Source organism: Xyrauchen texanus, chromosome 25, assembly GCF_025860055.1.
Source record: "Xyrauchen texanus isolate HMW12.3.18 chromosome 25, RBS_HiC_50CHRs, whole genome shotgun sequence".
Taxonomy (NCBI): domain Eukaryota; kingdom Metazoa; phylum Chordata; class Actinopteri; order Cypriniformes; family Catostomidae; genus Xyrauchen; species Xyrauchen texanus.
In genome coordinates, this window is record NC_068300.1 from 29656709 (window position 1) to 29777103 (window position 120395).

General features: G+C 38.5%; 2 protein-coding genes and 1 long non-coding RNA gene across 6 annotated transcripts; all 3 read left to right on the top strand.

Moving 5' to 3' along the window:
• Nucleotides 1-11456: 11456 nt before the first annotated feature.
• Nucleotides 11457-15873, top strand: rps21 (ribosomal protein S21). Of its 2 annotated transcripts, XM_052091542.1 has the most exons (6): nucleotides 11457-11495; nucleotides 11886-11967; nucleotides 12426-12489; nucleotides 12589-12660; nucleotides 13503-13558; nucleotides 15812-15873. In XM_052091542.1, exons 2-6 carry the CDS (start codon nucleotides 11918-11920, stop codon nucleotides 15819-15821), a joined length of 252 nt encoding a protein of 83 aa, XP_051947502.1. In that variant the 5' UTR covers nucleotides 11457-11495; nucleotides 11886-11917; the 3' UTR covers nucleotides 15822-15873. The 2 variants fall into 2 exon arrangements, with proteins under 2 accessions (XP_051947502.1, XP_051947503.1); XM_052091543.1 differs by lacking the exons at nucleotides 11457-11495; nucleotides 15812-15873 and having other exon boundaries at nucleotides 13503-13562.
• An 8558-nt stretch (nucleotides 15874-24431) lies between these two features.
• LOC127618869 (acetyl-coenzyme A synthetase, cytoplasmic-like) lies at nucleotides 24432-54988 on the top strand. Of its 3 annotated transcripts, none has more exons than XM_052091532.1 (19): nucleotides 24432-25219; nucleotides 28508-28703; nucleotides 32003-32094; nucleotides 32236-32339; nucleotides 35286-35358; nucleotides 36199-36274; nucleotides 36704-36812; nucleotides 39621-39665; nucleotides 44088-44225; nucleotides 44316-44486; nucleotides 44705-44838; nucleotides 45104-45236; nucleotides 45321-45377; nucleotides 45597-45677; nucleotides 45833-45941; nucleotides 46915-46983; nucleotides 47363-47539; nucleotides 52279-52353; nucleotides 52442-54988. In XM_052091532.1, the coding sequence occupies exons 1-19, from the start codon at nucleotides 25093-25095 to the stop codon at nucleotides 52567-52569; spliced, it is 2094 nt and encodes a 697-aa protein (XP_051947492.1). In that variant the 5' UTR covers nucleotides 24432-25092; the 3' UTR covers nucleotides 52570-54988. The 3 variants fall into 3 exon arrangements, with proteins under 3 accessions (XP_051947492.1, XP_051947491.1, XP_051947493.1); XM_052091531.1 differs by having other exon boundaries at nucleotides 39618-39665; nucleotides 52442-54987; XM_052091533.1 differs by lacking the exon at nucleotides 39621-39665 and having other exon boundaries at nucleotides 52442-54987.
• A 42806-nt stretch (nucleotides 54989-97794) lies between these two features.
• LOC127619105 (uncharacterized) lies at nucleotides 97795-120135 on the top strand. The gene is made up of 3 exons (XR_007967525.1): nucleotides 97795-97927; nucleotides 116975-117032; nucleotides 119663-120135. It is a non-coding gene; the product is annotated as an uncharacterized LOC127619105 (long non-coding RNA).
• The last annotated feature ends 260 nt before the right edge of the window (nucleotides 120136-120395 follow it).

Consider the following 120395-nt stretch of genomic DNA (forward strand, 5'->3'; position numbering starts at 1 on the left):
TTCCCTAAGCTTTGTTCAACCTGAGAGAAGATGTCATTTATCATTATGTTGAAGAACAGCGGGCTACACACACTACCTTGCAGAGTCCCATTCTCCACCTTAAATACACTGGAATATTCTTTGCCTACTCTTACTTGTATTTCCCTGTCAAATAAAAAGTTCATAACCCAATTATATGTTCTACCACCAATACCCAATGACTTCAACTTAATAAGTAACCCTTCTTTCCAGAGCATATCATATGCTTTTTCTACATCAAAGAATACAGCTATCAATACATTTTGGTTGGTCTGTGCTTTCCTGATGTCTGATTCTAAGCACAATACTGAGTCCATTGTATTCCGACCCCTATGGAACCCACTTTGGTATGGGTGCAGAAGAGCTTTACTCTCTAGGAAATATGTTAAACATTCGGCGACCATTCGTTCCATAAGTTTGCATAAATGTGAAGTTAATACAATAGGTCTGTAACTCGAAGTGTCTGACTGATCTTTTCCTGTTTTTGGAATGGGCACTATTATTGCTTGTTTCCAAGCTAAAGGAAGTTGGCCAATATCCCAAACTTTATTAAACAATCCCAACACCATGTCCAGTGCACTATCTGTCATGTGTGCCAACATTCCATAACATACACCATCTTTCCCTGGAGTGGTCTGACGAGCACTCGTAATTGCTCTTCTTAGCTCAAACATATTAAACGGTAGATCTAACGGATCTCCTGACATCTCCCTTTTGTCTGTTATTTTGGGATTCTCCATTAAGATTCTATCTCTACACTGCCTAGCCTTATCTGTTAGATTACATGAACTATGAATCCTTTTAAATGTTTGTGTAAGAAGTTCCGCCTTTTCTAAATTATTGATAGCCATTTTGTTCCCAGTGTTCAACACTGTTATCTCATAATTTCTTCTAATCCCCCCATTCTTCTAATCATGCCCCACACATCTGACAGCTGTACTTTTCTTCCAATAGTGCTACAATACTGCCTCCAAAATGTTAGTTTTTGTATTCTAATAGTCCTCCTTACTATTGCTTGGGCCCTTTTATACTGGATCAATGCATCCTGAGAATGAAGTTTCTTGAGTTCTCTAAATGCTTTATTCCTGGCTTTTATGGTTTACAACAGTTATCATTCCACCAGAGTACACTCTTGGTTTGTTTAGTTCCTGTACTCTTAGGGATTGTTTCCTCAGCAGACTGAATAATCTCATTAACTATTTGTAACGATGTATGGCAAGCAAAGAGGGAACGAAGACGTAGAGCTCTTCTTAATCAGGTTTTTAATGGCCACAGCAAAACTTACATCTTAATTGTTCTTGGCAACAACCAGACATCTTAATCATACATAAAGATTTCTTGTTTTTATAAGCACGCCAACACTGGATTGATGCGTGTCACTCTCCCTCCTCTGGAGGTTCTGTGGACGTTTTTATGCTGCTCTCCCCAAGCTCACTGAAATTAGAGACAGGTGTTAGACATAATTTGGCTCAGGTGCAAGCACCCTTTCAGCTTTCTCCCCCGGGCGCTTGACCACGCCCCCGCTGCCACACTATTTTACTATTGATTATGTTTACATCTGTCTGGTTCTCATCTTTAAGTGTCCTGAATCTGTTTGTACTGATCTCTTGGAAAACATCCCAGTTAGCATTTCCCAATTTTCATCTGGGAATTTTCTTTCCCTTATCATAATAACCTTCAATGCCAACTTTAGTTACCACAGGGTAGAGATCACATTCCATGTGCTTAAACCTGCTATTTCACTAGACACAAGTGTTAGATCAAGCGCTGCCTCTGTGTTTTGCATACTATTGTATCTTATTCCTTCTCCATTATTAATACATACCAAACAGTGATTATCTATAAATTCTTCATCTACTAAACCATTTAAATCTGTTCTATTGCTGTCCCACAGTGAATTATGTGAATTGAAATCCCCACACCATATCACGTTATCTTGCAATAGCCCTCCAACATCCTCTAATATATCTAGACTTATTTTCCCACACGGATTATAGTAATTCATTATGTCAATATTACCTCTAGTAGTCCATACCTTAACCGCAATTGATTCATGATCTGTGCTTATGTAACAGGTATATAATTAAATAGTATGATTTAGTGATTCCACTTGTCATGACCATATATAGACTTCCTCTTATTCTGCGGACTCTGCTGCTTCCCAGTTTGCGTGAACTCTCACAGAGGTAGGTCGCATGTGAAGGGTGGTCAATTAATTAATTATGCTCATTATAATTAATAACTCTCTGGGTAACTCTTTGTGTTTAAGACAATGAGTTTATGGTAATGTATTTTGGTTATTTTTTGCTTCGAATAAGTTTTTATATATTTTTTTATGCACATTTTTTGTTTCTCACAGAGAGAGAGAGAGAGGGAGAGAGAGAGTGATGTAAGTGCTGCAGAGGCACTCAAAGATTGTTCATGTGTTTGAACTGGCATTAAAAGAAGACAAAAGACAACAATTTCTGAGTCTGAAGTTTATTTTATATGACAACACAACGCAGATTAAACACCTCTACACTTATACATATAACCACTGCATCTGCCACATGTTTGCTTTCCCACTGCACACGGATGTTACATGTCATTTGAAACATCCGAGAGGTGGGTGAACATACGGCCTCACATCATAACACATATATCCAATAGATGAGTCTTTCTTCATCAAATGTGATCAGTACAGAGTGACTGTCTCTTTTAATCCCATTTCTGCTTGCTTTAAGACGTCTGACTTCACTCACTTTTGCATTTGTTACATTTCCTTTAACATCATCTGCCGTTACATTTACCGGAATCCCTGTAATAACTCCTCTGACCAATTTTCTATCATTCGTCAGAGAACATTGAACTTTCTTGCCATTTATTTTATTCATTCTGACTGCTTTTCCTTGTTGTACTCAATCCTTCCATACAATTAGTAATGATCCATTTTGCAATATTTTAGCACTCCTTACCTTCCTGATTTCCTTATTTAGTTAGTTGTATTGGATTCCAATCACCGAATGAAGCCCCCTCTTGCTCAAGTTTTACTATTGCCTTGAAATCCTCTCTCCTCCTTTCTGTTACAGCTGTTCTCCCGTCACTATCACTCGCATCCGATTTTAGGCTCTTTTTATGCTTATTTTTCCTACCTGCTATATTCCACTTTTCATAACTCCCGCCACCTACGTCCATCTCTCCTAACTCACTTCCTGAACCGTCACTTCCTTCTGCCGTCTCTCATCAAACTCCCTGTTACCGAGGAAGAAACCTTGTGAGGAGACAAGATTAAGATCACCTCCTCTGCCTTCTTCTTCTTCTTCGGTTTTATGGCGGGTGGCACCAACATTAAGGTGCATTATCGCCACCTACTGTGTTGGAGTGTGGCCCAGAGTTTACCTATTGCGTGAGAAAAAAAAAAAACTAACTAAATTCTCTTAATTAACTCTGTTTTCTTGAGATAATGGAATAAACTCTCTATTCCATGAATAAGTATATTTTTAAGCTTTATTTCTTGCACTCCCTCCTTTCTAAGTTCCCTTTCCATTATTTCTCGTTCATGGAAATACTTTTGGCAGACACAAATAACATGTTCTACTGACTCCTCTATTCCACAATGCGCACACAGTCCTGTTGGATGTTTATTAATTCATTTTAAAGTTTTATTCAGCATGGTATCTTCAACTCTTAACCTTGTTAAAATATTTTCCTCTTTGGTGCTTCTTTTTCCTATCCTAGCTAATCCTACTTCTCTTTGTATTTCATAAAGTTGACGTCCTGTGTTTCCTGTATCCCATTTTTGTTGCCACTCCTTAAAAGTATATGCTTTAATTATTGCTTTTGCTTCATATTTACTAAGTGAGATATTCATGATCTCCTCATGTTCCAAAGCCTGTTTTTCCTAACCCATCAACCACTTCATTGCCCTTTATCCCCCTATGAGCTGGTATCCACATAAATATTGTCATTATGTTCATATTCTTTAATCTATACAGATTTTCATATATCTCGTTTACTATATCCTGTCTACTGTGAGATGTGAATGATTGTAGTGACTGTAATGCTTGTACAAGAATCTGTACAAAGAACAACCTTTTTAATTTGTGTCTCTTCTAACCACTGTAATGCTGTTGCAATTGCCATCATCTCTACTGTGTATACTGACAAATTATCTGATGTCCTCCTATTAACAGAATATTTTAAGGATGGAATACTGAAAGCAAAACCTGTTCTCCCAGTATTAGGATCTTTAGATCCATCTGTATATACTTGGACAAATGCTTGATATACAGTTTGTACCCGATCTTCAACAACATCTACAATATTTCTAGAGTCTTTATACACTTTCATTAACTCCAGAATATAAAAATCTATGAATACTGCAGGAAACATCCAAGGTGGAGTTATTGTCTGTGATACTGCAGGAATATATCTTTTCTGACTTAAAGTCATTTCTCTAGCTTCTTCATCACTATTCCATGCAAAGCACTTCTGTTTAGACCTTTCCTTTTCCCAGCATGGAAGAAGTACCTTTACTGTTGGATGATGTTCTTCTGAATGACCTTGAAGATTTACCCAATAGTTCATCATTAACTGCTTGCGTCTGATTTGAAGCGGCATTTCCCCCACTTCAACCTGAAGAGCAGATACAGGAGTCGTTTTAAAATCACCACAACAGAGTCTCAAAGCTTGAGCTTGTATCACATCTAGCTTCTTTAATGAAGTTTTTGCTGCTGATTCATAAGCTATACTTCCATAATCTAACACTGATCTAATCAGTGCTATATAAATATTTTTCATTGCAGATCTACTCGCTCCCCATTCTGATCCTCTTAAACATCTCATCACATTTAAAATCTTTTTGCATTTAGTGACTACCTTATGAATATGTTCATTCCATGTTAATTTTGCATCAAACCACACACCCAAAAACTTAAAAACATTAACCCGTTCAATATTTTGCCCATACATCTTAATCTGTATATCAATGCCTCGTTTCCTAGTGAACAATAATGTTTTGGTTTTCTCTACTGAAAATCTGAATCCCCATGCAAATGACCATTTTTCCACCACCCCAGTTGCCTCTTGTATTTTTCCTGTAATATGATTAATATTCCTTCCCCTTTTCCACAATGCTCCATCATCAGCAAACAATGATCGCCCAATGTCTCCTTGAACTTGAGAAAATACATCATTTATCATAATGGAAAAGAGTATTGGACTAATGATGCTGCCCTGAGGGGTACCATTTTCCACCATATAGCTTCCAGATAAGGCTTTCCCAACTCTGACTTGAATAAATCTATCAAATAAGAAGTCTTTAATCCAATTATAAATTCTACCTGCTATTCCTATCATATCAAGTTTGATCATTAGTCCTTCTTTCCAAACCATATCATATGCTTTTTCGACATCGAAGAAAACTGCCATCATTGACTCTTTATTAGCTTGAGCTTTCTTAATGTCGGTTTCCAGACATATAATAGGGTCCATAGTTCCTCTCCCTCTCCGGAAACCACTCTGATGAGGTGATAGAATTCCTCTGTGTTCAGTTCCATAAAATGTTATTCTTTCCGTAATCATTCTTTCCATTATCTTTCCTATATGTGAAGTCAATGCTATTGGTCTATAATTCTTTGGATTTGATGGGTCCTTTCCTGGTTTCCTAATAGGAATAATCACTGCCTCTTTCCATCCAGTTGGTAACTTTCCTTTTTTCCAAATTTTATTATAAAAGCCTAGCAGCTTTATAGATGCCAAAACACCCAAATGTTTTAACATTACGTAGCAGATTTCATCCTTCCCCGGAGATGTTATTCCAGCTCTTGCTATTGCCCTCTTCATTTCATCTATAGTAAACGGAGCATCCATTGAGCTGTTCATTTCATTCCATCTCTCAAGCCTTCCAGGATAAGCTGATTTTGTTAATTCCTTTCCTCTCTTTCCCTCCTCAGTTAGGTTATTTGAGCTATGGATTTCAATGAGTGCCTTTGCTATCATTTCTGCCTTTTCTTCATCAGATACTGCTGCCTTTTCCCCTACCTTCAGAACTGGATATTTCCATTCTCTTCTGATTCCTCCCATACTTTTAATCATGTCCCATACCTCTCCCACAGGTGTAGATCTACCAATTTTATTGCAAAACATCTGCCAGCTTTGTCTTTTTGCATTACGTACAATTTTCCTAACCTTTGCTTGAATTTGCTTATATTTAATTAAGTTTTGAAAATGATGAGTTCTTCTTAATAATCTTAGAGCTTCATTTCTTTCTTTAACTATTCTACTACATTCATCTGTCCACCAAGGGACCACCTTTCTCTTAATTTTTCCCTTTTAGGAATTGACTCATTTGCAGCTTCAATCAATACTGTTTTCAATTTTTTATCAATCTCCTCAATATCTTCATTTAAATCTATTTTGTCCATTTCTCTCTCACAAATAAAACTAAACTCTTCCCATTTCGCCCTGTCAAATATCCATTTCCTCATTGTTTTTCCTTGATGTTTATTTCCCTGTAGTAATATTCTACAAAACACTGGATAATAGTCACTTCCGATTGATGATTCATATGATACATCCCACTCACATTTCCCTGCTAAATTATTCGACACCAAAGTTAAATCCAATACTGACATATTCCCTGTATGTACATCTAATCTCGTCCCTCTCCCATCATTTAAACAAACCATGTCCTTTTCCTCTAACAGTGTTTCAATCACCTCTCCATTTACATTTGTTTTTATTCCTCCCCATAATGTGCTATGTGCATTAAAATCCCCACATATCACTCTTCTATTTCCATCCATTCCTTCGATTTGCATTAAACTATTCAGATCTAATTTCTTACAAGGATTATAGTAATTAATAATTTTGAGCTCTCCTTCCTTTGTCCAGATCTCTATGATTATATATTCTTGCTCATTTCCTATTCCTACCTCTCCCTTTTTAAATGCAACATCTTCTCTAATAAATGTTATACATCCACCCCCTACTCCTTCCCTCCTATCGTATCTAACACAATCATATCCAACTAGTCTAAAATCTACATTTGGTCTTAACCATGTCTCCTGTACACAAATAACATCGGGTTTACTAGATAACTCCTCTATATACTTTTTAAATTCTTGTCCATTAGCCAACAAACTTCTAGCGTTCCATTGTAACAAGAGGACCATTATTAATATTCCATGCTTGTTCCTGACTTGCCTGAACACTAAGATCATTTCTTACTACCTCCCATGTCAGCCCACTGATATTTAGATGATGCACTGCTGCTTTTACAATTATTTGTATTCTTTCAGTTTTGGATTTAATCTCCATTGTGGCATTAACTACCCCTGCTATGAAAATAACTAGTTTCTTAAGGTCAACCATTACTTTTTCCTTATTTGCCTGTTCTGTTTCTTTTGTGATAGATTTTCCCACTCTGTTACTTTCATTTCTCCCTTCTCTCTGATTCACCATCTTTACAGCTTCTGCGTATGTGATCTTATTCTGAGTTCTTATCTGTTGTATTTCTATTTCCATTTTAATCACTTCACACCCTCCATAAGCCACACTGTGATTCCCTCCACAGTTACAACATTTTGGCTGTTCATGATTACATTGCCCATATTCATGATCTTCTCCACATCTGGCACATCTTCTTCTACCTTTACATACCTGTATGTCCAAATCTTTGGCAGTTGTAACACCTCATTGGCTTTGGAATGTATTCTCTAACATTATAACTCAAAAACCCTAACATCACTTTTTTGGGTAGCAATTCCTCTTCAAAATCAAGTATAACATACTCACTATCTTTCCTCACTCCTCTCGAGTTATCTGAATCCTCCGAGCACCCTTTAGAATTCCTCCTTTTAGATTTGATTTAATTTCCTCCATTGAAACTCCTACTGGAACTCCCCAAATTACTCCTTTACTCCACTTATTTTCCCTTTCAACACGACTTGTATTTATTACCTTGAATCACCCTATCTCTTTTATTCTGCTAGCTCTCTCCCTCTGTTCTTCGTTTCTACAAACAATCAGTAGATTTCCATCTCTCAAAACCTTTGCCATATTTATATCCCCAATCTGATTTCGCAAAACAGTTGTCAATTTCACTGGACTCATTGCTGAAATTCCCTTCTCCTCACCGAATCTCAGTATTATTTTTAATTCCAAACTTTCTCGATCACTCTCTTCCCCTCCTCTTTCATAACTTCCACTACGTCTTGTTTTCTTTGCCCTAATTCCTCCAAACTTATTCTCTCTTTTCTCCCTCACACTTACGCTTCCTTGACTTAGTTCCATACTATCATCACTATTAGATTCCCTCCACTCTGGTCCATTCACAACACAGCTGTGCTTACCCGCCATTGCTTTCTTCATTTCATTCGATTTTCCCATTCTTGTTGTCTCTCCACGTTTCCGACCTCCAGTTGATAAACATGCTTTTCTTCGAACACCTAAATCCGTTGTTTTCGCCAGTTATCCACCGACTGCAAACGCTAGCCACTCTGCTAGAAAACTCCAAACGGCTTGTTTGAATCCTCCGCCAACTCCTCTCAGCCCCTGGAAGTGCCTGCGCACTGGATCTCTTCCGGTGCTGACCACACCTCCTCTGCCTGACACTGAGGTTCCATTTGTATCAACACCTACTGTCATATCCCGAACTCACCACCAGAGGTCTCTCTCACCCAAGTACTGACTGTCATTGATTCAACACACCTGTAACACTCATCCACTCATTTACTGCTGTGCATTAAAACCCCGCTCACTCTGTACTCTTTGCGAAGTTTTACCAGTCCCTTGATTGCATTTCTGAGCATTACACTTCTGTTTGTTCTACTCCTGTTGGATCTATTGCCTTTTTATCAGATTACTCTCTCTGCCTGATTTTTTTGGATTTGTATGTCTGTTTTCTTGATTATCTCAGTGCTTCCCAACCCTGTTCCTGGAGGCCCAACAACACTACACATTTAGGATATCTCCCTCATCAAACACACCTGATTGAACTCATTAGCTCGTTAGTAGAGACTCCTTAACCTGAATTGGGTGTGTCAGATAAGGGAAATATACAAAATGTGCAGTGTTGGGGACCTCAAGGAACAGGGTTGGGAACCACTGATCTTGATTAATGACCCATGCCTGCCCTTTTATTTCCCTCTGCTGTTTGTTGTATGCCTGCTATTAGACACTGCACATGGACCCTAACATGTCTTCTCAAGGCTCTTCATTACAACACTAACCAAAATTGTACCTTTTTACATTACATTTAGTAAGTATGATCCATATGTGTTTTATTGCAGCTTTCTGAAGACAAGCACTTAAAGTACTCATGAAGATCCTTTGAGTGCAATTTTAAACAGAGTTCATAAAAATCATAATACTCTGACCAGATGAATGACCTAGTATGACAAAAGGTGGTTGTGTAACATGAGTGGAAATTCAAGGCTTTTGTGAGGCCATATTAGACAGTGGGATGACATAGAGGAATTCCCTGGCTCTTTCACTTTGTTACTCATCTGCAGTAGTCGGGAAGGTCCATGGCCAGGAGTATCTATGAGCTGTTAACATAACCAACACATCTCACATCTCACATCCCACAGACTATTGTAATATTGGTATTTTGCCGCAGGCTTTGGAATCTGGCACTTTGCATATGTTGCATAAAACAAACAGAGCAGGTTTGAAATAGCAGGCCTACACATGTGGCCGCATATGTGGAAATTTGTATTTTGTTTTGAAATTATATTCTAGTGAACTTTTGTTGAATGTACATGTATTTCAAATATATTTCAGCTATTGAATTGCTTGTGACATAGGGATCAATGTTTGCACATGATCTACAATTTTATTTAGGCCTGTGTAAGACCTGTTGTGTTTTTTAATTAAGTTTCTTTCTTTACTTTTACAGTATTATATTGTTTTCATGCCTTTATGCAGCCCTTTTGTCAACAGTGTAGCCCAATGTTTCTAAATGTGTTTTAAAAAAAAAATATCTTACCAATTGGGACTTGAAAAAACGTTCATCAATAATAAGCATCAATGCAAACATGAAGATGGTTTTATGTGGCCGTGTATAGTTGACAAAATGCCAAGCTTCGCAATGTGATAAGCTATACTTCATCAAAACCTACTTTAAACTGCATTTTTCTGATTCTTATATATATGTATATATTTATATTAGGGCTGTCAATCGATAAAACTTTTTAATCGAATGAATTACATGGTGTCCTGATTAATTAATAGCATATACAAATATTTGGTGAGAAAGCCTCTCATATAACAGCACACAGTTCACAGCAATCCATTTCACAAGTGAATTTGTCAATCAGTTGGAGATTTATTATGAGGGCTTGTTTAAGGACCCGTCAATTTACATCTGCGTCAGACATGCTTGTGTAGCGTTTTTAGGTCACTGTGTCAAGTTAAATATAGTTTAATACTCAATCTTTGAACACATATTGAGATCACTTAGTTCAGATTTGCGTTCCATCAAGTGTTTTGAATGCAAGAATGTAACGCATGTCTGTGTTGTTGCTGCCGAAGGTTGTTTTCTTCACTGTAAACTGCGTGTTTTCATATAGCTGAAGTTTCACGTACTGCCCTCTGGAGTAAACAGGTGGTACTACAAGCTTGAATTTCTCAGGAATCTTCCTTATACGTGGGCATGCGATAAATTGCGTTAAATTGGGCATGCGATAAATTAATCGCACTGAATTAACATCGACAGCCCTAATTTGGAGAAAAGAGTAATGTATATGTGTGTATATATATATATATATATATATATATATATATATATATATATATATATATATATATATATTACTTTTTTCTCCCCCTTTTCTCCACAATTTGGCATGCCCAATTCCCACTACTTACTAGGTCCTCATGGTGGCACAGTTACTCACCTCTGGTTGCCTCTGCTCTGAGAAAGTCAATCAGTGCATCTTATCACATGGCGTGTGCATGACACTATGGAGACTCACAGCATGTAGGGGCTAATGTTACTCTCCACAACTTACCACGTGCCCCATTGAGAGCGAGAACCACTAATCGTGACCACAAGTCACCCCATGTGACTCTACCCTTCCTAGCAACCGGGACAATTTGGTTGCTTAGGAGACCTGGCTGGAGTCTCTCAGCACACCCTGGATTCAAACTCATGACTCCAGGAGTGGTAGTCAGTGTCAATACTCGCTGAGCTACCCAGGCCCCTTATATGACATTTTCAAAATTCAAAAATTCATATTGATCGAGAGACTGTATGTGATGTTTGTACTTTTAAACATTCAATTAATAACTGTACTGCTAAAAAAAAATAAAAAATATGAAAACTTAAAAGAAATAGTGGTCAGTCTCAACACATTTCCTTTGTATGTTTATATAAATTTAACCTCATGCAGTGAGTTAAAAAAAAAAAAAAAAGAAAGAAAAATGTAACGTTCCTAATTCGTCACTTCCTGTCTCTTTCTTCTTCCTTTCCGCTGCGGCCATTTGTGAAAGTGGTAAGAACTGAATGAGCTCTATTTTAAAAATGTGTTTTTCACTGTTGTAAAGCCACATAATACAATTTTGTCCAGATATTTTCTTCACGTAACCATTCTATATTGTGTACGCCACACATTTGCTGAATAATCTGATTGTTCAGCATTTGTAAATGCGGCCGCAGTGTTGAGTTGTGCACGTGCTAGTTAAGCGCTCATCGTTGACACTCATAACAACTCGGACCCTTATTAAATATATAATTTATGAAACGCTACATTTGCGTTATCTGTCTATCTGGAGTCGAGAAATATGGTTTTGCCATCTGCTTGTTAAAGGAGTTTTGTGGTCGCTTGTGCGTAAGTCTGAGCTGTTGTGAGTTTGAAGGTGATCGATATCTGTTTAATACGCAGACTGAGTTGATTGACAGTCAAGTAAACTCAAGATGCAGAACGACGCTGGTGAATTCGTGGACCTGTACGTCCCCCGTAAATGGTGAGTCTGAATGGAGTATACATTTAAAAAATGTCTTTCATTGACCTGTTATTCCTTCTTTTTACCATGCTGATTTTCCTGGTTTCGCTCAGTTATTTTAATTGTCTATAATTAACCTTTGAGGATCGTCTGCTGGAGAATGTAAAAGTTGTCACAAGTAGCTGCCTTGTCTGTTGTTCTGTGTTTGTGTTCACTACTGTGTGATGTTTTCAATGTGAATCAAGCACAGTTTAAATACTGACTTTGCCTTAAAAGAGTAAAAATGCAGAATTATGGATTAACTTTGAAAAAACAAATTCATTCAATAATCATCCCTGGTTATAATGGTGTGTGCTTTATATACCAAGCTTCTGCCTGAGATGTTTGTACTAATGTCGAGCGGAGCTCATACTTTGCTTTTTGTAAAGTCTTGTATTAAAAGTTGGGAATACTAAATCTTCTTATTTTATTTATTCCAGCTCTGCTAGCAACAGAATCATTGGTGCCAAGGACCATGCCTCTATCCAGCTCAACATTGCTGAGGTTTGACAATAGTTTGACTGTTTCAAACTAAGAATTTTTCATAATTTAACCAACAAAACCTGAGTAGTGAATATAAATTATCCTCTTTGTTTTTTGCAGGTAGACAGGGTAACAGGCAGGTTCAATGGACAGTTCAAGACCTATGCCATCTGTGGAGCTATCCGTAGAATGGTAGGTTCAGCACATTTAAAGGGATAGTTCATCCAAAAATGAAAATGATTTAATTTACTCTCCATCATGCCATCCCAGATGTGAATGACTTTCTTCTGCTGAACAATATCTCAGTTGTGTAGGTCCATACAATTCAAGTGAATGGTGACCAAAACTTTGAAGCTCCAAAAGGCAAATAAAGGCAGTATAAAAGTATTCCATAAAAATCCAGTAGTGTAATCCATGTCTTCTGAAGCGATCCAGTCAGTTTGGTGTGCGAACAGACCAAAACACAACTTTGTTGCTACAAATCTTGACATAAGCAGTCTCCTTCGTGATCATGTTCTCTAGCTCTGTTACACTTCCTAGCGCTCTGCGCATGCATCAAGCACTAGGAAGTAGAATCAAGCCTAAAGACTGCAATGAAAAGATTTGCATTGCTAAAAGAGAGATATATTTTGGTCTGTTCTCACCCAAAACTGATACGAACACTTCAGAAGACATTGATCAAACCACTGGATTACTGATGTGCTTTTTGGAGCTTCAAAGGTCTGGCCAACATTCTCTTTTGCATTGTATGGACCTGCACGGTTGAGATTCTTCTAAAAATCATTGTGTTTTGAGTAAACTGCAGAAGAAAGTCATACACATCTGGGATGACATGAGAGTGAGTAAATGATGAGAGAAATTTCATTTTTGGGTGAATTATCCCTTTCAAGCACATCCTAATGCATAAATTGTCATACGTAGGATGTTAAATGTTTGTCTGATATTTGGAATGTAGTGTATTGATATAATTGTGAACGCACAAATGCAGTCACTGCTGCTTTGATCATGGCGATAATTGACGTTGTCATTTACAGGGTGAAGCTGATGATTCTCTCCTGAGGCTTGCAAAGAACGACAGCATTGTGGCGAAGTAAGCTTCTGATAGTGGACTTTCAGGTTTCTTCCATGATCTTTCCATGTGTAATACATTGTGTTTGAAACACCTAGTGTACATGTTACAGACATAGTTTCATTGAGTTTATGGAAGACATGCCTTACACCAGTGGTTCTCTCCGGGGGGGGGGGGATTTAAAAAAAAAATTGGAAAAAAAAATTTTTGGGCACATTTTTTTTTATCACTAAACTACTGTCATAAAAAGTTATAGTTTTGTATATACATAACTCCTGAATAAAAATTAAAATGTGTTTGGACTGATTTAAAAAAAAAAAAAGTTTTGAACAAATTTGATTGGTTTGTCGATAGTGAGCGCAAATGCAGGTGATAAGCATAAGCAGTTTCATTAAGCGAGTCATTGAGTCGTTCATTCAAACGATTCGTTCAAACGGCCGATTCATCAAGAATGAGACAGATGTTTGTGAATGGGTCATTGAATCTTTGACTCAACCGATTCGTTCACAACACTGAATTATTCAAAACACGATTGAGTATTGCTGTGAGATGCGCTATGGCTATGCTGTGATCTGTGTTTGGATTCATCGGATCTATTTTCGCTGCTAAAATAGACTAAAACAGTCATTATTTCGTCTAAAATGTAAGTGACTTAATAATATTAACTTGTTTGTTGAACTGTCATATGAAATCAGTGTCACATTTTCAATCGTGAGGGGATGGTAAATGAAGTGATGGTCAATTGTCAGCTCTCTTGGTCGTCAGGTCGTGTGATGTATGTTGCTGAACTGTATTCAAATGTTATAAATATAAAAACACCACATTTTGAAATTTAACTGCAGTATGTCAATTTAGTTTATTTGTGTGTGCTGCGCTCATAGACTTTAGAAAACGGCGCTCATTTGTTTGATTTCAACCTGTCTTTGCAAGGCTGCGAAACTCATATTTTGCTCCTTGCAGACAAAGTGCACGCCTTCACACAAAAACTAGACCTCTGGCATGGCCGCATCAGTCGAGGAACTGCGCCATGTTCCCCAGCCTTGCAGACTTTATCACTGATGCAGGCACGTCACACGATTTCTCCTCCCTGTTTCAATCAGCGTCTGAGCACCTGTCAGCAATGAGAAAACAATTTGCGACGTACTTTAAAGAGGATTATCGCTCTTTTGCGTGGGTTCGAGATCCGTTTGTGTGCACAGCAAGCGAGCTATCAATTGATATGCAGGAACAGCTTATTGAGCTGAAGAGTGACAGTAGACTGAAGGAACTCTTTAGCTCCTGCCCTCTTTCGTCATTCTGGGCAGCATTGATGCAGGAATACCCTGAACTCTGTGATGTCGCCTTGAAGATTCTCCTTCCTTTTAGCGTCAACATATTTGTGTGAGGCAGGATTCTCAAAAATGACTGCACTCAAAGCGAAATACACGTAATCGTGCACAAATCGAGGATGATTTGAGGCTGTTTATCAAACATTGAGCCAAGAATTGAGGATCTTTGCAAGGCAAAGCAGGCTCAGGTCTCACATTAACATCACCTACCAGCAAGCTTCTGTAAAAAATGCAGATGATGCCTACTATTAGGCCTAGTAATAATAACAATAATAAAGCATAAATTAATATCAGAGGTCTGGTGCCAATTCCCAATTATAGCAATAGCCTAGTAATGATAATAGGCCTACTACTACTCATAATAATAATAATGCCTGCAAGCTCACATTAGAAGTCTGGTGCTACTGCCAATTATTATTATTATTATTATTATTATTATTATAATAATAACAACAATAAAGCATGTAACCTCATATAATTATATAGCAATTGCCTAGTAATGATGATAGGCCTACTACTACTCATAATAATAATAATAATAATAATGCCTGCAAGCTCACATTAAAGTCTGGTGCTACTGCCAATTATAATAATAATAATAACAACAATAAAGCACGGGGCGGGGGGGGGGCACTGGGGCCCCAACTGCAATGAACCAGCTTTGGGGGGGCCCAGCTTGCAAAAGGTTGAGAACCCCTGCCTTACACAATGTAAGATTAATTTGTCCTTGTCGGTACTTAATATTGGTGCTGTCTTATAATGCAGAACACAAAAACATCCTTATGATCTTTACCATAGCTTTTAAATAGTGCAAACTTTGAATTACTGCTGTTACAATAGTCACAGAATTTCAACATTAAACTTGCATGGATAACTGTGTAAATCAGTGTATTTTAGATGTGGTTGCTGATTTTGCTCCCCTCTAATGACTGTGCTCTCTTTACAGGAACATCTAAGTTTAAGGATGGGCTCCTGAAGTTTTTTGTAAAATAAAGTGAATTAACTTTTTGTCATTGTCATTTTTTTTAAGGATATGGAGTGCAATTGATTCAAGCACTATGGTCAGTATGTGCTGAAATTGTCCATTATGCTTATTATGGGTACATTTTCAAGTTTCTAGTGGTGAAGATTATCCTTTTAATTATTTTGGACTGTTCTTAATTTGAGGTTTAGGATAACTTAAACAGTTAAGCTGGTGTGTGTCATGTAGTAGTCAACATATTGCAAGTCTTCCTTAGCACTGTGCACATTACACAATGATAATACAAATGTAAAGTTGGTATAAAAGTAATGACTTTATCAAGCTAGAAGATACATTTTTAATTAATCAAATTAGCAATTTAATACTTGTATATTTATCTTAAGAAAAATGTATAATGGTGTTAAGAATATTTGTACTGTGCCATATTTATATAGACCATTTGACAAAATTGTTGCAAGCTCAGGTTTTGAAAAAATTATATATAAATATATATTTTACCCTATCTTGGGTACAAATGTCTAATAAAAGAGCAGTCAGTTTTAATATATTTTCAGAATGTTTGGTAATGCTTTTCCCAAAATATGTCACTACTAAAACATAATACACTAAAATAAAAAGGATTATATTTATCTATTAAGAATTGTTTTTCCCTTCCTACTCTAAACATTATCATTTATGAACTTTTCTAAAAGATATAATTTTTATCAAAATTTCAGTTCAGTTTATGTTTACCAAAAATCTAAATGCAAATTTTCAGTGTAATACATACACTTCATGATACTGATTTGAGAGTTAATGAGTCGTGAAACTAAATGTATATTTAATCATTATCATAAACCTTTAGTTAATAAGTCAAGTTGTTATTAACAGGTATTCGGTAGTGACATTTTGTTTAAAAGGTTGTCATATTCACTCACATATTTTGCATAATCTTATTAATAAAAAGCTTTGTTTAAATGATTGCAAACACATATTTTATGATAAATAATAAATACAACAATTCTATCATCTGTATTTGGAAGGACAAACACTACTTTTGAATTGTCATTGATGTTAAGTGCTGCTTGGTCATACAGCTTGTTTTCCATACACATGAAAAGTAGGTTAAAATAATAAATCAAGTGGTTTCGTTTTAAAAATTAAAACCTCAACCATAATATCATTATTAAACCTTAGCTGTCTGACTTTCTGAGCACTTTGTTCACAAATGTATCTTACAAAAATTCTTAACAAAACAAACAGATCCAACATCTCAAAGAACAATACAACCAGGAAGTGAGACTGCATGTCCATCATGGCCCTATGGAGAGTAGTTTAGATCCCATCATGTTGAAGTAAATGTGCTCCAAAGTCTGTGTGAAACTTTAAGAATGTCACTACTGAAACGCATATTCTCTACAATAAAAAAAGTGTTTAAAGGAGCAATATGTAACATTGACATCAAGCGTTTAAAATGGATACTGCAGTCCAAATTCAAAATATTGGAGAGAGTTGTCTCCCCCGCCCCCTCCTCCCCAGACTCCAAGCTCAAGTGGGTTGCGAGGTTGAGGACACGCAACAGGAACGAGCAAACTGACAATGGCAAGCGATGAGCCTTACACAGTAAGTTGATCAGCTAATGTATACGTTTGCAATGTTTTTATCGTTTGCAAATTGTAAACCAGCTCATGTGATTTTTTTATATCTCTGTCAAAGTTAGCTAGATGTATTTCTGGCTTCCATGACTGCAGCGCGCTGTATGTTAAAGTAGAATATACCGGCTGTAGCATTGCTTTCGAAGAAGCCAGTATTTCAACTTGGCATGTTTCCTAAATCTATGATAACATATGATAATGTTATGCTTTAGTACAGTAAAAATATTACATATAGCACATTTAATCTAAAGGTTATCTAAAATAATGTTTTTATGTATGCAAAAAGCCTTCAAAGCTTATAACATGTAAAAAATAACATTTTGTCACTGAAATAATCACGTCATTATCAAAACTTTATCAAACTGTATGTAGGCTTATATGTTTCAGTTGTGACAATTTTAGCTAATCTTGAGCATAATAAAAAATTTGGGTTGTGGAGGTTTTAATCTTAAATTTTATGTATTTGAAAATGTTCAAAGATTGTAATTATTTCCTTAAAATTACATGTTGAAGATGATATTTTTTCACTGCTTAAAATAATCATGTCTCTACCGAAACATTATTATATGTTTAGGTAGGACCTGTTTGGGTAGTGACAATTTTAGCTAGTTTTAATTTTAGCTTATGATTATAAGGAAATTATCATTTGTTTTAAACAGCTACTTGAAACCAGATATTTAAATTAAAACCCCAAAATGTATTTATTGCAGATAATGTGTCTTTCGGTATTGAAAATTCTTACTGTTACACTGATTTTTCAGACTGTAGAGCACATTTACTTCAAAATGATGGGATAGAAAACGTCTCGGTTACGTACGTAACCTCGGTTCCCTGAGACGAAGGGAACAGAGCGCGTTGCTGGTGCCTCAAGAACTCTTGAGTCTTGTGGTGTGGCTAGAGTTCGCAATGTCTCGTTCCCTTCGTCTCAGGGAACCGAGGTTATGTACGTAACCGAGACATACCCTTATGACTTAAGGCCACTTGACATTGCGTTTACTAATGCATATGGGGAACAGAATCCCATCACGCCACACTACACAACATAACCTCCTCTCTAGGAAAACATGGCGGCGCAGTCTTATGGGACACCGACCGACATGTGTATACCGCAGTGAGTGATCCTCATGATGGCCAGGAGGAGGGCACTCATAATGAATATATGAGCTATAGCCATATAGTATGAATTACTCCTTATGAACCCGGCCAGGAAGGGAGTTTATTTATAATGAATTGCTCATGACTTATGGAATTATAACAGTCTGAATGCAAGCGGAGCCCATACTTAAAATGTGCATAAGTATATATATATATATATATATATATATATATATATATATATATATATATATATATAGCCAATGAATAGCAAGTGCTCTAAACAGAGAGGACTTGTGAAGAAAAGAGACGTTACATCTAGGTTGTAAAAGGACATGTCTTGCACACACCATTCATCCGTGGCCATGAGGAGGCCATGCCTCTAGTTGAGTGTGCTTTAACACCAATTGGGCAAGTCTGACCCTACAATTCAAAAGCCAGGGTAATTGCATTGGCAATCCAGTGAGAAAGTCTTTGCTTGGAAACGGACATTCCTTTTGCGCATCCTCCATAGCATATAAAGAGCTGATCAGACAGTCTAAACTGGCATGTATGCTCAACGTATGTATGTAGCGCCCGCACAGGGCATAACAAATGCAATGATTTTTCCTCATCTAAATTAAATGGAGGAGGGAAGACGGCCTTAAGATGAAACACCTGTACTTTAAAGGGTGTGGTCAGGACCTTGGGTAAATAGCCTTTCCTGGGTTTGACAGTGGCTCTTCTAAAGACCGGGAACAAACTCCAGACATGAATTGTCGACTGATAATGCTTGTAGGTCACCGACCCGTATTTCTGAGGCCAGAGCCAGCAGTAGTGTGGTCTTAATAGAGAGCATACGCAAATCAACAGAGTCCAAAGGCGCGAAGGGGGGCCCTGCGAGAGCTTTTAGGACTAAAGTTAAGTCCCAAGTTGGGACTGTAGCCTGCCGAGCTGGGTTTAATCGTCTTGCTCCTTTATGGAACTTTATGATTAAATCATGCTTGCCTATAGAGGCGCCGGATTCATGTGCGTGATACGCAGATATAGTTGCCACATACACTTTGAGCGTTGACGGGGTGAGTCCCGCGTCTAATCGCTCTTGAAGAAATATTACAATTTCATGTATGGGTCAGTTTACTGGGTCCTTGCTGTATGAGAGACACCATTCAGCGAACACCTTCCATTTTAGTGCGTAGAGGCATCTAGTGGATGGTGCTCTGGCTTGTAAAATGGTGTTCATGACTGAACACGTCAGTTCTGGTGCGTGTAGTGTGCACCATTCATGGGCCACACTTGCAGGTTCCACAGCTGGGGCTGGGGATGCCATATTGTGCCTTGCGCCTGAGAGAGGAGGTCCGTCCTCAGTGGTATTTCCCATGGTGAGCTGTACTGCATCTCCATAATTTCCGGAAACCATGGCTGGTTGGCCATTTTGGTGTAACTAATAGAACCGTTTCCTTGTCCACTCAGACTTTGCATATGTCAGAGTGGATCAGGCATACCGGAGGAAACACATATTTGTTTTTCACTGGCCATTTCAGTGCCATTGCATCCTTTCCCAGCGAGGCTTGGGACTTTGAATAACAGGGGGATAGTGGGCATTCTCCACTGAGGCAAATAGATTGATTTCTGCTTTACAGAATATTTCCCAAATCCTCAGTATAATTTGAGAATGAAGTCTCCATTCGCCCGGTATCACCCCTTAGCATGACAGTAGAGCCGCACTGTAATTCAGGCTGTATGTAACTCTCACTCTCAGGGAGAGATTATGCTCGCTCCATAGGAGGAGGTGACACGTCATTCTCATCAGTGGCGGTGAATTGTTGACTGAGCAAACAAGGACATTACAGCTCACTATTTCTGACTGAAAGCCTTTAAGTCTAGAAATACAGCCAATAGCTCTAAGCGGTTGATGTGCCACGCCCTCCTCACACCTGTCCAGGTGCCAAAAGTTAGGCGTCCAATGCACACCGCCCCCTAACCTGTGTCGGAAGCATCCGTGGTCACCACTTTCTGCCTGACAACTTGGGACTTCGAGTACCAGAGGGGACAGTGTGTATTCCTCACTCAGGCAAATAGATTGATTTCTGCTTTGCCAGATATTTCCCAAATCCTCAATACAGTTTGAGGGTGAAGTCTCATCCTGAATTCCGCCTTGGCGGTTTATATATGCCACAACTGTCATGTTGACTGAGCGAACCAGGACAGTTTGATATTTCTGTCTGAAAAGCCTTTAAGGCTAGAAATACAGCCGATGGCTTTAAGAACTGCGTGACACTTGCCCCAGCTCGACACCTCGCTGGTAAAATGCAGGAGGAGCTGTCCGTGGTGCTGAACAGAGGCTGGATATAGTGATGCGCATGCGTCATTGACGCTAATGACGTTGCGGCACACAACGCCTCAGCCAGCACTGAAGAGGCCTCATGTGTAAGAGACCTGGAATGGAATGACGGCGGATGTCGCCGCCACAAATCCCAATGCTTTCTGAAACAAGTTTCAGTGGAAATGTTCTCCCCAGTTTGAACTGAGATGGACACTGTAAATTGGCTGAAAACTGTGCTGGAAAAAAAAAAGCCTCTGATTGCGGCAGTAACAGCCAATTGTCGAGGTAGTTGAAGAGGCGCATGCCGCTTAGCCTCAGAGGGGTGAGAACCGCATCAATGCACTTTGTGAATGTACGAGGAGCCAAAGACAGTCCGAAGGGCAGGACTTTGAATTGATATGCTGTTCCCTTGAACGTGAATCTCAAAAACATCCTGTGATGTCGTACAATTTGGATTTGAAAGTATGCATCCTTCAGATCTATCAACGCAAAGCAATCGTGTGGGCATACATGCGATAAGATCCTTTTCTGAATAATCATTTTGAATAGGCGCTTATAAGTGCGCGATTTAAATGTCTCAGATCCAGGATTGGCCGAAGCCCGCCGTCTTTCTTTGGAACAAGAAAATAATGGCTGTAAAACTATTTTGTGCTTGACAATTTGGCACAATCGCTATCAGGTTTTTCACGATGAGAGGTGTATTTCGGCTCGTAACACTGGCGCGCCATCAGACAAAACCGTGGAAGACGTGAAACAGGGTGGCCGGTGTACACAAAAGGATCATATAACCATGTTCAATAGTTTTTGCACCCATTCTAAAATACTCGTTAAGGCTCGCAATGCATCTGCATAATGGGACAGAGGGCAATTTGGTTTGCTCACCGTATGATATGATGCGACGCTCACTGTAGGGAAGTGGTTGCGCATAATTTGTGTGCTTTGAAGAGGAAAAAGGGGGCTCTTTATTGAGAATGTATGAGCATCTCGTGCATTTGCAAGGAATGCTGTATTCTTTTTTGCACTTATTGCATTTTTTATTGCATTTATTTGAGTGCAAGACGCAGAAACAACATTTTGAATTACAAAATCCCTTTCCCGACAAACAAAAGTGGGGAGATTGGGAACAATGTTTTAGAGCATACCCAGAGGGAATCGTGGGCTCTGTTTTCCACTTCAAATGGTTGTGCCCGTCAGGAGCGCTTTTGCTGTGCGTACTGATACGCAGGTGCTTGTGAGGCAGCAGGTATGGGGCTTTTAGTTGCGTGCTTACTCGAAACAGAGCGAGGGTAAACCGGCTGTGATATACTCCATGTGGGCATAAAGTGTTTCATAGCCTGTGACTGCTGCTGAATCGTGATATAACTCTCAGCAAATTTATTCATTGAGGTAGTTGCTGTCTTGAAGGAAGAAATTCTGAGGAAATGGTGTGTGTGCACCTGTTTTTATAGTGTTCAGTTCGCACTGAAATGAGCGGTTAATTTTGTGCCAAAACAGGTGGGGCTCAAACTCCATAGCCAATATTACAATATTGGTGTTATTGTAGAGATGTTTCAAATAGGTCGTGTATGAAGGCACTCCCCATATGCGTTAGTAAACGCAATGTCAAGTGGACTGAAGTTGTAAGGGAACTCGCCATACAGCCATGATGGGCAGAGAAGCAGTCTCAGTAATGCACTATCAGTCTCAACCAATGGACTAAAGCATGTTGTGTTTCGGTAGAGACATAAACATGAGGGACAGCATTTTTAAATAAAGTTTAATTATATAAAAATTAAACCATCAATAGAATCTATATAATGTCCTTTAACTTTAAAATAAATTAAAAAAGATTGTATTAAAACAACATTGAAAAAAATATATATTTTATTTTTATATTTTGAAGTTTAAATGTGAGGGTTTGGGACAGCCACCTCCTAATAGAAATTACTGTATAAATTATGATTTTGTATATATTTAGCTTATAATTATCTTAATTAATGCCTTGAGTTTTAATCATAACATATCTTATGTCATATCTAACATCGGAATAACATTTTTTTTAAATAGTTGTTTTTATTATGGGACCGCAGTTTGCAGTTTGGTAGGATGGCCCATTTATTATCTCTTCAAATCGGCATATGCTACAAATAACTAATAATAACTGAGCATCAACATCAGAAAATGATTGGTGTTGAGTGCATTAAAAAGCCAGACGTAGTTGCTAACAGTGCCGACCACGAACAGTTTCAACTAACGTAAGGTAGGCCAACAACACTTTATAAGTACACAGTTTGGGATATTAACGTTTTTGCATTGGTTCACAGATGTTAAATGTTATGATAACAGGGTGGTCCTCCATCCGGTAGAGGCCACGGCGACCTTAAAGACACACACGCACATAATGAATGCTTTCTTTTTATTTCTTTATTGAAAATATCAAGATTTACTGACAAACATGGCTGCATAAAATCCGTTTCATCAGAATAGGATACAGAGAAATATAGCCAGAGGGAGCCGCTCTTAATACAAACATAGGAAATATATAGGCTATGTAGTCATAGTAACAAAAATAAGGATGATTTATAAAATGAAAGAGAAACATTCAAATAAATAAATTCAAATAAATAAACGGTAGGAAATTATAACATAAGGGGAGAATTCAGTCTTTGTTCAGCTATTTACCTCAGTTGGGAAGTGTTTTAGGGTAGCATATTTTTTTGTGCTTTAGGACCTTTCAGAGTTTTTAAGGATTGTATACAATTTAAATTCATTAAAAAAACGACAAATTTGGGAGATTAATTAACAGTTCTACATTTGTGAATGAAAAATTTAGCTAGACATACAATTGTATTACTACAGAGCTCATCACCCTTGCTTTGCAATATCAGTCCAAATGTTATGTCGTCTCTGGAGATAGAGGTTGGGAATGAAGACATCTGTTGCCCATTTATGTATATCACACCAAAATATCTGTATCACATTACATGAGAAAAATACATGGTCCGTAGTTTCGACATCATTTTCACAGAATGTACATGTGTTATCATCTATACCAAAGCGAGTCTAAGTAATTCTTTAGAGGGGTAAATGTTGTTCATTACTTTGACATAATGAATGCCTTCTATGTGCACACGATGATCGTCCTCCAGAGGCCGCATGGGAGCAAAGACAACGTTTTTGTCTTGTTTGAGGAATGTATACTATAAAACATTTAGCCATTTATATATATTTACATATTATCGTATTAATTGGTATCTGACATAATGGTAATCTTCCAAAGTAATCATTTAAAAATATTTTCCTGTAATCACAAATGACAGTTATTAGTCAATCTTGACCAGCGCTGAGACAAGTAACAGGTCACACGTGACAGCACCGCCTAAGCGCTGCTTCAGCAGCGGTCTAAAAAATAAATATATAGACCTTGAATAATGGCACTAATAAACATGAATAGCGATTGATTTGAAAATACAGTGATAAGCGTTAAAATAAAATTATTATTATTCAGAACCAACGTTCTTGGCCAATCAGAGACAACGTCCGGTCTGCTAAACCACGCCCATCTCTGGACTCTCCGTTTATAATGGTACTTGTCATTCCACCCACTTTTAATTTTATTTTGTTCTATGGCTGTCCTCCTGCAGGCACATTGAGGATTTGTAATTCACGCGTGGAAGAATGTCAGATCTCATGCTGTATGGACGGCTCTTTTGATTGAATGCAGTTATATTAAATGCTGGGAAAGATATCCACCTTTAACCGACCTTGCGCGAGCTAACGCATGCGAGAAACTGCCTGACAGCTCTCAAGTGCATCATTTGTTTCGTTTCTTTTCTTTATGTGGGACTTATTTTAAATCCAAACTTATTTTGGTATTCCGTCTTCAAATTTGCGATTGCACTTGCACTATCGCCTGACGAACACTTTGAGCGAATCCAATTTGAACGGTTTTCGGACATCTCGTCCTTTGCAAACTGAATCTGGATCAGTAAAACACAACAGTACTGTTGTTGGATATAACTCTAAATCTTAGTTTAAGTCTTCATTTTGTTTTGTGATTTTTTTTTATTTCAAACTCAAATGCACACAGCGCCTGTATGGGAGTGAAACTCTCACACACGGAAGTGACTTGTACATCTTAGGCCAGTTATCTCTGCGCGCGTGTGTGTGTGTGTGTGTGTTTACTAGTTGAATTTGCATCCCTTGTATAGATTGTATTGGTAAATTGAAAAATGATCCCTGATAAAGCACCAGGCGAGGATGTTTTACATGCATCCGGGGACTTGAAGAAAGAAGCGCACATCCCCAGCTTTGAGAAATACAAAGAGCTCTACATCAAATCTGTCGAGTCTCCAGAGGGTGAGTTCAGCGATTTGGAGTAGGTTTTAAAAGTGCACACATTTATTTTTTCTCATTAAAAAATTTTTTTTTTTCTCAAAGAAATTAATTGTAATTTTTGAACGTATGAATATACCCATGAGATGACGATTCCAGTCACATCAGTAACCTTATAAAAGCTGTTTTATCCTACGTGGAGAGGGTCCCCTCATGGGTGCTGCCATGTTATGATCACATGACCAGCCAAATACTACTGGATTATGTGCCCTTCCAGTGAAGTTGAAAATATCATAATTATGAGTTCCGAGCAAATTAATGACCAAGCAGAGTCGTGGGAATTACAAGCTGAGAAACTCCGAATTTGAGATATTGCTGGAGTTGTGACATTGGAAGGGGCGTGTCAACATAAAGGATGATGAAAAGCAATGATTTTGAAATATTTCAATTTCAGTGCTTCATTTCGATAATATTAATATGTTGTATATGATCGTAAACTAATGACTCACCCTGCACACTCACCCTGTTTGTTTAAATTAAAATCATTAATAATTAGTTAGATACCATTCATTAATAAATCACAAAGGTCATGTAAAAGTTATGCTTGTGTGTTCATTTAACCTTATTCATTGGTACAACAGAAAAAATTAATTTAGCCATCATTCACTTTGCATTTGCTTACAGCTGAAGTATGTAACTTTCAATGTTAAAATTTTTTCTTCTATCCCAGCTTGATATTAGGGCTGGGTATTTATACAGATTTTCCAGATTCCGTTCGATTCCGATTCACAAGCTCTCAATTCAATTTTGGTTCAATATCGATTCAGATGTGTTTATTTCAGTTATAATATCCCTTTTGCTTGCATATAAATTATCTCCCAGCTAATGCTGTTAATTATACAGGGGACCGTTTAACTAGGTTCATTAGGAAAATATAAATTTTGGTCACATTTTGGCTTTTTAAAAACGAATAAATGTATTCAATCAATAAATAAGATATTCTATTTCATATATTATTTTTGTTACATATTTATTGTTAAATTGCATAATTTGTACTATTTTCAGGTATTTACATTGATTTGTCGAAGACGTGCTGAAACCGATACTGACTTTTTAACAAAAAACAGCGCCTTTAAATGAGCGCATATTTACTAGAGAGACTCAAATGGGTTGCGTGGATCTCGTTTTGGACACTCATTACACAGAACAACTTTTCCTCTCAACTTGCTGCTGAACACCACGACTAAACTACGTAATTACTGGTGAGTGAAAACATTTACCAGCCAGTTGCCAAATATATTCACTTTGGTCGCATAGCATGAAATTTGGTTTCAAATGCGAGTGATTTCCTTTCATTGTTGTGGAGGGTTGCACACTTAGTGAAAGATCTTGGGATTTAAGAATCGAGATTGTTCAAATAAAGATCGCGTTTAATCGAAAAAAAATATATATTTTTAACTACCCCTACTTGATATGCAGAGACATATAAGTAAGCCATTCATAGCTCAATTTTCTAAAACTGTAAGCACTGTCTCTTGCAATATAAAAATTCCTGTGTTTGTTTTGAGCAATCTGTTTAGACCCTCCCCAACAACATTACTCAACCAATGGAGTTGGTTGGGGGATGTGCAGAAGGGGGCATATTTAGAATACTGTCTTGAAAACATTGTATTTTTGCTATTCCATTCGGTGGTGTCACAGATATTACTGTAAAAAGACCTTCAGGTTTGGGTATGGAAAAGGAGGAGTTGGGGAGCAGTGACATGCTTCAGTTAAAGCTTTTATTCTCTTGCCTTCTGTGCAGCAGATACAGTCTTTTTCTGTTTTTTTACTCAGTTCATTAATTCACTGTCAAAAATAAACAAGCTTCTTTACAAACACTCAATGGCTTCAACACATAACGTAAACAGTTTGATGACACTGCACACTCATTCTCTCGTGTTAAGCTGTTTTAAGATGTCTCTTCGCTATCACTGTAATGAGAAACAGATGCTAGAAATCATGTCAAACCATTTTGATGAGCCACACCACTCCCTCTCTCCCGCAGACAGACACACGACCATGCCCCCATCACCTCCGTTACATCAGCTTTAAGTTTACCATCTTCTGGGTTTTGTTTCCCACTTAAATACGTGACATGTAAGGGATAATGTATGTTTAATCCTAAAGGGGTTTATTTTGCGATAACAACTGGCTGACTGTAGATTATGCTGCTTATTACATGGCTACTAACCAAATAAATAAGTAAATGGAATTAAAATATTTATGTAATTATTTGAAAAGAAAGAAATTGCTGGACTGCTGAATTCCACCTCCGGTTTTGCGTCTTAAGTTCTGTTGGTGGTTTTTTGTTGTTGTTTTGTTTATTTAAATAATGACTGACTGCTCATTATCCAGCTTATTACAAGACTACTTGCCAAATAAATAAATGGACATTAAACATTGATTTGAGTTGAATATATTTTATTTGCTTATTTGTAGAGATCACAGAGTGATAAGAGAAGTTAGAAAGATGTCTCACAATACCCGTATTACAGGTCTAATATTTATTAATTCCCGGATATGCAGCTGTTACTCGGGAATAGCAGTGACCAATTAGAATGGAGTATTTCAGAGACACGTGTAATAAGTCTTTATAACGAAGAGCTAGGAACTTCCCAGGTGCACTTGAAGGCTGCAATAATCTCAGTAACTGCAATTTTATTGGATAATTTAACTCCTGGATTAAATAAATCATGGCTGACTGAATAGTGAATTTCTACAATGACAACAGTAATTGAAATCTGTTGTGCTGAATGATGTTGCATCCATGCCCCTAGGTGTCAAGAGTAAGTCCAAGATGACTGCCATATTGACCAGCAAAACATAAACTAAAAATAGTCTTTTTGAGCTCCAAGAATGCACCTTTGATTCCCAGAAAGGCTCCTGTGTTATGGGTCATCATTGCATTCATTTATTGTTGGATCTACCCAGGAAATGTTCCATCATTTTTATTTGCATGAATACTGCATGTAAATAATCGTTTTTTGATTCATACTCTGCTCACCCCTAAGTGCTAGTGACACTAGAGCTTGATTATTGGTGGTTCAAAGTCTGCAAATAATAGAAACCTTCCTTTTTTTTTGTATAAACTTATCATGTTAGGCCCCCACCCTAACCCCCAGATATAACGACCTGTGGATATGATTTTTGAAACATTGGCCTCTGTCTATACCATTTTCGCTCAAATTTAGGACTATTTGTGGGTCTCTAGTTATGGATTATCTATGGATTATTACCAATGTATCTGTGTGTTTCTCTCATTGTATCCAGAGTTCTGGGGAGATGTCGCCAAAGACTTTTTCTGGAAGACAAAATACACAGGAAAGTTCCTGGACTACAATTTCGATGTGACCAAGGGTGAGATTTTCGTGAAGTGCATGGAAGGGGCCACAACCAACATCTGTTACAATGTGTTGGACCGCAACGTCCATGAGAGGAAACTGGGGGACAAAGTGGCTTTTTACTGGTTAGTAATTGTGAAGCTTGTGGTTTGAATTTCAGTTTGCAGGGATGTCAAGCATGTGACGATGTGTTACTGTTGAGTATTCTAGCTTTGTTGTTCATCTGATGCTTTTCTCCAAAACAACTTTCAGTACACATATTACAGGGACAATCCTCTTGGATCAATGTAATGTTGAGTGCCCTTACGTGATTTGAACCTGCAACCTTTCAGTTGTCAGCCAGGTTCTTTAACCACTATGCCAATCCACCATTGTTTTCAGGTTTTGACCTTTCTGCTAATGTGTGGCAATATAGAATTGCTGGGCTATAACCATATTCATTTGACTAAGGGGAAGACTTGCTAACAGACAAACATGCCTTGAGATAAGTTTAGAATCTCAAGCTATTTTATTCAATCTTTGAAGCTTCCCCCCAGTATGAGGTGTATCTTAAATGATGCATCTTCATAGGGTTCACTCATTCATCATCTGCAGGGCACCAGACTGCATATAAAATAGTCACAAATGCAACCAAAAAGAAATGATTGCGACAATAATTTAAAATCTAGTCGGCATTGGCGACAGTCAGGATGTTTGATTTCATATGTGGTTTCGTCAGATATAATGACTCTCTTGTGAGATATTGAATACGTTATTAGAGCGGGCACCACACATGTGTCTTGCGCTTCTTTTCACCCTTTCTGTTGATGATTTGAGCTCGCTGGCTGCACGCAACAACAAACACGAATCACACGACAAGAGCTCGTTTGAACTCAGGAACTCGGGTTAGCAGTTTGAATTTGAGTCACTTTCTTAGCAAATCAAGTCAGTGAGTTCACAACTGGGAGTGCAGACATTTCAAAATAGTAGTCCCTACTATAGTAGTTCAAAATGTGTATTTTGGGCTTGTTTCTAATTAAATGTCCCATGTTATGTACCAAATCGTTTTTTTTTTTTTTCCTGGTTATTATTAATTGGGAATGGAGTAGCATGTGAGATCCAGCTTTTGATACTTTTGTTACCCATACAACTATTAAGCCTTGTTTATACTTTCATCTGGCTCCACACCCCGAGCCGCCACTGACTGCGTGCGCACCTCCCCAAACGGCCAAGACATTTATACTTGACCCGGTCGCCGTTGTACTATTCTTTGAAAAGGGGCGTCTCGGAGTAATCGTCCTCTAAACCAACAGGAAGTAGCTGTGAGAAGTAGAAGTTTGATGGAACAAGGTCATATTTGAGGTCTTGAACATGCATGCAGAGAGGACACATGACGACGTTTGTTTTCGGTACACTTTACCAAAACCCACACTATGGAGAAAAAAAAAAAAAGCAAAGAATCACCCAGTATACATTGAGATTATTACTTGTCGTATTAAAACTAAATATATAAATATGAGAACATTTGTATGAAACTAATTTGAACAACAATCGCTTAAATATTTTTCTAATTTTATTCAACATTTCATTAAAATTTTTATTAAACATGGACCTTTACTTTCATTAAATAGGCTTATTTCTGGTATCGTAGGCTCATTTTGTAAATGTAAGCAATTACTTTAGACATAAGCACAAAGTGCAAATGTAATTGCTCACATTGATCACCAAAACTTCCATATTCGATTCTGTTTCCCGGTGCTTTACAAACTTGTACAGCCATCCAAGTTCATTTAAAATTGATGAAATGTTCTTGTATCCACCTGGGTCACTGCTTCTTCCATGGACTTTTTTTTCTTGGTTTTGTCAAACTTGTCTCAGATTTTTCCATACTTTTTGGTAAATCGCTGCTTCTTTCCCCACCGTGGCTGCAATTTCTATCCAGGAATTCTGTGCCATCTGGCTGTCTCTATGGTCCCGCATGGATGGATCATAGAGATGCCTGTACAGACGTACCTGTACGGCCAGAGTCGCCTCGAAGTCCTCATTTTCGGATACACAGTTACAAAAACGCCATGTGCACTGCCACACGAAATAAGGTCTAGCGCCCTCAAAGCGCATGACTGCCCACTCCGCGATGACGTTATTTTGAGGATAAACCAGGCTAACATTCACTGATGCTCACGAAGGCAACACGGTACTATATGCATATAATACTTTATGTAAATACCTGTTATGTAGATTATGAAGGGCAGTACTAAATAAATACAAAGATCTTTTATCTCTTATATTTTGTATAAATTCTGAAAGGGGTGTGAATGAGACAAAAGGGGAATGCAAATATGTGCACTCTATACAGTATATACACCTGATTAATGAGCTATCTAAATTGAGTAATTCTGAGATGTTGCAACTAAATTTAAATCTAAAAACTTAACCTAAATGTTTCAGTTTAGGAGCCAATGGCTCCTTAGTAATTGTTTTTAGTCTGGAGCCCTGTTCTTCATTCCTGTGGCTCACTTTATCAGGCTGGATTATGTCCATGCAGTTCAAAATCATTTAGATGGGTCTTTTTTGGCTGTGGTCATTCAATAGCATTCAGATAAAACAAAAATAGCCTCTGCACTTTTCATGCAACAGATCTTTCTTGGGGCAGTTGCGAGTCTTTCGCAATGCCAGTTTAGCAATTTAGAAGTTTTGAATCACTTCATTTTGTATTTCAACACAAGTGTGAACTATTACAGAATCCTTCTTGAAATGCTCGAGCACGGACTTTTCCTTCCTGTGACAGAATGGTCTATTTTAGGAATGTCTAAAACCCAAGTCTGTCAGCCGAGACCCGAAGTCAAGGAAAATTCAAAGTTAAAGTTTAACCTTTAGAGGACATTTTAGGGCAACTCTCATGCCAAACAATGCTGTCAGAGGTTTACAGCTATTAAAACGCAGTACGTTGAGAGACATTTTAGATTTGAATGTGAAGATCTGGAAGAAGATGCAAGAAACTGGTTTTGTCAGATTTTTCTCTAGCTCAATTTTGTCATGTATTATGTTAACTGCAAACAATTCCAATACTTATTTTGATTTAAGGTCTTATTTTGAAATGATTTTCATTAGTGAAGGAAAAGCAAAATAACTTGCAATGTGTGTAAAATGTCAGTAACTCTATATTAACTTGTTGTTTATGGAACTGAATAACAATATTACACTCAAACAATATTGCAATAATGTTGTTGTTATGAATGTCAGCACAAGTGTGATTACCTGCATTCCTATGAACGAATCACAGCCATGCTGATATTTAGTACAAAACACTCTTGCTCATGTGATAATGCTTAATCATGCTGTGATTTCATGAAACACCATAAGAAAAGAAGATTTGTTTGCTCTTCCACTTGTTAATGAACTAATAGAGCAATAATGTATGATTGGTGGCCACTGATTTTGTCAGGGAGGGGAATGAACCTGGAGATGAGAAGACCGTGACCTTCAGAGAACTGCTCCAGCAAGTCTGCAAGTTTGCCAATGTCCTCAAGTCACAAGGTAAAATACAATGACAAGGAAAAAAATGCTGTTTAACTGGCTACGGACGATAGTGATCAGCAGCTGGTTAAAGATTTGACACTGATGTTGAAGATTAAAGAAAATCTCTCCCCCTCTTTTTCTCTGCCTCTGTCTGTGTAGGTGTCAAAAAAGGTGACCGTGTATCTATTTACATGCCCATGGTGGTGGAGCTGGTGGTGGCCATGTTGGCCTGTGCTCGGATTGGAGCTGTCCACTCTATTGTGGTTAGTCCTGCATTTTCTTTTTCATCCTTCCCTTCACCTTAAAAATAATCTGCACCATTGAATTTGTTCAGACAAACCGCAAATATTTTCACCGTATCCGACTTAGACCATTTAGTTATTCGTTGTCTGAACGGCAATTAAAAACACTTGTGGTTTGAAATCTTTGGAAAATTATTTTTAATCAGTACGTTTACATGGGCAGTTATAATCGAGTTACAGCGTGGTCTTCATCTGTCTATCCAAGTATATGTGACACAACACATAATCAGATCTGAATAAGGATGACAAATTTGCTGGGTTAAATACACATCACACGTTACCGCTGTCTTTTGTAGCATGTGCACATCGCCAAGTTTAATTGCAGTCAGTTAACGTGTACCGAGGTCCGCAATTAATGGGGGCTTGGGGCCATTTTGTAGGCTATAGCCCTATTCAGATGGGATTAGTTTTCTAAACAACGTTTGAGTTACAGTTAGTTTCACCCGACATCTGAGGTTGAATTTACTGATTCGGATGGGACTAAAGATCCCCATGTTTATTATATAGGTGGAAGTGTCTGTTTAATAGATATGGGCATTACAGAAGGTTGAAGCATAATTTAGACTGGTAGAAACAGTCCACAAATCAGAGCCGCCATAGACATGCAGAAGATCATAAAGTAAAAGTGCTCTCGTGTTTCACTCTCCTCAACAGTTCCCTGTCATTTTTAACTGTCTTGTCTGATGATAAAAAAGGAAAATATCAATAAACTAATATAATATACTGTCTGCAAATATGCTGATATCTTGTTTTAACACATGTTATAAAATAATAATATAAGTTATCTGTCAGCCTCTCCTCAGCATTTCCCTCTAAATGAACTCTCTTGTCTAATGATAAAGGCACATAGCATACTTCCATCATGTACCATCTGCAAATATGCACATATCTTGTGGAAACGGATGTAATTCACGAACCTCACAAAAATCCAGCATTTTCTTCCCATCGAGCTCTCATCTAATATCTTCCTCTGAAGCACGTATTCTAACAGCCAGAATAAAAACTTCAGGATCAAAAGTTCCTCTGATTCACAAATAATGACAGTCACTCCGTGTTAATCCAAGCAGGTGATTCAGCCCTTTTAAACTGTTAGGAGATTGCTGCTCAAGCTGGATCTGCAAGAGCGCACTAGTGCAACCTTAAAGTAAAATCATGTCATATTCACAATGCACTGTATGTACAATGGGTGATTACTAATGTGCACATGCTGGCAGTGTTGGTTTCGAGTCCGAGTCAAGTCCAAGTCTTTAAACAATCGAGTCAATCTTCAAAGTGGTTTCAGAATGAAAGCATATGCTATTGGTGTATGAATACAAAACTGTCCTTCAACAAACTTCTTGTTGTGTTCTGTTTTGTCTTTTACCCTCTACTCAAACCTAGACTAAAGAAAGTGAAAGCTATGTCAGTCATTACAACTAACACATTTTCAATTTGTCCTTTTAGGACAAGTAGGGTGGCTCAGCGGTTAAGGCTCTGGGTTACTGACTGAAAGGTCAGGGCTTCAAGCCCCAGCACCACTGTTATTTCTCACAATTTGACTGCAAGTGTTACATCCGAAAAGCCCACTGCTAATATCTTTTAAATATCAACCAAAGTAGATTTCACAGAGCTCTTTTACAACAGTAATTTGTATTGACTGGATTTTGATATTCTAGGAAATGTGAACAGAATTTTGTGATTTGTAATGAACGTAATTGAATATAATTTGGTAGAAGGTCACATAAGTACTGTGGAGCTAGACCATTCAAATCTTTGTTTGTAGTTAACAGAATTTAAAAATAAATATGAAATTTAAAAGGTAGCCAATGTAGCGATGATAAAATGGGGCTAATATGATCATATTTCTTGGTTCTCATCAGCACTCTTGCATCTGCATTTTGAACCCATTGAAGTTTATTTATTGATCTTGCTGGACATCCTCCCAGTAATGCATTACGATAATCTTGTCTTGAGGTCATGAACGCATGAATTTGTTTTTCAGCTTCGGCAACAGAGAACAGTTCTTCAGAACCGAAGTTCTTCTGTAGAAGATGATGTAACAGTACATCCATGGAGAGTTAAATTATAATTAAGCAGCTTATTTTGCTCCAATAAATAGTACCTCTATTTAGTAAATATAGAGCTAAATAAGTTTTTTTTTGTTGTTGTTTTTTTTAAGCAATTTTTATGTTTGTTATAATAAATTGTGACATATTGGCATTGCATCAGCCTATCGGCCACCCTTCTCTCTGGATATTGGCATCGGCCATTAAAAAACCCATATCGGTCAACCACTAATTGTTACTGAAATTTCATTATTCAAATTTCATTAATTGATTAAACTGAAGTTTTTGACATGGTCAGGGAGTAACATAATACATGTAACGGGATAATGTATTGAAAATGCTACATTTAAGTAACTGTATTCCACTACTGTTACAATTAAAATATTTGGTAATCAGAATACTGATACTTTTAAAAAGTATTTTGATTGCTGAAGATATTACTTTGCGTTTTATTATCCATTTAATAATTAATCTATTAAGTTGAAACACATTTATACATATAAATTATGTGATCCAAAGTGCATTTGAACAGCGGTGAAACACTTTCTTATGATGAACATTTAGCTTTATGCTAAGAAAAAAATTAGATTTCTAACCATTTTACATGCACCTGTTACCAGGCATGATAATATTTTTTTATCAATAAAATCCACAGAATTTTTTTCAGAGAATAGGTTTATTTGGTCTTTCTGTACTTTTTTGTCATACATACATTGATACTCAAGAAGACAACGCACTAGTGTGTGTGTGTGTGTGTGTGTGTGTGTGTGTGTGTGTGTGTGTCTCATTACGTTACTAAACAACGAATGACTGAACTAACTTAACCTAACTGTTTATTCACATTTGTGTGTTAAACCCCCAGTTTGCCGGTTTTTCTGCCGAGTCGCTGTGTGAAAGGATCATGGACTGTCAGTGCTGTCTGCTTATTACAGCGGGTAAGAAAAGCATACCAAACAAATCAGACGTAATTCACTCACAGCTTAGAGCAGCTAATCCCAAAGTTAATCAGCTAAATGTCCATCTACTCCAGAAGAGCGCTGCAGTTTCACATTGTGTGAACAAGTCTGTATTAGAAATGACGTTAATCGTATTAGAATCAAAAGCTATTTAGCCTAAACTGCGGTTATGTTGAGGTTTGATCAGGAATATGTCCAGGGAAATATGTAGTTGTAAATGTGACCTGGACGAATCTAATAGAACTGCTTTTAAAGCCTGTATGATTAACTGCTATGTTACATTTACATTTATGCATTTGGCAGACGCTTTTATCCAAAGCGACTAACAGTGCAGTTATTACAGGGACAATCACCCTGGAGCAACCTGGAGTTAAGTGCCTTGCTCAAGGACACAATGGTGGTGGCTGTGGTGATCAAACCAGCAACCTTCTGATTGCCAGTTACATGCTTTAGCCTACTACGCCACCACCACTATGTTACATTAAACTGTAGGTTTCTTTTTGAGAAAGTACGAGATTAGTTGAAGTTAACCTACTGTATAAGCCAACCCCAAATAAACAAAAAAAAAATAATCTAAATTGATCAGCCTTCCAGAAAAATATCAGGATATTTACATTTCTGGCTTTTGAGATGCTGATTGAAATGGTTTGTCTGATATTAGGCATGTATAGGAATGTATTAAGATTAATGCAAACTTCATGAGCTTTTTTTTTTTCATTTTTTTTTTTCTGATTATCAATTAATATTATATTTTCAATAAATGGCATTAAAACAAAAGTTTTTGATTGTCTGTCTCTCTCTCTCTCTGCCCCTTCTCAGATGGCTTTTACCGCGGTGATAAGCTGATCAATCTGAAGCTAATAGCTGATGAGGCACTACAGAAATGCAGGGACAAGTATGATAAACACATTAAGCATCATGTATAATACACAGATACATAAGCTCAAAATAGTCCTACTATACTTCGCTGTCATTCTGAATGAACAAACATCACACCTTGTTCTTCTGCACATTATGTTGTTTTCTTCTGTTAATTCTAAATAATGCAAATACCTTCAATAAATCTCCCAAGAATACTCCCTACTGGAAAGGATAGGTTTTCAGTTGTAATTTGTAAATATATAAATTCAATAAACAGTCAAGCAAACTGCATTACTTAGTTTAAAAACGTATTCAATATTATGGTGTGAACTCAAAGTAATGTTACTTTGCCTGCTACTTTCCAAAAAGGAATTGTAAAACACTATCTTCAACACTGATCAGCACACAGATTATATTATTATGTGAAAGCCATGCTGATTTTAACTTCATTTCACCCTGTCAGGTCTTTCTCAATGGAGAAATGTATAATGCTTAAACACCTCTCAAAGGATGAGGCCACAACGCCTGGGTCCCTGTCACCTCCATTGAAGCGTGCCTGCCCCGACCTACAGGTGAAACTCAGCCTCTGCACTACAGTCTTAGAGCTAACTGCTCCTATTAAACAGGCTTCAAAGTCTTAGGGGCCATGGCTATGTTTTCTCACTCATGCCATCTCTCCATTCCAGTACAGGTATTTTTATAAAGTAATGGAGTCCACGTTGGCTAATGGCCAATATAATGTAGGTACATAATAAAATGTAATAACAGCAAATGCTGAAATTAAAGGGATAGTTCATCCAAACATGAAAACGCTCTTATTTACTCTCATCAAGCACACAAAGGCATCATAAAAGAAAACTATAAGATGCCAGTGGATAAATCTGTCTTCTGAAGAGATCTGATCAGTGTGGGTGAGAAACAGATCAATATTTAAGTCCTTTTTTACTATAAAACATTTCCTCCCTGTCCAGTAGGTGGCGATATGCATGAAGAATGTGAATCACCAAAAACAAAATAAGAATGTGAAAGTGTAGATTTAAAGTAAAAAAAAGGACTTAACCACTGGAGGTTTATGGATTACTTTTATGCTGCGTTTTATATGTTTTTTGGACCTTCAAAGTTTTTGGTTTTGGTCACCATTCACTTCCCTTGTATGGACCTACAGAGCTGAAATATTCCTCTAAAAATCTTTGTTAGTGTTCAAGAGAAGAAAAAGTCATACACATCTGTGTTGGCATAAAGGAGTAAATGATGGGGGAATTAAAATGTTTGGGTGAACTACCTTTAAATGGACACTTAATATACTGAAAAAGCACAAAACAAACATTGTTTACTATTCATTGACAAGCCCAATGAGCTGATCACTAAGACAGAGGTTATAAATAAGCCACACAATGTGTGCATGAAAATAAGTGAATAGGGCCTCATTCATGAAACACGAGCAGAACAAATTTTTGTGTAAATATTTGCGTAAAGCCGGTCTGACATACATTTTCGGATTCTTGAAAGTTTTCGTATTTTCAAAACATTAGTTGGTACGAACAAAATTTACACCTACTCCCAACCATGTTTAAATTATACGCAAGACATCCGGACGTGTTGTTCTTTGACAAACTGCCACGAATACATTTTGATAGAAGTTAAATTAAATAAGTTATGAAAACAATTATAAAAAATTACAAAAAGTTTCTTTGCTGCTTGCATTTATTTATAATATAATATTTATATTAAGTATAGTTTTTTTCTCCAAAAAATTCTTATTTCTTGACAGGGGATTGTCATCTTGCCCTCTTATGTGACTGGCTGGACATTTTGTTTTTTCATTTGATATAAGCTCTATTATTTTGATTTCATAATTTTGAATGTGCATCGGTAAATAACGTTGAGTTGACGTATGGTCTGTGTTAAAACCGTAAATGAACACATTGCGGGCAGGTGCGTAAACAATACAATGTGGGAAAAAAGAAAGTTGGCATGCTGCCATATACCTTTTTAAATCTGTCATTTGTAAAGCGTTTCGGTCAAAGGCCTTCTTCAGGCATTCTATCAATTTCTTTGAAAATTGTCCTGTTGCAAGGGAAGTATATCACTTTACACAGTCTTGGATTTACTCAAAGTTTCTCCAATGACATGCGATGCGCTCAACTGAACCAAAGAAGGTTGTGAACATCCTCCTGTAGGCATAAACTGAATTTCTTTTACAATAAAGCTTAATGTCAAAACTTTGTTTTAATGACATCTTGGACTCTTTAATTCACAAAATAACCTCTGAAGATGGCGAATATGCGTGGAAGATCCTCACTTTCTTTTTAAATACGAGTGTTTGCTAAATCAATGTTTTACAATTTGAATTTACTCGATGAAATCTTTTTATTACTGTTCGCATAGATGTTAAAAGCTTCCTATTGTCATTTGACTGGTGAGACTGAAGCCTTCATTATATGGCATTGTCACGGGCGTAGCTTATGATAATTGTGAATGAACGTGCACTATTTACAAACATCTGGAATTCAATATCATACACATGTTATACAAAAAATCTGGGTTTTTGCGTAATGCATTTTACACTGAAATTACTCCCAGTTCTTTTGTATATTTACGAAATTTTCATGAAAGAGGCTCATTGAATATAACATTACCTAAATCAATGGAGAGCTGTCCAAGTAAGTGGGAAAGCAGATTTGGATGAAATTGTAAAACAATAGCCCTTTTTAAGTCTTGGTTGTGATTCCTGTAATATTAAAGGTATTGTTTCCCCTATAATGTACAGTAAATACTGTCACCATTTACTCACCCTCAAGTCATTCCAAACCGATTTGACTTTCATTTGTGGAGCAAAAATGGATATTTTTTTAAGAATATCCATTTAACTTTTGAATATACTACTTTATGGTCCCATTTTCTCCTTTTTTTGAGTTTGAGCCACTGGCCGCTCTATGCTTTTGATGTTCCATGGAAGAAGAAAAGTCGTACATGTTTAGAATGACATGAGGATGTTTCAATTATGCCAATTTTCTTCTTTGTTTTTCCTTTTAACTCCTGTCCTGCACATCTCTTTGGCTATTTGAGTCTTCCTTCCTGTGTTTTACAGATATCTCCTGTTTATTTTACACAGGCTTTTTATTACAGTTGTAAATCCATAATATCTGATGTGAGCTATTGTGCTGAAGACCTTTGAAACATTTAGATGCATTATATTTAATATTCATTGGTGTGTACTCTGCCAGCTGACCTGATTTAAACCTTTAATGCTATTGATGTCAGTTTGACTTTTAGACTAAAGGTCTTCAGCATTATTCCCTTTATGTGGGTCCATGTCTCTGTGTGTCCTTTTCTTCTCTTTCGATTTGAGTAATCTCTCAATTAACCCCCTTTAGCAGGAGAAACAGAAAGAAAGAGTAAGGAAGGTCCATCCCCCCCAACAGGTATTTCATGCCTCCTTTGTGCATAACCTGTTTTTTTTTTTGTTTATTTTTACTCCTCCTGTTTTATTAACACTGGTTTGTCTGCTCTTTGGTGACACTCCCACTCTTGGGAATGGCTCGAGATGACTTAAGCACTATCTTCACCTTCACACTCATCAGACTTGGCGTTCATCAGTTTCTCTTGAAAATGTTTTTTTTTAATAAAGGAATTTCCCAGGTTATTAACAACTTGTGTCTATGGATGTCATCTGTTCCTCAGAAAATAATTTTGACTTGTCTCTTAATTTGTTCAATTAAATTAATGTATGTGGTGCTTACTACATAATATACTTGCAATGGAAGCCTATGGGGCATGTTGACTGAATGGTATAAAAGCAGAAATGTGCAGGTTGTATTTTTATTAAAGCACTTGCATGAATTCTTCAATATAAACTGTGTGTTTTTGCAGCTGTAAAGTTGTCTAATTCGTGCTTTTAAGATGGGACTACTTTTCTAGGCGGATGAACCTGAAATGGTTATGCACCAGGGCATAATTTCTGAGTGTGCTCAATGTAAACAGTGTTTTTACAATGAGAGATTTACTTCACTGTCCCTTCCTTGTATCCTTGCACAGATACAAAGTGAAACTTACTGGGTTTACTTTTTAGTTGGTCATGACATGAGGTGAAAGATTGGAAAAAACTTAGCACAAAAAGGGTTGGTAAGTGATGCTATCCCACCAGTCTCATGCTAACATGTTTAATATCGCTTTCATCCCAGACTTCCATTGTAAGCAGTTTACATTGACGCTTGCAAATGGTGGGACATTTAGAAATTATTTTCTGTGGTAATCAAAAGCATGCTCCAGATGCTCTACATTGGCATTTACCAGTAAGTTAAAAATCACCTGGAATATTTATTAACTTTTTGTCCTTTTTATATGCCAGTGTTTAATGCTGTTCCCAGTCTACTAGAGTGTTACAGCTGAATGTAATATCTGTCTGTAATGGGGGCATTATTTATTACATTTTATTCTAGCCTAAACCGTTCCGGAGAAACTAGCAAAAATGCAAATTAGCTTATTATAGCGTGACCATGTGGCTGATTCTCACACAATTTTATATACCTCTTCCTGTAGAGACCCTTCTTGTGTATAGTAAGTTTCAGGATTATCAACCATTCACAATTAAAGTTATTAGGTGCTGAAATTTGATTTGCTGCTGGCGGCCATTTTTGTTCATTTGTCGAACTGATTTTTTAAGAATATGTTAGCATTTGAACCAAAGAGATCCATATTTAATTTGAACTTTGTCGCTCAAACAGCTGCAAAGTTATCACAGTTGTTTAGTTGTAGCACCCTCTATGGGTGGAATTGTTTGAAATTTTGCTGACATCTTCTAAACGTCCTGTTGACTATTTGTCCTGAGTTTGGTTATGTTTGAAGTTTGCATTGAGTAGGTATTGCTCAATTAGAGTTTAATCGTATTAAACCGAAGGAATTATATCTATAATATCTTTGGCATGGATTTTACATATTTAAATTCTTTTGATAACCTTTTGTCAGTGGGGTCTGCAGATGATGTATACCAAATTCAGACTAACTGTCTAGGCGGAGTTTAAAAAAGTAGGTTTTTCAAAATATTCAAAATGGCACAAAATGGAAACCTTTACGGAAATTAAATCGGAGATATACTGTGTATATATATTTTGTTGGGCTTGACTCAAGGAATCAGATTCTAGCCCTTACGGTCCCAGAGTTATGAACACAAACACAAAGGTGCTTATTATAGTGCCACCTAGTGTCTGAAGGATGTGTGTGTGGGTGCCTGAGTAGTGGGGGCCATTTGGAACCATCCTGCCAAGTTTGGAATCTCTACGACTTGCGGCCTCTGACCGAATTATTATAAATTGTTGCTGTTTATTCTGATCGCCATTTCTGATCCATGAACTAGTACTGAAAATCTTTTGCTGTCCCTAGTAAAATAACTGATAGTCTCATCTCTCTTAAATAAGTTTATTGTGTGTCCTTGTGATCATGTTCTAAATGATAATCTTCACATTGACGTAATTGGTCCACCAGTGCATGATTTCATAATAAAACACTTCCTGACAGTAGAAACGTAACTGGGAAGCTGTTCTAAGAATGTCATTTAGAATCTTGTCTAAGTGACTAGACTCTAATGGTGTCTGTTGTATTAGCACAGACATAGAGGCTACAAGAGTCCAAAATTAATAATTTTCCAGGTTCAGTTTGTTCAAGCAAAATCCCAACAATCAGAAAAAAGATGTGCTTAAACCTTCTCCTCTCACACTGGATTTGACTGTGCTCTCTCTCTCTCTCTCTCTCTCTCTCTCTCTCTCTGTTTAGCCAAACACTAACTCCCTCCTATTAGTTACATGTAAATGCTCTTGTCACAAGAATGAAACTCAATTGCTCATTTAGTTATCCCTCAATCTCTGAACTGCATGCACAACTAGATCATCAGACTTCTGTGTTGTGTTCCTGTCTTTTTTGTGTGTCTGTCTAGTGTTTTTGTGTCCTGTGTCTATTAACATAGCCTGATATTTTCAGATGCTTTCAATTCTCAGTTTTTAAAATGTTTTTACTAAAGCAGATGGGCTTTTGTGCTGTAGTCACTTTGGTTAGTTTGAATAGAATCAGATCAATTATTTATGTATTTTTACTACAGACAATATTCCCAAGTGTGTGTTTGTGATACATTTTTTATTTTGCTGCCCTCAAGTCATGTTGGAATGATTGTGTTTACAATGTCAGAATTACCTGTGAGAAATGTTTTGAGCCCTTATTTTCTGATTTGGAGGGTGTCGATTTAAAAATCGATGAGTGCTTATAGTGCTTAACCTTGCCATTATAGGACTCATTTAAAAAACTTTTCCACTTTAACAACATGTCTGTTGACAGCATAATTACCGCAGAAAATAATTGTCCTTCCATTTGTTAAAACTAATGGAAAACCAATGTATAGTATAGAAGTCGACCAATAGTGGATTTTGCCAAAACGGATAACTAAGGTAAGGCAGATATCTAGGGATGTCTTAAAATATAATTTATTGATCGGCACATTATTTTATCGATATATTTGAGTATAAATATATTAAAATTAGCTGACATTTAAAATAGAAGTCTTGGTTTCCAATTCACTCAGTTGGCCGGCTGTTTAACAGCCTGGCATTATAGCATTGGGAGTCCACAAGTAGGTGATATAACATAACATTTACTAAAGCTGGTCATGGGTAGGAAAGGCACGTATCCCACACACAGGACGAGCTGATGCGGCAGTCCAAAGTTACATAGGTTTTTGTACTTCAAGAATGAACAAAGTGAGTATGAGTTTGCAGGTTAGTGTATGAAACTGGTGTATCTGCGCAAACTGAACGATTAGAAATAATGAAATTTCTCTCTATGTAGCCTTGAAAAGGTCTTTCATTTAAGCTATCAAACCACAAAAAGACATGCTTGTAACCAGGGCCATTTTTAGGCATACGCAAACTAGGCAGTCGCTTATCACCAATAATGAGATCAATCTCATAGACGGGAGCCGCAATAACGAGATCACTGTGCAAGAGTGCTATTGAATTTTAGAAAGCGCCATGTCATCTGCCAGATTCGTCCGGTGCGTGACCCCCTTTAAATTTAAAGTGTTGTTGAGAAATATATTGGAGACAAAGACTATGTTAAAAACATTAGGTAATAAATAAGTCTTTCCTTACTGTGAAGTGCACAGACATAGAGGCTACAAGAGTCCAAAATGAATAATTTCCTAGGTTCAGTTTGTTCAAGTAAAATCCCAACAATAATCAGACAAAAGCGAGATTTTGTGCATAATGTGGCAATTTTGGCTATAAACAAGCCTGCAATATACTGCTTCTAACTCACACAAACAAATAAGGGGAACAACACATGCACTCTTACAGTTATTCTCAATGTACAATATAAACACTATAAAGTAGGTATTGTCATATGGGCTAATATCATATGAGCAATAGTTCATCAACAGTAGATCATGGATGAACAGTTGATAATCAGCATTTTCTTGTCATAATTTATTTATTTTTTGCCATAATAGCACCAAAAAGCAACAATCGCACTGATTAATCGGTAAAACCAATATACGAGTCAACCTCTAGTATAGTACATTGTAATGTACTTTTGCATTTGAATCCTAAAGGGGCATGAGGATATATGAGGCTTGAACTCTCATCACGTAATGATAATTTTTTAGCTCGCAAGTACAAACGTTCCTCGAGGACTTGAAAGCAGCATTTTGTTTTGTTTTTTAAACGCCATGATTTAAAGTTTAACACATTAGACGGATTTTAAAACATCCCTTTCTCTAAAGTAATGTTACACCAGCAAGGGTAAACAACAGTTAGGAGAACCAAAGTTAATTATGTGTGCTCTCTATGCTGTGATTGGTGCAGGTGCCATGGAATCCTGAGGTAGATATGTGTTGGCACTCTCTTATTGGTGGAGCTTCAGAAGAGTGTGAGCCTGTCTGGTGTGAATCAGAAGACCCACTCTTCATCCTTTACACTAGTGGCTCTACTGGAAAACCTAAGGTAGATCCTTTTAAAGGTGCTTTATCTACTAGTGTGCATTATTTGCTTGAATGAATATCTCTTATTTGTCTAATTTTTCCTCTCCACTAGGGTGTATTGCACACAGTGAGTGGCTACATGCTCTACACTGCTGCCACCTTTAAGCTGGTGTTTGATTATCATCCAGATGATGTATACTGGTGCACTGCAGACATTGGTTGGATAACAGGTCACTCGTACATCACATATGGGCCCCTGGCCAATGGGGCAACCAGTGTGCTGGTGAGGGGACTTTCCTTTTTCTATTTTCTTTTTAGTTCAGAACAAGCACTTTTTCGAGAGTGTCGTAGTTTGCATTTGTGCTCTGGAATCTCACAACCAATGGGGGTGAGACTATCTGTTTGCCCGAAGAAATTTTGACTGAAAGCATACGTTTGCAATTTGCTTTGGTAGTGGGGCAGAAATTGAACAATTTTACCAATTTCAACTTCTGTTCCTAGTTTGAGGGTTTGCCTACATACCCGGATGTGAGCCGAATGTGGGAGATTGTTGATAAATATTACGTCTCCAAGTTCTACACGGCACCCACCGCTATCCGGATGCTTATGAAGTATGGCAGTGAGCCTGTACTTAAGTAAGTTTGGTGTTTAATGGATCTATTCTGCATTGAATACTCTAGATGACGTAAAGTCTGAAAAAAGCATTCGCAATTTTTTTCGCAGTCTTACTTTTTTCTGCTTATCATACCGAGTCAGCTAACAGAGCACCCATTTAAAAACCCTTTCATTGCCCAAAGTCTGCATTGTGCTTTTGCAAACAACTGGGGTAAACTTGTGCCAGCTTTCTGACTTTAACAATCAGTTCTTATGTAATGCTCCATATGTGGTTTGTGTCCTCAGGTATAAGCGTGGCTCTCTGAAAATTTTGGGGACTGTAGGGGAGCCCATAAACCCAGAAGCCTGGCAGTGGTACTACAGTGTTGTGGGAGAGAAGAGATGCCCAGTGGTGGATACATTCTGGCAGACTGAGACGGTACGAACTGTGCCATTCCCTCTTTAACCTATAGTCTATAGACTTTTAGTACCACTCACAAATCTATGTTTTTGTTTTTGTCAGGGTGGGCATGTGATGACTCCGCTGCCAGCTGCCACTCCCATGAAGCCAGGCTCTGCTGTGAGTGATTTCAGCCTCTTATGCTCTATAGCATAAGAAGAGCATATCCAACAACCCAAGATTTTTGTATAGTGCCATTTATTTTTTCTTTATGTTTATAAAGTCCCTGGAATTGTCATTTTGCTGTGGCTTGACATGTAACGGTTAATGGTTTATACTAGTATGTACTGTACATAATGTACTATATAGTGGTTAATTATGTGTTTTTTGTTTTTGAAGACGTTTCCATTTTTTGGGGTTGTACCTGCCATTCTGAATGAGTCAGGGGAGGAACTTGAAGGACCAAGCGAGGGCTATCTGGTAAATTGGTTTAACATTTGTTTATTTTATTAGTTATTTATTACTTTTATTACTTTATTAAGTAATAAACTTAAATGTAATTCAAGAAATAAAAACTCACATTTTATTAATATCTTACCGATTGTGGTTTTAAAACTCTTTTACACTTCTGTCAGGTGTTTAAACAGCCATGGCCAGGTGTGATGAGAACTATATATGGGAACCACCAGAGGTTTGAGACCATCTACTTCAAGAAATTCCCTGGATATTTTGTCACTGGAGATGGTAATTTGTGCTGTGATTAGTTTGTGTATTTTACTACAAGTAAAAGTTGGTAACATACAGTATTATCAAAAGGGAGAGACTGTGGTTTAGTTAAAGGGACAGTTCACCCAAAAATGAAAATTTTTTCATAATTTACTCACCCTCATGCCATCTCAGATGAGCTGCTGAACAATAAACAAAGATTTTTGGAAGAATGTTTCAGCTCTGTTGGTCCATACAATGCAAGTGAATGGTGACCAAAATTTTGAAGGTCCAAAAAGCACAAGGCAGCTGTGGCAGGGCGGAGGGCAGGGCCAGGTCGACTGCAGAGGATCGTGCGGGAGAGAGAGATCATTTACGGACATGTCCGTCATGTGTGTTTGTCTTTTAAGTTTACCAATTAAACTATTATTTATATTATCAAGCCGGTTCTCCTTTCCATTGATCTCTTTACTCTTTACAGCAGCATAGAAGTAATCCATATGACTCCAGTGGTTTTATCCATATGATAGGTGTGGGTGAGAAACAGATCTATATTTTAGTTCTTTTTTTACTATAAATGTTCCTCCCTACCCAGTAGGTGTCGATATGCACAAAGAATACAAATTGCCAAAAATAAAAAAGAAGAACGTGAAAGTTATATATATAAGTTTTTATAGTAAAAAAAAAAAAAAAAGACTTAAATATTGATCTGTTTCTCTTTCTCTCCCACACCTATAATATCACTTTTGAAGATATGGATTTAACAACTGTAGTCTTCTATATTTCCTTTATGCTGCCTTTGTTATTTTTGGACCTTCAAAGGTCTGATCACCATCAACTTGCATTGTATAGAACTTCAGAGTTGAGATATTCTTCTAAAAATCTTCAATTGTTTTCTGCAGAAGAAAGAAAGTCTTACACATATGGGATGGCATGAGGGTGACTAAACAATGAGAGTATTTTCATTTTTGGGGGAACTATCCATTTAATTGTGCTAAGTGTGTTTGTCCAGGTTGCCGTAGAGATAAGGATGGGTACTACTGGATCACTGGAAGGATAGATGACATGCTGAATGTGTCTGGTGAGTGTCCTCATACAAAGGACATTTGATAATCCATTATTCTTGTCATTTTAAAACACAAAACCACACAGTCATCACCAGAAATTCTCCTGTTTTGTAATAACCCCACTGTCGAAAGAGACCGTGTGTGTCTTGAATTTCCATATGTTGTAATAATGCAGATTATTTGTTTAAGTTCGGCTTTAATGTTGCCACTGTTGGTTCCCATCAATAGAGAAGATGATAATAAAATTCATGCCACCCATTTATCTCTTGCCAGTTGTCTTCCTCTTTATTGGTGTGACCCTGAAGTATTGAAATGGTGTGGCAACATTCAAACAAGTAGAAAGAGTACAATAAATTAACTACAGTGGGTGGATCCATTTTTTTCTCTCTGTAGGGCACCTATTAAGCACAGCAGAGGTGGAGTCGGCTCTAGTGGAGCATAAAGCCGTGGCAGAGGCAGCAGTTGTAGGGAGGCCACATCCTGTTAAAGGGGAGAGTCTCTACTGCTTTGTCACCCTCAATGACGGAATCAGCTACAACCAAAAGCTGGAGGCAGAGCTTAAAAAGCAAGGTATGTGTGCTAAAGTGTTTCCTTCGTTTCTTTGTTGATTCATTAAGGGGTCATAAAAACACCAAAATAATTTTTTTTTAAATGCTAACAGTTACTGTATTTTGCATGCTATGTTAACACGTATAATATTTAAGTATTGTGGTTATACTTTTGAAACGGTGTGTAGTCAATGTTTGTGTATTGGACCCGTTTAATTTAATTGCATGTACTTTCTGAAAAAAAGTGCCCCAAATCTCTTTTGTTTCCACTCACATTTTGATGTTCAGTCATCTCTGTCTTTAGGAGTGCATGATTTGGACAAAAATTCATATTGGGATTATTTTGAAAAATATTGTTATTGCGATTTGAACTGCAATATGATAAACCAAAAATGTGTGACTTTTGTATTTTTTTTTTTTGCCAAAATGTGGTAATATTTTGCCAAGTTTTTTTAGACTTCGACCACTCTTTGAAGGTTCACACTCGAGTCCTCGTAAAAACAACCAAACTGAAACCTTTTTCACTTCAGCCACAAACAAATAAATAAGATGCTGACATCTGCATGAAGAGTTTCTGTGTAGCTGAGATCACAACAGCTGTTTGAAATGTGCTCCTCATTTTAACGTTTTCTCCTCCTCTGTCCACAAATACCCAGTGCCAAGGGGTGTATTATTTGTATTTGTATATTAACTTGTAGCAGCCAAGCACATATGTAATTACACAAAAGTGAATCTGAAGCGCTTTCAATATGACGCGCTCTGTTCACGTAAGCAAACGGAAACTGATTTCCAACTTTTTTCGTCTTTTCATGGCAATTTCATGAGCCTTTTTAGTCTTTTTAGGTAAGAACAACTGGTGCTGATCTAGCAGGATTTTGTGATGCTTTAAATAGCCAAAAGCCTTTAGATTACATCACAGCTGTGACTCATGATTTGCTTGCCATAGAGCGCTGCCATAGTGTCTGGTTGAAGTAAAAATCTTTTTATTTTTTATTTTTAGAAGTACTACAATTTTTTCCATAGACTAAATGATTTTTAACGATAACTTATAAATCTTTAAAGACAGGCCAACCATCCTACCAGCTCCAAAGTAGTTAATCGATGGCATTGATGCTTCTGTTATTTAAACTTCATGTTTTAGAAACTATGTTTAATAACAGATTTCAAACAAACAAGCTCTGCTGTAACCGCCCACTTGCATGACGTGTGAAGGACGTAATCAAGTCAGTCACCCGACACTCTTAAACTAATATATTTATTTATATTAGGGCTTTCAATTGGACAGAGAAACTACATTTTTACCTTTAAATATTTTCACAATTCGAGCTGAATTTTAATTTTTAAGTCAGTTGATTTTTAAATTGAAGTTGTTCCCTTTAGTCCACAAGAGGGCACATTGAATACAGAAACCATACAGCATTGTGTTATATTATTGTAAAGAACATTCCTGGCAGTTAAAAAAAAAACAGCATTCCATTTTTAACTAATGTGCATAAAATAAATAAGTTTTAGTCGGGCCATATTTTTAAATGTAATGTCAAACGTAAAATGAGGGGGAACACTTAAATAGACATAGAATTACACTTGCACTGATGCCACAGTATATACTACCCCAGCATGATCTTCATAATAACAGCAAAATAGCACTTTGATTTTTATTCAGTACAGTTTTATGTAGGGTAGCAATATTCCCAGATAGCAGTAGTATTCGGCTGAACTCGGTGGGCAAGCGGCTATGAGCACTGACAAGGGGCAGTCAAACAGTTTTGGTTTCAGACGGAACACAACAGAATGGAACCGAATGCGAGGATTTTGAGACACATTTTTAAGATGAACTCCTTTACTGACAAGGGTTTAACTCATTGCTTAATCTGAGAAATGCTTTTAAGAGAGCCAGACACAATGGCCAAAGACCTCCACCAATTGTAAGGGGCTGTTCACAAGAACACTTTTGCAATCATCCATATGTTTATGTAAACGCGCTCTTGACAAAGGTCTTAGTTTCACTTTGTTTTTGTTTATTCACCGTCTTGTGCAGGATTGCTGTTTTTGAGTTGCTGTGTCCAATTAATATTAAATGCTTGGTAATTTTCCCAAACACTTGCATATTCAGGTCTTTAGGGACCCGAACTTATGCATGCATCCAAGGTCAAAAAACACTTTAATTTGCTCATAATTTAAATTGCAGCATTATCTTTTTTCCCCAGTGTCAAAATCGACTCGTTCAATGATCTGTTGTAAAGCGTTCATTCTAAACTCCTCCTTTCAGAGAGCCTGCTCTACTCTGATATGTCAGATGTCCCAGTCTGTTGTGATTGGTCTTCCGCTTAGTGTAGTTTTTTAGGGAGGGTCAAAGATGTTCACGAGCAGCAATTGAAGACTAGATGTGAGTTTTTTTTGTTTACCAAATTACATGGATTAGTACAAGAAGTCTGGAATTACTAAAGACTCGTTTCAGGTGTTCAGAATCGGTTCTTTCTTTTGGGATTTGTCGATCACTTTTTTACATTCACAAACAGAAATATAACACACTACATGAAATGTAATATTTGAAAAACTATAATAGGTGCTATTTAATATCTGAATATTTTGCAAAGAAACTAAAATATACTGTTTCTCTACTGTATAATTAACAACTTTTAAATCAATAGTTTTATATTTTTCCATTGTTTTAAATATGATTATGGCATTCGCAATGCTTCATGGGATCATTACCTAAAAAAAAACGCAGTCTTGTACCTTTTATTCTCTTTGTCCAATTTTCAAGTACAGTGCATTCGGGAAGTATTCACAGCGCTTCACTTTTTCCACATTTTGTTGTTACAGCCTTATTCCAAAATTGATTAAATTCATTATTTTCCTCAAAATTATACAAACAATACCCCATAATGACAACGTGAAAGAAAGTTTGTTTGAAATCTTTGCAAATGTATTGAACGAAAAAATCACATGTACATAAGTATTCACAGCCTTTGCCATGACACTCAAAATTGAGCTCATCCTGTTTCCACTGACTGAAGTGATTTGACTTGATTGAAGACCACCTGTGGTAAATTCAGTTGATTTGACATGATTTGGAAAGGCACACACCTGTCTATATAAGGTCCCACAGTTAACAGTGCATGTCAGAGCGCAAACCAAGCCATGAAGTCCAAGGAATTGTCTGTAGACCTCTGAGACAGGATTGTATCGAGGCACAGATCTTGGGAAGGGTACAGAAACATTTCTGCAGCATTGAAGGTCCAAATGAGCACAGCAGCCTCCATCATCTGTAAATGGAAGACGTTTGGAACCACCAGGACTCTTCCTAGAGCTGGCCGCCCGGCCAAACTGAGCGATCGGGGGAGAAGGGCCTTAGTCAGGGAGGTGACCAAGAACCCGATGATTACTCTGACAGAGATCCAGCATTTCTCTGTGGAGAGAGGAGAAACTTCCAGAAGAACAACCATCTCTGCAGCACTCCACCAATCAGGCCTGTATGGTAGAGTGGCCAGACAGAAGCCACTCCTCAGTAAAAGGCACATGACAGCCCGCCTGGAATTTGCCAAAATGTACTGAAGGACTCTCGGACCATGAGAAACTAAATTCTCTGGTCTGATGAAACAAAGATTGAAATTTTTGGCCTGAATGGTAAGCGTCATGTCTGGAGGAAACCAGACACCACTCATCACCTGGACAATACCATCCCTACAGTGAAGCATGGTGGTGGCAGCATCATGCTGTGGGGAGGTTTTTCAGCAGCAGGAACTGGGAGACTAGTCAGGATCGAGGGAAAGATGAATGCAGCAATGTACAGAGACATCCTTTATGAAAACCTGCTCCAGAGCGCTCTGGACCTCAGACTGGGGCGAAGGTTCATTTTCCAACAAGACAACGACCCTAAGCGCACAGCCAAGATAACAAAGGATTGGATGTGGGACAACTCTGTGAATGTCCTTGAGAGGCCCAGACTTGAACCCGATTGAACATCTCTGGAAAGATCTGAAAATGGCTCCATCCAACCTGATGGAGCTTGAGAGGTCCTGCAAAGAAGAATGGGAGAAACTTGAGGCTGTAATTGGTGTCAAAGATGCTTCAACAAAGTATTGAGCAAAGGCTGTGAATAATTATGTACATGTGATTTTAATAAATTTGCAAAGATTTCAAACAAACTTTGTTTGTAGAATTTTGAGGAAAATAATTAATTTTGGAATAAGGCTGTCACATAACAAAATGTGGAAAAAGTGAAGCGCTGTGAATACTTTCCGGATGCAATGTACTTTTTTTACTTCAAATTAAAGTTTGTAATGTTGTGATTCACCTTGGAGCTGGTTGGATTGGTTCATGGCTTACAGCTATTTTATGAAGGATTTTCTGAAATGCCTATGGAAGAAGAAATGAATGGGGAAAATACTTATGGAACCACGGCGGCTGAAAAAGTAGGTGAGCACTGTTGCATTCTTGCTAGTGAGAATTCTACAGAGAATTTTATAGGGCAAACATTTGGATACCAACTTTTTTTTATAATACTTGCACTCAAATTGCCTTTGAGTGCAAGATGAAACATTAAAGCTGAAGTATGTAATTTCTGCGACACTAGCACCACCGAACAGAATTGCAAAAATAAACCATGTTTTCAAAACCGCTTTCTGAGTGTTTCTGTTGTTGAGGTGGGTCACTTTTTTTTAATGGGGTCTTTATGGAAGACCCAAAATATTGATTTATTTATTGTTCATGAACCTTAAGTAATTACTTACAATGGAATCATTTTTTTTTTTACAGTGAGAGAGAAGATTGGTGCTATAGCTACGCCTGACTTCATACAGAATGCACCTGGCCTTCCGAAAACCAGATCAGGTATTAACACGTCAGCGTTTCATATTATTTCAAAAAAGTTTTAGCCTTTTTGATCACACAAGAAAGTGTACTTGTTTTTTAATCACAGGGAAAATCATGCGTCGCGTCCTGAGGAAGATAGCAAGTAATGAGCGGGATTTGGGTGACGTGTCCACTCTAGCAGACAGCTCTGTCATTGATCAACTGTTTGAAAACCGCTGTGATACTGCTGTGTGACCATTAGGATGAGCCAACTTAATGCTACTGTCTGGCACCGTATGAGCTTCATTTCTGGGAGAAGAGGAAGAATCTGTGCTAGAATGAAGTGTAGAAAAAAGCAAGAGGGCAGACCGCAAGAAAAAGTCTTTGTCAGGTGTATAAATCCTGCTGCAATGCGCTACAGTTTAGATATTTCTAAGCAAATACAAGGTTTGGGAGCAACATGGGGTTTTAAATGGATTTTTAACATGACCCATTGTATATTAGAAATCATTTTAGAACAAAAGTTTATTTTTGTTATTTGTCTTTGGCGATTTTCTTCGTTTTTGTGATTGTGTTTGTTTGCAGTTGGTTTGGCCTCAAATTAATTATGATACATAACACAGTATCAAGCTGTTTTTGTTGACTACTGTCCTCCAGTGATTTTTTTTTTTATAGTTCACTGGTGTGCCATTCTTAATTCCATTATGTGTGCATAATTCTGGGTCTAAATATGTATTTCTCTTTTGTTCAATTTGTTCATAGAAACATGTAAAATGACATTGTCCTATAATGTGCCAACATTACTTTAAAGCAGGTTAGCAATTGTTTGATGATTTTGTTGTATACAAAGTAATTATGGTTGAATTTCTCTGCTTCAGTCTAAGGTGTGCGTGCGCGTGTGTGTGGTTGAAATCAGAAGTTTACATGCACTTAGGTTGGAGACATTTAAAATAAATTTAACCACTCCTCCACAGATTTCATTTTAGCAAACTATATATGTGGCGAGTCGTTTAGGACATCTACTTTGTGCATGACACAAGTAATGTTTCCAACAATTGTTAACAGACAGATTGTTTCACTCTTCATTGACAATATCACAATTTCAGTGGGTCAGAAGTTTAAATACACAAAGTTAACTGTGCCTTTATACAGCTTGGAAAATTCTAGAAAATGATGTCAAGCCTTTAGGCAATTAGCTTGTTATAGGCTAATTGGAGTGACTTTACATCATGGGAAAATCAAAAGAAATCAGCAAATACCTAAAAAAAAAAAAAAAAAAAAAATTGTGGACCTCCATAAGTCTGGTTCATCCTACATTCATCTGTACAAACAATAGTACACAAGTATAAACACCATGGGACCACGTAGCCATCATACCGCTCAGGGAGGAGATGCATTCTGTCTCCTAGAGATGAATGTAGTTTGGGGTGAAAAGTGCAAATCAATCCCAGAACAACAGTAAAGGACTTTGTGAAGATGCTGGAGAAAACAGGTAGACAAGTATCTATATCCACAGTAAAACAAGTCCTATATCGACATAACTTGAAAGACTGCTCAGAAAGAAAGAAGCCAATGCTCCAAAACCACCATAAAAAAGCCAGACTACTGTTTGCAAGTGCACATGGGGACAAAGATCTTACTTTTTGAAAAATGTCCTCTGAGTTTAAATGTATTTTGTTAAGGTTTATTTAAACTTCTGACTTCAACTGTACATACAAATTACACATTTTATAGACTACTGGTTGTATACGAGCCAAAGCATGCAGTAAAACTTACCAGAATAAGGGCAGGTGTTTGCATATGTTAAAGATTAACTATGTATATTTGATACCAGGTACAATTTGCAGCTGTTTGCAAACACTTGTGTTTGAACGTCTGATATTAATTTCTTCCAGGAAAGTTATAAAAAAGCTGTTATTAACTTATAATGTACAAATCTTCTGTATGCATTTGAAAACATGTACCCAAGATAACAGTAGTCTTGCATCTCTTACAATGTTAGTGGTTCAGTCCAATTCATAATCTACTGTATCCCAAGATCAGCTTTCAGGACAGAAGTGTGATGATCAAATTCCAGTTTTGCCTCATAGTGTATGGTGCTTGCATGCACCAATGCCACATCCATGGATTGTATTTCACACTGTTATTAGATTCATTTGATGCTGTTGTTTTTGCTAATATTTCCTCTAGCTTAGCATTAATTATTTGTTTTGTTGTACAATAAATTTTGACTTTTTATTGATCATGTCTTCAATCAATCCTAAAATTCCCAACATACTTTCCAGATGTGCGACTGATCCTTTAAATGTCAGTTTAATGTATTTTCTTAACCATGAATGTTTCCCTTTGTCATGAATTTTCTTGTTGTCAAATCATTTGAACAATGTCTCTCATACAGAACTGGGTGAATTAAAGTGCTGACATTTTAAATTTAAAGAGTTTTCTTTCTCTTTCTTGGGTGTGTTGTTTCATATCCCTTTGTTCACTTGTCCTGCACTGTTTGTTATTGGATTAACTATTTGTTCTCTTACTGCATTCTAGTAAAATCTTTCTTTTTTTTTATTTTCTGGAGAAGCTGCAGCTATTGTGTCCTTCGTGATGAATTCTGTTGCAGCACATTATGCAGCTGATCCTCTACTTAAAACAAAGCATTTCATGGATCTTACCATAAATGTTCCACAAAGACACTTATGAATATTTAACTTCTTTTCTTCCTTGGCAATGAAATAAAGTTGAATCCTCTCTATTGAAATAAAGTTGAATCCTTATAATATATTCACAATTTGAATAGCAATAAATATTACAAAAGCTTTATTCAACACTTTTGCAGCATATTTTCCTTTGATGTCCACTTATGTTAGTCGTAATTTAGTTTTACATGGCCATTTTCCACACACTCCCTCTCTCTCTCTGACCTTTTGACCTTGCAGGCTCTACCTTCAGACTATAGTAAAATGATGGTAAGCTAACTATATTGTATTCAAAATTAGTAAAAAAAAAGCCCCAGCCAAGTTGCTGAATACTGAGACATTGATATGTAATTCTGGGAAATCTAATGATAATGTGTTCATTGTTGTGATGTCATAACTGAAACCTTTAGAATGTCCTGCATATGGAGCTTAGTTTCAATAAATGGTCTTGAGTGGGCTGAGGAGGAGGTCTGTCATTTCCAGAGAACAAGGAAAAAAATGTACATGTCCTCTTTAATATATTTGTAAATGTACAGCATGATATAATTATAAATGAAACTTTTTGTCTTACACCTGGTTCAACATTAGTGTTTTTGTCATCAGTCCCACACCAGATGGCAGTCATTGCAAAGGGTTCTCTTCTGTAAGACAAAGAGAAAGACATCCACTCTCTACTTCAAATCCATAGCAGGATGTTAATGTTATGTTCTACTACACAAAACCCCTTTCATGCATGAATTACATCCACATTCGGTTAATTAACCTTAAAGATCAAATTTTTTGATGCTCTTTTGCTGGGAGAAAAGACCATTGGCCATCTGTTATTCAAGCAGTGTGAAAATTATTGAATAATGCATGCCACACAGCTCGGTTTGTCGTCTGGGGATTGTGAGTAGTGAGGGCTTTCCAGTCATTTTCCTTTGTGTGAGTGTGGCATGAGTGGTTTAATGTAGGGTACAATGAGGCTAAAGCCCCCCCTCCTTTTTTTTTTTTAATGATTATATGAAATGTTTTTATTTTTAATGTATATGGATGGAGGGTTAAAGGCGGACCTATAGTATACTGCATCTGAGTGGACCAGAAGTGAGGAGTTATTAGAAAGCTGAGAACCTCCCCTTTACAATGATATTAAATGTTATCATCAATAGTCAAAAACACATTTTCTGATGATTTGTTTTGCATGCTTTTCCTTCTGGATGGCATGTTTTGTTCTGGACGTCTAAGATACTACATTGGATTATTCAGCCAAGCAAGCTCACAGACAAGTAAACAATGGCTCATTTTTTTTAGAGCACTTCCTAAGGTAAAAGCAGATATAAAGTTTTTATTTGGGGCTGACAGCAGCAGTTATCGGAGTATAAATGAGATGTTTGTTTTTAATGATTTACAGAAATCACATTAATCTTAGCGGTACAAGTCTTGGAAACTGTTCCTAAACTTGCCATCTGAACACAATTAAAAAAACTTTGGACTAGATTCAATGAGTCTAGGTGGTTTTATCAAACAGTGCCCGTTGGCACTGTTCGGATCAAATTTCTTAGGAAAAGAATGGGTGAGGCTATAACACGGAGCAATTTGTATTTTATTTTATCAAATAAAAATCAATAAATCAGACACAATGCAGAACACAAACATATAAATGAAAGGATGAGACTATAAAACATCCACAATGCAAAACTAACTAAAATTAAAGTCTTGGTCTTAACCCACTGTAATATATTTTACACTTCTAGGTGGGGGAGCCGCACACCATGGTGAGGTATATTGTGACATCATAGCTAAACCTCACCCTTCAAGTGCTTTAAGAAAAAAATGCTACAATTTTACAAATAATAAACTTTAATAATGTCTAAATATTTTTATCCAATGCATAACTTGTGGAAATATCTAGAAATGAAGTTTGTTCCATAGCCATCTACTGGCCATAGTTGTCATATCATGTAATTATTATATTTATTCCAGCAGATATCACAGAGACCCCCAATACATGACAAATTTGTATGTTTTGACAATCTTTCAAATTACTCAAATTAAAGTTTTTAGTTTAAAGTGAAGATAACCTAAAATGTGCTTGCTTTATAAACTGGCGGCCAAAAGTTTGGAATAATGTACAGTGCTGTTTTGGAAGGAAATTATAATTCACCAAAGTGAAACTCCCTGCAAGAGAGGTTGAAGGTGAATGTAGCCGCTACCGCGGCCCACCACGACGCAGCGGACCGCAAGTCCTTGGCTAAGCACGACTTGAGTATCAGGTTCCTTAGAGGTGCCGGAGGTTGAATCCTCCCCAGCCAAGCCTGTTCCCCTCCAGGAATCTCTCAGTGGTCCTCTCGGCCTTCAGAGACCCCCCTTCGAGCCACTTGAGAAGTGTGGCATCCTCGTGGGTACTGGCCAATGACACCTCCCTAGCAGGCATATGCAGAGCAGCGGGACGGGCAACACCCAATACCTTTCCGAGATTGTACAATCTCAGGGCTGAGTCGGTCTCGTCCTGTGTTTTCTCAAGTCCGAGCCGGTAGAACTCGGTAACGCGGAACAAATGACTGGGTGTACTGCTTGCATCTAGCGCCTTTCCCTTCCACTGAGGTGATGACGTGCGCTCTTATCCCAGGAGATCCCATTAACTCGGCTCCCTGGATGACTCCTCCCTAGCCCTCTGGTCCGTGAATTCAGTGGAGGAATTCCTTGACCAGACCCACTACTAGTACTGAAACTACTCTGTACTGGAATGGGTGCTCCACAGGATGGGCCCCGGCTTGCTCCCATGCTTGGCACATTGCCTTGTTCCCCCCCTTCGGGTGTAGGCAAACAGAGGGTTATGACGATTTTATGGGGCGTTGGGGAAGGGTACGTGCAGTCTGACGCAAGGGTTCATCAGAATTTTCCAGAAGGGTGATATTTTGAGACATATTTACATATAGGCCTATACTTACTCAAAATAAATAAAACACCTGAAAATTTCAGTATATTTAATCACTTATGGTGATTCATAACCTCTCAAGTATTTCGTAATGACCCCTGTATTATCTTACATTGTACAGCTTAGAACTACAATGTACTGTATATGCTCACCTAAAGGATTATTAGGAACACCTGTTCAATTTCTCATTAATGCAATTATCTAATCAACCAATCACATGGCAGTTGCTTCAATGCATTTAGGGGTGTGGTCCTGGTCAAGACAATCTCCTGAACTCCAAACTGAATGTCAGAATGGGAAAGAAAGGTGATTTAAGCAATTTTGAGCGTGGCATGGTTGTTGGTGCCAGACGGGCCGGTCTGAGTATTTCACAATCTGCTCAGTTACTGCGATTTTCACGCACAACCATTTCTAGGGTTTACAAAGAATGGTGTGAAAAGGGAAAAACATCCAGTATGCGGCAGTCCTGTGGGCTGAAAATGCCTTGTTGATGCTAGAGGTCAGAGGAGAATGGGCCGACTGATTCAAGCTGATAGAAGAGCAACTTTGCCTGAAATAACCACTCGTTACAACCGAGGTATGCAGCAAAGCATTTGTGAAGCCACAACACGCACAACCTTGAGGCGGATGGGCTACAACAGCAGAAGACCCCACCGGGTACCAGTCATCTCCACTACAAATAGGAACAAGAGGCTACAATTTGCAAGAGCTCACCAAAATTGGACAGTTGAAGACTGGAAAAATGTTGCCTGGTCTGATGAGTCTCGATTTCTGTTGAGACATTCAGATGGTAGAGTCAGAATTTGGCGTAAACAGAATGAGAACATGGATCCATCATGCCTTGTTACCACTGTGCAGGCTGGTGGTGGTGGTGTAATGGTGTGGGGGATGTTTTCTTGGCACACTTTAGGCCCCTTAGTGCCAATTGGGCATCGTTTAAATGTCACGGCCTACCTGAGCATTGTTTCTGACCATGTCCATCCCTTTATGGCTACCATGTTCCCATCCTCTGATGGCTACTTCCAGCAGGATAATGCACCATGTCACAAAGCTCGAATCATTTCAAATTGGTTTCTTGAACATGACAATGAGTTCACTGTACTAAAATGGCCCCCACAGTCACCAGATCTCAACCCAATACAGCATCTTTGGGATGTGGTGGAACGGGAGCTTTGTGCCCTGGATGTGCATCCCACAAATCTCCATCAACTGCAAGATGCTATCCTATCAATATGGGCCAACATTTCTAAAGAATGCTTTCAGCAACTTGTTGAATCAATGCGACGTAGGATTAAGGCAGTTCTGAAGGCGAAAGGGGGTCAAACACAGTATTAGTATGGTGTTCCTAATAATCCTTTAGGTGAGTGTATGTGTATGTTATGTTTTTTAAACATTTTGTTTGAATCAAATTACCTTAAAATCAACCTTTTTGCATTCAATAGACAAGTGCTCCTTACTTGTGGCAGTGCATACCAACATGTGTTTAGGAAAGTGCTATTGGTTTTTGTTGCTATTTAGCATTTTGGAAGAGAAAAATTTAGTGCCAGTTACCCATATTCCATTTCCTCACATTTGTGTTTTAAGCAAAGATGGTGTTGTGATACTTGAGAATAATTCATTTTCTACGTTTGGCCACAAATATATTGAATAGTATTAAGTTAAGGTTTCTCTTCTCATATTTAACTGGAGTTTATATAATCCTCAACACTCACATTGTCTGCAACTGGCGAACTGATCTTGTTCTCTTCATGAACCCCCATGGTGATATTATTGATCTCCTATTTAACACTAGTCTGTAAGAGCACATGGGAAATTCTCCTGTGATGTCAAACGCACGCCTGCACACATACTTCTCTTCATAGACCTCTTCAACAAACATAATTTTTTTCATTACCACTTGATACAAAATTTTGTCATTTTTCCTCTCATTTATCTGCCCCCAATCCCCCAACCCTTTACTTTTAGGCAGTATTGATGTTTGTCCTGTGGTTCTTCAGGGAGGCACCATGCCCTATATCAGATAAAAGCTCAAAATTCTCCAGAAGGTTTTGTGGTACAGCAGATAGCTTTAAGGTATCCCTGACTTTTGTGTCTGAATGTCTGAAGGGCACAAGATCTTGTGTTTGTGTGGACTAGGATGCACCCAGGCAGGTGATAACACTCTGTACATTAAGCACTTGAAGCTATTTCATTGTTGATGTTGCTGAAAGCTTTGTGTTTTATTATATACAATCAGGGGTGTAAAGTAACGAATTACAAATACTCACATTACTTTAAATAAGTAGTTTTCCCCAGGAATTGTACATGAGTATATTTTAAGTGCTATAACTGTACTTTTACTGCACTATTTTCCTACTGTCTGTGTTTGCTACTTCCCTGTCCTGATTTTATTTTTATCCATCTATGTGATTGGTTAGGGAGAGTGTGACTTCAATTGTGACAATCCAACACCTGAAAGGGCTTTTTGCAGGGAAAAAGTTGCTTGATTGTGTCATGTGAGTTCAACTTGCTCAAGCCAGATATCAGCATTAATCCTGTCTCTAATTTGAAGAAACATATCAAGGTAAATTTCATATTTCTGCTTACTAGATTCTGTGTGTTTATAACGTAGCTTGTACTTTAACTATCTATCACTGAGATTATTGGGCTGCTGTGAGAGATTAAGGCAATGATATCAATAGGGCTGGGCAATAAAATTATCTAGATGTTTATCTGAAAAATAAAAAAAGAGAGATCGATATCATATAAATAAACTTTTGAGTAATGTTCAAAATGTTGTCACCCATTCACTTGCATTGTTTGTACCAAAAGAGCTGAGATATCTTAATTTGTGTACTGCAGAAGAAAGAAAGTAATACACATCTGGGAAGGCATAAGGGGTGATTAAATGATGAGAGAATTTTGATTGAAATATTCCTTTAGAGCCTGATCTGGCCCCTGTACCAAACCACTGCTCTACCCCCTCTATTGTGCGAGACATGACGCACCAAGTGACCATACTTTTTTAGTGGGTTTTCATAATTTTGTATTTTTGCATTCCTTGCATTGTTTTGAACGTGTTTTATGCACAACAGTAACTCTCTGTTGGCATTAAGGGAAATTTAGATCCTGCACGTAAACTGATGTTAATGTAGTTGTTTCATACATTATGATATTGAAAAGATGCTTTTCATCTTCATTTCTGTTATCATGTCGCCCTTTTATTTGTTTATTTTTTCATTAGATTCATGTAGTGTTTAGAGTATCATAGATAAGTGATATATTTTAAAAGTTGTCAATCACAAACACTTATAAAATACCTATTATTTTATTCTTTCTGGCAAACGGCCATAAAAGGGAATGTAAATTACGGCATGCGTGTACATTTTTTAATTGCAGCATCGAGTTTTTATTTTAAAGGGCATAGCTTTCGAAACTCAGTACTCAATACTCACTACTCATGAGTACTTTTAAATGAGCTACTCTTTTACTCTTACTTGAGTAGATTTTAGGACAGGTACTTTTACTCAAACTAAATTGTTTAAGATTTAAAGAAACTTTTACTTGTGTATTATTTTTCAGTGCTCTTTCCACCCCTGTATACAATAGCTCAAGTATTTGGACACCTAAGCCTCACTTAAAATTGTACTACTTAAAATGAATATCTTTGCATTTGCCTATATAAAACCAGTGGTATTTTTAAATCCAAAATCTTTAAGATTTTGTAATATCCAAGATTCTTAAAGTCTTTTTTGATATAGGATGATCAGGATAACTGGCTTAATATTAAAATGTATTACACAACTTGATTGGACATCCACATCATTTTCGGTTAAATATTTTTTATGTAATTTATTATTTACCATTGTCCCAGGTAAACGATTTTCTACATCTCATACTCCACGGTCCCCTTTTTTCACATAATACAATATTTCAACTCAAACCAGTATAACCACAACTTATTTATGTATTCGGTAAGTAGCCATTTAATAAACAGAATAAATAGTCAGCTGTACAACCTATTATAAAAACCCACACACAGTGAATTCAGGCTTCCAAAAAATGTCATGTGGTGCTGATGTCAGTCATGGACTCCCCCTGCACACACACAGTTTCTGTCCTCCGTTTGAGCCTCCTGTTGAAGCTGTCTGCTTTATTCCGTCTGGCAGACTGCGGCACCCAGGGTGGTCTTGTGTGTGTGTGTGTGTATTAGCCCAGCTGTCACCAGAATTTTACCACTAAACATATGTGCCATGCAGCGGCTACTGTTGTTTCTTCTAATGGGCCCTCTTTACGTACACAGGGCCAGGACAGGTGTAAGAACGAAAGGGCCGAAAAGATGGAGAGCTGGAAACAAAAGCCATGAGGGAAGCAAGGGATAGAGTGCATGTACAGGCTATGAATACAGCAATAACAGAGATGATGATCTGTTGATATAAATAATTATCCATTTTGGTATCATTATCAGCACTTTATCATGATAAAATAGAATGCTAAAACTTTGCTGAATCATAACTGGTGAATGGATGTATATAAGGACTATAAGTTTTCCAAAACTGAGATGAGAAAGCCAAGAGGAAATGTTTATTGCTCAGAGGTTGCTCTTTCATTAGCCTCACGTAGGCAGACATTTAACTATCAGCATCAAGTATTTTCCACTACAGCTGGCCAAGAACTGCCCATTTATACAGGAAAGATCTGCCTGACCGTTATTAAAAATAAATCAAGCAACTAAGCTAAAAAAAGAATAGCACAGCAGAGTTTAAGGCTGGTTGTACAGAAGGCATTGAGAAAAGTAGCAGAAACAAAGACAGCTGAGACGGACCACCTCAAAGTCTTTTCAGCACGTCAGTTGGTGGCCATCTTTGAAATGCTCTCGGGCAGCTATTTTTCTATGTATACATGCACCATACAAGTGCAGCACCCTCCAATCTACTTGAATGTGGAAAGACGAAATCTCCAAAAAGAGGAACAGAATTAGCGTTTTTTAATGTGATCTGAGCTAAAGAATTACAATTTATGATTCCACTGTCAGATTTTATTCCTGATGTGAATAAAATCTTGACTCAAAATTTTGGAGATTTTGGTCTTTCCCCGAAAAGTAAAATGGAGCTGTATTTTTATGCTGCTTGCCTTGTATCCATAGAAAATAGCTGCCCGGTAGCATTTCAAAGATGGCTGCCAATTGGACTGACTTGCCTTGAAAGGGGATATGATTTGATGCTCCTAACCTGGAAAGCTGCAAATACGTGATTAATTCTTCCTCCAGAACCACTCATCAATATCCTATCAGGTAAATGCAACTACCTTTTCAAATTAGAAAAATCTGAGAAAAATCTCAAAGTCTCCATTTTATATCATTGCTCTAAAAGACGAACACTTGAGATATTTAAATTTGGGTAAGATTGTTTTCAAATCCATGGGCATTTTTAAACTGTGATGGGCATTTCTAAACTATCCAATTAAAGTAGGGAACCTCAGTGTAGTAATCAGTGGGCGTTACCAAACCAGGATGGGCGTTTCTTAACTATCCAAGTGAAAGTAGGGAATCACAATGGTTTGAAAATGCCCACTGATTGGGAAAACCATGTGTATTTTAACGATAATCCCAGTACAATGCATGCACCAATGACTTTCATTGTAAGTTTATTCCTGTAACATTTTTGTTTGTTTTAATAAACTGAGGGACGAGAGATTATCTGTGATAGAGCTTAATGAGACATGTGTAATGACAAGCGAGTGATGTAATCAACAAAGCTGATTACACTGCAATGTCTTAGATAATCAGATATGAGACAAAGATAATCAAATAGGGTTAAAGGAGTGGAATCAAGTAAATCATCTCTGTTACATTTATAAAAGCAGCTATTAAACACCTGCGGTATGAGTTTAGTGAGTAGGAAGGTCGTCACTGATGGCAGACAGTGAAGTGAACAGTCTGTGCTGTGATTGGTGCTGTATCCATTGATATCCAGCTACTTATGTTCATATGCTGCAACATATGCATCTCTATCTCTCCTCCTCACACTTTCTCTATCTTTAATTTCTCCCACTCCATTTTTTAGAGTCAATATAAAATATCCAGCTTCAGATCCCCTTAGACTTCAGCAGATGTAGAGAGGGAGATAAACTAAAAGAAGAGAAGTGTAAAAGGGTTTTATCCATCTTGGAAACAGGATTTTTAGGGGAATATTATTATTGTTGTTGTTGATTCCATGCAGGGGAAGGAATGAAAGGGAAAGTCCATTGGAGACTTGCTGGGAATTACCTATACTGGTGAATAATGGAAAACACCCATTACTGTTCTGCAGACACCTATACTTGTGATTCGTGCAATACCAGAAAGGGATTGTTTATACAGAAACAAGTCCACCTACAAGAATTACATCTGTAACAGATAACCAGAAGTTCATCCACCCAGATCAGTAGTCCCACTGCTAAAAGTATGATTTAGACAACCTTAATTGATTAATTAGAACATATAAATATACATTTTTGCTTTTAAACCTTCCAGAATTCCTTGCCCCATATACTTCTATTGTAAGTGTAATACTAAAACACAATTGTTGCCAGTATTAATTGTAGGTGTAATCGTCAGAGCTGATATTGAAACCGGAACATTCAAGTGAACAAAGAGTGCAGGAATGTGTTCATATACAGAAAGGAATGTCACAGTGTCTGTATTAAATGACATTTTTACGCATCATTACTGGTGATCAATAGGGACGTATCATTGATTACTGTGTTCAGTACTTGTACTCTCTGGATGGCTTCCTGTTGATGTTTTCCTTGTGACTGTAGTACTGTAGACACAGAATAAGCCAGCACTATCGTAGCCGACAATGAAAAGGAACCCATTGCTTTGTCAATAGTAGCAATATCCATCAGGGACCTGCGAGCAGTTGCAAGAGAAATGGAAAAGTTACTCGACTATTATTCCTCTGTCCATCTATTATTTCCATTTCTGTCTTGTTTTCTCTAATTGGTCTGTCTCTATCCATCTTCCTTCATCTCCTGTTCACTCACTCTGTGTTCTGTTCATCCAGGCTTCCTGGCTCATTACCTCATGGGATACATCTTCGGTTGTCAGCCATGAGTTCTCCACGCTTGTAAGACACATTCCCTGGAGAAATACTGGTGTTTAAAGACAATTGTTTCAGAAATTGACCAAAGACCGAAACTTTTACTCAGTCTCTCTTTTTGTAATTGACTATACTATGCTGTATGGTTTATTTTACTAGATTTTTGTGAGTGTAACGTTATTGTTGTGTACATAAAGAGTTGAGCTGAGGTGACTAGCCATTGAGGTCATTGTCCCTGCTTGTGTAATAATTTATTCAGCCAATGGACCAATTTAGGCTAAATAGGGTACTTGCGTAATCTAGTTCGAATTTAAGAAATCTTTTCAACATCTAGCCAGCTTGTTGAAGGCTATTTTCTTTCATTTGGCAACAGCAAACAATTTTAAACTTGAGTAAACAGAGAAAATGACTTCACCTGATTATCTGAAATGTTACCGGTATATTATGCCAACAATGGCAAAAGTCAACAATAATCTATAGACTTAGTTGTCATTTTATGGGTAATATATGCCTCTCGGTTTGCTGTAAAATCTTCAGAATCTGCTGGAAAAAATATACATTTACATGAAATAACATTATAACCTGTAGATGGCAGCAGCAAACCATACATGTAGACTAATGTTGTAACTAAGTTAATTTCTAGATATTAAGTAATGAATTTGGATATATAGTTAGATATTATTAAACACTATTATTTGTTATTTAGTAAAGTTTTTTTTTTATGTTTGCAGTCAAACGTGACCATGGTGTTACAAAGAAAGAGTAAGCATTTTGTTATTTACTTTTGCAAACATGAACATTCAATGAAATTCAGTAGTTGAAGTAAATGGAGCATAGTAATGGCAAGATAATGAACATTTTTTCAAAAGTAACATTTATTTTTTGTAAATATTTCGTATTTTGTGTGTGCGTGTGCACAAGCGTGTGTGTGCTTGTGTGTGTTTTGAGATGGAAAGTGTAGAAAAAGTCACCAAGCCAAGTACCATTTAAATTGTGCTGCTGAAACAGAACTGTGAGCAAAGCCCTAGAAAGTCACATGTATGGCGAGAGAGAGAGAAAGAGAGAGAGAAAATCTCTTTGTCATTCTCTGTAACTCCAACGGCAACCACCTCAACCAGAGACGGCTGCTCCTAGGGAGGACTGTGAGGAAATTCTGGTGTTGCACCACAAGATGTGCTCTGAAGCTGCTGAGATGGGGTGTATTGGGCGTGCCCTCTCGCATCATACTGCACACTGGGACAAACGACCACAGCACCAGAAGGTTGGATGTTGCTAAAGCTTTGACCAACGTGGTGAAATCTACCCCAGTGCTAAGATCATCATCTCCACCCTTCTCCCTCGCAGAGACATTCCACAAAAAAATTAATGCAATTAATACAGAGATTGCTAATGTTTGTGCACCACTGTCAAATGTGCACATTGTAAACCATCAGCACATCGCCCACAAACATCTATATGACCGTCTGCATATTCATCGAGACAGCATGAGACTATTTGCAAAATCCATCAAGGACGCGGCTCTCAGCAGCCCCCAGAGAACACGTCCTGTCAGCGAGGAAAGGGTCACACAGCATTCCGGCAGACATTCAGACAGCTGCTGTGGCTGGTAGAGGTAGTTCAGACAGCAGTGACCTCAGCCAGATAAAAAACATGCTGGAAATTATATGTGACAATCTATTGGCTTAATTACCTACAATTAATTACCTACAATGCAAGTTTAGTCAAGCATATTATTTAAATATTGGGTTGCAAGATCATATATTAGTATTTCTGGAAACTAGAAAATGTCTAAAACATGCAACAATATTTAGGGGATGTTATCTTCATCTTTTGGAGAGAAAAGCATTAACCCAGATTTTTTTATATATTGTATATAGTTTGGATATAATTATATCACTTGAGACATGGATTCATTCAGAGTCTCAAACCTACACTCCTTCAAACTACAGAGAGATATTTATACCTTCAATCAAAAACCCTTAGGTTAAAAAGGGAAGAGATTCAGGGGGAATTATAGTTTGGTTTAAAGAGCAAATTTTCCACTATATTCAGCCTGTAAAAAAGGGAAAACACATACCTGGTTGAAACTTAATAAGGAACTAATTTGTTCAGATGAGGACACTTTCCTATGTGCAGTGTATATCCCCCCTTTTATAATGCTTACCTACCCTACAGTCAGAGATCATTCGGTTTCAGTCTAGGCTCTGTACTGCTAATGGGAGATCTGAATGCAAGAACTAGAATAGAACCAGACTACATTAGTTCAGATGGAGAGAAATATATTAACAGTGCACATATACAGCAGAATCAACTCTTTAATAAAGCATGTCAGAGCTATGACGACATGATAAACAGACATGGGAAACATGTCCTGCAGCTCTGCAAAAACCTGCGTTTACAGCATTAGTCTAAACAAATCAGCAAATCTGCCATCTTGTGATCAGAAAATGTAATTGTATTCCCTCCTCACCAAATTTATATGGAAAAATGACTTGCATGGTATGAAGCTGAGCTCCACAGCATTCATGTTCAGATTCAAATCCATTCCAATCTGAAACCCAAACCTTTCAACAAAACATTTAGGAAACCTCTATTTACAAAATGAACCAAACCTCAGCCAAAAACATCTGACCTCGCAACTAAATAATCTGGTACACACAATAAAAGATCAGTTAAACCATTTAGACAAACCCACATCATTAAATGAACTAACTGACAATATGGCTTGGATGGAATATATAATGAGATGCTGAAACATAGCAGCCCCAAAATGAAAAATGCTCCAAGTCTGGGTTGTAGAGCAGAACTGGGCAGGTTCCCCCTCCTCACTGAAATCCAGAAGAGAGCAGCTAAGTTCTGGTTCCATTTGTCAGACACACTTTCAGATAAATACCATCACTGTGCCTTTACCACAGCGCAGGACACCCAGAGCGTGACCCTATGCATTATTTAGTGGTAAAATATCAACTAAATTCATCCATCCAGTTCAGACTGGCAAAACTGAAACGGACAGAAAGAACAACCCAGGAAGAATGCATTCATGACAGCACAAAGTCACACAAGTACATAAATGAAGCTACTTCCACAGAATCAAGACTGATTATAAATTGCCACCATATTTGCTCAATATTAATTGAGACTATCGACAAGAAAGATAATGTCAAAGTATCAGGCATAGCTGGAGGCCCACTGAGGACAGACTGCGTTCACACCTCACTCCCTGCAGTAAATATGAGACAATTAGAAACACTTACTTTACACAAATAGCACATATTCTACATGAATTCCAGGACATAAACAATGTAGACAAACTCTCATATCTGATGGGAGATAAAGTAGAGTGTATTCAGCTGGCAGTGCAGTATGTGTCCTCCTGTTATCACATGGGGGTGAGAGGCTGACCCCTCATGATATTAGAGCTCTATTCAAACCGCTTTTTTCAATTTCCTTTTTTCTTCCCTTTATCGTTGCGCTCTGTGTTTTACTTTGTCATTTATTTATATTTTATTATCATTATTATTTATTTATTGTATATACATTATTAGTTAATGTGGTCAGTTAAGACAGTAGAAGGATTAAAATCTTCTCCTTTACTGTAGCTCTCAAATCAAATATGGCATTTATGATGCAGGTTGTCAATGACATTAAACATCAATGGTCCTCACATGTCTCAGGACCAAACTTTATTGATATCAAACCTAATGCAATTTGTCTAATTGTGCCATATTTGATTTAACAATAATAAAATGAATATAATAAATATGAATCCCTTGATGCCTCATGTTTGACCATCCATTTAGAGTGATTTAGGTTCGGGAGATGGTGTAGGCCAGAGGCACATTTGGGTTTCATCTCTGTTCTCCTGTGAGGGCTTCATCAAGACAACATTACTGCACTTCCTTTGTTACGATCCCTGGTTGTCTGCCCCGTGTTTCTTGTGTCTATTGTCTTGCACTACAATTCCCATGTTTCCCGGCCCTCATCATTCTGTCATTGTTCGCACCTGATTGTCGTTTGTTTTCATCATGTCTCTGTGTATTTAATCCCCGCTGTTCCTCCATTCCCTTGTCGGTCGTTGTTTCACTGTTTTGATGTTTAGATGTTCCGATGTTTGCTCCGTTGCCTGTCTTGCTGTATGTTCATCCAGTTCCGTGTACCTTCCTTGTTTTCATGTTTTAGTTTCAGTTTTCCCCGTGGATTTTTCTTTTGTTCCTGCTTGTTTGTTTTCACTATGTTAATAAAGAACCCGCACTTAGATCCCACTCCTTGTCTGCCCTCATCTGCAATCTTAACATCCTTAATGTCACCTCCACAACTATCTTTATGCATGTTATACTTGTAGGCATCTAAATGTATATGTATTTATCTCCAAAGGATGATCTCAGTGGACAATGACAGGGACTGAAAAAAAGATAAAGATGTTCATGCGGCTCAGGCAAGCTGGGTTTCTGAACAATGTTCATGAATTATGGATGATGTTCTTGGAGAAAGAACAGAACTGAGAGTGCTGAATTTTATCTGGCATGGAGTAGACTCACTGCATATCAACAGCTGGGCACATCAAAATGCATTACCTGACTTTTACTTTGGGTAATCTAAATATCTGTATGAAAATAATTGCTGATTTTAAAGGTGCACTCAGCTAATTGCTAACCATTTAAACAGAAATAAATAGTAACAGTAAAGATTATTCCCATTTAATTTAGTTCTGCTTTTTCCTTTACATGTCAGTGTATGTCTTGTATTAATGTATTTGTGTCATTTATACCGTTTTAAATTGTGGATTGAAAAATGTGAGAAATTGTAACATATTTTGTAAAATACCAACTTATTAGTATTCACACATTTCTTGCTCAATATGGTTCAAAAGTTGATATTTAAAATGTGTCCTCAGTTTGTGGTGAGATCAATTGATCTCAAAGGGTTATAGTTAAAATGTTCATAACGCTTCATCCATTATTCATTTTGATTGAACTTATTCACTTGAAAATGTGAGGCAGATCTGGGTCTGTCCTCAAAGACAGTCAGATTTCTCTAGTTTTGGACTGGAAAACTTTTTGAAAGCCTGACAAAAATGAAACAAGTTGGTGAGGGTGACATGTTCTGAAATGTTTGGAACTGTCGCATTTTAACTTGTTTTCTGCAACTTGTCAATAACATTTTGAGACATGACCAGATAATATCTACAATTTTGAAATGTCTAAAGAACATATAATGTTTTAATCATTTTATCTTTTTTTTAAATGAGTTTAAAACTTTAAAACATTAGAACAAGAGATTTTGGCAACACTTTACAATAAGGTTTTTTTAACATTTCTTAATGCATTAGGTATCATTAACAAACAATTATTAATTATTTATTAAACTATATTAAAATTAAGATCCTATTGTTCATTGTTTGTAGTTTATTTTGCATTAACTAATGTTAATGTATGAAATTTTATATATATATATATATATTAGTATATGTAGAATTTAATATTAACCATGAATAAATGCTGTTAAAGTTCATTCATTGTTAGTTCTTGTTAACTTCTGTGTTATGAATGCAACCTTACTGTTAAGTGTTACCAAGATTTTATTGGAAATACACCAGTGGCAATAAGTGCTAAATTTATGATTTTGTGTTATATTAATGTTTTTAGCTTGGGAGTTTTCCTTCTCTCAAATAAATTGGGGAACATTTTGATATTTAATAGTCTCTCTTCTCATCCGCTATTCTCTGACTCTGTGTATTATTCTGCAGCCAAATAATTAATTTGCCACTATGGGCAGGGAAATTAAAAGTAAAATGAGGATTGGGGTAATTAGTGATTTGGGTGAGTGTCTGCAATACAGATGTGAATCTCTAGCAATTGCTTTTCCTTTTGCATGTACAAACATGCTGGAGTTATCCTGCATTTGGTTTGGTTTTTATCTCTCTTTCTCTCTCATGCATTTGACTTACCACTAATCTTAAAGGATTAGTTCATCTAATAGTGAAAAATCTTATCTTTTACTCACCCTCATGCCATCACAGATGTGTTTGACTTTTTCTTCTGCTGAACACAAACAAAGATTTTTAAAAGAAGCTCTCAGCTCTGTAGGTCCATACAAGTAAATGGTAAATTTGAAGCTCCAAAAGCACATAAATGTATCATAAAAGTAATCAATAAGACTCCAGTGGTTAAATCCAAGAAGGCAACAAGATGCTACGTCAGTAGCTGACACTATGGGAGCTCCTCACTGGATTTCTGATCTCTGAAACCCTTTTCAATCATGCCAATCTCATTGGCAGATCTCACTTGACACACCACCCACAATGTGTGCATCATCGCTGCCATAGAAACTGTAGCACAGCACAATTTCATCATGATTTTTCATCTGAAGGTAGGAGATCTCTCTCGGTCCCTTAACAGCGATGAATCAGTAGTGTAGAAAAGCCACGCAGCATATTTCTCCTTCTTTTCAGGCAACCATGCTCCCTTTCAAGTTGGTCATTTTGACGCTGCATCAGTAGCTGACACTATGTGAGCCTATACTATAACGGCATGCTACCAAGGTACACGCACAAAGACAATGCCCACTAGTCAACAGGGTAGTGAAAAGCATTTGAATAATCGGCCCCTTCATATTGAATAAAAGAAAGGAAGAGGGAAATAGACAATTTATGTTATTAGCATAATGATGACACTAACCATTCTGGGTAGTGGAACATTGCATAAATTGCTTTGCTTCAATCTTAGTGGGAAGAGAACAGACAAAAGTGGTCATAGACCGTGAAATTGATTTTTAATACTAGTCTGTCAACATAAGCAATTACACTAGTCACACAGGGTAGTGAAATCGACACATTTGTCGAGGTAATTCAATACAAGGACACTGCTCAGCTTCAGCGGAGCGAGAGCTGCATTAACACATTTAGTAAATGTGCAGGGAGCCAGGGACAAGCCAAAGGGGCTATCAGCACTTTAAATGACACATCTTTCAGATCAGTTGACATGAACCAGTCTAAGGGAAGAACGAAAGAGAGCCGAGAGCAAAACATATTGAACTTCATGCACTCACAGTCTCAACAAGTGGCATTTGTAAAACAGCGCTCCTGCCCGTGAGCTTGGTGTGATTGAAAAGGGTTTCAGAGATCGGCACTCCTGTGAGGAGCTCCTATAGCGTCAGCTACTGAAGCAGTGTTAAAGTGACAGATTTGAAAGTGAACCACATTCGCATCATATTTGTGATTTTATACACTAAACAGGCATTCCCACAACATGTGCGCATTGAATAAGCTGCTAAAAACGCCGGTAAAGGTACAAAAATCTACCTACGTCGATCGTTTTTTATTCAATGTCTATGGAGAGCCCTGGTGTTAGGCAATCAAACTAAATGCAGTAAAAAAAAATTAAGATTCAATCGGTGTGTCTAAATCAGCTCCAAAATTCAGTAGTCAGGGCAGTGACCAGGGAGTTCTAGGGCTGTCCTAAATGCTAAATATTTCCAGCATGCACCATAAAAACCAGGAAGCATCATTGCTCACTATGTTTCATTGCTCCATTATCCAAGCGCCAGTGCTGACATGGAGTCAAAGCATTATTTCTGTTTAAGAATAGATTTAGTTTGAAATAATAATGTGCTATAATGTGCATGAAAGGGAAACAAAAATGTTTTTAGAGGAAGATTAAAAATACACTCATTTGTATCTTCTTTCGTGTTATTTATCTTCCATAGTTACACTGTACATTTTAATATCTACATGGAAAATGCAGAGTGTCATTTATAAAGCCATGTTGTTGATTAATAACAGCTGCGTTTAATTGCACAACCTAGTAATAGTGTTGCAGGTAGTTGTAAATCATTGTAATAATGGCCATTGTAAAAATATTAAATAAAATAAATATAATTAAAACAAATTATAATAAAATGATATCCAGTAATAATATTATGCTCACATTTCTGGTTTAGTGTTACTGAATGGGTACTTGAGAGCTGATTGGGCTTTGTCGGACTGTCATAACATGTTGAATTGATAGGGGGTGCTACAACTCTGAAGTTACATTTATTGGAAAGAGGAAGAGAAATGGACATTAAATGGTGCCAGCTGGATGAAATAACAATGTTTAAAATGATGGGTTGACAATGTGAAGAATTGCATGATAATAGGAGCTGCACTTCCACCCCCCTATCTTTATCTCTCTCTCTCTCTCTCTCTCTCTCTCTCTCTGTCTCTCTCTCTTTCCCCCCTCCTGTGTAAAGTGAGAGCATTTTGCAGAAGATAGATCAATCTTCCATCTATTGGCAACCCTAGTGTTTATTTTGCTCTCTAATGGCATAAAACACATTCCCAGCAGTAATGCCACAGGCAGCCATGTACACAGATATTGTGCTTGGTATTGTGGTATATCTTTGATGTCTTATTTATGAGTCTCTTAAAAAACAAAAACAAGAACATTTATCCAAGTCAGTTTCGTGAGTCAAACAAAAGGGAGAGCTGGTGATGTATTGCAGTTGGAGGAGCTTTCCATGGCAGCATGTCCTTACATGGCTCTTATAAACACATAGCTCTGCTATGATGTTATTCTTCTCACTGAAATGCTGTGTTCATAGAGTATATGATATTCTGTTGTTGTTTTAATATTGTGGATGTGATGTAAATTGTGGTATGATGTAAGTCTTTGTCTGACTATCTCTCCCTCACTGTCTGTCTTATACACACACACACACACACACATACACACACACACACACACACACACACACACACACAGGCACTAGCATCAAAACCCCTGCCCTTCATGTCTAGAGAATGCTAGGCTGTAGTGTTGCCGTGGCAACCAGGACACATTTGTGCTGCTAGCATTTCCATCCCCGCTGAGCCCAGCAGTTACTAAAAGAGCAAGATATAAACATAGAGAAAGACCTGCTCTAATATCACATATAATAAAATGGTGGATGGATGGGATAGGGTACGATAGCATACCATCACTGTACCATGCCACCATACCTTTTTCTAAGGGTAGTCAAAATCGAATCCAAATGCACACTTTCATGCAGGGACGTTTCTAGGCATAGAACCCCATCTGGGGCAGCAATAGGGATCTCGCCTAGGGCACCAGAATGGCCTAAAATAACCCTGCTTTCATCTATTCTAAAACATGCAAACTAACCACGCATACTTCTTCAATGGTTTGTCTCTATGCCCTTTACACAGGAGTGACATTCAGAGTCATTAGGTTATAGGCCTTTCAAATCATAAAGCTTAATAAACACTGATGCAATTTTATCCTCTGTCAAATCAATTATGGCAGTGCTGTGAGACTGTTAGGTTAGACATTTCAGCACTTACTGTTCAAAAAATCCTTGTAATGTCCACCAGAAAAACGCAGAGATGTAATCTCACAGCATCACTGAACATTACTTACATCACTTTCTTCACTGCCACCATGAGATTCATGATATAACAGAACTGCAAGCCTGGGAGAAAAACACTCCTGAAAACTGCAGTAGAACCATTAGGGGAGACCAGGGTTGGTTGACAATTTTTGATTCATACTTCTTGGATGCTGTCACAAAAATATAATATTAAAAGATTAAAACTTGTCGAGGGGCGGACGTTTTTCAATTTCAAAACAAAAATTACAATGTAATTATGTTAGTTAATAGGAATAATTTCTATTTTGATAAAAGATTTTGAAGTCTGATATAATTGGCTATTAAATTGATAAAAAAATAAATAATTAAAACCTCTGGATAAGATTAAAAAGAACATCATATTAATTGTCTAATAAATTCTATCCTGATTGAAACAGTGCAGGCTTCAAGATGGTAATTCTTTGGCGCTGCGTGCTGTTGCCAGGTCCTCAATCCCGGAATCATTATACATCAATAAGGCATTACTTTTTCTAGTGTTTACCATCAAATTGTGGAAACCACAATACATTTTTAGAGGTCCTTGATCTTTTGACGTATAAGGAGGTCATTGTACTATAAAAAAATACTGTAAGTTTCAGAACTCAAAACTTGCTTCTCACTGCAAAGCTGGCAAAACTACCCATTTTCTACCCAAATGTCTACAACATGTCACACTGTGGTAGACATTTGCATCTGACTGCCTGCACAACAACACATACTTTACTTTATCACTTCTGTAGCCCGTCCAGTAGCAGTGAGTAGTGAGATGGCAAAGAGAGAGCAGGTCAGGCAAGAGCAGAGAGCCAATCATAACAGTGGGTGTTTACTGTCATGTCTTAAAGGAGAAGCAGCACCAAAACTGAGCATTTCTGACAGAGGGTCAGAATGAGGGTGGAAAATTATCATGTTTTACAAATATATTTGCATCACTATAATTTACTAATAGTATAAGTGAACCGGAAGTAACATGTTCAAATAATAAAAACAAGGCATATGACCCCTTTAAAAAAGTATCCCAAAAAAACGTAACTCTACAAATTTAACACACGTCTGCATTTTCAAAATTGCCCAATTGCGTGGTAAAACTGCAAACCTGGTTACACAGTGTCTGGTTTTGCATACAGTGCTCTGTGCATGCCTCAAGCCTGAGGAGGTGTGTGAATGATCTTCTATCGTGAATGTGCCAAGACTGTAGATTTTTAATGAATAAGGACTTGTTTGGCATATTTCTCGCCCCAAGCGATCATATCACTTCAGAAGACATGGAGTAAACCACTTGAGTTGTATAGATTACTTTTATATGCTGCCTTTATGTCCATTCTAGAGCTTGAACAGTTTGGACCCATAGATTTACATTGTATGGACAAAAACACCTTCAAAATCCTTCAAAATATGTTCATTTGTGTTTTGCAGAAAAAACATCATAAGAGTTTGAGACGTTTGTTCCACCAGAGATATTCAACAAAGAATGAAATCTGTGCCAATCAACCCCATTCACCCCTAAATTTTAGTTGCATTTTTTTTTATCTGAATGTGGGCTTTTCCACCCTCCCAATGCTTTGTTTTTGAAACCAGTCTGCAGCCGTCAGTAGAGCCATATGGCGGTGCAAACAGTCTCAGCCAGGCAGGCGGAACACTCTGTTTCCTATACAAGTCACATGTCACACAGTGTCTCCGGCTCAAAACAGACATGCTATTGAAATAATGGATGCTGTGCCCAACCTGTCAATTTCAGCATGTCAAATTATTATTATTGCAGTATGTGTTGCCATTTGTTTTGCTCAGATGTCTTCTTGAAATTCCATTTTGCCATGTAGTGGGGAAGTCATGCTTATTAGGTCAGTCTCACAGTCTAAAATGGTTTTCAAAGATGTAACAAGATGTATAATTCTCTGCTGTAGGAATGTTTGACAAGATTCTTGAAGGTTCTTTTGAAAGGTTAATAAAAGGCACAATGAGATTTATATGCCTAACAGGCTAGTCTGACTGTATTCTCCACCCTCTCCTTCTTCTTTTGTGGCCCCTCTAGTCTAACATACACTGATCAGCCACAACATTAAAACCACCTGCCTAATATCATGTAGGTCCCCCTCGTGCCACCAAAACAACTCTGACCCGTCAATGCATGGACTCCACAAGAACTCTGAAGGTGTCCTGTTGTATCTGGCACCAAGATGTTAGCAGCAGATCTTTTAAGTCCTGTACTGTAAGTTGCGAGGTGGGGCCTCCATGGATCAGACTTGTTGGCCCAGCACATCTCATAGCTGCTCAAACAGATTGAGATCTGGGGAATTTGGAGGGCAAGTCAACACCTTGAACACTTTGTCATGTTCCTCAAACCATTCCTGAACAATTTTTGCATTGTGTCAAGGTGCATTATCCTACTGAAAGAGGCCACTGACATCAGGGAATACCGTTGCCATGAAGGGGTGTATGTGGTCTGCAACAATTTTTAGGTAGCTAGTACGTGTCAAAGTAACATCCACATGAATGACAGGATCCAAGGTTTCCCAGCAGAATATTGCCCAGAGCATCACACTGCCTCCGCCAGCCTGCCTTCTTCCCATGGTGCATCCTGCCGCCATCTCTCCCCCAGGTAAACGATGCACACGCATCCGGCCATCCACATGATCAAAAAGAAAACATGATTCATCAGTCCAGGCCATCTTCTTCCATTGTTCCATGGTCCAGTTCTGACGCTCGCATGCCCATTGTATGCACTTTCGGTGGTGGATAGAGTCAGCATGGGCACTCTGACCGGTCTGCGGCTATGCAGCCCCAAATGCAGCAAGCATGATGCACTGTGTGTCCTGACACCTTTCTATCATGGCCATCATTACGTTTTTCAGCAATTTGTGCTGCAGTAGCTCTTCTGTGAGATCGGACCAGACGGGCTAGCCTTCGCTCCTCATGCGCATCAATGAGCCTCAGGCACCCAGGACCCTGTCGCCGGTTCACCGGATCTCCTTCCTTGGACCACTTTTGGTAGGTACTAACCACCAGGAACCAGGAACACCCCACAAGACCTGCTGTTTTGGAGATGCTCTGACCCAGACGTCTAGCCATCACAATTTTTCCCTTGTCAAAGGTGCTCAGATCCTTATGCTTGCATATTTTTCCTGCTTCCATCTCGGAGCTTGAACGAAAGTTCAAGAAGTGACTGTTCACTATCTGCCTAGTACATCCCACCCCTTGACAGGTGCCAATGTAATGAGATAATAAATGTTATTCACTTCACCTGTCAGTGGTTTTAATGTTGTGGCTGAACACTGTATCTGCAGCAAAACAGTGCAAGTTGAGCGAAAATAAAGCAGAGCATTTTCACCATTTATTTTTTCTCATTTTCTCCTCTCACCTGCTGAGAAGCATGGATGATTCTGTAGCTCTTGACATGCTATAATTCTGCAGCTAAAGGACAATCTTCAGTACAGAACCATGTTCAAATAGGATGTACTCTATGTTATCAAACACTTGGACACATTATTAGTATGCAGGATTGGGAGGGTTACTTTTAATATGTATTCCACTACAGATGACAGAATGTGTTCCATTAGACTACTCAAGTTAAGTAATGTAATTGAAATACTTTGAAATGTAAAAGAATGGATTTCAAACCATATATGAGATTTTGAATGTGATGGAGAGACTGACAATGTCCCTCAATTTACAAACATAAAATAATGTTCCAACTTCAAAATGGATAGAGTACATTACTCCACTGAGAGCTGACTTGTAATGAATTAATCCCAACAGAAAGGGTGGGGGGATCTAAATGAAAGTATGGGGTGTAATAGAACAAAGAAGCTTGGAGAAAGAGTTAAATATTCAAGGAAATTACAAAAGGATCATCAATAGAAAAAAGATCTAGTGTGAAATCCTCTTGTTCATTAGTAAATAGTTCAAATGTATTGACAAGATAACGTAACTCATGTATGTAATTATGGCTTATTACGCTAAGTGTATTATTATTGTTGTTGTAACCCTTATTGGTAACACTTATTAACGTATTATAACCTTATTGGGTGTGGGGCATGTGAGAGGCTAAAATTAGTTCAAATCACCTATATAAAATATGATCTTCTGGACCAGGTTAACTTTTACACACCCAATCTATGTTTGAATAAGGAGGGTTAAGAAATGACGCATGATTAAGAATTGTAACAAGAACAGACAACTTTTATTTAGATGACTAATCTTCAACTCTTTCTCTGAGGAAGTTATTACTGGAAATGAAACATTTTAATCAAAATATCAGATACATCACAACATACCTCAAGGCATAGAGAGACTCCAAATGAATGTAATGATACTTGACTTAATACTCAAGAAATGTAAATAAAACTCACTGGAGTCTTCACAACTGACTGCAGTTTAACAAAACACACATTAATAATCAGTTCAGATTCTCCTTTTCATCATAGTAATCTTTGAATCTTCCGTGTTTCGTGTAGTGATCTCTTTTCTTTAAACCCCTCTGCTGACTGATTATATTCAATCATTGTCAACAGAAAAATATTTAGATAAGGATTTCTAGGTGCATGCACACCATAGTGTGAGCAAAAGCTATTATAAATAGATTGGAGAGAGAGAGATGCATTCTCAGTAATTCAATATTGCAATTCATATTCATATTATTGACATTATTCATACAGGATTTAACAGGGTTTACACTGTAGTATAATGTTTTTCTTTTAAAATGTATGATTCACCTATTGAAACTAAATGTAAGTATAATGGAAGTTTAAGGATATATTTTCTCTTTTTGCATTGTACTAAACAATATGAAAAAGAGAAATAACCTACACAGAATTGAAACAGAACAGACTAAATTTAGGCTAAATGAAGCAAATTGACAGTAAAATTTGAAGTAATCCCTTTAGTAATATAAATATTATTTGAATGTAACAGTACCAATCACATGCAATTTTTACAAATGTAATATCCTAAACATGACATTGTCAGCTAAAAAAAATAAAAAATACTCTGATGCAAGTGAAAACACTGGAGACCAAAAAACTAAAACAGGCTTTAGTTATGAACCGTAAAACACTTCAGGGTTCAGAAAAAAGGTGGATAACAGAATACAGTTATTCATGTTTTGAATTTAAAATATGTAACATATTACATGTATTCCATTACTTCCCAACCCTGTTAGTACATGTTTTCATTGCGCATACTTAACCCTTGTAAGTCAGTAAAATAGTTACGCAGAGGTCCTTCAAGGACAAAAATGTCCACACCAAAAAACTGCCATAACAATATTATATATTAATATTATTTTCCACTTTCAATGAGTAAATGTTTTTAACAAACATCAGTCCTGATCATAACTACCAAATATGCTTTCATTATCAGGAACTTAACACTTTAAATGCCAATTTGTTTATATAATGCCACTGTTGTTGTTTTTTATGAAAAACAAAATAAATGCCACTGTTGTTTACACACACACACACACACACACACACACACACACACACACACACACACACACACTTTCCATAGACATAATGTTTTTTATACTGTGCAAACTTTATATTATATCCCCTAACCCTACCCCTAAACCTAACTTTCACAGAATTTTTTTTTTCTTTTTTACATAAAAAACCAAACATAATTTAGTATGATTTACAATCACTTTTCCTCATGGAGACTGACAAAATGTCCCCACAAAGGTTTTACTATCCTTATGGGGACATTTGGTTCCCACAAAGTGACCAGACACACACACACACACACACAAACACACACACACACACACACACACACACACACACACACACACACATTTCTCAATACACATATACAAAACACACTTTGACATCCATATCAACACACCCACACAAATTTAGCTGCATCATTTATTCAATTGGCCTGCAGTGCTCCATAATACAGCAAACAGAAAATAGGAAAAAGGCATGTATTTGTTCCATAGGCTAAACATGAGAAAAATGGCGCCATCTGGTGGAAAATATAAACAATAAACTCCGGAATGAAAGCATAATATCATATAATTCATGATTTTATGCTTTATTGGCATTGGGATTAATTATTGTAGTTTTAATGGGTTTCAATGGAGACATTTTTGTCCTGATGTTCCTGAGTGTAACTATTTTGTGTACAGTATACAGTGTATTATGTATAATAATACAATATATAATATAATGATACAATGTTTAAAAAATACAGATGTATTTTAGGAACAGAGGCTGAAATTTAAAAATTCCCCCTAAAATACACACATTTGTCAAAAATTGATGCCGTTGGCATTAACACAGCCAAAATGATCGAAAAAAACTAAAATGAAAAAGACAAAAATGTTCCGAAAGTCTCACAAGGTTTAAAAATGTGACTGGTGATAGTCCACCACATTCCACATCCAATTCACTGTATATGCATTCATTTCAGATGTTTCTTTTTTGTCTTTTTTATTTATTTATTTTTCCAAATGAGGACATTTCCATCCTAAAATAATGTGCCACCACAAGTCATGTCATGTAAAACCTTTAGATTTTTTTATTTATTATTATTTCTTCTTCCCATAGGATGACACTGTGCAGGTGCAAAAACAATACGTGTTTTGATGCAGGATTCACCACTAAACCCCTGCCTAGCAATGCAGTAGTCTATCAGTTATCAGTTATACACCTCGATGTGTATCCTTTTAAGGAATCCTTCCTTGCATCTGGCCTAGATATGTAAACATAGTGTCCATTGCTGACGACATCATCAGCCATCTCTCAAGGTATGTAGAATCCACACAAACTGTCCACACTGACCTGGAACAGCTATAAATATGCCTGTGAAAAAAATGCAATGCCTACAAAAACAATTCATTATGAAAGTAAAGTTTTTAGGGTGCCTTCCAAACACTAGTAGATTTGTATTGTTTATGGAGAACGATAAGTTGGGATGGTTCACCAAGTGAACATGAAAACAGTCTAACAATAGGACACATTTCCTTTGCTGTCCACAGCTGTGTGTGATTTCAGAGTGATTTTAAGGACACACTGATGCTTTCTGCTGCTGAATAGATGTGATTTTGCCATACTACATTTTACATAACTGAGGACAGAAACTCTGTTGTTTCTAGGAGTGGTTGAGGTCAGCTTAACTATGTTCTAGTAAAAAGCCTTTAATGGTTTAACTACATTCTAAGCCTTAGGAACAAAATGTCCTTTTAGGCTTTGCAAAACACAACGAAAATAAAAATAAAAGGTACTTCAGGTACTTGGACAAGTTTCGTTGAGAGTCATTGACATAAATGAAGCAGGCCATAAAAAAAGATTTAGCAAAAACCTCTCATCTGGAGAAGTGTGAATAGGAAGAAAACTGGATCTTAAGAGGGGTGTGATTGATAAGTGCATTTGTTGTAAATATTTCTGGAATTAACCTTAAATCTTGAACCTTCTTGACTTGAGCTTGTTCAAATGGAAAGTTCTCAAGTCTTTTGTTATGATGGACGACCAGCACTTGGAATGTTAGATTTCATCTGCTGTTCAGTTAAATGTATCTGTATTATCTCTAATCTTTTATGCTCTTCTCCTAGGCTTTAGAAGAAATCCAAAGTGGTGCCATTTCACAGAGATCATAATTTTGGACTTTGTCTTCCACTGTTTCACGCTGGTGGAAAGATTTTCCGACCTCCTTTTGAGCAGCTGATTCTCTAGCTACTTTCGAGAAACATCTGATGACGCATCTCTTTCGTGAGCACTTGATCCACTCCTACTAATGCGCTAACTGTCTTCTACCTCCTTCCTCCCTACTTGTACCTCTCTGAGTAATTTGAAACTTTGTATTGTAACACTTCTAATGTTTTTGCCTCATTAGGATGAATCACTTTTGCTGGATTCTTAATGTATATGTCGCTTTGGATTAAAGTGTCTGCTAAATGAATATATGTAAATGTAATCAAGGAGACTGAAGACAAACACTCTACTATAAACAGCATGTGAGAATATATGGGAAAACTCTAATATCAAAAAAGTCATTTTGAATGATAGCTTACAAACTTTATATCAATCAATATTTATATTAATAATAATATAAATATAATAGTAATAATAATAACATTTAAATAGGCCTATCTGAGGCATACTTTATATACAGATGCTATAGCCTAAATGTAGGAGAGTTACAGTACATATTAAAATTAGTTTTGAACCACTTCCGGTTTAAACCACGCCCACATCCGGTTCTATCAGAATACAGATCCAGTTAAAGATCATTTTGTCATAGTAACACATATAAATGCAGATAATGGCTTTGCTGCACACCCCTACTGTGTTAATTATAGTTGGTAGCCCACCCGTAATAAGGGCTTATAGGCTCATCCACTTGAAAAAGCACTCTATTCAGTGAGGACTTGTGATATGATTGCCACGTCCAGGTTATAAAATTTCGTGGAAAAGTGTTTTTTGAGGACCATCATGCTGCCAAACATATGTACTGTAAGGACGCACCATTTGTCCACACCCATGCAGAGGCCATGCTTCTGGTTGAATGCGCTTTGACACCATTAGGGAAATTCACGCCCTGTGATTCATGAGCAAGCGCGATCACATCAATGATCCAGTGAGAGAGACTTTGTTTGGATATGGACATTCTTTTTGAGCATCCTCCATAACAAATTAAGAACTGATCCGACGATCTTAACTGACGAGAACACTCAACATACAGTATGTATGCAATTCTCTCACCAGGCATAACATATGCATAAATTGCTTTTCATCTGAATTAAATGGTGGGGGAAAGAAGGCTTGCAAATAAACGATCTGAGACTTGGAGGGCGTTCATAAAACCTTAGGCTTGTAGCCTTTTCTAGGTTTAATGGTGACTTTTGACAGATCTGGACCAAAATCCAGACATGAGCTGTCAGCCGACAGTTCCTGCATGTCACTCACCTGTTTAAATGAGGCCAAATCCAATAGGAATGCAGTCTTGAAGGAAACCACCCGCAGCTCAATAGATTCCTATGGCTCGAACAAGGAGTTTGTGAGTGCCTTCAGAACCAGATTCAAGTCCTAATTCGGCACCATAGCAAGGCGAGAGGATTTAAATGCCTTGCTCCACTATAAGGAGATTTGTGACTAGATTATGTTTGCTTATCAAAGAGCCAGCATCCAGGGCATGGTATGCTGAGATAGTCGCAACATAAACCTTGAGCGTTGATTGGGTAAGACCAGCATGGTCTCACTCTTGAAGGAATGTCAAAATCTCAGATATGGAGCAATACACAGGATCTTTACCACGTGAAGAGCACTAATTTGCAAACACATGCCATTTAAGTGCATAGAGTCATCTTGTGGACTGTGCCCTAGCCTGTAAAATGGTATTCATCACTGACTGAGCCAATTCTGGCTTGTCCGATGTCCTCCGTTCAGGAACCACACATGTAGGTTCCACATCTCTGGCTGGGGATGCCAAATTGTGCCTTGTGCTTGAGAGAAAAGGTCTCTCCTCAGCAGTATTTCCTATGGAGGGCTATCTAGTATTTCTATCATCTCTGAAAACCAGGACTGATTGGGCCATTTCAGCTCAATTAACAGAACTGTTTCCATGTCCTCTCCAACTTTGCTGATAACAGAATGAAAGCACCGGGGGAAACGCATAATTTCATTTCACCAGCCATTTGTGAGCCGGTGCATCCACGCCCAGCGGGGCTTGGTACATGGAGTACCAGAGGGGACTAGGTGTATAGGTTGACTTCCTAGGTGTATAGGTTGACTTCTGCTTTGCAGAATATTTCAATTCCCCTGGTAATACTCCCTGGCATGACAACAGATTTGCTCCGAAATTCAGATGGCCCACACAATGTGTCGTACGCAATGAGAGGAGATGACGGCCGCCCCATTGGAGGAGGCATTTTGTCATGCTCATTAATTGTGGCTGTCGGAGTCTGCCCTGGTGATTTATGTATGCCACTACTGTTGTGTTGTCCAAGCAAATTAGACCGTGGTGATTCACAATGTCAGAATGAAAAGCTCTCAAAGCTAGAAAGACAGCCAGTAGCTCTAGGCGGTTGGATGCATCTGCGGTCACTGCATATCTTCTGAAAATTGTACCCAGCATAACAACCTGTTGGTAGAAGGCCAGTGCTGTTCATGGTGCTAGAGCAGCCAGACAGCATAGAGTCACCTTGATGCGCATGCGTGCAGGCGTGATGTGGCACGTGCCACTTGAGCCAGTATTGGAGAGGTCTCATGTGTAACAGACCTAATGGTATGATGGCAGAAGCTGCTGCAATAAAACCCAGCATTCTCTGAAATTACTTCAGTGGCAATGTTTTCCCCAGTTTGAACTGAGAAAGACACCGAAGAATGGTCTGTACATGCTTGTTTGTGAGTTGTGAGGTGATAGTCGAGATGAACCCCTAAAAAGGAGATTTGCTGGCTTTGGAAAAGTGTGCTTTTTGCCCAGTTAACAGACCCAGATTTTTCAGATGGCAAAGCTCAATAGTGCCTCTGATTGGGCTAGTAATAGCCAGTCATCGAGGTAATTCAGAACATGCACACCATTCATTTTCAATAGCGAGTGCTGCATCGGTACACTTCGTGAATGTGCGGGGAGCCAGAGAGAGACCAAAAGGTAGGACTTTGAATTGATACTCAGTTCCCTTGAACAAGAAACTCAAAAACTGAATGTGATGTGGTGCAATTGGTGCAAAAACATGTGCGAGCTGTTTCTGAGTTATAATTTTGAATGGTTTGAATGATTCAAGCATCTCAGATCTAGAATGGGCCGAAGCCCACCATCTTTCTTCATAACGTGAAAATAACGTCTGTAAACCCCGCTGTATGTGTCGCAGTCTGGGACAGTCTCTATCACATTTTTGGGAGGAGACTATGAATCTCTGCGCACAACACCAGTGCATCCTGTGGTCGTACCACAGTTGCAAAACTCCGGTGAAGCTGGTGGTTGGTGTACACACTGCATTGTATAACCTTGCTTGGTCATTTTTAACACCCAGTCTGACACGCCCATGAGGGCTCACCACACATTCGAGCAGTGGTACAGCCGGCTTATTGATTCGCTCGCTATAGGAGATAGAGTGCTGCTCACTATAGCGAAGGTGTAGAGCATGATGTGTGGGGTGTATGATACGTGAAGAGGAAATGGCCCTTTTTCTGAGATTGTGTGAGCGTCCCGGGTTTGTACAACGGATGTTGTTTCTCTTTTGTGAGAAAGTAATACACATTGTTTGAGTAATACACATAGATATAAAATTTTTACTAAGTCCCGTTATGATTAACAGTTTTGGGGAACAGGTGAGAAATGGAAGTGTAAACTGTAGTTCTGTTAGGGAGACACGCACAGTACACGTCATCATTTAATTTATAATTTCCTTTAATCAATCATTGTTCACCTCTCCCTTTAAAGGTCTGCCAGTAGCCAAACACTCTGCTGCCTTCAGGTGCCAATGTGGCAATTCTTTCTTCAACTTACTATGTCCGACATCGAGTCAGTTTCGCTCCCTGACAAGCCAATATGGATTTAATCACTGCTCCTTACCTTGTATCCAGGATCAGCTGCTCCTCGCCACAGTGCATGTCTGTAATTCTGGAGTCTTAGTGGGAATAATAGCCCTCTTGGAATAATAGATATGTTAACGAGGCATCTCCATCAACCCTGATCTCTTCAGACCACAGGTAAACCAGCTTGCATAACACCTTGGGACGCCGCCTTCCATCCCCAATGATGCCGCCACTCCATCGCAACTTTCATCAAACCTACGGTTGTAAACAATCAGCAAATCCGGATCTTCATCCAGATCTCAGTCATGTAGGATACCTCCCTCAGTCAAGCCACTGCATCCACCGCAAACGGAATGCATGACCTGGTGCTGGGAAGCAGTCAAAAGCATTGCATCAAAGAAGCAGCTGATCCCCATCAGAAATACAGTATGTTCTCTATCATATTCATCATTTTGCATTTAGAGGATGGCTTTAGGGTCTTAAGCTTAATATCACATTCAAGCGGAAATATTTCATTTCTATAGAGCATTCGGCTCTCATAGTTCAAGGTTGGCGATCACATGTTTCGTGTGAGTGACGACCGTGCCATAGCGGGTAACTCAGTTAAGGTTCACAATGCATGGTTCAGTCACTGTCTTGCATGCCTGAGTGTACCCCTATCGGGAAATCGTGACCTATTATTCACGCATGATGTGATGCACAAGTACATATTGTATTCAGTTAAGATGATGCATTTTTTTGTTGGTCGCTCCTATCGCACGTAAATCACGAAGTGTTACTTACTTCATACATCTACTTCCGCTTTCTCCAAATAAGGAAGCACCACTTGTTGTTGCGTGCCTCTGAAACCTAGCAGCAAGCTCCGCTCATTACATTTCTGTTTTCAACAGCATCATTTCATTACCAGCGCAATGCATTTTGCTGCCTTATGTGATCAAGTCAAACAGGGGCGTGATTCCTATTCCACAGTCATGTTTATTTTTTATTACTCTTTCAGGCATCATACAGTGCAGAAATTTGTATTATATGGTTCTCCGTAAAACAGTACTGAGTACACAGTAATCCTGCAGTTTTCAGTATTGCAGTACAAGTGCGGTAATGACATGCAGTATCCCTGCAGTTTCCAGTATTGCTGAAATACTGCGTCCAATTTATCACTCTTGTAAAAAAAAACTGCAGTTATCTTTTGTAAGGGCTCTCATGAAAAATTTTAATTAAAGCTGTTTTTCAGACCAGGGAGCGGGCCATGTTACCAAACCCAAGACTACCTGTAGGAGATGATATGAGTTCGGTGCAACCTGTACTAATGCTGTGTTCCCATACCTATGATAATACCGGAGTTGAAATTTCCCACTACCAAGTCGTTCCAGTCAATGCGTTACAATCACACATCACGATCAAATGTACACATGCTGTATGCAGTCTTCCTGATGGTAACTTGCTGGCTAATGTAGCTATTTCCCAAGCAAAATATTTAAAAGCGTAGGCATTGATTGACACACAAAAATTGTATATATTTATTGTATATTTGTTTTATATTCCGTATAATGGCACCAAATAATAGTAATTTAAAAAAACTTGCAAATGTGATGACACTTGTGCAGAAATACGCCGGAGTTCAACCAAATCATGTGTGAGTCTGAAACCAGACCAGTGCTGTGGGGGATGGTGGGAACAATCACACTCAGATTTGGACCACAGCAAACGTACCCAGTATAAAAACCACCTAAGATTAGTCACAAATAAACCACCATCAACAAAGGCTCAGAATAGCTTGTTTTGTTGTAAAAGAATGGGTCTGAAAAGCACAGTGTTTTAGTGTTGATCACATTGCTAATAAAACCGTAATCTTTCTGTACTGCTTTGATGTTTGCCTTGCAGATTTACTAATGGGTTGTTTGATGTGTGCATGAACAAGCACATTTTCCTTTTTATGAATAAATGTATTAAGAGTTTAACTATGGTAATTTATCAAGTAATATGTGAATCGTTATTTTCTCACCCATCTCTGTCTGTCTCTCTTTTTTCTTTGTCTCTATATTGATAAATATGAGTTTTTTTTTGCCCATGCATTCCTAGCTGCCACAATGCGGTGGTGGATAGTTGTCAGTGCTTTGCTATGCAGTCGCTTGGGCGATCTGGGTAGTTGATAGGTCATTGCTAAGGTGTTGCTTAATGGCCCAAATCATTGGAACCCACATCTAAGTCTCTCCTTCAAAGTAAATTATTGGGAAATTATTGATCGGAGAGCAAAGTGTAGTGTGATTCAGGATCAAGGTAACCCTCAAGCTGCAAACTCTAGCAAGATTTTCCCTATCCGTACCACTAAAAGTAAATACGCTCTTGCAAGAGTTTCCTAAGTGCAGGGTTATGGGCCTTGGTTACACACTTTACCATATTTTCAACTTGCAACGGTAGGAGTCCAGATTTGGAGACTGGCACAATTGGCTAATTGCATGTGACGCCATGTTTGATTTCCACTTCCGGTTTTGGAGGGTGCCAGTCCAGAGACAGCTGTAAATGGAATTTTTTTATATATTTTTTTCTTTTCTTTTTTATTTATCCCTTTTTCTCCCAATTTGGTATGCCCAATTCCCACTACTTAGTAGGTCTTCATGGTGGCGTGGTTACTCACCTCAATCCAGGTCACGGAGGACAAGTCTCAGTTGCTTCCACTTCTGAGACCATCAATCCGCACATTTTATAACGTGGCTTGCTGTGCATGACACCGCAGAGACTCACAGCACGTGTAGGCTCATGCTACTCTCTGCGATCCATGCACAACTTACCATGTGCCCCATTGAGAGTGAGAACCCCTAATCGCAACCAGGAGGAGGTTACCCTATGTGACTCTACCCTCCCTAGCAACCGGCCAATTTGGTTTCTTAGGAGACCTGGCTAGAGTCACTCAGCACACCATGGATTCGAACCAGGGGTGGTAGTCAGCGTCAATACTCGCTGAGCTACCCAGGCACACCATTTTATATGATACTTGTATATGCATTATATAATGTATTGTAGCATCGCAAGGAAGACACATGAGGCAGATCTCATAAACAGTGTTTTTATTTAAGTCATATGTTGGCCACAGCCATGCCATACACTCACAAATGGATACCAGAAACGAGTGGAAAGGAATGAGCAGGAGGCCAGGAGAACGGTAGGAGCCCAGTCTAGTAAGACATTATTTTTAAGACAAGTTAGTGCACAGTAGGGATGTCAAATGTGATGGTCCTGATCTTTTTGCTACTGTCTGACATCTTTTAACAAAGACAACAATATTGTCAAGAAAAAGTGAAAACAACTATCTGCCCTTGGCTGGGTAACTTTAGTAGCTTTAAGTATTTATATATTTTTTTACATGAATTTGTTGAAATATTGATACTGCTGTTCAATCAATATTGATAATCTGTTCTGCACAGAAATTGCTCAAATGAGCCTATAACTGATTAATAATTATTATTTAATATTATTTATTTATTTATTTTGCTGTGCATTGTGGGCCTCTGACATTATCTGCCCTAATGCCCATGAGAGGGCAGGTGTGTCAACACAGATTAGCATATCCAACCATCAAGTCTGCATGTATAAATTACTATTATGTAAATAATGTCTTGTGATTGAAGTCTGGCAAGGCAGAAGTCAAATGCAAAGTGATTTATGCGCAAACACAAACTGCCCAAACTGACGGGCCATGACATCTCGCAGAGCACAGCATGAAGTATAGGAAATTGCATGAATGTTACACAATGTGTCTGTGTGTATGATCAGACTGACAGGTAAAGTGTTCTGGATGAAAGCCAGGCTTCAGTTTCAATCAGAGATGGTTAGACAGTAAAGCATCATGATCTGGCCAGTTATAGCAGCAGACTGCTCTCTGATCAGCCAGACACTATTAAATATTAAAATCTCAAAGGGAAAGTCCAGAGACAGACAGAAACAGACTGATCTGCAACTACAATATCATAAGATACACTCCTGATCTTTAATGTATGGTTGTGCGATTTATGATCAAATTTGGCAAAAAATCATATAAACTTACATTAAAGGAGGCACCGGAACCATAACTAGTGTAGGAACCAGAATATCACAGAGACTTGGGGTTGGGCATTGCTGTTGTTACCACCCAGAACACCCTGGAAACCACATACAACAGCAACAAAGCTAAAACATTCACGAAACCTTAGCAACCTTAACAATAGCAACCACAGCAATGTCCTGGGAATAATCCAGAACACCCTAGTTTTGCACAGGCAAGCACAACTCACATTTTATTCAGAACATTTGCCGATCTAGTTTATTTTAATGGTGCAGAAAAGTCTGGCACCCATAGCACCAATCCAAGAATACATGGATCATTTCTTATTTCTAACCACTGACTAGCCACTGAGTAGAGATATACTGTACAATTTAGCCATCCTAAATCATAAAGATTATCATTTTGGGGCTCTAAATAGCATCAATTAATCAGTTCCAGTAGTGAAGCCACTTTCTCAGCTGAATGGACACACCAAGATTTCCTAGCAATGCCTCTGAAGTTCCAGTCATTAGGCCTGTCTCTGAGATACATGCCCGTATCAAACAGCCTGTATAATTTCGTCCTTTCGTCTGATCTTACAGACTAGTGAACGTGTAGGAAGAAAGATGTGAGGAGCAGGCCAGCCAATATCATATATCTCTGGCTTAAAGCTCCTGTTGGGTGTTGAGTGATAGCGTTGTTAATGTCTATAGTAGATAAAAGGCCGGGAAAGGGTGAAATTTACTGTCGATTGGTTGAAGACTGATGGAGAACTTAGCATCGATCCTACCTGGTAACCCTATACCGACATTCTGTTGTTTAAATGGCAAGCCATTCAGGTTTTGCAGCTGCATAATCTCTCAAGTTTACAGTTTAATAGACCTCATTTGATTTACAGCTGTTGGCTGTTGGTCTCTTTGATCATGTGTTTGATCTCTCTCACTTACAGCATTCTTCAGTATTCTCAATGCTTTCAGCCAAGATTGTTAAGTTTATGCTACTCCACATTTATCTTGTCTTCTCTTTTACATTATCGGCTAATGTATATTGGCCCCAAAAATATTTGAACACTCAAGCTATGCTTAAAAATTTATTAGTTTAAGCCATTAGGCCTAAATTAGTGGCAGGAAGTGGCATCTGCAAACAAATGATGCTAGACCTTTTCTCTGAACTAGTTTCTCTTTTTCAAGGAAAACACATTATTTTACAGTGTCTGTTACACATATTACAAGTAATAATTATTAATTACTATGGTAATAACAATAATAAATATAGATGTGAGTAGCAATGACTGGCCCAAACACCATGGGTCCATTTCCACCCGTTGGCTTTTCGAAAACAATGCAAGGTGGACACAGCAACAACTCAAAATTAATGTAAACTTGGTCCTTAATCATACAATGAGTAATAGATATATGCCACCATTCCAGTTTGACTACAACTTCACAAAATTTTCCATCAGCACTGTCTAAACAATTTTAGCAATTTGGGTAAATTTGTCTGTTGTAAGTGCCATACCTTCTGCTGCCAGTTGGTGGTGCTATGACCGTGACCCACAATAGCCACATCCATGTGATTAGCCCCCAAGAAAAAACATACAATTCAATTTTAATCTAAATCACACAATGCATGCAGAAGATATGAGACACTTCCGGTTTGCCTATTTTTGCCTGCCTGCCTGGATGAAAGGATGAAAAACGATTTAGTTATTAGGCATGTCATGCCAGCAGAGAAGGCTTTGCAGGCCCTAAAAAATTGACACTGGGCATATACGAACATATACAATTAGAGTTCATATATTTCAGCATTTATTCAAGTATTTAAGCCACATGTCAATCACTCTCACCTGTCTTCATCATCTGTGCTCGCTTCTGGTTTGTGCTGTGTAACATAATTTCAAACACTGCACTGAAATTTCAAAGACATATTTGAATATTAGCTAAAATATATGACTATTCAATTGCACAAACACCGTTTACACAAGTCGTGCCAGCTTCTAGCAGAATTAAAACTAATACAGTAAACATATTTATAGCTGAATATTGTGGCTGTTCACTTGAGAAAAAACGTGGAATTATTTCACGGCTCCCAAAAGCTATCTTGTTAAATACAAAGAAAGGAATATATGACGATTCTTTTAACAGCACAAATCAGCACAAAGGAACGAAACAGGTTCAAAGCAATGTGGAGTGACGTCACTGCTCCCGAAAAGTTTAATGCTATTTCTAATGAAGATACATAGTCAAAAAAAAAAAATTTAACTACACAAATCAGCACAAATGAACGACAGACCGGTTCAGAGCGATTTGGACCACATGGGATGGAGAGTGAAATCATTGCTCCCAAATACAAGCTGTTATTTCTAAGATACAGATGTTGTTACTTTGCTAGCCATCCTAAAAGGTTATTTAACTTCAACTTTTTGTTCTTTTGATAAACATAGTTCTATCGGGAAGACACGCAGGCTTGAGTGAGGTTTAAGATGCCATTTATTTGATAAATGTAAAACAGAAAGTAGTAATGTCTCTCTCTTTGGCGTAGGCCCCGTCCGGCGGTCCGAGGGAGTTGTGCCCGGAACCGTCATGTCCTGCCGAAATAGGAGGCAGGGGCGAGGAGCCTACCCCTGTGCGGGACAGGGCTCAGCTGGTGGTGGTGGGGTGGCGGAGGTTGCCTGCGTTTTAGCGCACTGAAACAGCAATGTGATAGATTGTGAGCAGACTTATGAAGCAATTGCTTACATGCGATTGGCTAGGAATTAACCAGCAAATGAAGTGATGATGTACAGCTGCTAGTCTTCCCGCTAGAACTACGCTGCACTACGTTGCACTTCCATTTATCTGAAGAACGTTGTTACGTATACTTAGACATACATAACAGACTGCACATGTGCGAGAAGTTGACACAAGAATGATCCCTTCAAAGTCTAAAAGGTATTTAGAGTTGGGGTTCATCATTCAACAATGTAGCTTGGCTGCCCTCTATTGGACATTTCTTGTAATTGCCACTCAGAACTGGGTTAGAAATCACATAAGATTTTCTAATATGTTTACATTTGAGTTTATATTTTTATTATATTTATATATAAAATGAGAAATTCTAGCATGCCAAATACCCTAAAACATGTGAGCATACACCAAAAGTAATGATGACATTTAATGTATTGCCATGGCAACAGTATTTAAGATATCAAGGATCCCATCAGAATTTTAAATCTGCAGTCTTGATATTATTCAAATTTGTTTTGAAGCAATTCAGGTTAACATAATATGGATATTTCAAAATCTGTTAAAAGCGACACACTTTCTTCCGCCAGTTGGTGGTGCTATGACCGTGACCCACAATAGCCACATCAATGTAATCAGCCTGCAAAGACAAACATTTGGCTAAATCACATGTACACAGATGATATGAGATATTTCCTTATTCCAATTTTCATATATTATTTTATCGCATTGCCATGGCAACACCGTTTGATATATCATTGTCTTGGCATGATGTTGCCCACATTTGGCACCTATAACGTGAAATCCCTGGGAGGAGTATTTTAAATTCCAGAGCATGCATTTTTCAAACAGTCCAAAACGGCCATCTTCCTGCTGGGCAAAACATATGACTGTCAGAATGAAAGTTGTCTGGCTTGATGAGATCTATATGTGTACAAATATTTGTGACTGTAGCTCAAAAGGGATGTGCTGCAGAGCCCCCCCCCTACATGCCACCCACCCCCTCCCCTCCACAAATGGCCAGCGACAAGAGTTTTCCTGCATGTTATGTACACCAAATGTACCGAAAAACTGGAATAATAATAAGAAGAAGAATCCTTAGAAGAACAATAGGTCTCTCGCACTTTCAGTGTTTGAGCCCTAATAATCTTTGGAAGAATAATACTGCCCTACAAAGGCAAAACGGCGTAACATCATGTTTGGTCAAAAATGAGTTAATGTCATTTTTGGGGTATTCAAGACCTCCTTTATCATGTGAATAAATATCGTGAGTCAATTTGATTGTTTTAACGAGAAATTAAAGGGCTATGACAACCGTAACATCCAAAACCATACGAGAAACCACAGCAGAACGCCGTAACAGTTGTTACGGCTCTTAGCCTTTGTTCCGGCACGCTTAAGTTGAGTTAAGGTGTTCTGACTTTGTTTCACCTGGCATCAAGAGAGATGTTACGGTGCCGCTGTGATGTTACTGTACTCTGGCTTTGTCATGCTGTCAAAGATTACCGCTCTTTTATTGTCACCATACCGCCTGCCGACTGCTTGTTTGTATTATTACTCTGTGATAGCGATGTGATAGGGCGATGGTTCAGATCTGTCAATGTCAGTGACAGCCCGGAGCTTGCTAAATTTAATCTGTGTCACGTAAATTAGCGCTAACGTTGACGCTGACACTCGCCTCACATCAGATGCAGAAAACCAAATATTAAATACAGAGGCATCCTACCTTTCCATGCAATCCGATATAATCCATAGAAGATATAATCCATAGCAATGCACGTCATCTGCTGTATCCACAACAATCCATACGTGTTTGAGCCATATTTCCTTCTTGCAGGTGTTCACGTCAGATTTTACAGCTGGTTATCGCTAACGTCCGTACAAAGTAGGCTAACCTAAACAGTAAAAGTAATTCCAACTTTTTTCGGTATACTCTGTCTATATTATCTCAGAATTAAAAGTAGTAATCCAAGTCAAGTTCATTGACTGAGCATCTTGAGCAGTTTGGTGGCCCTTAACCCTTTAACTGTCACCCCTCCCCCTTTTTTCGCATAGACATGAAAATCACTATCCAAACTTAAATGGTTGTATTTCAAGAATGCTTTGTCATATATACCTATGGACAAGTTGTGTTCCAAATTTTAGGTTGATATCTCAAAAAATGAGCTTTCAGTAAGATTTTATTTGGGCGCAGTAAAAAACTTGGAATGAGCAGTCTCTAATCTCTAATGTATTGGTCCAATGTTTAACTAATTATTACTCTATATCTTGCATTTAAATACATATACCTTTGTATTCAATTATAATTAAATTATCTTTATTGTGAAAATATTTATTGTATTTATTCATACTGTACATACTGTACTGCAAAGTAACTTATCTGTTATACTGTTTAACTGTGTTAGTGTTGCCGCACTATCCTGATCATCTTAGCACTAAATAGGAACAACCAAAGGTCTTCTATATAATTTAAAACAAATACCATGATGACTAGACCTTGGTTAGGTGTTCTTATAATGGATGTAAGTATGGTGAACAACAAGTAAATATTGATTATATGTCAGTTACGGCCTTTTGCCTTTGCATGACTCCTGATTTTTGGCACATGATACAAAGGCAGAGTACAGTAACTGCCAAACAAGGGTCAAAGGTCAATTTTGAGCTCAAGATTTTTTGCATACAAACATTTCTTCAGTATAGCAACTAGTTGTGAAATTTTGGGAGTCCTACCTATAATACTTTTGTCTGGACAAAACAGAAACTTTAAAGTCATTTTTCTCAGTTTCACACTCTAGTGAGTTAAGGTCTTTTGCTTTTGCAGGGCAGAATAGGGACTTCAGACTTGCTTGGGCCCTAATAAAAAGTGCAGTTCCTATCTACTTGAATGGGGAAAGGAAGGGAAGCGCTGTCTCTAAACAGAGGATTGCCTACTGGGTCGTCGATGCCATCACTATGGCATACCACGCCCAGCACGTGCCGCCCCCTGCTGGCCTACAAGTCCATTCTACCAGGGGTGTTGCGGCTTCTTGGGCATTGTCCCATGGCGCCTCTCTAGCAGACATATGTAGAGCCGTGGGCTGGGCATCACCTAACACCTTTGCAAGGTTCTATAACCTCAGGGTTGAGCCAGTCTCGTCCCATGTGTTATCAGGTGACACAAACAGGTAAGTTCAGGTCAGCTCTCCGAGTGTATTGCTAGTGCATAGCGCCTTTCCCCTCCCTTGAGGTGAAGATGTGCGCTCTTTCCCCAGTTGCATTCGCAAGAAGTGTGAACCCTGGACGTTCTTCCTCCCTAGCCTAGCGGCCATCGAGTCTTCGGAGAGGCTCGCTGCCGCCCCAGTAAGGGCGTCACCCAGACCCCCGTACTGAGGTAAGTGCTCCACATGCGCTGGTTGTCCCCTAGCCTACCCTGTGTGATGTATATTCCGCAAAATGGTTTCCCTGTTGGTAAACCGCGTCTTCCTTGGGCAGAGGGCCCTCTGTCCTTGGTCGCTGTGTTTGTAGTAACTCCTCCCCCATTGGGTAGGACCTACCACAACGCAGCTCCACACGATGTGCTTCCACTCCCCCCAGCTTGGACCATATATTTGGCCCCCAGCTGAACGATTTCATTCCTTTTTGGGGAGAACAAAAGAGAGAAGGCCACGGCTGGGCCAGCCAGTCCTTATACTTCTGAGCAGTTAGCCGTTCCCCTAGGTGCAGAAGACCACTTCATGCCTGCCAGTGTGTTGGGGGTAGTTATGCGACGGCTTGCTGCGCTGGCTACGAGGCACACAGAGGTCTGCCCATCTCGCACCGCCAGTCTGCGTAACTCGGTTCAGCTCTTGTGGCATTTTCCATTGGGACCCCTAGGGTCAACTCATCGAAACAACGTCGAGTGAGTGACAGATAGGGAACGTCTCGGTTACTGATGTAACCTGCGTTCCCTGATGGAAGGAACGAGACGTTGTGTCCATCCTGCCACAACACTGAACCAACCGCTGAAATGGCCGGGTCTTTGGCTCGGCTCCTCGGTGCGATACCTGATGTGTATTTGCAGCGTCACTCCTTTTATAACCGTATGTCCGGGGGAGTGGCTTGCAAATTCCACACGCCAATTTCCATTGGCCTTTTCTCAAGATCAGAGATGTCTGGGCTCCACAGGAGCAACCCCTAGTGTCAACTCATTGACACAACGTCTCGTTCCCTCCATTAGGGAACGGAGGTTACATCAGTAACCGAGACGTTTGACAGCCAGTTGCGTCTTATAACATTTCATTGTGAAAAGAATGAATCCTGTTCTATTATTTGTTGCATCATCTATTTGATATATGGAAAAAATAAAGCATCAAAATATAACATTCTGTTATATTATTTTCTAATTGTCTTAAAATGCTTGGAAAAAAAGCACAAAAAAAAAAAAAAACACAATCTGGGCATTTTGCTGCTCCATTTGTGATATGTGTTCTGGGTTGCTAAAGACCCAAGGTACAGTATGTACAGTGTTTGGGAAACCATCAATAGCCTACATTTAAGTGTTATAGGAGACAGAGAGTAATATTGAGGTACCATCTGCCTCGTGCCTGTGGCAAAATTTCTAATCCCAACTGAATGTTTGCCAGTGATAACTAGTCCAATGCTGTCCAAAAAAATACAAGATGTCAGTCCCTGAGTTCAGACAAACACAGACAGATGAAATAAAAGAGAAACATCTGAGGCTAGAGATGTCAGTCCAGTCTCTGTTTTGTTGTTACTCCTGTTTTGGATGGTAGTTTTTGAGGCTACTGTTGAAAATGTTTAAATATATTTCATTAGTGTCACAAATGTGTCCAGAAATCCCGATAAAGTAATTAATAAGATATATGTTGTCAATTTACCAAGCTGTGATTTTTTTTTTATTTAGGCTTACATAGGAAATGTTGGAGAAGCAACTTTGAGTACTTCTCTAATATTATATGTTACACATATGATTGTACCATGAATCCATATGACATTTTATATTGTCCTTTTAGATTGTGGTTTGGTACACACAGTGTGTGATTCTCGAACAGAGTTCTATTAATTCTCATCTCTCTATGTCTCTCTCTTTCTCTCTCCCACATACACAGATAAGGAAATGCTGATGTTAAATATTGCTGAATGTCTCTAATGTCCAGCCACTGTGACCAGAGGGCAGGCATGCAATCAAAAGGTCAGTCACCTGTCAGATAAGCACACATACACACAGTCCTGTCTTCTGAACAGAGCTCTGATCTGACAGCTTCACTGTTGCAGTGAGGTCAGCAGGGGTAATGATGACCATTCAGTGCTGGACAGTGCTGTGCATGCAGATGACAGAGGGATGGGTTGAGCTGAGGATCATGAGCAGTGAGTGAGCAGCTGGCTTCATTTTAGCTTTTTATTTTGGTCTTTTCACTGCAGACTGAGGGAATATAAGGGAAAGGTGTGTGTGTGTGTGTGTGTGTGTGTGTGTGTGTGTGTGTGTGTGTGTGTGTGTGTGTGTGTGTGTGTGTGTGTGTGTGTGTGTGTGTGTGTGTGTGTTCGTTTTCCGGTTGCACAGCCCAGCTGGTGGTGAGAGTGCTGTGGGAGGGACTCTCTAGCTCTCCTTGACAAATTCATGAGCGATGTCCAATTCATGAATCAGTCGTTCTTTTGAGTCTGATCGTTTCAATAAATTGGTTGATCCAGTTCACAAAAGCAGTCTGGGGTGCATTTCCCAAAAGCATTGTTAGTAAGAATAGTCACAAGTTCCAGCATTACTAACATAGTTCACAATTTGGTGTATCCTGAAACCATAGATTCAACAAACATTCTCAAATAGCATTGCAAAGTTATGTGTTTGGAGCTACAGCTCTCCTGTGGTTAGAAGTATAATCTCTTTTCAGTCTTATAAGTCTTCTATATCTTTATTTCCATATGTATCTTTCATTCTTTTAAGACATTTCAACATATTTTTCACTTTAGAATACGGCTCATTCCGGGGTTTTGCAGAAAGCGGCATTCTGAAACATCATGTTAACAAGAACGCAATTTTGCTTGCACTGTTTAAGGGATTAAGAGAAAGCAATTTAACACATTTTTTTTCATGTGTCTTAAGCAGCTTTCTCCTAATAAACAGCCTTCTGGTGTCCAAGAAAATGAGCTATTATAATTTGACATCCATTCAATCTCTGCAGAGGTTATTACTCCACCCCCTGCGTAATGTCATTAAATGAATATTCCAGGTTTAATACAAGTTTAGCTCAATCGACAGCATTTGTGGCATGTTGCTTACCACAAAAAATATATTTTGACATGTCTCTCCTTTTCTTTATAAAAAGCAAAAATTTGGGTTCCAGTGAGACACATACAATGGAGGTGAATGGGGCCAATCTGTAAATGTTGAAATATATTGTTTCAAAAGAATAGTCAAAAGACAAAACAATACAGTATGTGTGTTAACATGATTGTAGTGTGATCAAATCTCAAACTAACATTTTCTGTGTAAAGTTTTAGCCAACTTACAACTCCATTGCCATAACGATATAATGTCAACAAACCCTAAAAAGTACGTAAAATTTAAGATTAAAACTTTACAGCTCAAACAATACACTAGTTTTGACAGAAAAAGGAATGTAAATGCTTTTATAAAATTATAAGCTTCACATTTCTGTTTAAACCATCCAAAATTTGGCCCCATTCACTTCCATTGTAAGTTCCTCACTGTAATCTTGAATTTAGCTTTTTCTCATTAAAAGAGGGAGCGAGTCAAAATCAAATTTTGTGGTAATCAATATCATGCCACAAATGCTGTTGATTGAGCTTAACTTGTATTGAACCTAGAAAATTCCTTTAACAATAACTATATTGTTGAACCAATATGGTTAGAATGATGGATGAGTGGTGTAGTTACTATGGTTTTGGGGGAATAGCCAGTTAATTTCTTCAACGATGCATCACACTGTGGTGTTTAAGCAGTGAGATACTGTACGACTTTGTTTGGAAAATGCACCCCTGAGTGATTCATTCACAAATCTTACTTATCTGGTTTTCGACTCACTGACTCTACGTCTAATATTAGCGAATATTTATTGACTACAATTAGGGGCCGTTCAAACCAAATTTGTGTTGAAAAATGCTAGATGCAGCACAACAAATAGAACAGAATGCATCTTGAGACACTTTTTTAAAAGCTGAAGTTCTTTTTAACTTGATACACAATGTCAAAAAAAACATGGTGCTCCTGCACGAGACAAGAAGTCCATATACCAAATGTTTACATAGAAAAACCATTGAATACCAGTGCAAATCGACATAAAAATGTGTTTGTTTGTTTCTCCTTACAATGTTTCTTTTTTCAGTAGAAATAGAATCAATATGTGGCAAGGCTCTCGGGAGCGCACATAAACGTCACATCCTTTGGATTTTCCTGGCAAAACCGACCTGCTCCTTTTGTATGAAAATCAGCCTACAGTCTTTAATAGGCAACCTAAGAAGTCCGGGAAGGGCTAATTTTTTAAGTTGCATTACAAGCCGCAAAAAAGGCAAATATTAAATGAAAATTGTTACATACTGCACCTTTAAATTAGTTTATATTTACTATATGGTCTAGACAAAAAATATTATACAAATGTATAATTTGTCAACATTATGAGCAATAATGCACAGCACACTATATAGTAAATGTGAACTCATTTAGACAAAGTAAAGTCCGACCCAAGGGTGGGGTCAATGAGCATCAACACATTACCATCTCCGTTACAATGAGAACAGATATCCCACAGAAATAATGACTTTGATACCAGAAACACATTTATCACTTTTTCTCATCTGTCTCTTTCTTACAGATTCTCTTTCTTTTTTCACCATTTTTGTCTTTTTTACCTGTCACACTTTTATACCTCAAAGTCTTTGAGTTCAGCACACTTGGCTTACAAAGTGGTATGTGGGGGCAATCATTTGATCTACAAAAGTGCCAGATTACCAAGACTCTTTAAGGTCACTTCTCTCCACTCATACACACTGTAATAATTACAGCCTAAACACCACCCACAGCTCTTAGAGTAAAGAGTCATCACACTTCTACGTAATCATTGTTGTCAATTTGAAGTGGTTGTTGTATAACTAATGACCACCAGGTATTATCTTCTTCTCTCTGAATCTTTGAAAGTCCCAGACTGAAGTCATCAGAGCTAAGACAATCATTCATAAATGTTTAATCAGTCATGATACAGTCATGGGATTAAGAATAATTATTGATTTCTTACACTTTTTAACATGTAGGTGGATTTGATGGCCCTGCAATCTATTTTTCTTAGACTGTCTGAATAGGAATGCATGAGGGCTGCCCATGACTGTTTTGTATCATGATATGAGTTATAAATTATAACAATATCATATTTTTAATTGAACTTATTTTAACTTTGCTCTCATTGTCTCTCATTTCACTTTGCATATTATGATGGCTTAAAAACAACACACTGTTATGCTACAGACTTGGTTTAGGGTTTTTCTAAAATCCCTAAACCAAGAATTTATCAGTTGCATCTATCCATTTGTCCATCCATCCATCCAACTATCCATCCACCCATCCATCTATCCATACATCAATGCATCCATCCATCCATCCATCCATCCATCCATCCGACCATCCATCATCCATCCATCTGTCCATCTATCCATCCACCTATCCATCAATCTATCCATCCACCCATCCATCCATTCATCCATCCATCCATCCATCATCCATCCTTCCATCCTTCCATTTATCATTCTTAAATCTATCCATCCAACCTTCGATCTATCCATCCATCCATCCATCCATCCATCCATCCACCCACCCAACCATCCATCCATCCATCTGTAATTCCATCTATCATTCTTAAATCTATCCATCCACCCATCCATCTACCTGTCCGTCCATCAATTCTTTGGTTTATCTGTCTGACTTTAGTGTCTGTGAAATCTGTATACTTCAAGCTTTTAAAATGTAAACTTTCAGACAAGGCTTTGTCAAGCCAACATCAAAGTTTGTCTTGGTAAATTTTAGTCATATAGTTGTTGATTAAAGATAATAGGTAAGTATAATAATAAAGGATTTCCTACTGGATAAATACTTAATAAATAAATCTGGTAACATTAGATTAGATACATATGATGATAGGGTGTTGTGGGTGGCTGCCAGGCCATTGTAATGTGGTTGCTATGGTCTTCTGGATGGTTGCTTAGTGGTTACTTACTGGCCAAGTCAAAAGAGCCAGTAATATTGTATTAGCACACCTATCCTCACAGAAACTGAATAATTTGAACTATAATTCATGTCTGTAGCACAAATGGAGGGGGAAAAGTTCCCTCTCTAACCCTAATTATTAGCTAAAGTAATAGTGATGCTTGCAATAAAATAATTTACATTTAATCATTTAGAAGATGCTTTTATCCAAAACAACTTACAAGTGAGTTCAGTATCACAATGTCAAGTTTCAAGAGTGAGCTAGAACAGTATAAAAGTGACAGAAATAAGAAAAGAAGAGAAAAGAGAAAACAAAAGTATTTTTTTATGGCAAGTGCCTTATCGCCACTTTACATCAGTAGACATCTAGCGTTAGAGGCCAAGGCTCTAGTGTAAAGGCAAGCTTTTTACTTTTAATAGCGTCATTACTGATTGTCACTTTGTCCTCTGTGCAGTGTTAGCAGACAGTGCAGACAATGACAAAAAGCAAGGAGGTAAAAGACGGTGATAAATGTGACTGGAGAGAAAATATGCTTCTCATTTCTGCAATGGATTATTTGGTTATGCTAGACTGTCTAGCATTATATTATATTCATAATAAAATCACTGAATGCTTAAATAACAACAAGAATAAATAAAAAGAACAAAATTAATGAATTATGTTGGATTTCATGCTAATTTGTAAAATCAACTAACTCTGTTGCACAATTAAATTTCATTTCATTCAATTTTATGGATGGAGCCATGTGAATGTATTATACATTTCAAGAGAGCATTTGGAAATATCCAGACCAGTTAATTTAGATTACATTTTTTTTAGGTTAACATTTTTTCAATGTAGGTGTAGCAGATTTGATGTGTAGGAGATTTTGGGGCATCAGGACACACAGTAGCTGACAGAGGAAGGTCACCAGGCTCACTTATGGCAAGTCTTAAAGCGATGCAGCTATTTATCATATAATTTCAGCAACCAATCAACAATCTTATACATATAAACCCTCTCACAGGATTTTCCTCCATTAGCACGAATGCATGCTGGGAAATATCCGCTGCAGTATCCTGCCACGTTGCCACCTCCACGTTGACAACTGTTTCCATGGAAACAAGAACATACGGCAAGGGGGAATTAGATATGGGGTGCACAAAGGGAGAGAGAGTAGGGTTTGCATTCACATTCAGGTAATGGAGAAAGCAATCCATGGGCGGCAGTGTTGAACTGTGAAGTGGCCACTGTTGGTTTTTCCTGAACAATAGAATTATTAACAAATTAGATTTATTAAGAATATTGTCTTTGTATGTCAGATTCAATTGATAGAGCTCAACATTAATCAATAGACTAATTCTTCTTGCAGTAGTTAATCATGTTTGTTGAAGGGTATTATAGAGTAAAGGTTCCTACTGATTCTTAAATCCAATGTTGTGTGTAATCTGATTACACTATCAATTACTTTCAGTAAAAAGTTCATTAATTTTAATTACTTGGGTTACACATATTTATTAAATAATATTTATGTAAAATACTTTTATATGCCTGAATTATGTTCATATGTATGTCTGTTTACATATCTGTGACAAGTCAAATTGTGTTTTTGTTGAGCGGAACATTTTCTATGAAAAGTGTTTTAGAAAGTAACTTAAAAGTAATTAGTAATATCATTAATTTTTTAATGAATAATGAGTAAAATCAGTAATTGTATTACATTTATTACAATTTTAGATAATTCATTAGTCATATGTAGTGAATAACTTTTTTAAAGTAATTTACATAACACTGCTTTAATCTTTAACAATTATGGTCACAATTATTTACAGATTACAAAAATTGCTTAATTGCTTGTAAGAAAATGTTTTATTTTTTTGTTAAGTCTACTCGTTTTGTATATATGTGTGTGTGTGTGTATGTGAGAGAGAGAGAGAGAGAGAGAGAGAGAGAGAGAGAGGTGTTAAAGTCATCCAGGACATGTTCTCTTTGCTCTAAAATTAGAGTCTTAAATGCAAATTTCAACTTGAATTTTTTTCACATACTAATTAACACTGAGTGAATGAGACCATTGCAAACAAAACCAGTGAAACCGTTTGCTCCGTTTCCGCGTATTTACAGTATACACGCACACACACACACACACACACACACACACACACACACACACACATATGCACACATGCTGAAAGGATGTCTTGCTGTAGGTGTGAAGCTTGTGATCCAAAAGCGTTGACACTGTAATTTCTGCCTCGCCACAGACAGCTGAAACATCTGCTACCTTCCACTCCTTAACCTTTATGTGTTAAATGATTGCTTTAGAACTGAGATTCAGCACTATGAAGGAAATTATTATCACTTTATTAGTGTATCATCCTTTCATTTCCATTCCCTAAATTCAAAGAGGTTAATTAGTTGTACTTTCAATGAGAAGCATCAATATTCCTATTGCTCATATGTTTAGGGATTTAAACAAACCCCTAACCCTAAGCATTCAACTTCAACCAAGTAGCTCGTCCCACACTATTTGTGCATACAGACAATTTACTAATGATGGACTTGAGCCATATCTATCATCATATTAGAGACTTGATGGGATCTTTTGACTTGGGTCAGTAATCAACCACCTACCAACAAACCAGAACAACAGCAAGTCATAGTAAAAACCTAACAATGCCTAATGGTTCTGATACACTCACACTTCGTTCTTCGCTTAGAGCTAAAAAAAAGAATATTGAGACAATTTGCGAACATTCTGACATCTACTTATTCATGCGATTATCTAATCAGCCAATCATGTGGCAGCAGTAAAATGCAGGCCAAGAGCTTCAGTTTATGTTCACATCAACCATCAGTTTGGGGAAATATGTGATCTTAGTGATTTAAACTGTGGCATGATTGTTGGTGCCAGATGGGCTGGTTTGAGTATTTCTGTAACGGCTGATCTCCTGGGATTTTCATGCACAACAGTCTCCAGAATTTACTCAGAACGGTGCCTAAAAAAATCACCCTGTTTATGGGAGATCACATTTTTCACCATTCTGATGGTTGATGTAAAGATTAACTGATGGTACAAACACGCTACGTGACCATAACATGCACCGGTTATCATCTGTGTCACGATCCCCTGTTGTCTGCCCCGTGTTTCACTTGTCATAAACTACACTTCCCATAATTCCCTGCCCTCATCGTTTGCCAGTCATTCATTATTCTCACCTGTGTCTCGTTTGATTATCATTATCCCTCTGTATTTAAACCCTGGTTTCTTTGGTCAGTCATTGTCGGTGGTTGTATGTTCAAACGTTCTATGTTATCCTTGCTCTCCGTGGATGTTTCTCCTGCCTGTGTATTCCTTGGATGTTTTTCGTGTTTTTGTTTTGTTTTGTTTTCCCCACGTGGATGTTTTGTTTTGTTTTGTTCCCTGTATTGTTTTATTCAGCGTTATCTTGTTCACCATTTGTTTCCCTCATTAAAGAAGCTGCTTTTAGATCCCCACTCCTCATCTGCCTTCGTAAAAATCTGTTATTGTATTTTATGATTAATATTGTTAAAAGGAACATAATGCAAACAAATTATACTTGTTTTTAAAGCAAGATAGTGATAACTGGTGAATTTGCACCAGCTCAGAAACTCTGCACGAAATATGTTCATGTTGAATTTTCTGATCTTGACTGAGTAAAGAAATAAAACAGAAAAAATGTTGGAGCCAAGGTGGAGAACAGGATCCCACCCACAGATTACATTGACCAAAGGGAGCCACGGCCCGTGCATTTTAAGTCTAGGCCTTCAGTGTGATTCATGCCATTAAGAAAACACAGTTTCACAATGAATAAGACACAGTATGCCCATCATACATTATGTGGCAGTCATCAAATAATACCAATTAACATTTTAAAAACACGTCCATGCATAAAGGCCAGAACCAAGGAAGTCTAATACCAAGAAAAAGCTCTCTAATAATATTTGCATTAAAATTGTACTTGCAATAAATTTAGTTTCGTCAGGGTACACAGTTACTTTTCAAAACTTGATGTGACACTAAATGTTCCAGCAGCCAAATTTACACTTAGAAAACTCCTGATGTTGCTATAACAATACAAAAATCACTTACCAATTTGCTTAAAGTGAAAATCAGTCCTCCTTTCCTGTTTAATTAATCAATCGCACGATCATGCAGAACATCTCAGGATTTTTAATCCATAAGGATCTCTGTCTCAACGCCAATAACAGCAGTGATGACAGCCGACTCGTCAACAAGATCTCACGCTCTTCACTTTCAAATTACGTACAACACTTAATGCGTGATTGCGTCACTCAATGCCAGCTAGAAGGACTGGACTGGGACATATCCTTAAGACCACACCCACAAGAACAAATAAATCAATCTGATTGGCTGATGAATGACTTTAGATGCTTATTCACTGCAGTGTTGAGGCATTCTGTGGATATTCTGAAGGCCTGACTGTGTGGAGCTCAAACTCACATGCTGCTTCGGCTAAGGAGCAAGACAGTTGTCACATTTTGCTTGTAAGCATTGAGGACTAAATTCTGATTGGATACATTTTTTAGTTTTTTGACATTTGTTTGTAGATTAATTAGGAGTGGAAAGCGATTGAATATGTAGGCAAAAAGGTCAATGATAATGAAAGAATGAAAAACTATTTATTTATTAGGCATGTGTAAAGGGGTTAATGGAAAGAAGGAGGCAAGAACCGGCTTGACAATATAATTAATAGTTTAAAAACTGAAAAAACTGAACCAAAAAGGCAAACGAACACACAGGTGTCGGACAGCTACAAGTAACTCTTTCTCTGTCGCACTGCAGTCTCCAGTCGGCCTTTATCCCTCTCTGAGGTTTGATTAGCGTGATTAGGGGCCGGGTGTGTGGAATCACGACCCGGCAAACCCTCCGCCCTTCCACAGCATGTTACTGGCCCTGAGAAATCATCACTGACCAATGGCAGTAAGAAGGTAATTTACAGCCAGTACAGTGTTTTCCTGAAAGTTCACACTGACAATCTCTTTCGAATCAATGCAACAAGCTCAAAAACACCTTTTTGTCCATATTTTTTAGATTTCATCAGAAATACTGTAAAGTGGCGCCTATAGGAACCACTCAGAACACCTTAGAAACAATGGAAAATGTGAATGCATGTGTGTGTCAGGGCTGAGGCAGTGAAGAGAAATCTGTGTGCTGTCAAAAGCCACTCTGCACAGGAGATGATTAAGCTTCATGCTGAATGTGCTCACCGTGGCATTTTGTTACCTGTGCGTGTGGCTGAAGGGGTGACAGAGTGCAAGACGATAAGGAAGGGAGGAAAGTGCGACTGAGAGAGAAAATGTAAAAGTTTGCTTTTATGTGAGAAAAGTGGAATGTCTAGAGTGTGAAACTGAGAGATTTGTGTGTATATGTGGGTGTATGAGAGAGAGAGTACAGTATTTTAGAGGCTCCTGCAGTGATTCATTCATGTGTGCTGTACCTATGTGCTTTGAAGAATATGAATACTAGCAAAGCCCAAACATTTCATGTGGATTTGTTCTGCTTCAGAAAAGACCATATGTTGTGTTTTTAATGATGGTCTCCAGTATGGGATCATTCTGGTACTGTATGCTGTTGTCCCCACCAGACAAAACCAGCATTACTTTCTTGGTCAAATAAGTTGGCACGTGAATCAGTAGTTCGTACAGTATAAAAAATCATTATGTCTATGAGAGTCCTCATAAGGATTGCCACACTAACATGTGTGTGTGTGGGGTGGGGGAGGGGGGTTTGGTGGTTTATGAGGACTTTTTTTAGGTTACAAACTGGTTATTACAAGGGTATTATGCTATAAATGTGCTTTATGAGGACATTTCTAGTGTGCCTATAATTCAAATCACTTAGAATACATACTAAACAATGTTTTATTGAAAATGTAGAAATGCAGAAAGTTTTTGTGAGGGTTAGGTTTAGGGGTTGTGTTAGGGGATAGAATATATAGTTCGTACAGTATAAAAAGAATTTGTCTATGAGAGTCCTCATAAGGATTGCCAACGTGTGTGTGTGTGTGTTTCTGTGTGTGTGTGTGTGTGTGTGTGTGTGTGTGTGTGTGTGTGTGTGTGTGTGATGATAATGGATGAATGGATGGATGGAAGAGTCTGCTATCTCCAGTGCAGAAGTTGAGATTGTCCAACTTTATCAGTAGCTATCTCTGTCTCTATCTATCTTTGTCTCCCTCTCTCTCTCTATGTTATCAGCAGCAGGCTCTAGCATTGCTCTGGGTTAGAATAGATTGCTGCATTGTGCTTGGACAGAGACAAATACTAAACTGATGTGACATTGATAAATTAGATTTGTGTAATGAAGAAGATTTATTAATCATGTTAGACCATTGCAGGTCTGGTAAATGTTGATATCAGATTTTTAGTGTGTTTTCACAGATTGAGACTATGAAAATGTAATCTTCTGATTCCACCCTTCTGTTTTCGTTTGCACAGCCAGACCTATGACTACACTGCATAAAGTCTGGTCCATATTTGAGCTAAGTATGGCCAAGAATGGCTTAAAATCTTTAGCTCAAAGTATACTTTGGTGAGACGTGAATGCTAGGCGTCTGCGTAAAGGAAGTGTGATGCAAATTTTGTCATCAGCAAAGTGCTCAAGCACTGAATGTGTGTGGTCTGATTTTTCTAAACACACATACTCTGAATGCGCAGTTTGTATATGCGCCTAGAATTATTACAATAATAAGTGGGTCCACAAGGTGGCAATACTCACAGTTGAGCCGTTGCTGTTACGAAGCACTAGAAGAAGATGAAATTACCACTAAACTTCAGGAGATGATTGTTGTGGAAAAATAACAGTGGATGTGCACATCAAGAGTTCATCTGTGAGGGGGTCAGGAGATACCTGCATTTGTATAACTCGAGTCTGAAGGAATATAAATAATTTTTTTATGGTTCCAGACTCCTGAAGAGAAATAATCCATTCTCTTATAGCAGTCGTATGCGTGTAATCAAATTAAGTATACTTGAAAGGCTAGCATTCAACTGTACACAGATGCTAAATATTCACGTAAACCAAAGTATACTTTGGGCTTTAGACCAGAATAGCCACTATGACCAACCACTTTTGTTTAATTTTTTTGTGCCGTTTAGGTGCGGGTTTATACAATATCGATTAAATAGATTTGATCGATTGAATAGATTAATAGACTGGCTCGAATTTTTTTTTATTTACAAATAAAATGGTAGGCCCCGTTAATGGTTGTACAGAAAGCATCCCAAAAATTGCTGAAAATGTGTTTAGACTTTGAGGTCAAAATTTCTGGCCTTCCAAAAGTGATAGGTACTGTCAATTTAATTAATTATACAAAACATATTATGTTAAGAAATTAACACAATTAATCATGCCCCAGACGATAATAAGGAATATACCTACCATCGAAGCAATTGATCAGCCCATGGCATCAATTTGTAAGCGAACCCAGAAAACGAATTGGCCAAGGGTTCCCTCTGGATTTTCCTATCAGATTTTATAATGGGGTTTTTCAATTTACAGTAAATTACATAAATTACACAGTCATTAAATGTGAATTTTGAAGCTGTTGTGTTTTCTTTTTAATTATGCAATTTAATACAGCTTCAAAACTCTCATTTGAGATATGACCGTGTGTAATTTATGTTGTAGAACCAAATCCACGTACCGTCAAATAATGTACACCACAGACATTACTTTACTCATAAGCTGAAAAGCTCCATTATAAAAACCCATAAGAAAATCCAAAGTGAGCCCATGGCAAATTCTCTTCTGAGTTTTTGCAATTGTATCTGTCAGCATCCTGCAAGACTACAAGGAAAATCCTCTTCACGAAATGCCCACTACACATAATGCCCCCCATAGTTCATCAAGTGATTCTATTGGCTACAAGAAAATGTTAAATCCTCTGAATTCTCCTTATGATTAATTTTTCCTTAAGTATTTAAAAATGACAAAGAATAACTTTTATATTAAACTGTCCCAGAGAGGAATACCAAAGCATAATAATCTAAAGAGCATGTCACCACTGTCCTGCGGGATGGCAACCGACATGAGTAAGCCACAAGTGAATAACCTTCATGGCAAGCCAGGAGGGGAAAACTTAGAATGGATATATGAACTATAGACATGTAGTATGAAGTAACGCCTTCACGAACCCAGTCGGGAAGGGAGTTTTATTTACAATGAAAGTGCTTTTGACTTTATTGGAAATACAATTGTCTGAATGCAGGTGGTTGTGTAAAATGACTGGGGAGCCTGAACTTAAAAAAGAGCACAAGTATATGTTTGGCCAACGAAATAGCAAGCGCTCCATACAGAGAGGATTTGCGAAGAGAGAGAGACCTTGCAAATGTGTTTTGAGAAGACCAACCTGCTGCAAAACATATGTCTTGTCAGGACACACTGTTCGTCCATGCCCATGAAGAGGCCATGCCTCTAGTTGAGTGTGCTTTAATACCAATTAGGCAATTTGTACCCTGTGACTTTTAAGCCAAGGTGATCGCATCAACAATTGAGTGAGAAAGTATTTCCTTGGAGATGGACATTCCTTTGGTGCATCCTCCATAGCACACAAAGTGCTGGTCAGACAGTCTGAACTGGCAGGTGCGGTCAATGTAGAGTATGTGTGTAGCTCTCACACAGGGCATAAAATATGCAAGGATTGTTCCTCATCCAAATTAAATGGAGGAGGGGAAATGGCTTGAAGGTGAACCACCTGAGCTCTAAAAGGCATGGATAAAACCTTAGGCAGTGGCTTTTAAAGACCGGGACCAAACTCCAGACATGAATTGCCCACTGATAGCGCTTGCAAATCTCCGACCCGTTTCACTGAGGCCGGATCTAGCAGTAATGCAGTCTTAAGAGAAAGTACATACAATCCAAAGTCCAAAGGCTCAAATGGAGGCCCCGCAAGTGCTTTTAGGACCAAAGTTAAGTCCCAAGTTGGGACTGCAAAAGGGATTTAGCCACCTTGCTCCCCTAAGGAACTTTATGATCAAATCATGTTTGCCTATGCAGGTGCTAGCTTCAGGTGCGTGATATACAGAAATAGTTGCTACATAAACTTTGAGCGTTGATGGAGTGAGGCCTGCCTCCAATCGCTCTTGAAGAAATGTACGAATTTAAGGTATGGTGCAGTTCACCGGGTCTATGTCACGTGAAAAGCACCAATTAGTGAACCCGTGCCATTTCAGTCTTGTAGATGGTGCTCTAGCCTGTAAAATGGTGTTCATAACCGACTGAGTCAATTCTGGCATGTTTACCACTCTCTGTTCAGGGGCCACACATCCAGGTTCCACAGCTTGTGCTGAGGATCCCAGATAGTGCCCTGCGCTTGAGAGAGGAGATCCCCCCTCAGCGGTATTTCCCATGGAGGACTATCTAGAATCAAAACATTTTTCTGGAAACATGGGCCATTGTATCCACCTTGCAGAGCTTGGGACTTAAGAGTACCAGAGGGGACAGTGGTGTTCTCCGCAGAGGCAAATAGATCAATCTCCATTTGCCGAATATTTACCAAATTCCAAAGGACAGTCTGAGGATGAAGTCTCCATTCGCCTGGTATCGCTCCTTGGCATGACAACAGGTCCTTACTATAATTCAGACAGCCTGGAACATATGTCGCCCACAGGGAAAGGAGATGGTGCTTGATCCACAGGAGGGGGTGCCATGCCTGGCTCATCATTGACAGTAAATTAATTCTGCCCTCGAAATTCATGTACATTATACCACCACCATCATGTCCAACTGAATCAGTACATGGTGATTCTGTTTCTCAGAATGAAAAGTCTTCAGGGCTAACAGTTCCAGGAGGTTGATGTGCCACGCCTTATTCGCACCTGTCCAGGTGCTGAAGGCTAGACGTCCGTTGCACAATGCACCCCAGCCGGCATTGGACATGTCTGTGGTCAGTAATTTCCACTTGAAAACCTGACCCAGCATAACACCCTGATGGTAAAATGCTGGAGCTGTACATGGTGCTAGAGCTGCCAGACGGCGGCAAGTTACGGAAATGCGAATGCGCCCCCGATACCATGTGTGCCGCAGTACACAATGCCTGAGCCAGCACTGGAGATGTCTCATGTTTAAGAGACCTAACGGTACGATGTCAGAACAGAGACAGACACTGAAGAACAATCTGAACACACTCAGCCGTGAGGTGCACACGCATGCTCAGGGAGTCGAGTCGGATCCCCAAAGACTGGGGGAAGTTTGCTCTTCGCCCAGTTAACATTCAAACCCAGGCTGTTCAATTGCTGAAGTACTAGATCTCTGTGGCTAGGCTAGCAATAGCTAATCAGTTTCAATGGGGCCGCATTGATGCACTTCGTGAATGTGCGAGGAGCTAGGGACAGACCATAGGGTATTACAGTTCTAAACAATTCCATTCACATTTCCTGTGAGGAGATTGTGAATTTTCTGCACACTGTACCATCATACCCCATTTATAATGGGACAGTGGATGACAGGACAGCGTTGGTGAAATATGATCCTAGTGGCGTTCCATATTGGAGTGTGCAGCAGAATGTGTGTGCATCTCATGCAATGAGTGCTTTGATCTTTTGTGAGAACGTTCTTATTGATGCAATACACAGAAACAACTATTTGATTAACATCCCGGTCCCAGAGGAAGGAAATAATTAGAATGTCACAGACCACATAGAGCGGTGTTAGCATCCAATACACACCTCAAGTGTGATTTGTAATCAGTAATTTACCAACCTAGTGAATTTGGGAGGGATGAAAACAATTATTATGTCACAGACCAAACAGGATGGTGACAGCATTCAATATACACACCTCAAGTGTGATAAATAATAATTATTCATTTCCTCACCTAGTGAATTCGGAAAGGAAGATTAATTTCAAACTGGGAGCGATGTGGCCGGCATACGAACTGAAACGTGTAGCTGTGTAGACCACCATGCATCCGCGGAGCGGGACAAAGGGCACGTCAGTTCACTCACTAGATGAGACAGATCGCCTCTCACCACCGGGAAATAATTGTACACAGTACTCATCATTTTAAGAGGTAAATGCTCTCAGAGTGAAGCCAATCTGTTTCCATAAGAGCTGCTTCAGTGTGGCCGCGGCCAAAGCAACAAACACAGATCTGATGACTGGATGTGCCGTTTGGAACACTTGCGGAAGGACGATTTTAAAAGGACACATACACGCAAGCAGCCCTTTTGTGATATACTCTATATATACACACAATATCAACAATAAGGACACAAAACTCCTGCCGAAGCACTGTGGGGAATCAGGATGCTGAAGCGTCCCATTCACCAGCGAAGCATCAAGTGGCGAGGTGGAGTAAATGTATGCCGGAATACTGCAGGGGTGTGGAGAGTCTTCTCGTTGCCTTGAAGATCCCACACGCTGACTCGTGTATGTCGATGGTGAAGTTGTAGAGGGCTTCTAGACAAGAGAGATGCTCGCAATCTTGAAGGAACAAAAGGGTTTCAACTGGTTCATCAGAAAAGGATTTTCCCCTTTTGCATCAGCATAATGCAATATCAAGTGAAATGAATCATAAGGGAAATGTTTAATGTGAAATTTGGTGGAAGTGCTCTTTACTCTATTCCTGAAGGTGTTTGTACAATTTCTGCTTGTTCAATAAGAAAAAAAAAAGATATAAATTGTAAGATAAAATGTATCTGTTATGTTATCTCCAGTTAGCCTACAAGCTAATCGTTAGCCTATTCGTTTAGCATAGCACTAGCTTCTTCTTCTTATATCTATTCTTAGATACCTTATTAGCTGCTGTTTCTGTGTAACGCGATACGTCGGCACGTCTGCCATATTGGATAGGTCAAGAGCCGTCCATCAACACATGACTGTAAATTGACAGATATAATCTGCAAAAGTCTTCCAGCCAACTTTCAGATTATCTGAAATTTCCATAAATATTGGGCAATATTTTAGATGATATTAAAAATCCTAGCTTCACTTCTAAAACAGTTTGTAGCAAACTGCAAATAAAGTCCTCTACAAATGAATATATCATGGCAAACAAACTGAATATTAGCACCCAGTCAGTCAATTAATTACATGATGAACTCTTTCCACACAAAAGCTTTTTATGCAGCGATCTGAGGCTTATTCTCCATTCACTTACATTTAAACAGCTCTCGGTTGACATATCCGAACCAGCCCAATAAGGCTTCTACATGCTAATCCTCTCCACTTTCATAAAATTTCTCCTCACTGTAACCACATAGTGATACGGTGGTATGATTAAATACAAAATAACTTTTAATTAGCTGTAAATTTTACTATTTTCCAAACTTGTAATTAAATTTTTTTATATTTATGGTTAGGTTTAGGTTTAGAGTTATGGATAGGTGTAGGTGTATGATTGCTGCGGGACTCTAAATAAACACAACAAACAGTGTATAACAGTATATGTGTTACGAATGAGGACGGAGGCAGACAAAGGTTGAGGATCCAAATGCGGGTTTATTGATGAACAGACACAACAGGAGAAAACAAAACAACCACGATGGGTAAAATGAGAGCAAAACACAAAAACGCTGGAACACTGGAACTAGGAACTCGGGCATGGAAGCGAACATCAACATTTACAAACATTCAACAAACGACCAGGTAATGGAGGAACGGGCAGGGTTATATACACACAAGGCAGGATGATTACAAACAAGACACAGGTGAGAACAATGACAGTGAACACGAACGCTAACAAGGAGACTATGGAGTTAAATAATGGACAAAAGTGAAAACTAAGGAGCAAGGTGAAACACGACAGGGTAATACATGACATAGCCCCCCCTCAAAGGATCGGATCCCAGACGATCCTAAAAACAAACATACAAAAAAAACAAAACCGAATCGTCCAAGGAATGAGGGGGGACTGGCAGACCACGGAGACACCAGACAATCCAGGGGGGGACAAGGGGCAGATAGGTAGACCAAGGGGGGCACAGAGGGCAGACAGGCAGTCCAAGGGGGCACAAGGGGCAGACAGACAGTCCAAGGGGGCACAGAGGGCAGGCAAGCGGTCCACGGGGGCACAGAGGGGCAGACAGACAGTCCAAGGGGGCACAGAGGGCAGGCGAGCAGTCCACGGGGGCACAAGGGGCAGACAGACAGTCCAAGGGGAGCACAAGACGGGGACTGGGTCAGGTGGCCTGGGAGCTGGCCACAGGACAGGGACAGGTTCAGGGGGTCTGGGAGGCGGCCAAAGGACAGGGACAGGTTCAGGAGGCCTGGGAGGCTCTGGAGGCGGAGACCTGGAAGGCTCTGGAGGCGGAGCCGATGGAGGTGGCGCCGTAGGAGGCTCTAGAGGCGGAGCCGATGGAGGTGGCGCCGTAGGAGGCTCTAGAGGCGGAGCCGATGGAGGTGGCACCGTAGGAGGCTCTAGAGGCGGAGCCGATGGAGGTGGCGCCGTAGGAGGCTCTAGAGGCGGAGCCAATGGAGGTGGCGCCGTAGGAGGCTCTAGAGGCGGAGGTCTGGAAGGTTCTGGAGGTGGAGCCGAGGGAGGTGGCGCCGTAGGACGCTCCAGAAGCGAAGCCCTGGAAGGCTCGAGAGGCGGAGCCCTGGGAGGCTCGAGAGGCTTGAGAGGCAGAGCCCTGGGAGGCTCAAGAGGCGGAGCCAAGGGAGGCTCAGGGGGCGTGGCCAAGGGAGGCTCAGGGGGCGGAGCCGCAGGAGGCTAAGGAGCCGTAGAAAACTCGGGAGGCGGAGCTCTGGAAAGCTCGGGAGGCGGAGCTCTGGAAAGCTTGGGAGGCTCGGAAGGCGGAGCTCTGGAAAGCTCGGGAGGCGGAGCTCTGGAAAGCTCGGGAGGCGGAGCTCTGGAAAGCTCGGGAGGCGTTGGCTCTTGGATGGTCATGGCTGCTGACGCTGGCTCAGGGACGGTCGAGGCTACAGGCGCTGGCTCACTGACGTCGGAGGCTACAGGCGCTGGCTCACTGACGTCGGAGGCTACAGGCGCTGGCTCACTGACGTCGGAGGCTACAGGCGCTGGCTCACTGACGTCGGAGGCTACAGGCGCTGACTCACTGACGTCGGAGGCTACAGGCGCTGGCTCGGGGACGGCCGAGGGCTCAGTCTCGCTCACCGTGGCATGCGTGGGCTCTGGCTCGCTCACAGTGACATGCGTGGGATCTGGCTCGCCGACCGTAGAAGGCGTGAACTGGGGAGCGGAAGCCTTTCTTGTCCTCCTCCTCCGGGCGGACGAAGCTGGCAGCATTGGCTCTTTGATCACGGCAGGCACGAATGTTGGCTCGCCGGCAGACGTGAAGGGACGAACCACGGGCGAATGGAGGGTTACCACTATGGGAGGAGCTACGGGGTTCTCCTCGACGATGTCCACGGTGAAAGAGGAACCGCAGGCATAGGGTCTCCTCCACGAACGCGCGGAGCGTCCAGCCGCGCGTTGCCGGTGGCAACCGCTCCTTGAGCGCACTGTTCAGGTTAGCCCGGAAGAATACGACCAGGGAGGAATCAGGGAAGTCGGTGGCACCCGCAATCGCGAGAAAATCGCAGATGTGGTCTTCCACCGGACGGTTTCCCTGCATGAGGCTAAGCAGCTGACAGTTCGCTTTTAGAACCGCTGGATCCATGTTTGTTGGTCGTTTGTTCTGTTACGAATACACAGGTGAGAACAATGACAGTGAACACGAACGCTAACAAGGAGACTATGGAGTTAAATAATGGACAAAAGTGAAAACTAAGGAGCAAGGTGAAACACGACAGGGTAATACATGACAATATGAATGTGGCATCTAACTGCTTCTTCAAGATTTCGATGTTTATTTGGTGGATGTGTAACGTGTAGTGAGTGTGCCTTGCAGGACGCAGACAGACCCCTCTCGGTTTTTCCTAGTCCTAGTCAGCAGGGGCCGGTGAGTGCAACTCCAGCTCTACAGGCAACATGGGGCTGTACAGGCAACGACCACAAGAACAAAAGCAGAAAGCACAATATTTGGATGCATTCTTGCTGGAAGGAGTGCAGGAGTAACTCGGGATGCAAGGGCCTCGAGACCTATTTTTGTAAATTTTAAACTATGTTTAACTTGACACATGTCCTGAAAACGATGTGATTTATATGATGTGATGCAACCAAAGTGAGATACTCTGCAAGTATTTGTACATAAATATGTCCTTGAAAAGCCCTTATAAATAGTCTGTGTGTAGTTTTAAACTGCATGGTGATGAATAACTGGTCATACTGTTGTCTTTCAACAGGCCACAGCCTGGAGTGAAAAGAGAGATGGATGGGTCACGCGGCACAGTTTCATAGCAGGTAATTTTGTGTGGCTGCATTCTTAGTAGTCTGAAAGAGAGATGAATGACATTGGGGTCAAGGGTGAATTGGGAGACTGTGGTGTCAGGGGAGGGGTATTAAACAATTTCTTCATCTTTTCAGCAGGAAAAACCCTCCATTCTTTCTCAGTCCTTCTCTCCCCCTCTCCTTATCTTACCTTGTTAAAACAGGGATATTCATCATTAAATCCACTGGCATCTCAGTGGCTCAGTGCCAGAGGCTGCTACACTCTTACACACTGGCCCTGTTTACACCTGGTGTTAACATCCATTTGGGGTGATTTGATAAAAAGTGGTCAGCACAGAGAGCTGTTTACATCTTGTTGTATCATTATTCTCATATGCAATTCCTGTGAACACTAGTGTTTGGATATTGCATGGGCCTCTGGTTTTTATACTACATATACTACATATTTGATTTTTATTCAGCATTTGTACTACAAATGTGATGTGGTCACATGCGTTTCTTCTGACCACCTCTAAATGTGGTTTGAGTGATCAGATCACAAATCAGATCTGATTACCCTAAATGGATGTTAATACCAGTGTATATCAATGTGAAAATGGCCTACAAGATTACTATATTTTGCAGTATGTCCTGAATTTGGTTTAATTCATTCAAAAGCTGAGCATAATACATATTTTGGGTTATTTTATGTAGTATATGTATGTAATCTGTATTTGGAGGCAGTCGTGTGTTATATGTTAGTGAGTAGCACGTTATAATGTCAGTTCTAAATTATGACAGCTTTAGCACATCTCTGTCCTGACACACTGGCTGCCCTTCATGCCTGTCTGGTTTGATACTCTCCATACATTGATGAAGCTCTTCACTGCTCTGTCTTCACCTTTCTTTACAATGTGCAGTTCTTTTTCAGATGAAGAGCACTCTGCTCAATACTGAGACATATGATCCACAGAAAAGACACTTTAGCCAGACAATCAGCTCTTTTAAAGTGCCTTCTCTCTCTTCTTCCTCCTCCTTCTTTCCTTCCTCTCTCTCATTAGTGACTGAGTGGAGCTGTAACACAGTCAGTGACCCTTACCTGATTGAAAGGACCATTTGGAAAGGGGATGATAACAGCTGTATACAGTAGGCTATGTGTAAGACAGGGTATGTGTGTTTCTGTTGAGCACTTCAATGCAACTGTCTTCCCTTTGCTTCTACAATAGCTTTCACACTTCTGGGAAGGATTTCCACTAGGTGTTGGTACATGGTTGTGAGGAATTGCTTCAACGGCATCACTGAGGTCAGGCACTGGTGTTGGGGGATGGGGTCCAAGTAGGCATTTCAATTAATCCCAAAGGTTTTCATTGGGGTCAAGTCTTGGCTTTGAGCAGATCAGTCAAGTTCTTCCACACCAGACTCAGAAAACCATTTCTTTATGCATCTCGCTTTATGCACAGGGGCATTCTTATGCTGGAACAGAAAAGGTACCAGCTCAGAGAGAGAGAAATTTAGTTCCTGAGACATTGTAGGAAAGAGGGAGAGAATTTTCACCTTCTCTCACCTGACAGAATTCATCAAATGTTTAGTAAGGTTCTGTCTGTAAATTATACAATGTCATTTAAGTGACTGTATGGAGCACAGATGTGCTAAATACATTGTTTATGAAGGCCTAATGTCCACATCACTAGCTCTTCATGGTTAATACTGAGTTCCAGAATACGACCTTCACATTTAGTGTGTGTATGTGTATGTGAGAGTGGATGTGGATGTATTGCTAACTTTTTTCATTTTGAGTTAAGGATAAGTAAACGCCAAATTTCACATTTTAAAATGAATAATTTCATGCTTGCCTGTTTATCTGAAAATATGAATACCAATATTAATAGACATACTGGCTTAAATTCAGTCTGTAAAAAAATGATGTGATAACAAAATCTAGATTTCCACTACTCTCCAAAGAGACTCTTAAAAACCCCTGGAGAGAGGAGAATCTGTTTATCACTGGCTTGTTTTTTTCCGTCATCCACTTCTGCCATTGACCCAGATTTCTTGGCTCAATGCAATGGTGTTTTGGAAAGAAGAGGGAGAGAGAGGCTTGCCTCTTGGTAGAGGTTGAATGGAGTTCAGGCTAGTTTAATCCAAAAGGATTCTGGTTAATATATGGTTTATCTCTATACTTGGGATTAGTTGAGTGTAGCCTGAGAAAGGACTGGTTGTGTAGCTGCTTCACTGTAGTCCCACAAAATGTGCTCTAATTATGGCTTGACTTTAATTACAATCATTCTATTTTGTCTTGTGGTGTGGAATGATTGCTTCTTCCTGTCTGGGACTCTACGGGTTTCTCCTTGTCTGTTTTATATGTGCTTGTCTTTCCACTCTCTAACTCATCTGACCTTATTTTAAATGTCTCTTTTACCACCCTGCATTACAAATGAAGTCCTTATGAATTTTAGAAAACATATCTGATACAAAGTTGATCTTAAATGAAGGGCAAATATTTCCTCTGGGCATTGTCTGTTACACTTTTAACTGACAAGTGTTTTTAGCCACACAGTCTGGTATTAAGCTTGTGTTAACTTGATTTAGCTCTCATACTAAATCCTTCTCTTAGAGCTCTATGCCAACTCATAATATTTGTGTTTTCCCACTTTTACCAATAGGAAACGCACACCCATCCTTCACATAGAGCATCACGGCCAAACAACACCTCAAACAATCTTAGAGCACCTTCCTCTCTCCTCAGAGCGATGGAGAACAAAGAATGCAGGTTCACTCTAAAAATGTGGAGACTTCTCGCCTGCATCCTGTGTTTGTATTTTATCCGCCTGCCTTCGCTCTGAAGTCTGACTGATATGATCTGCAGGAATAATTAGAGTGGGCTGGAACTTTTTAATACACACATATTCTCACACATAATGCTGGTGTCATTTGAGGGCTGGCATTATGCACTTGTTAATTTGTTCACCTTGTTGTTTTTTTATTGGTTTCTGTGCGTGCTTCCATTGGCAATTTCCTGGTTAGTTTACTACAGTCAACAGGGAGACTCCCCATACCCAGTTCTCGTCCTCTGAAACGACCTCTACATTAGCCCAGAGTATGATTGATTTGGATCAGGGGCTTTAGTCTCCAGAGATTTATACCTACTAGACCAAAGCACTGAAAGTGCAGTAGAAGCTATAAGCTTCAGAACTGGGTTTACTCTTAAAATACTGCAGCCTGAAATCAATGATCATTAAACAGCAATGACAAACATTTTGCACATTTTTTATTTCTCTATAAGAGTGCATTTGAGCAACATCTTTTGACCCAACCCCAACTTTCTGTTTCTCTCTACATATTTCTATTCCTTGCATGTTCAAGGACACAGAAATGCACACATACATTAGCAGTGAC

What these genes read in the sequence shown, in the direction of transcription:
- rps21 (XM_052091542.1), top strand. Translation starts at nt 11,918, where the DNA reads ATGCAGAACGACGCTGGTGAATTCGTGGACCTGTACGTCCCCCGTAAA. An exon ending in TCCAGCTCAACATTGCTGAG is followed by an intron (nt 12,490 to 12,588) that starts GTTTGACAATAG and finishes TGTTTTTTGCAG; the next exon opens with GTAGACAGGGTAACAGGCAG. An exon ending in GTGGAGCTATCCGTAGAATG is followed by an intron (nt 12,661 to 13,502) that starts GTAGGTTCAGCA and finishes TGTCATTTACAG; the next exon opens with GGTGAAGCTGATGATTCTCT.
- LOC127618869 (XM_052091531.1), top strand. Translation starts at nt 25,093, where the DNA reads ATGATCCCTGATAAAGCACCAGGCGAGGATGTTTTACATGCATCCGGG. An exon ending in GAGCTGTCCACTCTATTGTG is followed by an intron (nt 32,340 to 35,285) that starts GTTAGTCCTGCA and finishes TTAAACCCCCAG; the next exon opens with TTTGCCGGTTTTTCTGCCGA. An exon ending in TGACATGCTGAATGTGTCTG is followed by an intron (nt 46,984 to 47,362) that starts GTGAGTGTCCTC and finishes TTCTCTCTGTAG; the next exon opens with GGCACCTATTAAGCACAGCA.